The 123,487-nt window shown below is 39.4% G+C and overlaps 2 protein-coding genes across 5 annotated transcripts; both read left to right on the forward strand.

Annotated features, from left to right (window-relative positions):
* The first annotated feature begins 23,651 nt into the window (after nt 1-23,651).
* On the forward strand, nt 23,652-104,791 carry LPCAT1 (lysophosphatidylcholine acyltransferase 1). Of its 4 annotated transcripts, XR_003995123.1 has the most exons (15): nt 24,043-24,431; nt 31,278-31,420; nt 32,942-33,156; nt 41,569-41,681; nt 43,134-43,194; nt 45,705-45,763; nt 50,962-50,996; nt 54,034-54,088; nt 57,579-57,661; nt 68,790-68,915; nt 73,262-73,415; nt 74,309-74,407; nt 76,582-76,720; nt 81,304-81,871; nt 101,447-104,791. XR_003995123.1 is itself a non-coding variant. In XM_030512632.1 (14 exons), exons 2-14 carry the CDS (start codon nt 31,287-31,289, stop codon nt 81,486-81,488), a joined length of 1,458 nt encoding a protein of 485 aa, XP_030368492.1. In that variant the 5' UTR covers nt 23,652-23,724; nt 31,278-31,286; the 3' UTR covers nt 81,489-90,299. The 4 variants fall into 4 exon arrangements, 3 of the variants coding, with proteins under 3 accessions (XP_030368492.1, XP_030368481.1, XP_030368496.1); XM_030512632.1 differs by lacking the exons at nt 24,043-24,431; nt 101,447-104,791 and adding an exon at nt 23,652-23,724 and having other exon boundaries at nt 81,304-90,299; XM_030512621.1 differs by lacking the exon at nt 101,447-104,791 and having other exon boundaries at nt 81,304-90,299.
* On the forward strand, nt 94,151-121,454 carry CLPTM1L (CLPTM1 like). The gene is made up of 17 exons (XM_030512606.1): nt 94,151-94,442; nt 95,243-95,343; nt 97,290-97,479; nt 98,692-98,834; nt 100,824-100,902; nt 104,798-104,915; nt 106,129-106,223; nt 106,841-106,925; nt 108,594-108,697; nt 110,743-110,808; nt 111,906-111,956; nt 112,611-112,693; nt 114,370-114,404; nt 114,731-114,786; nt 114,870-114,914; nt 117,957-118,072; nt 119,327-121,454. The coding sequence occupies exons 1-17, from the start codon at nt 94,257-94,259 to the stop codon at nt 119,409-119,411; spliced, it is 1,638 nt and encodes a 545-aa protein (XP_030368466.1). The 5' UTR covers nt 94,151-94,256; the 3' UTR covers nt 119,412-121,454.
* The last annotated feature ends 2,033 nt before the right edge of the window (nt 121,455-123,487 follow it).

The following is a 123,487-nucleotide window of genomic DNA, read 5'->3' on the forward strand; positions in this document are numbered from 1 at the left end:
CCCACATCATACACTGTACAGGTCAGAAATGCAAGAGAGCTGAAATGAAAGCTAAACAGTAACTGTAAATTGAGCATTTCCCGACTTGTGCACAGCAAGCCAGAACCATTCTTCTAATCATTTTGGCATGTGAATTTATTAATTTAGCCTGACATCCTGCATTTCCCTGGGGAAAACAAGCTAGGAAAAATTCTTTTTGCACCACTTCCCATCTCTGCCAAGTCTGAGCAGAATTTGGTAAGACAAAAAGAAATTGGCCAAGTTCATGACCTGTGCAATGCGGAAGTTCTCAGCATATATCTGTACTCTGTCTGCATGAGTTTGTAGTCTTACAATTACAAGAATGAAAGTAGTGCTCGGACATTCGATCTGTTCTGGGAGACTGAGCTGAGGAGGCATGTGTATTTTTGTGCAGTGGCACCTGTCTGATCATGCAGGTCTGTCTGAGAAGGGAGTGACTTTAATAAGCTTTTTGATTAGCGAAAAACTTAGTGATGACATAGCTAGTTGCTATGTGGAAGTTCCAACGATTCAGGATTGTCAGGGTGCAGGAGGGTACATCAAGGTCTTCTTCATTCCCGGGTGGGGATGAGCAGCACGAATGGGGAGGAGGGGTCTTCTGTAAGCATCAGCGAAGTGTAGACAAAAGAGAACATGCCCCAGAGGCATTGTCTCACTCCAAGTGTCCCTCTAATGCCTCCAGATATGATGGCAGAAAAGGCAGGTTGATAAGGCATCCTCAGAAGACAGCTTTTTGTCTCCATTCTTGTCTCACCTCTCCGGAGCCAAGAGGATCAAGATATAGGTCAGGGTCCTCCAAAGCTTAGTATAGAGCAATGGCCCCAAACCTCTAAGACTGTGAAGCATGAAGTACTCCTTCCTGCACTTGACCTGGCCACTTAAGCAGATGACTGTGATAGCCCTGATTTCTTTAGATGACCCCATAAGCCCAGGTGTTACTTCATGGGTTTAGCGCAAAGGCAGAAACTGAAAATGAGACAGGTACCTGAAGTTGTAAGAGGCTACTGGCATGCTATAATGTTTGCATGCTTATACCAGGTGATGGGAAGCATGTTAAAAATATGTTGGGGCATGTTTGTGAGGTTGTATGGGAGTCTGTCAAAGTGAGATGCAAGTGATTAAAGTGAGATGGTTTGGAGGACCATTCTTAAATACGTTCTGCATCTGTGTCTGTTTTCTATAAGTTGCAGAAATAGTTCAGTGAACTATTCTTTCAAGCATGCCTGGGTTTGCCACAAGATGGACCCGCGTGGTTGGCTACAGATAGGGATGCCACTATTCTAGCACATATGCAGCATGAGCCATCCAGGAACCAGTGCCCTGGAGTAAAACAAAAAGCAAAACACGCCAGTATAAGGAGCCATTTGTTGTTTGGAGAACAACACCATGTTGCTTTCCACAAAGCACAACTAGTGGGAACACGGCTTCACTGATGTGACTGAGCTGTGGGTGAGGATCATAAAAAAGGCTCTAATGAGTAAAACAGGTAATACTGGTAAAACCACCCCCAGTCTACACAGATTGTGGCTCCATTACTTAGCCACAAGGCTGCAGAGTCTGTTTTACTTGAAAATATGAGACAGCTCAGGCAGCAAGACTCTGCCCGAACATACCTTGTTTTCTCTTTAAGGGTATGAAGGATCAAATGTATCTTTCAAATACAAGTTCTTCCTGGGGTGAGGAAGAGTAAATCACTGGTCACTCATGAAACTGTTACTTCTGAGTCTGGAGAAATAACCTTGCCAAAGTAAAATAAGTCTCATAAGACAGAAAAGAAAGAAAGGAGAAAAACATAACTTAGAGCAAATAGGTGGTGTATGTGATGGTGTAAAAGGAGAGGGGGAATGCGTGTGTCTGAAAAGGACTTGGAAAATTACTTGATAAAAGAATCCTTCTCCTAGAAAAAGTCGACGCCATACAGAATTTATTTGGATAAAGGATGTGTCTTTTGTGAAAAAGCCATATTTGTAAAAATAATACACTAGGGCATATCATATTTATACCACCGAGTTGGATAACCATCTGTCTTTGCTTTTTATTGTATATACTGTTAAGTAGGGGAGACTGACCTGGTAACTGATGATGTAATCAATGTTTGAAAGTCCATCAAGCAGCGCAGAAATCCCAAGTTGAAATGTTACAGTAATTTTTTTCCCAAAATGTCTGAATAAAGGTGCTTGGTGAGATTCTGGGTATATAGAAGAGTATTTTCAAACAATTGTTTCTGGCAAGTTGGTTGGAGACCTGGGAAGCTAGGTCGCAGACACATAACAGCTATTCATGTTGTTAATGCAGAGAATATCACAGATTCATGAGGAAACCCTGGAGCAAAACAGTTAATAATATCGTGTAAACATTTTCCATACAGAGGTCACATATGACTGACACGCAGCATTACCGATTTGATAAAACACTTTTGTAGACTAAAACAACATAAGCCAGGCTTATGTCACTCATTTGAGCCTTAGCCTCAAGGCTTATTTAAGATATAGAAATGAAAACGAAGTGTGTTTTACTGATAGTCTCTCCTGTTTCTCTTCCACTGGTGCTGGAAGGACTGGTAGGAGTTCAGTACATGTTGGAGGAAATTGTGGTACCTATTGGTGAATGACACTGCTATTTGTACTCTGTGCCCTACATGACCCAATCAATTCTCTGTTGCAATAAACACCACTGCCTGACTAAAGAATTTAACCTTAGAAATACTGAAGCCAAAACAAATGTCATTTGACCTAGATTGGATTTTTTTGTTTGTTTGTTCATTAAAGTTGTTCATAAGGTTCCATTTCCTGAGGCAAACCAATAGCAATAGAAGCAGAGATACGTAACTAAACGTAATCCTTGATGATCTTGCATTGAAACACCAGTGCTCAGCTACCGCTATACACCTTCATTATGTTGCTCTACTCATTCTGATATGCTGCTCTAAACATTCAAATAAACAATTTTTACCAGGAATCCATAAACATCAAACCTTACTAAAAAAGCCTACCTTCTATGTTTATCCCTATTGTATCACTATATGTTAGGCACTCTACCCCAGCTCAGGATTTTAAACTGATGGGTTTGTGCCTAAATGTAGAGTTTTGATTGATATGACAGCCAACTACTCCTGTCTCTTCATGCTCCTTTCATAAAAAAGACTTGTTTCTAGAAGGAAATGCATGGTGCTATTGCAGTTGGCTATCGAGGTGAAGAGTTTCCTAACTGTGTCTGTTCTAATCAGCTCAGGATGCTTTTGCTCATTCAACCTGATGTCTAAGATAAGAACAAAATATTACTAAACTTGAGGTAAGCAGAGACTAAAACAAGGATATTTTTCTCAGTCCTTGCTAATGTAGGTATCTAGAATGGTTTGGGAATCCTCCCCTTAATATCCGCTTGCTGACTTGTTGTCTGATCTACCACTGTGAAGGAAGCTATAGAGCTGGCTGACTGATGTGCCAGCAAAACAAGTATTTTGTCAACCAACTCCAGCATTCTGAGGGACCATAAGCTCAAAAGAGAAACCCAATATGTTCTAGAAGGCCAGAAGGGTGCCAAAACCTTCCCAGGAAGAATGAAGCATATCATAAAAACTACCAGAAGATTACAGTGTAGCTGGGTAGTGCAAAGGATGATACTTCCATGGGTCTAATTTTGGATTAACAGCAGTACTCCCAGCTATGCAAGAGGGATAGACAAGGGCTTTCTACACTGAAAAAAGGGAGCAATGCCTACACCAGAAAAAGACTGTAAACTTTACAAGGTTGTGTAAGTTGAGCCAACTCCCTCTCCAGATGAACCCTTAGCAAGATTTTGTCAACCCCTACCAGTGGTGGGAATTCCATCAAAGGCCTGAAAGAAATACGCTGAACCTATGACAATTAGTGAAAATATTAGATTACATTGATACAGAGAAGGTATGTACCATAACTAATGTGCACAAGATTTTCCTGCTTTACTGAGAACTTCTGCAGAAAGTGTCATTGTATTTTGCATCAGGAGGCTGTTTATTCCATCCAAATACAGTGGTTTATTGTATGTTTCAATCTGTGCTAGTTGCCTCATCATCTGTTGCATTAAACCCCAAAGACTTGCATAACTTATTTAATGAAAATTAAGACCAAAGAGCAAGAGGGCTCCATTGTAGGGCCACTGGTTCTTAGAGAGAAATAGCAGAAAAAAGACTTGAGAATTGAGAAAACTAAGGTGTTTTGAAAAAGAGGGGTACATTTGTTGATGATGCCAGTTACTGAAAGGCAAAGGCTAGCTTCACAACCTTCCTTTACAGATGTAATGTTTTATCTCAGCACACACAGTATATTGGTGTTATGGTGGCTCTGATGGTCAAAGGACATTGGCATGACAAGACCTGCAATCATCATCCCTTATTAGACCAACCCATATTTGGAAAAAAAGTTAGGTTTTTGGGCAGAGAGGCTCTTCTATACATAAAACCTTGTCTTCATTTTCTATCACTTGATAATGTTTGGGATATACATTATGAAAAACACAACACCACAGTTTCTTCAACGTTAGGCCATTTGGAATCTGTATTTAAAAAGTCTAAGGCAAAATAAGAAAGAGGTCTTTTTTGCCAACTTCATCACTGTTATAAACACTGTAATTGACTCTGGGTTGTCAGTTCATTTTGGTCTTGGGGGTAAATCCAAACAAGTGGCATGTGTCCAATTTTGATCAGGACTTGACATCATTGAGAAGATTTGTCATGAAAATGTATTAGCCTTCACTTCAATCTTTTGTGTGCATGATGCAATTATATTTGTACTGTACACAGAGCAGCGCAATTCTGAGTGGGGACTTTCTTATAACAAGATAGAATACCATGGTCACAAACTTTATATACTGGTGACTCCCTCTAGGGTCAACAAATCTGATTTCAGGGACTGATGACTTCATGACAAAGAAGACATTAAGAACATTGATTGTGTCCAGTTTCAATCTGCATTGAGTTTCAACATATTTTTATTAGTACTAGTATTAAGCATAGCTACAACAACAAGCTGTACTCTGAAGATTTCTGTTTAGTAATGCAGAGCATTTTAAGAAAAAGCTACTACAAAAATCATTATTCACTTTAGACTGGTTTTAAAATGGCTAAATGATGGTTGCTCAAATATAATTATTAATGAGGGCTCATCGATAATAAGGGGTTTTCCCAATAATGTCTATCAGGGACCAGCTGTCAGGATAATATTCCTCAATACTTCCATGTCAACTCTGAAGGAAAACACAGGTGGGTTATCACTGTGCAGGGAGTTCAAAGATCAATCAGTAGTGAAAAGGAATGGTCCTTTACACATCAGGGATCATTGCTCAGTCAGATGGTGGAACATGGGCAAGGAGAAAAGGGTTATGTATAAACTCTGAATGTTTTTTCTGGCTCTGGGTTTGTATGCATCTTTTAGCAGTGATTGATAGCATGTCTGGCTGGTTTGAGCTTTTCCAAGCAGAAGACAGGGAGAGGCACTGGCTTCTTGCTGCAGTGGTAGCCATTGGTGTCAGCCTGGGGGAATGGCATAGGCAAAAGGGGAAAGGGTGGCAGCTTTGAGAGTGGCCCTGAGTATGCACATAAGGGACAGGCTGAATGAAAAAGGCTGCTGCTGCGGATGTGAACCACTGCTGCCCTACTCTTTATTGTCACTCCCATCTCAACCTCACGGCCAGATATTTCTAAAAGGTCTAAGTCAGTTATATATTTCCTCATTGCTGGACTCAAATCTCATAGAAGGATGCTTGGAAGAAGAGGACAGAGATTGTTTCTGGCTTATAGTAAGAACTCAGTCTAATAAGCAGGGCAGAGCTATCAGTATAAAGGATGGCAAAACAGCAAAACTCAAGTGCACTTTGAAAGAATAATAAGCCTTTCAAATCCTTAGCTTGTGATATTATAGTATATTGTGGTTACATCACAATGATTAAAAATGTTAAAAATACATGTAATTACACTAAACGAAGTTGTACTTATGAATAAATATTCTTTCTAAGCACAAAAAAACCCCAAACAAACCCCCCCAAAAAAACAAAAAACCAAACCCAAACCAAAAACTTGCAATATCTTTAAGGCTGAGTTATAGGGGGTTTTACCCAAAGTCTGTACAATATTTTGGAAAAAAGAAATGAAGTTGACTTTTACTCATGCAAGGAATAGAGTTCTACAATAGTTTTGCAGGAAAAGAAACCTGTAAACAAACAGAAGTTCAAATTTAAAAGAAATAACTAATAGTCTAAGGCAGTAATGAAAGTAGATATGGTATAATTTTTTGTTTGCTTTTGTTGTTAATCAGAAAAGATCTCCACTTCACACAAAGTCATTTGGAATCAGGGAGTGAGGCTCTAAGGAGCAATTGAAGTCAAGTATGCTTCACTAACAGTAATTAACAGCATGCGAGCAGTAGCACCCTGGTGCAGTGAAACAGGATTAAGCAGGATGAAGGAACTCATTACATTGAGAAAGATTCCATTTTCTTTTAATGCTGATGTAAATCTGCAGCAGCTTCAACGGCTTTAATATAGTCACTCATGTTAGACAATAGTAGAGAACAGAATTTATGCCATTGTCCTTTATCAGAATTCACATCTTGTGGACATTATTCCAAATGCTCATTTTCAAAACCACTACTATTGAATAAGCAGTAACTGCCTCCATACAAGTTTTTGTGCATGTGACTATTCCATAGCATTTTTTTCCAATGTATAAATGGAAGCTACAATCCACAGAAAGAAGGCTTCTTTTAGTCACTTATTTACATTTGTTACTAAATAAATCCCAATGCTAGACAACTAATTTCTGAGAAAGCGCAAGGTCCATATCCAATGGAAATATGTTTGCTAACAGACCACATGGAACAGGATAAACATGTAATTATGTCTTTTTGAAACTCCAAGAGGGTCAGCTAAACTGTAATTTGTCATGTTATTCTGGTTTTTAATACCTCACAGTAAACTGTCTAATTATATAAATTCATGTTGGCTCTCATGTTAGAGGCATTTTTGCTTTTGAGTAATACAGGACAAAAAAGAGATTTTCTCTCTAGAAATTAAGGGGTGGGAGTTTTTCTAGGGAACAAGTATTCTTCACAAAAAATCCACCACTTTACAAAACACTGCAGGTAACTAGTTTTGTTTGCCAAAACACTAAAGCATTTCCATCTGCTTTCAGCCATTCAGAATTTATCCTAGGAAATTTTTTTATAGGAAATTGAAATGATAGAACTGTTTGCTAAGGAACATATAACCTATAATTGATTTTACTCCCCTTAGTTTGAATAATACTTTCCTTTATCTAAAATGCATGAGCACATTTACATCTGTGGTTCATTTGGGCACAAAACTACATTAAAGCTTCTCTCTGAAAAGGAGCTGATTTCTGCCCACATTGTTTACTGTCTTCTCATCCTTCTTCAAATATTAAATCACTACCACAATCAATTTCAAACTATTAAGTTACAGACTTCAGTATTCTTGATGGATTGTTAGGTCATCCTGCTCAAAAGTGACACACAAAACCCAAAAACCAAATAGACATGATAAGTGAATGTGTTGCGATATATTATTCAAATATGATGATGGAAAATGTGCTCAGTTATCAACTTTCATTAGGTTTGTGAAGTCCGTAATCATTGCTGACATGTAAAGTCAAAGAAAGCTTAAAGAAGACTCATTTAGATTATATATACTAATTTTCTGGAACTGTTGCAGCATTGTTGGAATAATTAGTGATCTAGCAGATTTTTGAAGTTTCACATTCAGCGCATGAAAGCCCTGACTTCACTGTAATGCCGAACCGATTTTTTACAAAAGGCAATCTCCTAGTTATTGTGTGTACTCCCCTCAAGTGCCCAGCCTGCACCCTATCTGAAAAAGAAGATGCATGAAGGTCATTTGTGGAAAGAAGAATGATATTTCTGTGTTACCTGTATTCTTACTCCATCTTCCTGTCTTTGTGGATTGAAGACTGATGTTTCTGTGTTACCTGTACTCTTACTCCATCTTCCTGTCTTTGTGGATTCTGGTTCATACATGCTTGCGCAGAAGATGATTTGGGTTACACTATCAAAACAATGAAGAAGTAATAGAAAGAAAACACACACACACACACAAAACCCCACATCACCTCCATCCAGAGTTCTGAACAAAACACTTTTGTCTTAGCTAGATGGCACAGTTCAGAGTGCTGACTGCACAAACATGGTCAGAGAGCATTGGGTCCAATACAGATGAGAGCTGCATCTACACAGCGTGCATAGAAGTACTGGACCTTGCACAAAAGGCAAGTTGTTTGTGTAAGTGCTGACAAAAACCTGGAAGATCTGTGTTTTGGGGAGAACAGATCTCAAACTAAAGTGAGAGCAGAAAACATTTCAGAATAAATTCATACAATGGATAGTAAAAATCACAAGACCACCTTTCCTTTTCAATAAAGAAATGCAATGAAAGTATTGCACTATCCTTTGCAGTGCATAATTTGGAGACTGTTCAAAGGTTTGAAAAATATTTAAGAACTCCAAAAAATGGTTTTAAGAGTGAGAGAGAGACTTCAAGACTTCAATTGCTTTAACCTATCAAAGAGAAGACTGAGAGGAGAAATGATTACACAGTATAATTACCTCCATGAGGGAAAAATACCAATACAGATATTAAACAGCTTTTCAAACCAGCAGTGGAAAGTGCAACTAAAGAACTAAAGGCTGAAAGCTAAAGCCTGACATACTCACATTATTAAACAGGCAGAATATTTTAATGGGGAGGGTAGTTTACTTCTGAAAAATGGTAATAGAGGAAGTAACAGATTATCCATCTCTCATGGTCTTCAAATTAACTGTACTGCACTAAAACATGAAGGAACTGCAGCTTCTTAATGAAGCAATTATAAAGCAAATGTTAACAGGTACAAAACAGGCTTCATCTTGTAATTTCACTCTGGGAAATGACCAGACTATTTCAGGTGAAAATCAAACATGCACAAACACAGAATCAGCTTGAAGGAGACTCCTTAAAGGGGAAATTTTGCAAGGCTGTAGACAAATTAAATTAAGTCTTAATTATAAGAAGTAGTACCAGTTCATTCTTTTCAAATAACCCTTGGTTTTTTCTGATCTGTACAGAAGGTCAGGCAGAAACAACTTACATAGCCCAGAGTACTAAGCAAAATTATTGACAGCATCTAGTCATCGCTAAAGTGATAGCTTTCAGATATACATAAAATCACCGTAGCTTCACAACTATATTTCTATGTATTTCTAAGAGTCCTGATTAAAATTCCAAATCAAAATAAGATTTTAGATTCAGAAAAAAAGACTTTATTCTTCGTAAGGACACAAACCTTTTCAAAATGCAATGTAACATTAGGACAATTATCTACTGTATTGTTTAAACCAGAAACAATCTGAAATACAATGCAATTATTATACTCAGGGACTGAGTAGGATTTTTAGTGAAAATACAGCAGGTTTTGAGAGCTTGCAAGTTTTTGAAAACTTCTTTTCCAAATTTTTTCATCAGTGTATGTAGTACTAGGGGTAAAGAGCACTGTAGCCTTCAACTCTAAAATACACAGATAGTTCTGTACCAAAGCCAGACGTACCCACATGCGTATAGTAATGTGCACTCATACAAATGGATTGGATGCAAGTAACAGAATTTGGCTTCATGTTTGCAAATTATATCTTTTTCTTCCCCTCCCTCCCCTAAAATTCAACTGTTGTAATGTAAGCCTTATTAGATTTTCTACTTATTATTAACCTGGAGGCCCTCCAGCCTCCTCCCTACTCTCTTTCTTATTCGTTTTTAAACTTCTGACCCGATGCAATCTGCCTGCAGGGGCAAATACAGTTATCTCCTTCTAAATTAAAATTGTAACTCATTTGGTACAGTTTACACAAGGCCTCAGCTTTGACACATGCAATTACTATGAACATAGGAGGAACATGATTGCTGAGAGCCACCAGAAATAGAGTTTAATCAGAAAACATGGAGTTGTTCCAACAGATTTATAATTTCAACACTTGCTATTCTTTTATGTTCCTGAGTGTTCAGAAAATTAGATACACTGTTTTTTTGCTTCCCAAGAGGCCAGGGAAAGCAAAATTCCTACTTTTACATTAACAAGATGAAATTATATTACATGCAATCTATAACTTTTTTGTTGAAATGACAAATTCATACAACATTAATTTTAGTACTTACAAAATGTTACAAATAATTTGTTCTGTAGTATCGGTGTGTATCGCATAGCATAGACTTACGTGAATTAATTACCCATTCAGATGGATTGCCCAGTCTGGCAGCTTTTACTCACATAAGAACACCTAGGTAGCCTACCTTAAAAGGCAGCTTTATAGTATAGGTCTTTTAAAAAGCAAGGTTCACATTTTGTGCCCTTGTTAGGGAATGATCCTTGGTTTAGTGGACCAGACTGCAGAGCTTAAGACAACTGAGATATTATGAAGCCAGATTCATAGCCCGGTCTCATCTCTGTGTCTCAAGCTCACCTCTGAAAAAGGAATTTTAAAGGTATTTGATGAAGTTCAGTGAAACATAGAGTCGAATCAACCAAGAGACATTACTCACTGTAAGTAGAAAGGAAGATGCAGACTTCAACTGTATGCTGCCTTGCACTATGGCTTTACATTCTTCTGAGGATATGGTTGTTTACAAATAAAAGCATCTGAACAGTAAATATAAATGAATAGACATATGCAACATTTCAGGGTTTTGTAGTCTTTTTACTGGGGTCTGAATGCATTCATTTTAATTATACTTTAATATTAAGTTTCCCAGGCTGATGGATGGGCCCCTGGGAGGACTGTGGGTCAAATAAGGAGTAAGGTTACAGAAAAGGGTTACACAAAACACTTTGTGTAAAGAAAATGCACGTCTGATGGTGTGCTCTGTAGTACAAATGTGATCCTGGAGCTCTGGCTGCTTTTTCAAGAGGCCACCTGCTTTCTATTTCTCCTTTTATGTCAGCCATTAATTTTGCTGCCACAGGCACAATTCATACTTACAAGGTTGGAGGCTCAGACAGGAGCAGCTGCTGTTTCAAATGGCACTACTCCATTCCCAAGACAGCCAGCTCAGCTGCAACAACATCAGTGACCTGGATACACCAAATTCACCAAAAGATAGACTTTCCCTACTCTTTTCTGCTGTGTACATAACAGCAAGGCAAATCCATAAGGGTGGAAGGAAACAAATTGCATATAAGACAAAATTATGGAAAGAAAGAGTCTGGAAGAGCAACAAAGAGAAACAAGGCGGGGAAAAAGGGGGGGGGGGGGAAGGGATTGCATGAATATTGGTGCTGAGGTTGCCAATCTATCTCAAGCAAACCGTTTGGTCTATAAGCTTTTTTGGGTTAATGTAAACCTAATTTAGGCAACAGTAGTAGTTACCAAATTTATAAAGAAATGGAAAAATAGCAACATGCAGTACCATCATGTTTGTTTAAGTCTGGGATGGCTGAGTCCAGCTCCAAAGGCAGATTTATTTTATTTGGCCCCAGGAATATGCCCTGAGCCTTTGGGATACACACCCCAGCCATCTCCCTGGGGCCCCATGCTCGGCAGGCTCTGCAGTAGGAAGGCAAAAGCACCAGCAGAGCCATCTCAGGTCTGAGGGAGTTTATGAGGTGAGCCACGGTCCTGGGCAACCTGTGCTGGTTTGATGTTGGGAGTTTTTTTCCCCCAAGCCCATTTGGTTCCATCTCAGCCCATTCTGGGAAAATACAGCCCAGGGATCCCTGCGCCACATTTCCAGAACTGGAAACACAGGTAGTGCAGCTCAAAGCAGCCTGATGCTGTTACAGGCATAGCTCTTGAACTGCATTGGTGCTGGTACAAGGATGCAAGGAGACAGGAGCCTGTGGCAGACGCAGTGTCAGAGAAGAGGTAGGCGAGAGAAAAGGACCACAGCGGCCCTGAGCAGTCTGCCTTATGCTGCAGTGGAAACACCGCTTGAATCAGCTGACATTTCATCATGCCCCATGCACCAGGGAGAGCTGAAGCTTGGGAGCACTGCTCCAGTAACATACGGAGACAGCAAGGGCTCACAGTGAGTGATTTTGCAATATCCTGAATGGAGAAGAGGCTGACTGTTCCCTGTCTCATCCAGTACAAGCAGAAAAAGCCACTGGATTAATTTAGTAGCAGCCACGTTGAAAACAAACAAAAGGAAGTGGCTCACCACACAGCAGATGAGAAACTGAGAGCTGAGAAACTCTTCACCCGAGAGCCTGTGAGAAGTCTGGTACAGCTGCAATGGAGGCTGCAGAAGCACTTAAAAGATCCTGAGTGCTGTAAAAAAGACGACGGCAGACTCAAGAAATACCCTTAGCCATGAAAGTTTTAAAAAGGAAGTATTTTACAAATTTGCTTTCATTGTTCTCAAGCCATCTGCCTTTGGATGCTGTTAGAGAAAGATAATGGATTACTTGGCCCATGATCTAAGTTGAACCAGTCCAGCCACTCCTCTCCTTTTAGACTGATAAATCACACCAGCTTCCAGTTAGCAGCAGCTGGGAGATTTCCAGGGCTGCAGCTAAACTCCTGTGTTCAACAACCACAGTAGGCCTACCCTCCAAAAATATGCCTAATCCCTTTTTTTTTTTAACCTGTTTCTGGACTCCACAACATCTTGCAACAATAAATTCTAAACTTGGATTATAAATTGTTTATAAGGGCACTTCTTTGTTACTTTAAATATGCCACTTGGCACTTCATTGAAAGTGCTCTACTAGCCACATTATAAGAAAAATATTATCTTTATCATACTTTTTCTCATACATTCATACAGCTTTTTTCTAGCCTGAAACAGTTAATTTACTTATTTACATTTATTTCTAACTCAGCACAAAATTATTCTTATAAAATGTTAGAAAATACATATCTTAGGAGGTAGCTTCGAGAGTTTAATGTCAAACTCTACTACAGATGAAGCATAGGAATTTAAAGGATAACCATTTATTTCTACAGATTATTTGCAGTTCCTATTACGGTCTTCTATTGTGCTGATTTTTTATTGAATACAGAGTCTACATTTGTACCAGACTCTTCTGCACCCCTTTGTCCTTAGACACATAAATTGAGCCTAAGGAAGTTTGTTAGGACACTGAGTACCATGAGTGTGAAAATACCGAACGTTAAGTATAGCAGTGGGAAACCCACTGCACTTAAAAAGAAAGGACTGTGTAAAGGGATATGCTGTATTTTTACAATGGCAATGAAAATTGATAGTAACCGTGGCTAGATAGGAATCAGGATAGAATACAAACACTTTCGTAATTCATTTGATTTGTGATGCTAGACTCCTGTGTTTGTAAATAGAGATAAAAGCAAATGTATACACTTCTAGTGTAAAGACAAAATCTCTGTTGCCCTCTAGAAACAGTTTGAATTATTTGCTGGACCAGCATAGGCTTCCACTAGATGGTGCTCCTAGCTTTAAAAAAAGCCATAACCGGATTAACCCGCTGCAATACAACGGGAGGAACCAGTTGGGGGCTGCTGAACGAATAAACGTGAAGTGGCTTCTAGCAGATCTCAATCCACCTTCCTAATTTTCCTCTTTCCTCACGTCTCCTAAGAACTCACATGCATTTGACAGGTAAACACAAAAAAAACCCCAAACATTTTCCTAAATAATGCTACACACACACACACTTTTCCTATTCCATTGGCAAGACACTGTAGTGCAGATTGAACACCCCCAGAAGGCATTAATTTTTTTTACTTCTTGGGTAACACCTGCTGATACCTTCCCCTTTACTCTCTTCCCTCTGAGTAGCAGAGGAGCTTTTTCATCAGTCCATTCTGAGTGAGCAAGATGTATAAGAAGAAAGGGGCAGACAGAGCTGCTAGAAGGTTGAGCTGCAGATGTCCCTTCTGTGAAACTCTGTGACTGATCAAGGTGGGCTACTTTGCCCTGCCACATCAAGCCTTGGCTCTGTGCTACGGATTGCATGCCTATGCACCTAGTAACACAATGTCTTTAAAGGGAAGCATCATGGATATTGACTGCTCAGAACATCAACCAAAATAAAAACAGCTACACTGCCTCTCCCAGGTTTAGGGCCTTTACTGAGTATCTCCTCCTGCGCCTGTCTTTTCCCCTGCCCCATGCCCCAGTGCTACCTCATAGAGCACCTAGTAGACAAAGATACTGGTGGTAGCAGTGGTCAGAGTGGTCTTGGTGTCCTTTAAAGCCCATATCCCTCACAGCACAGTCAGGCTGCATTCTCCTGTCCCACAGAACAGAAAAGGCACTGAAGCCGCTGTTGCCACGGCGTATTTCTGGTTGCAGAGGTGAGAGACAAACACCTTTTACTGTAGCAAACAGTGAGAGATCTTATGCTCAACCTCTCTTCACCAGGAATTTGAGACTGCATTGGTCTCTATTCCACAGCAGAAGCCCTTGGGCTTCCTCCATTCCTCCAAAGCCATAAGGCTTTCTGATGTGTCCCCTTCCACCAGACAAGTACCTGGTGGATTGACTCACCCTGGTCTGATGAGCCTGTGATGAAAACATGGTGCAAAGTTATCATGCTTTCCTGAATTTGAAGGCCTAAGTTCAGATCACTAGGTCAATGTAAATAGGTCTGCAGCTCTTCAAGGACTTCTGCCAGCTAGCTGGAATGCCTAGTTACTTGAAATCCATCAAAGAAGGAGAAATATGCACTGATGCTACACTTTCTGAAATCTCCTCTAAGAAGTCTCCACATGCAGAATTAATTCAGCTCCTTCTTTCATTGATGCAGGATGACCCTGCCTCAACTTAAATAGTAGTAGATGAAAACTGTTGTGATTTAGCTGGCTGTCTGGGCTACCTGTATGTTAGCTCTCTGCCTGGAAATCACACAGGAACAAGGAGATACACCAGGAAATATCAAGAATTTTGAAACTTACTGAACTTGGTGCAAGAAAAATTAAATTCTGTACATCCTACCAACAGATTTGTGTAAAAAATCTAGCCTCTAAAGAAAAGAGCTTGAATCCAAAAGCTGCACACTCTATGACTTATGATTAAATGTGGTGGAATATAAAGACTAGCAAAAAAAAAAACCCCAAAAAACAATGAAAGAAATGCCCATTGTACAATTTGTCAACGCATATTTTCTGTAAAATACAATGAATTTCCTCTTTGAGTTCTTTTCTATGAGGAAAGAGCACTAAGCAGTTCTGATTGAAGAAGAGCTATATGCCAGTGTAATAGAGGTTTGGGAGGTTCACAGAAGAACAGAAGACATTCTAGGTTAATTGACGTGTATCCTTTGCAGAGTGATATAAACCTACAGGTTTTGTATGTGGTCTGTAGCAACAAATTGCCTGCATGTAACCAGTTCCTATATGGTAAATGATACAAGACCAAGAACTGAAAGTATGGTGTATGCACCTGTGTACATGAATACATATGAATTATTATTACATATTTTAATAAATATGATGCAGCCGCAAAGCTTCTGCTGAACTGGGAGGCTACGAAGCTATATTTTTTCCAAGTTGGAGAATAAGCTGATGACTCCCTGATAAGGGAGTGGGCCAAGCTAAAAGGGTGTTCCTCACACATTGCGGATTCTGGCATGGTTGATCTTTGGAAAAACAGTATCCTGTTTATCATGTCAGACATCAGAAGTTGATGGCACAAAAGAAGCAGTCATAGGAATAAAATTTTTCCATGCTTTCTGAAGAATCCCAAAAAACAGTTAAACTGGAAGAGAAAAAAATGCTGTACTCCATAGCACCAGTTCATCTGAAGAAAAAGCTGTCTTCTGAGAAACCACCTTTTAAGTCATTGTCATTCCCTTGTCATTCCACAAGCACTTCATGTGATGACAACAACCTCACTGACGCTCCAGATACGGAACTTTAGATTTTTAGGGCAATTGGGCCCTGAAATGTATTTTAACTTGGCTTCCTGTCACACTTCACTTTTTCTCTCTGATGCTGACTGTGACCATTGCCCAAGTCCCTGGCTGCTTGTAGATTTGCTGCCCAATTCATCAGTTTAACTTCCTAGCCAAAGAGGTAAAGTCCACCACTTCCAGAACAATGGCTATTCACGCAGAACAACACATGACCACCTAAGTTGATCTCTATAACTTCTGCCCCAAATCCCAGACAATAACTTTTGCATAAATTTTTATTTCTGTTAAGAAAGACATCAAATCTCTACTAAAAACGTGTAGTGGGAGAGATGTAAACATCTGAAAGGAAGCCTTTGAATGTTTAATTATTTTCTTTTCACCAGCCCATCCCTAAATCTCCTCTTCTCCAATTTAATTTAAATCTGGATGCCTTTAGCTTCTACCTGCAGCCATTCAATCTTATTACGATTTTGTTTTCTGCAGGGATAGAGTCATCTACCGCTAGAAATCTCCTTAAGTGCAAGTAATGATGAATCCTACTGAATACATCAGACTTCAAATTTCTCACCAGCTGTATTTTTTTTTTTTTTTTTTCTCCAGACCATGGAATATTCTTTTGTATTCTGGCTGAAACCTTACTTACAGGCTAGTGCCATTTATGAAGGGAGGATGCAATACTCTGATAACAATCTCACTCATGCCACAAGCAAAGGACATCATGGGCAGACACACTCTCAATTCAAACAGGAGAGCCATGTAACTGAATGCTTATGACATGAGTGGGAGCCTGAATGTTGTGTTGGGAGGATCAGCTGATTCTGGGCTGATGATCCCCTTGCCCTCTCAACAAATTCATCATCTCTGAATGCCATTTCTCTAAGCTCTGGCTTACTGTAATGTGAGCCAGAGAACTACAGCACGTAAATTAAAGGATATAGATAAAGCTGCTCCACTGAGGGGCTACAAACACCACACAGGCATGCGACTACCACTGCCTCCCAGGTACTGCATGTGAGTATTGCTAGCAATGTGCAGGGGCAATAATCTCCCCTGCTCCCTTAGCAAATCCTCTGCTGGCTGACCTGTGGTTACTGGTGGTTGTGGATGGAGTCATGTGAAGTCACACAGATGGGCTGAAACCTCATGGAAGACATTTTGTTTAACAGGGTCTGTTCACTGGACCATCATTATAACTATTCTCTGCCACTGTGTAGCTTTTCTAAGATCTATCCATCCTTGTCAAAGCTTTGGGAAAACAATCTGATCCAGCCAGCAACAGCACACCATAAATGAAACAAAAGATTATTACTACTTCACAGGGTTTAAAACTTCCACATTAAATTAATATATTCAGTTTTGCTATCCTTAATGTTTGTCATCATGGCTCACTGTTGTAAAATATTTCCACTGAAATGTTACTAACACAAAATGTTGTAGTCACAGAATTGTCATTTTATTGGTAAGATAACCTTGAATTTCAGAAAATCTGTAGAAAAGTTAGGTACAGTCATACTAACTAATGACTCCCTTCTCCAATGCCTAGAAATCATTCATAGCACGAAGAACAGCTAAGTGATATTCAGCTCATGCAAGAGGCTATCTAAATATAACTGCCGTATCATGTTAATGCCCTGCGTCCACAAACAGATGGTGTTAGCCCACATTAATAAACTGACTGGAGAACTTAATATGCTTAGATTTAGATGGGTTATTCCGCTGGATGACGCAGTCAATGATGCATCCTGAAGGAACGCATCTGTATTTGGCCGTTCTTTATTGTCTTACTCGGTTCTACTGTCTACGCCGTCTGCTCTCCCTGCGTCCTGTCCTGCCTCTGGGTTATCCTGACTGGCAGACATACAGGTACAGCCATTTGTGGTTCTTATTTGGGGAGGCCAAATGCAATTCGAATGAAGCACTTACAGTTGTACAGCCATATTTTGTATTTTCACATGATCCCTGGATTTTACTGACTCCAGGGAAGACCTGTGCATACATCTGTACTTGGAGAGCAGTCGCTGTATCCCTGCTATCCCCACCAACACACACACACACTTTATATCCCTCTTCCCCCAGCAGAATGGGGAGGGATATACAGGTAAGAAGGACATGAATGCCTCTTTCTGCCTTGCCATGTCTCATTTGAGGGCTGCAGCTGCCAGGGAGCTGCCATGGGCAGGGGCACGAGCTGGGCATAAAGCCACTGGCACCACTGAGAGTCCCATATGGTCTGTTTTTCACTACAGGCTGTGATTCTGCTTCCCTATAATCTTCCTCCTAAGGCAACAGATTGAATCTGGACATTCTTGCCCAGGGATCTTTTGGCAGCTCATCCTATTTGCACTTCCAAAAGCATAAAATGTTTGTATGTTACGTTTTGCGTATTTAACCAGTGTTACTAGCTTATAGTAAACAAATACTTAAAACTTATTAAATAGTAGATTTTACTACTTGAGAAAAATTAAACGAAGCATTTCATGTGATTGGAAAATGGTCTTGGATGTGATTGAGTCATGGTATTAATTTCACAAAGGCTGCTTCTGGTGATTTCATTTATATGAATTCGATCCACCTTATCAGCAATCTTTGTGATTATTTTGTTATGAATAATGCACAAAGCTTCCTAAAATAAATTGTTTGGATATTGCTCTACTTATCTTCTGAATAATGTTAACTTAGTGCTCTTTAAATAAAGGTTGCCTAATAGAAAACCTCTGTAAATATGTACAGTAACGTAGAAATGCAAAATCATAGGAAGTGGGTGGAAGAGAACACATGCAAACTGAAAGTTCAAATGTGTTGGAATTCAAAAGGTATTTTCATAAGATACTGTAACATTTGCACAAAGATACAAGTGTGGAGTCTGCACAAAACTTAAGATGTTCTCATCTACTTTATGTAATGTGATCTGGAAGATAGAAAATGTTGACTCAGTAGTTAGCATTACAACTTGCAGAAATTACCATGACAGTAATATGGAGCTTTTGCTGCTGCATACCTGGGGACAGGCTTTAACTATGGACAGAGAAAATTTGCTTCTTTGTGGGTAAGTATATCTGTAGAATTTGATGGGCTTGCATATTCTACTTGCAAACCACAGATGTACCTGAAAAGTCACAGAAAAGAATTCAGGGATTTCATTCCCTATCTTCCAATATTATTTTATGCCAGACAGAGACTGTTTCCTTTCCTTAGGATCACTCTTTTCTCTTGGGATTACAAACATAGTGTTTTTAGCTAAGACATTCGAAGAATAGGAAGAAGGTGTATGAAGATGAAAAAGAAATGAACACCGATATAGGAGGCTACAAGCATAGAAAAACACCAAAAATTTTTGCTGCTTTCATTTGTACCTAGTCTTTATTTGTGCTCTATGTTCACCTTCATATACCTTGTGTGTGTGGCCATTTACAAGGATGTGGTTTTTCAAGAAAGAACTGAGAGCAGTTCAGTCTAGGTCTGAACCATCTCTAAGAACCAATATATTTAAAGGTCAGTGAGATATTACCAGAACTACGATAGCCTCTTTCTTCTGGGTTTCAGTCTAAGAACAGCAAGGGAGAAATAAAATACACAAGACTAATTGGGATACTCTTGATCGAAGGATCAAGTATGAGTCAGATCTCAGATCCTAGAGTTATTTGTTCCACAGTCTTGGATCAGCCTTTGAAAGAGTTAAGCAAGGCTCCACTTGCCCCAAATTTCTTTTCACCAACTGGGGAAGGATGGAATCAGCATGCACAGCTCCTGACGGAAAATTCTCTCACCCTCATAATACTGGGTATTTCCAGTGGTGTGCAGGGGCACAGTTTGTACGGCAAGTGCGGACGGCTCAACACCTGGTGAAGACTCAGTGACACCAAACACATGTGCCTTCTCCCAGTCCCAGTCCAGTACTGAGAGGGATGGGAACTGACGAGTTTATTTGCAATTGCTAAAGCCAAGGTTATGTGCGAATTATAACACTGGGAATCCTGAGGTGAAAAGTACATAGTAACAATTATTTCTTGAATACCCTGAATTATGTTTCCTTGTTTCCTACTAATTCCTGAATGATGGAGGTCTCATCCTTTTTTTTTGTCACAAGGTCCTCTTACTTTTTCAGGCTAACACATCAAAAGTAATACAGCACTACCATAACAAGAAACTGCTGTTCTTCCCACAGACTGGCCACTAACTCCAGCCATTCCTTTCCTGATTCGAGAAAGTTAGGTGGATTCTGTATTTTCTCACAAATCAAAAGAAAAACATGAGCATATTTTCATTGCTAAATCTGTACTACAGATAGTAATTCAACATGAACTTATTTTATTTTTCTCTTCACAGAATACTTTTTTTTTTTCCGAGTATTTTTAAAACCTTTCCTGGTTTAAACACTGAAGAGACCTTTAACGGGAGTCATGAGGGAAGAAGTAAGAAAGAAAATAAAACCCCACCAAACCCACAAAAAAACCCGCTACAGAACATGTGAAAACAACTGTAGAAAAGTTGTTTAAAGAGTGGAAATGAACCCAAATTGGTCTTGAATAGGTATCAGCTGATTCTGCCAGGTGGCCATCAAGGTCAAGGACCATCATAAAAATCAAAGCAAGGACTTTTGCTAGGCAAAAAAAGTTCAGTGCTGTGGTCAACATATTTGCTTTTTACAAACGTTTCTTTGATTTAGAGAAAACCACTTCAGTTTAGCTGTTAAATATTGAATACTCCGTTTCCTACTTCAAGGTTCACAGGAGCATATTTCATAATTAATATTTGTATGCTTTTTATACATGAGTCCTCTTATTTGTACAGCTCCCTATAAATCATATCAACAAATGACAGAAAGGACCGATTAGAGCTTTTGCAAACCAGGGTGGAATGGCACTTATATGTTTGTGCAGTCTCCTTTTAATGGTTTCAGGTTCCACAGTTTCCCTGAGGAGATTGTTGGAGAGCTTACTGCAATTTCTTCTCATGATAGTCAGCTTCAACATTTCCTTTTCCAATTGTATCATAATACACTTACATCCAACATAATGTATCACACATTTTCTCCTCTTGTGAAGCCAGGTAGATTCCATAAATCCTGCAAGAAATTTGTCACCTTTTCTTACGTCCTTGTAAATCCTTATTAGATGAGCTACGTAGCATACGCCAGCATACACCAGCAACATCACAGGGCTCTTCTGTGCTTCGCACAAAAAAGTACCAGTCAAACCCCAGTACTATAGATGTACTTACTCAAGATTCAAATTAATTCACAAAAAGAAAGACAACATGTTTTAAAATTATTAAGCTATATATTATAAGAATAAAACACTGCCCTTTTCTTATGCATGCTTGCAGAGTCTTACCCCCATCTTCTCAGGGTCATATAATAACATTCCAGGAGCAAGTTTCACCATGTATCCCTGAAAGGATCCAAATAAGCTTTCCAGTTCATTGCACATAAAGGAATAGCATCCTGTACATGTGGCTTATTCTGCCCTGCCATGTGGGCTGGCCCCTTCACCCCTCTGTTTATCACATGCCAAACCGGTTGGTTTGCAGACTCCTAGCCTGCCTTTCCCATTCAAGCTCTGCCATGGGATTGCCCCTGTTCCAGGGCTCATGCTCAGCTCCTTCCTTCACTGGGTGAATTTTCTTCCACAAGAAACAGGGCTTAGTTTCATCTTCTTACACTTGCAGATTAAAGGGACTGCAGAGGTGGGGAAACACATTCCTGCAAATGGCCGTGCATTTTAAGTTACCTCTCTTGAGTTATACTGATCACAGCAGAATTTTAAAGAAAACAAATGAGAAACAAAACCCAGGGAAGCACCTCTTATCCTCCAAATAGTTCACGTATGTACATATGGACTGTAAAACAACCTAGAAGATGGCCACCAAATTACAATTAATGGATCATTATTCCTACCCAACAAATGAGTCCTATAAAACTACAGAGTCTCCTGGAACCTCTTTCAGTTGGTAGAGATGTGGTAATTAGAAAATAATGAACCCATGATAGAAGTAATAAAAAGTTAGGATACTGCTTGTACACTCAGTAATAGAGAACAGGTACCCTAACAGTGAAGGTTTAAGAGCTAAAGGAGCAGGCAGGTGTCTAATGCTCCACTAGATTTTACAATTGTAGAAGATGCTACAAATACCAAAAATTCTGATGTGGCTAATAACAACATTAGATCATTTTTGGAAGCTGAAGAACTGAAGAAGCCTGTTTGTATCTTAGACCTGAACATCTTCCAATACCCTCACTGCATCTTATATCCTATGCCTACCAGTCGGGGAATGAGTGTGTCCACTGGAGCCCTCCCATGGGCCGTGTGCTGGGTAGCTGGTGGCCACCGCCTCCTGCCTGTTGACATGACAGGACAGCTTCTAAGGGCTGTCAAGCCAGGCAGATCCCTGTGGGGAGCTGCAGTGAACTGCTCCCTGGCCACATGGCACGTGGGCCCTGTTGGAGGGAGTCTCTGCTTCATTCTTCAAGTAATCTGTCGTTTATTACTGAAATCAGCCTCCTATGGCTTGAAGTCACGGGAGAGGGAGAAAAGGAGAGAACAGCCAAATCATTTGGAATGCAGCTAAAATACTTTAGAGGGTTTAAGGTTAAAAGGGATCATTGGATCACATATTCTGACTGTGCGCCAGTAAGTCTTATCACTAGTCCCAAACTGAACCAAGGAGCTTGTTTATCATCAACCCCGTTACATTTGCAGTAAGTTATCTCAGCTCCCGACCGCTGGTTCTTCCTCTACAAATTTCCTGCCATTTTAAAAAGCTTTGGCATGTGGCACTTCTTCCTTGGGAAGGGATTTGAATACTGCAGCAAAGCCATCTCTGCAGATCTTTTTTGACAAATTAAATTGATGTAGCTTTTTTAATGTATTAAGAAATTTGCTCCAGTACCACCTGATCTTTAATGTCAGAGCTATACACTTTATTCTAGTACCACTCTCATTAGTAGACACAGTAATTGATTTCCTGTACACTAATCAGGGTAGTAAGACCAACGGTCAGCCTGGACACAACATACTGGGACCTTACCTGTAATAGTTTGCTTGAAATTGTTTTTAGACTGTCTTTTCCAAAGCACAAGCTCTCATTCCAGGGGTATGGCTTGTATTCTTGGAAAATATATACACGTTAGGCTGTAAAAGCTTGTGTGAAAGTGTTCATTGTCCAGATGACATTGCAGTGGCTCTCACAGTAGTTTACCAAGTTACCATTTAGCACATCCATGGATTTTATTAACAGTGAGTTTATTTTGGATCTGCACAACCTTGCAACCCCCAATATCATGATGATTAACCTCTGAAATTTTTCTGATCTTTCAAAAATCAAAAACTATGTATCTGTTCAACAAATTAACTGTTTAATAGCATTAGCCATTGGAAGAGACCATATTGCATTTTTAAGCTTAATGATTAGCAACCGTAGTCAAGATGTTTCTGCAGTTACTTTTATCAATTTACCTTTGAATCTCACTGAACAGGGCTATCAGACCTGCTTTATAGGACCCATGAGATGACTGAGGATATGTTACGTATTTATCAAATGGCTCGTGTGTCTTTTCCACTGTGTTGCTTGTGGTTTATGGTAAACAGTCAAGAACTGTACAGGTCATTCTGCTTGATCTGTTGACAATGGGTAGAGCACAAGTGTTCTTTTATTTCTCAAGAACGTTAAAGATCTATTAAACCCCACGGTTAGCTATTTCCTTAGCCAACTCTGCCAAGATCCCAGGATGCAAATCAGCTAGACTCTTCATTACAAACCACCTAGGTTTGCTTGGAAAAGATGATTCCCCACAGACCCGACAAACACGAGGCGATGCGAGTACACCCTGCTTCATCCAGGTGCGGCAGAGATCTCCATTCGGTATTATCGATCACCCGTGCCGTTACTGCTCTAGCATCTAAGACCCACCTCAGCCAGCCTCCTCTCTCTCTGGGGTTCTTTAAGCCCCCCTCACCTGCCCCACGCCCAGCAGCACCATCCGACCGAGGTGCCAGCCCCAGCCCCAGCCCGCTGGCTGCCCCTCAGCCGCCCTCACCCGGGGCTCGCCTCCCCGCGGCCGCCCGCCGGGGACGATGGCATCCGCGGCCACTCCGCGCCTCAGGGGGCGGCAGCGGGGCCGCGCTCCCGGCATGCCCTGAGGGGAAGGGCGGCAGGGCGGGCGGCAGGGTGGGCGCGCACACGCGGCACTCACACCCCCCCACCTCCACTAACCCGACGCGGAAACCGGGGCCCAGCCGAGCCGCTGTAGCCGGCGCGCAGCGCGCATGCGCGGAGCCCCCGGCAGGGCGGGGGCCGGCGTCTAGTGGCGAGCGAGCTGGGGCCGGTGCCCGCCTGCCTTCCTCCTTGCTGCCGCTACTCGGGGACTAGCGGCTGCTGCGCAGCGCCCGCTCCCTCTCCCGTCTCGGGCCGCGCCTAGTCCTGCCCCGCCATGAAGTTGAGCAGCCGCGGCCGGGGATGCTGCGTGGCCGGCAGCCGGGAGCGCGGGCCGCCGCCGCGGAGCCCCTTCGTGCACCAGCTGCGCCTCAGCCCCCTGGATAAAGCCAAGGTAGGGGCGCGCAGGGCCTGCCCTCCCTCAGCCGTCTTCCCGCCGCCGCATCCCGTGCGTCCCCCGCGGCTGGCGGGCCGCGTCCTGCGGCGGGCGGGGGCACCCACCCTGCCGCCGGCGCTTTGTGAGCCGCCGGGGCGCTGAGACCGGGGGAAGCCGCGGCGTGTGTGTGTGTGTGTGTGTGTGTGTGTGTGTGTGTGTGTGCTTGCGCGCAAGCCGGGCTTGTGGGGGTTGCGGCGGGCGGGCGAGAGCAGCGCGGCGCGGTGCTGGGGGCGGCTGTGGGGCGCGGGGGCTCCCGGGGCCAGCGCTTGCCGTAGTGCCCGCCGCTCGCAGGGCGTGCGCTGAACTTGCGCACCGCCGCTTGGTTTGAGCAATAATGAAAAATAAACCACAGATTTTCTCTTTTTTTACATGGTTTTGTGTTGTGTTTTGTTGGTTTTCTGGGATTTATTGCTGCTGATTTGGGTTTTTTTGGTTGCTTTTTTTGTTTGTGTGTTTGGGGGGGTTGTTTGGGTGGTTTTTACTTTAGTGGGGGCAAAGGAACAGCTCTGTGGAGGCACTCTTTTTCCCAGCGTCAAGTTAAGGTATGCTTGAGCTGTGGCATCCTGCACATCAGAAGTTTGGCCCCTGGATAGATGATCCCGGTGGCATAATTCACCCATTGTACAGGTAGCAGTAAGATGACAGGAATTGGATTAAAATGTAAATTTGCAGTTGTGTGGCCTTTTGTTTGTTGGTTGGTTTGTTTCTCCCTCCATGTCTCTGCCTCAGTTGCCTCAAGTGGTGAGCAGTAGATGGTTGGATATTCAGAGTGCATGGCCCTTGTCTTAGGCTGTCGGTAAGATCTGGGTCATTTGAGATGAAGAAATGCCGTCAAAGGCTCACCTAATAAGAGGTTGACGATTTCTATTACTTTTGTCACTGTAATACTTCAGTTCCTTAAAGCTGTTGTTTTGGGGGCCTAACAGCCTACATGGAAATTAAGATCCACTAATACTGAACCTCTCCAATCAAAGCTCTTTAGATCCAACTTCAATTTAATCTGTGTTCTGAGTGAAGTTGATTGTTGCATTGCCCTGTTGCTGTCCAGAGACTTAACACAAGACATGTCTGCCCTGACATACAAAACATCGGAATGCGCCTCATGTTAAGTATCTAGCAGCCAAGGAATTCATAGTAGACTCTAGCGAAAAGGCTTTCACTTTCCAAATCAAGTTTCCTGGTATGTGTTCAGGGGTTACTGATAAATTGTTATTTGAATGGGAGAAGGGAGAAAACGTTTGTGTCATTTGTCTTGTTCAGTTTATACCTAGAGCTTCCTCAATAGATCACATAGTTGTAACCATTTCCATGTAACCTTACTTTGTTCCTTAAGTCATGTTCCTAAGTAATTAATGAGGTAGAAGTCTTACAGGGACCAGAGAGAAGCAAAGATAGCATGCATTCATATGGACTGGAATTGTATCTAATTGTAACAATAACAATGTTTTATTTTGCAGTGTTAAGGTATCTTTTTAATGTCGCTTTCTACTTCGTTGTTTATAAGGAATCTTAAATATACTGTTGAGAGGGCAGAGTGCTGATTTCACAGTTTTTAGAATCATAGAATGGTTAGGGTTGGAAAGGACCTTAAGATTGTCTAGTTCCAACCCCCCTGCCATGGGCAGGGACACCTCGTGCTAAACCATGTCACCCAGTGTTGAATCTCATAGGAGCTACTGGCATTGCTGATCTGTTGTCAGTCTTAACAGACCCTTTAGCTGTTTCACCAGCAAAGTGGCTTCTGCCTTCTGTGTGGGCTGCCCTGTCCGTCTGTATGAGACATAAGCTTTGCCACTGGATTTCGAGAATATGTTCTTTTCAATAAAAACTGTAAGATGTGTTTAAAGCTCTGTAGTTTTTTTACAGCATGCAGACTAAAGGAATAGCCTCACCAAAGAGCGTGGCTTGGTCTTGTTTCTTAGATGAACAATCTTTTATTGATGTGCAGCAGCGCAGAGTTCTTCAACCCAGCCTCTCTTGCAGTCATATTTTTGCAGTTTCCTTTGAGGAACAGCACACAAGCTGATGTACAGAACTCTGGTAGATTTTCTTCTGTTCCCTAATCATGCTTTCCTAACCTCTTCACTGATTAAAAGTGCTTGACATAGAGGCTGTTAAAGAAGAGCTGTGGAACGCTTCTGCTTCTGAGAAATGCTGCTTTCCCAGAAAGGGAGACTTCTTGAATGGGGAGGCAGCTTTACAGTGAATCACAGCAGTGTGCGTTCTCTTCCATGCGGTCCTGGCCTCTTACTGAGGGTTCGGTATGAAGTATTACGGCTGAACTCACTTCCTGTTCAGCTGTAGGCACATACTCTGTCACAGGTTTTTCTGTCTCCCCTGTGAATCTAACAGGGGTGAGTTCTGGGATTGCAAAGGTTGTCGCAGAAGGTTAGAAACATGTGAGGACTGGAGGTATGTGAAGAGGTTGGTGAGCACAGGGGAGGGGGAGACAAGACTGCTTTGTCTATCAGATAGTCCCATTATCTTCACTACCACCTCATCTCTCCCTCATCCTGCACTCTGCAATAGGGTAGATTAGCTTTTTTTCTCATTAATATAATTCACAGTAAATGCATTTTAGCACCTTTTAGCCCGACTGTGGGAGTGGGAAAAGAAAAAAAAGTAGAAAGAGGACAAAACCACAAAGAAGAATAACAACAAAAATCCATTTGAGTGCCAAGGAATTGTTCATATCATCTTTTATTGAATTTAATGAAAACTGGGAGATAACAGGAGTGTAAAAGCAATAAGGCTCTTTGAGACCTGAGTCTCATGCTTCCTGTAGAAATAATGGCTATTTTACTGTCATCAGAGGGTGGCAGTGGGGGTCATTCTTGCAGCTACCTGTTTTATTTCAGTACTGTAATAAAAATACCCTTTCTGAAAGAGACAGAAATTATTTCATTAGCCATGAATTTGGTTCATCCTAATCATCTTCTGGGCACTTAGCATGTAAGTCAAAGCTCTTGATTCTAGTTACCTCTGCAGAACAGGCGGAAGAAGCATTACTGGAGTTGTCACAAAGTGTTTGTAGGTTTGTTTCCCTGCCACTTAAAAATACAATACAATACCATTTTCCTTTCTTCCAGTGTTTATGGCCCTTTTATTGCACCAATGCTGCTGTTCCTTTGGTGCCTTGGTGAGCTGATTTGGCTCATTAAACCAGTATATTATTGTGGTTTTCTGTATTCTGATTGTTTTCTTTTGGCTGGGATTGCTTTTCTTCACTCTAATGAGCTGTATTGGCTCCTTGCAAGCTTGGATAGTACTTGAGCTGACTCGGGGGGAGGATTTGGGGAACAGTGAACAGGACCACGCTCTTCAGCAGCAATGATCTCTTAGATTGACTTAGTTGCACATGAAACTTTCCACTCCAGTATTTATTCCCATGATTATGCCAATTGGGGAACTTGCAGAGTGGGAAGGTGGGTAATAAGAGAATTGTTGAGGGACGAATTTCTAGCTCCTTCTGTTCCATCTTTGGTGAGTTGAGGCTATAAGAATGATAATAGTGAGGAAGTGAAAGTGTGGGGCAAGATGTAGTCTCTATCTGACATGTTTAAAAAAAATAAAAAACTCTACCTTGCTACATGTGCAGTTCATTGTTCTATTTTCTTTGTTCAATATGTGACCATTAATTTGTAATAAGTAATGGAAAATTTGTTCTGAATAAACTGATTTTAATAATGTTTCTCACTGTATTACTAATTTCAAAGATACATTTTTTTCCAGCTTCTCTGTGCATAAGAGGTGTGATACTGACTTTCAAGCCAGGAAATGGAGACATACAGAAACAAGGGTGCTCTGTGATTCTCTTGCTCAGTGCTTAGATATGTATGACCTGATATGCTGGAGAACTTAAAAAGGATTTAAGTTCATATTTTATACGTTCATTGTAAGTTCATACTCAAATCTGAATGCAGAGTCTCTAAATGAGGAGAACATATGATAGCAATTTAGTTTAAGTGACTTGCCTTAAATCAGGTTGAAGCCTTTCTGACGGAAGAGTGGAGTACAGTTTCCCAGGGCAGCCTTCTATTACAAGCTGTAAGACCATCCTTTCCCTTCCTGCTGTCCATGAGTCTTTCACAGCATACACTGCCACTTCTGAAAATGAAGTAGGATCCTGTAGACCAGCAAATGTTAAATGAGCTGTAGTCAAACCCCTCTTGAGAAAATTGATCGTGAGCTGAACCTCGTAAAGTACAGCTCCAGATGGACCTTTAGGGTTTCTTTTAATGTATTCAAAACATAGGTGTCTAGATATGAGTTATTACCAGATAGAATTTCTAATTTTAATAGAAAACATGTTTGGGTGAATGTCCTAAATATGTAGAGGTACAATCACAGAAATGTCTGGACAAGGTCAGACCAGGACTGCATATCTCTTGCATTCTGATCTCTTACAGGGGTCAGTAGGGACAGGATCTTCTTCCTTTTTCTGTCTGACACTGTTACTGTATGTAGGTGTTACAGCTTTCTTACCTTGGAAGGTGTCTCAATGTAGATGTAGACTGAACTGCATTTCATATGTTAGTGTCTTTGTTGATTCCTAGTCTTCTAAAGGGGCCAAACATACTTCTCTCTCCTAAATTTCTTGTGTGGGTAGGTGCTTCATGACCACCTGCTAAAAAAGAGGTTGGTGTCACAGCCAGATATGTTACACCTGTGTAGTTGGAACTGCTTTTTGCTGTCCATTGCCACAACTGCTGTCTCTGGAAACAGAAGACCAAGAAGCCTTTTCTGCATGTTTATGCCATCTTTCATGACCTCATGCATGCAAGTACTGCTCCAGTTCTGGGATGTGGCTCTAAAGTGATCTCAATATAAGGAATTGCTACAAAGATGTGAAGGACTGAATGGCTCATCACCAGTCACCTGCCATTCAGCTCTGCCCTGTTATAGGAGGAGACTTGAAGGGGTGGAAGGGAGAGGGTGTGAATTGCAGAGGACTGTGTCCTCACCTGCATTTTGTTTCCCTTTTTTCTTGCCAGCTGGTCTTTCTCATTTTACGAACTTAGAAGGCAGCTGCTCTCTTCTCCAGTTTGCAGATGAATGCTTCCCCGTTTGCTGCAAGACATAGTGGTCTTTTCTATGGATGCAGGTTGCCCGAGTTGGTATGCCTTCAGTGCTCATCTGACCATTGCAGTTCAGGAAGTTGTACTGGTTAATCTGGGAAATTAGCCTATCTAAGAAAGAAATTCCTTATTCTTTCAATTCTGCAAAATGAAGCAGTCCATCAAGGGACTGGAATCCTGTTTCAGGGAGCGAGACCATGGTTGTTATAAGATGATGGTACCAGTTGGAACCATCACTGTAAAATCTGACTTTGCAATGGGCTGGTATCTTAGGCTTTTCTCCTGCTGTGTGTTCCCTGCCTCTACCCTAGATCTACAGAGTTGTGCAGCTACAGGGTGAATTGGTTATTGAGCTGTTTTGGGAAGTGAGAGGAAGCAGGAACTGATCAATGGGAAACTAAGCTGCATGATGACTAGATCTGCATCAGGGAAAGAAGAATATGAATAATGTGTTCCACAGCAGCCTGGAGATGCATCAGATCAAGCACAATATGAGACAGTACCTTATGCCTCATTACTCATCCTTGCCCAGCCATTGTGATGTTCAAAAGTGCTTTTTTACCTCATCTGGTACATCTGTGAATATGCAGCATATTTCCTTTGGAGTTTATTCTTTATATGGCCCTTATTTTTCATAGTGTCGTCTTCATCTTCTGCTAGCCTCCGTTGTACAGCTTGAGGAACATTGCTGCTACCACAGTCAGCTTCAGTTTTCGGTTCCCTCTCCCTTAGCCAGTCATCCAAAGCTGTACCCTCCTCCACTTTAAGAGGTTTTTTTCTTTCTTCCTGTCCCTCAAGTAGAAGGATGGGACTCTTGGCTACTGGAGCTGTTTCCTGGACTAAGTGGATCATTGCACACATAGTAGCTGTGTTTTCCAGAGGGCAGTTGGGAACAACTCCAGACAGATCAGGAAAGGCCCTACTTCTGGAAGAATTATTCAAGAGACTGTGGGAGAAGTTCTAACATGACATGTTTTTCACTAGAGTTGAAGGCAGAGGGCTGACTGGCTGGGAATGGGCTCTCTGAGAACTAGAGTGCTGGGAGGAGATGCAGAAGCAACTATGTTCACCATGGCTTCCCAGGGGAAGACAACTTCTTGAAAACCTCTGCTTTCCAGGGGGTTGTGCCTGTTAGACCTGTAGCTGAAACTTATATATGTGTCTGGATGTTTGTCCAGAGGTCTCTGCACCATGTTCCCCACTGTGGTTCCCCACAGCTTCTGTTTCCAAGAACATACTGTAGAGGAACAGGTGCCTGCCCAGTCCTGGAAGAGTTTCTAGGTTGGTTCCTGTATTGCTGTGTGAATGCACTCTTCTGAAGAAATGAACGTCACTGACTGGGAGCTGTTGTGGTGGACCAACTTCTCTGTAGTGCAGTAAGATTTACAACACACCCATGCTAAATATTTACTTAGTGTGAGGCTGCAGAAAGGGAAGAGCATGCAGATATATTCACTGACAAACATAGGGTCTGAAAAAGCATGGAAAGCTACAACTTCATTAGCTTTAAAGAGTGTGTTGTGTTTCAGCTATAATCAAGATTGGTGAATATAAAGTTGTTACACATACACTACAATTATTTGTTTGGAATCGAAGCATATTCTGCTGGTTTTAACATTTTTTAAGTTAAGACTTCAGTTTCCAGGAATCGCTGTCTGAGATTCAGTCTGAGATTGTGTTGGAATAATGCTTTTTTTGTTGTTTTTATTTTATTTTTGTTTTGCAGATTGCCTTCATGACCCTGACTCTGTTTCCTATCCGACTCTTTTTCGCTGCTTTTATGATGTTGCTGGCCTGGCCTTTTGCATTCATTGCTTCAATGGGACCTGATGAGCAAGAGCTTGAAAAGCCCCTCTCCTGGTGGCGAAAGTGAGTCCCTGATATCATGAAATACTGAGAGAATCATTGTTTAGTTAAGCAGTTTAAAAGAAGGTTGGAAATGCCTGATATCTGTCCCACAGACCTGCTTTTCTCTTCAGAATTAAAATATAAGGATTATTATTTAAACAGTCTTTGGATGGGAAACTAAAAATACCTCAACTGTTTGATGTTCCAGGAGATACAAGAATTACAGGGAGAAAAACTGATCATTGCTGGCTGCTTTATTGAGGATGTAGTGCAAAGCATCATTGTGACATCCTTCAATTTCAGTGATTCCTGTAATGTCAACTTCTTGTTATGAAGAGTGACACTATGGAATGTGCCCAGATTTCATATTCTAAATTGTTATTTTAAACTGCTTCACCCCATTTACTGCTGCCCTGTGACGAATTGACAGAACTTCTGTTGATTCTGAGGGCTTGCCCCATGCTTTGGTGCTTATTAAGAAGTCTGTGCTCGTTTTGATGTTGGAAAACTAATTAAGGTAGAATGTAAGAGTGTTCACCCATCCATGAAAACTGCTGTTTGAGGAGTAAGAAAGGAGGTGTGTATCACCTCTTCTGTAGAGAACTTTAAAATTAGGAGCTGGCATTACCATCAGGGAAGCTGATTCTGTTCTGCATCACAGGAGGGAAGGGTTTTGAGAACCACAGAGGCGTGTCACTTTGCATTTCATTTGGAATGCCATCAGTATAATAACTAAAGGAATAATAGACTGCCATCAACCTTCCATAGAGTTATTTTGAAGCTTTTTAGATTGTCTCTCCCCCATTTAATCCAGTTTTCTTTGTCACCCTGCTCTCCAGCCTCCACTCCCTGTGAGTATAACAATTTGTAGTGTTTAGTTTTGGCACTCTGTTGGTTGAAAGTAAATGCTTCTCTTTTCATGAGTTTAAAAAAACAAGCAAACAAAACCCTATCAAAAAATAAACTGACCAACTCTCCACAAAACAAACAAAAAAACACTTGAGGAGGAGATGGGGAAAAGGAAAGAAGGTAAAATATTTCCAAAGCTCCAAGGTGTGTTCTGTAAGCATCCCTCTGTTTGAGAATCTCTGCCCCACATTTCTGCACTGTTTTGTTTGGGTGAACTTGAACCTAGACATCAAGGTTGTTGGATTCTAGCGATATGCTAATAGCATTTTTCAGGACTGAGTTTATGAAACCTTTTTTATTGTTACTAGAAAGCATTATTAGACATGGTATAGAAGAAACTCAACAGTCATAGTCTGAATCAAAATTAGTGATAAATGCCAATCTTACTGTGATTAAAATGCATTAATATTCAGGCATGAATTGAAATTAAGTGGCATCTTACCTTAAAAGTGGTCTTAAACCTGCTGAGAAAGAGGAAACAAAAGGCCTGTGTAGTGTTCCTGCTCTGTTTGAGCAGCATATCCTATCTGCACTTCTTTCATGCTTAGGAAGTTCTTATGTAACATTTTTCTTTTCATTTAGTAAGGTATTCTTGTGGCAGCATAACTTTTTTTTTTTTTCAACTCCTTACAGGATAGTGGATATTTTGCTGAAAGCAATCATGAGAATGATGTGGCTTGCTGGTGGATTCCACTGGATAAATGTAAAAGGCAGACGGGCGTTGCCAGGAGAAGCAGCAATATTAACTGTGGCTCCTCATTCTTCCTACTTTGATGCCATTCCAGTAACTATGACCTTCGCCTCCATTGTGATGAAAGCAGAAAGTAAAGATATTCCTGTTTGGGGAAGTAAGTTAGTAGATAATTAATTTTTTTAAGAACAATTAAAAATGATTACTTAGGAGGTTTGCTGGCTGTGTATGGGGAAAGCAACATTTTCTTTGTTTTTCAGGCCATAGTATATGGTGACTTTTATTCTTTTTAGTGGTTTACTTTGAATGTCAACAGAAGAAATTGGGAGGGATGGGTTGGTTTTTTTTCTCCCCTTTCTCCAAAGTTGAATCATTGTACAAAGTCAAAACAATCCTACAGAACTCATGGTTACATTTGCAGTGAAATTGTAATATTCTAAGACCTGACAAGTAGAAAAGTAAGTTAGGATGGGGCTATGGAAGCAAAGGGTGAGGCTAGAGAGGAAATCTACCAAGACTTCTTTCTTGGTGCAAGTCAGGGCGCCATCCCAGAAATGTGTTTTAGGAATGTTGTCTGCTGTCAATGGTGCCTTGCTTTGAGGGAGTGCTGCTAATCCTTCGTGCATCAATAAGCTTGCTTCAGGCAGGGTGTGAGAGATGAGCAAGAGCAGATTATTTTGTGCACTCAGATTTAGTCACAAGAAATGCAGTTGCTCAGGTCAGTAGTGTTTGAAGACTGTCTGCGACAATCTACATTGATAATTCCAAAAAGGCTTGAGAGAGACCTGTGATTTTTGGTGCAGTTGTGCCAAAAATGTGTAAGCTTCTAGGCTTGTAGGCTTCTGATCAAAGCCTGTGTGGAAGCATTTTGGAGAAACCCACCATGTTGTATTGAGGGACCATCAGAGTTGAAAGGATCTTCCTGTGTCTCATTATATAGATTTTAAGGGTAGTATAAAAAGGACAAAAGTTTTTACTTTGGCCTTGGGTAGGGACTGTTTAAAAGTCTAAACAAAAGCTTTGACTAACCTTGCAACTAAGTGGAATCAGGCTGTTCATGTTGACATCGTCCTAAAATTTCATTAGACGATGTAGTTTTAAGGACAGGTTCAAAACCAGAAGCTGAGACATGGTCACAGATGGTGAGTGTTTATGTCTGGAAGTTTCGTGTATGGAATCGCTTGATATGAAGGTCTCTCTCTATTAGGTAAAGCTCAGGCCAGAACAGTTTAGTGAAATTTCGTGGCAGTGAAAAATCTGTGTAAAAGTGAATAGATCCTCCTTTGAACAAAAAGGGTGAAGGCATGTACGCACAAATAAATACAAATGCATTAAAATAAGCATAGTGTGAAAACAAAAAGAAATTAAACTCCCTGCTGAAAGAGGATAGTGTTACGAGATTGTATGTTGACACTCCGGTACAGTATAGGTGTACCCAGGCCAACTTGGGCTTGGAGGAGCAGTCCAGCCATAGAAGCAGGGGCAGATTTATCTTCTTTCCCTGCTGACTCAGTTGACTGTTTAATAATTGTTAGCTCAGCAAAATAAAGTAGTCTGTGTGGAGCTCTCCTTTAGTTGCAGCTGTTTGAAGGACCCAAAGCAGATGAGGTAGCTCCAGGCCATGTCATTTTACTGAAATGTGGTGAAATGTCAGAATGGCATTTGACATAATGCTACAATAGCTGCTTAACTATCCCACGTAATAGATGCAGTGGGGACTAGTGGGGAAATCTCAGGAGGATCTGCAGGGACACGGAGGTTGTAGTTACACTGAATGTAGCACAAATAATACGTATCAAGTAGTTCAAACTATTTCCCATATACCTGATTTAATTGAATCCTTCAAAAGTTAACTTAAAAGTCTAGACTTAAAATAAATTTTAAAAAATTAACAACTTCATTTTGTCCATGTGTGAGTAAAACCAGTTACAGAAGAACAGAAAACCCAGAAAACTGCACACAGTGATTCGATGGAATATTACCAGAATGTAGAGTACATTCAAGTAAATGAGTATTTTGTCCTGTATAGCTGCATTCACTTTATGTCAAGCAGCCACAAAAATTATGTAGTCTCTTATGAAGTGTTCAGAAAAATGCCACGAAGATGAGGAATGGCAGAGGTTATAGCTGGGATTTGGAGTTCAAAAACATTAGGTTTTTTTGTTTTAGAGGAATACTTTTTTTATGAGCAACATTGATTACAGCAGTTTGTGTTATTAAAATAAGTAGACCTTAACGGAGAGGTGAGTAATGACTGTAATGATTAGTTTGGCTTAAAATTTAGTGAAAACTTTCCAGTGGGGCAAAGTTGAGATATTTTCTTTTACTGCTTGAAAGAGGTGTTCTGTGAAGCTGATGGTACTGACCATCTTCTCCTCGTTTGATCTAGTATATTTAATTCCGATGTTATTTACACTTCTCTACATACACACACACACAAAATGTATTTCATGCTATTGGACCAGTGGTATTTCTCTTATGCTGTCTGTGAAAAGGTGGTCATGTTTTTCTTGGGGTGCGTGGTGAATTGTCAACACTCTAGACATTCATCTAGAACTTATTCCAGAGAATCAGAATTGTTTATGTTCTTCAGTTTTGTAAATCTTGCAAACTTCTTGTACCATCTCCAGTGAAGTCTTGGAGCCAGCTGTTGATAATCCTAACCTTGTGATTTCTTAATTGAGTCTTGTTAATGATCATTCAGAATCTTCTGGGAAGTTTTGAATAAAATACATTCATTTAACTCTGAGCAGACTTCAGCATATAAAAAATGAATCCGCAGAAGATACCCGAAGATAATTTCCAAGGATGAGGACTTTTAAGTGGAGAGTAGATCTTCATCCAGAATATCCAAATATGATGTAAACAAGTTATCTTTTTGATGTAATGGCAGTGTTTATCAGGACACTATACATTGTGTGCCAGAGGTATCAGGTGCTATAACAGGCATAAAAAGATCGGATTGCGAATTGGTTACCAAAATTGGTTCAAAAGTATTTTAATAGATTTCTGGGGCAGCTGCCTGTGTTATTATTATTGTACTCTTAGTTTGCCAGTCATGGAATATTAAGCTTTCAATCTGCTTTTAAGTCCGGTTGATTGAAAACCTGTTTTTCATGGAAGCATTCCACAAGTGTGTTGGAGTGTTCGAGTGCTTTCTAACTTGAAGGCAGCTCTCCTGAACCACAGAGGCCAATTTTGGAAGCAGGCTTACGTCTTGTGACTCTTTCAGACAGCCTTCTACATTCTAGGGGGGAAAAAACCAAAAACCAACCAACCAAACAAAAAAATATTAAAAAATGGTCTTTTGATCTGACAGAAGAGTTATGACTTCTGCAGTTAGTGGTCAATAGTGAAGAAAATGAAGCAGAGAATGCAAGAACAGACAGAGCACATTACCACAATGTTGAAGAAGGACATGTATGTATTCCACACAATTCCTTTCCAGAGTTTTGGTAGGCTGGAGATGTGAAGTTCACTGCACCACTGTAGTGTAAAGTGTGCAGCCCAAGGAAGATGACATCCAGGAATCCAGTGCAGTTTACATTGGCCGAACAAGTTAGATCAGTTCTTTCATCAGCACAGGTCCTTAAACTTTCCTGTTTTGTCTTCTGGACCCTACGTCAGGTCAGGACAAGCTATTTGCATAATTTCTGGATAGTTACACTTCGCTGTCTTTTTTTTGACTGGTAAAGCAACCTGGATAAAAGTTTCTTTTCATTGTTGAAGTGATTGGTGCTACTGCAGAAACGCTTCAATAAGAAGGAAAAAGGATTTGTCTGACAAAATCCCCATGAAATCATATTTACTGACAACTTTTGTGATTCAGACCGCATCTTCAGTGGTCTGAATTTTTAAAAACTAAATTTAAGCTAATTTAAACTTCTTGACATCTGTAACCTTACCCTCTGAAAAAAGAGAGGAACCTGAGTACCTGTGAAATGAATGGAGGGGTATGTTAGCTTAAGTGTATAAATCATTTGAGGTCATTTGTACTTGGCAGAATATAGAAGTGCTACAGGGGAAGCAGGGAGAATCGTACTGTGCTTGTAAAAACTATCAATTCTTTCATGGGTGTTTTTTCCCCACATCTCATAAACTTACAATTTTTTGTTCAAGCTCACCTTTTAAAAGTGCTTTATAGGCATTTCTTGAGAATCATGACTAAAAGGCAAGAAATAAGTAACTCTGTTGGAAATATTTATGCTGTGGTAGCTGGGTATGTTTTCATCTTGGAACTTGAAATATGCCAAATTCCTTACTCATCAGTTCTGTATGCAAACTAATCCTCCAGTCCTCCACCCCACTCGTACTGGCTCTATAAGCTGCCATCTCAGTGTATCAGAGGAATGTAGGGGATGGGATTTTTGGTTTGGGGGAGAGGCCAAGAGAAAGCCTCAGGTTCAGCACTCTACTTTTGCAGCAAATGGGTCACTCTGGTGATCCTACAGTGGTGAAAATGTAACTGCTTACTATTTAAAAATGTGTGTATGGATACATTTTAGTACTGTTTTCAGTGCCATGTTGCCATTCTGTTGCTTTGTGTTCTCTGACACCTTGTAGACCAGTTGTGGTGATGCCAGTGTAGCTTTACTCTGTATGACTGTAACTGTCAAGCATAATTTAAATGGTTTGCTACAATACTTTCTATATATAAATAGCACTTCATGTCTTGATTTGAAACAAGGTTTCCTCACCCACATTTGCCTGGAAATAGACAGGTGAAATACCTCCTCCCCCTTATCTCCCCCGACCCCATTATCCTGAGAAGTCCATTGACACCAATTGTATGTGTTCAGCTCATCAGAAAGGAACTCTTTTTGCTTGTGTATCAGCTGGTGCTTGAAATGATTGCATGGGAGTTATTGTTCTGAAATCAGTTGGAGCTGCCACCCTGCAGTTAATTAAAGCAATACTGAATTTTTGCAGGCTCCCTTAAAACATGATGTTCCATGCTAGAGCAACTTTCAGTTGGTTAGTCTATCTGGGCATTCTGGCTGCCCTTCAAGGCAGAGGTTTTGATGAACTACTGGTGATGCTGTTTAAATTGCAGGCACCTGCCTAAGAAGGTGAAGTACAGCATGTGTCGCCTGTCTTCAAGAGTACTTGTAATGAGCTGAAACAGGGGATGAGCGTGACTACATCAAGTAGGACTGACAGTGCTAGAGAAAAAGCTGGAATAATGACACTGGCGAGGTCAATTTTGTGAATTGTGGGGTTTTCTGCCCACTAGAATTTATAATTTAAGTGTGGTTTTAATGGAGTTAGAGGAGATGGGCAAGCACATCTTTCAGCATCTCTGAATACTTGAGTTGTGGTCTTCACTATCAGTCTTGGACTGAGTCTTCACAATCGGTCTTGGACACTTCAATTGACAAGCAGAGAAGGTTAAGATTATGTTCTGTTTATTAAGCATATTGCACAGTTTTGCTTGTTTCCTTAGGTAGCTCAGTATGCCAGCTGTCTGAAGTGTTTTGATGCATGCAGCTTTTTGCTCCTGGCCTGACTTTGCTCTACTCCAGCCTATTCCTTGCCTTATATACTACCTTACAGTACTGTCTCTAGGCTTCCCTATGTTTTGACTGGATTTCTGACTGCAGTCTCATCTTGTCCACCTATTTGGTGTGTTTCTCATTTTCTCTTTGCAAACTGTTGGCCCTGCTCCTGACTATTTCTTGCACAAATTGACTTGATACAGCCTTTGAATTTTCAGATTCCCGTCTGTTTACTGAACATGAAAATACATAGTGAGAGTAAAGATCTGTGTAGTCTTGTGCTCTGTTTTTAAACATGCTTATGAAAAGAGTGTATGAGGAAAGGCAAGTACAGGGCTAGCCTTTCCTTGGTATGTACTTTTTCAGCTTCTTACTAATGATGTGAGAGTTTCAATTTCACTTGAATTGTTGGACTTAACCACTAAGGGTCTGGTAGTTGGTGTCTTATAGGATCTTAAGTTGCTGTTTAATGCCAATATTTCTGTCAGCTTTTTCTGATTCTGAAGGAAGTAAGACTTAGCTTAAAAGACAGGGTGATTATATTAAGTTTTGATGTGCTGGGCTGAAATAGTGATGGCTTCATACATATTTGAAAGAGACCTGATGGTTTAAAACGCAGAAGTTCTACAGGCTGCATGAAAATAGTGTCTGAACCATGAGAAAAGAAATGAACTTGCCTTGAAGCCTATTTTATATCATACAACTCAGCAGGCAGAACAAATCCATAGGAAACCATGTCTTCAGTTCTCTCCTTTTTTAGCATGCCATAATAGTTTTTCTCTGCATGTGGGTGTGTTACTGTTTGTGGTATTGTCCATTTGTAAGATAACTTGCAGTGTGTTATTTTTGGGCTTGGTAATACTGCAGTAGCTTGCTTTTTGGAAAGGTTGTAAGAGTAAAGCTCCCAGGTTAACAATGCTTGCCTGCTCAGTTTTCAGATACAGATTACATTAGTGGTTAGAGACTCAAAATTGGTAAGTTGTCTATAGGCTTATGTTTTGGTCATACTGCCCTAGGTAAAATCTATCTGCTTGCTTAATTTCATGTATTCTGCTTGCAGCATATCCTTGGTTAAATGCTTCAGAGCTCTGGAATTATCTTGTGCAGTCCTTGGCCTGAAGTAACCTGAATTCCATCATTTGGGCCTAATGTAAAAGAAACTTCAGGGTGAAGGCTGAGGATGTTTGAATTGTTTTTTTTTTTTTGCTTGCTTTTACTTGGTGATGCTGGTTTTGCTACAGAGTAGTAATTTGCAGCGGTAGGGGAAACTCGGGACTAGCATCAGTAAGAACCAAAACAAGCAGTTATGGATGTTAGGGGAAAAAAAATTCTTCACTGAAAGGCTGATCAGACATAGGAAGAGGCTTCCCAGGAAAGTGGTGGAATCACCGTCCCTGGAAGTGGACAAAATGTGTAGATGAGGCCGTTAGCGATATGTTTAATAGTGGACTTGGCAGTCCTGGGGTAAAGGTTGAACTTGATCATCTCTAAGGTCTTTTCCAACCTAGTTGAATCCATGGTTCTATGAAACCAAGTATAGTTTCTTTCACATGTTTTATCCCTTGTCCTGTTTTTTGTTGGGTTTTTTTGGGGTGGGTTTTCCCTTCCTCCCTGCAGGTTTTGTATATGATTGTTTTGGGGTTTTTTTGTTTATTCGTTTTACCTTCCCACAGCAGTGACCCCAGCTGGCCCATGATGATCTTTGCTCCCCTAGCTAGCATCGTTCTATGGATATTGCGTAAGAATGGGCATATAGGAAGAAGTGCAAGAGCTTGATAACTCTTGTCTGATACACTGTCTCCTAAGCTTCAGCAGCTTGCGGGGCAAAAGCAGTATTTCGGAGGCTGGCTGAATGTTTGGGAACTTACTGTAAAGTGTGACAGATTGGTTTCACAGAACCATAGTAGGATTTTGATGAGTTGCTGGCTGAACTGCCGGTGAAGTAACATCAGAACCGGCAGCTTTTGCTGAGAACAGGACTCTAATTTCTTACACTTTTTTTTTCTTCACACTTTAAGCACTGCTGATCCATTAATGCAACAAGTCTATCCTTGACAAAAGAAGATTATACAACTAGTGTCACTGAGCTCATCCCATGGTGGCTGGAAAAGTGAAAAACTATTTTATATTTTTCTTTTAGGCAAATAGAATGGTTAATGATTTAGTGACTCTTGAACCTTTGAATACATTTATATGATCAGAAATGATAAAAAGGTGTTTGAAGACAACCTGCTTAAATAAAAGCATAAAGTAGTATATTTGAAGATGCTTCTCTTGTAGTGCTTTTTGACACTGTGAAAGAGTTGTATATGCTATTTATTTTGTTAGTGGGCCTTGGTGTCCTTGTGGCAGACATGCATGGAGAGCACATTGTGGATTGATTTCTGATTCTTGTTCATGCTTGTTTTGTGTCTGGCTGTGTATAAGAAGTTTCCCACCGAGCCAAGAAGCGTATGCCTGAGATCTAATATGAGGAACAAGCAAACAGGTGACAGCTTAGAAAATAAGCATGCTTTTTCTTTTGATGATGCTGATATCCCCCAAAAAGGTGACTTAGTCTGTGTATGGAATATCTTTGGTGTATCTTCAGTGAAGTTGAGCTGTCATAGAAGACAAAAGCTCTAAAGACAGTGGCAGTTTGATCCAGAGAATGTGTTTTGGAAGCACTTGCATAGAGACATACTTTGCTGGGTTGGGGGTGGCTATAGATTTTTGTGAATTTTGTGGTAGGAAGAAATGGCCTATAGTCAGCCAGAGCTGATTTTTTGCAAAAAACTATGCATAATATATACAGTCATATTTTAAATTATCTGTGGTGTATACATATTGGTCTGTTAAAACTTGAACAAGTAGAAATTGCAAAAATTATGACAATGGTTTTCCTTACAGGAATTTATGAAAATATCTCAATAAAACTACAACAATTCAGCGGAGTATTTCAGTTTGCAGTGTAATACAGTAAAGTGGTTATGTACTTGTACCAAAATTTTTGTTCAGAGGACTACTGGGAGGTGAGGAAATATTTTCCAAACAAAGGGGAAATAAAGGCTGGTTTTGTTTTCCTTCCTCTTCAGCTCTAATCAGATACATCCGACCAGTGTTTGTATCTCGGTCAGACCAGGATTCTCGCAGGAAAACAGTTGAAGAAATAAAGAGGCGTGCTCAGTCTGATGGTAAATGGCCACAGGTACTGTATACTACTACTGTGTGACAGATGGTATTTGGCATTTCCAGGCTTTGGATATGCAGTTTACTTTTTAACTTGTGGGAGGCTTTAGATGGTTTATGGGGGACAGGATTTCCAGACCCCACCCCATCCTTTCTAGAAGATAGAAGATGCTTATCTGTACAAAACACCGGCTCCTCACTGCAGTGTGTTTCAAGGGGAGACTGGGTGGTAAGTACGTGGGAATACAGCTCTATTAAGTGATTCTAAACCTGCTGTCATCTAGTAAGTTCTTTAAGAAGAAAATGGTCAGGCGTTCAGGAGAATACCTGGGGGAGTATTGTGTGTTCTTACCATTCTCAAGATTTTGGCATACTGTCATTGGAGGTGGATACTGGCCAAGACAGCCCAAGCAATTTGGATGTGCCAGTAACTGTAGTATACCTCTGTTGGACCACATGATGAAAACATTGCTAAAATAAGTGGCTCAGAGTTATTTTTCTGCACCTGAAATGTGACTATGTATAATGTGCCTTGGAAGAGTATAATGGGAAGGAAGGAATGGCTACTGAAGGGTCTCAGTTTTCTAGAAGCATGTGTTTATTTTGAAAATGTGAAGCATTCTTCTTGTGAAATTTTGAGGTCAAGATACAGGATGAGTGTCATGGCATTGTTACTACTAACAGTGGTTATGTCTGCATACTGGACTACAGAAATATTGTAAACAGTTATAAACAATGTGACAAAAAGGTGATATATAGCTTTCACGTCATGACTTTCAATAGATTTCAAAGCAAATAATCTTACTTACAGATGAAGAAACTGTGTTGCAGAGCTGAAGTGATTTCCAGAATATCTGTCAAGCTAGTACCAGAATGGGCAATAAAACTAGCAATGTTAATTCTAGTCTATTACTTTGTTCCCTTGTGATATGTATTTCCTTCAAATGTCTTGTTCTGTAACTCAAAAAACTTCAGCAGTTCTTGGCTTTTTGCTGTCCGTGTTAGAATTCTGTTTAGGTATTTTCAGCCTTTATCATTCTGACATCTGTGCACATGCCAAGTAGTAATAGCAAAAAGAAAATAAGTCTTCCTTTTCTTAGCCCATAAGCAGGTAGCTTGGGAGCAGGAATTTTTTTTTGGCGCAGAACAGAATATGGTATTTTTAGCAGCGCCAAAAACCTTTTGTGAAAATTCTCTTGTACTCACAAGTGTTTCTGGTCACTGTCAGTGTTCCAATTGAATAGAATTATTATCGGAGGTCAAGAAAGAGGCGAAATCACAGATAAAAATATTTTTACTATTAAGACAGAACTTTGACTTCTTTGTTGAGCAGGATTTTTTTAACTCTGAACTGTTTTCCATGAAACTTTTTTTACTGTACTCAGTTAATGTTAGCTTTGAAAAGATGTGTTTATAAATAAATCCACACTGAAACAGTTCTTAAAAGTAAATTTTTTTTTTTTACTTCAAGATAATGATATTCCCAGAGGGCACTTGCACAAACCGATCCTGTCTAATTACATTCAAGCCTGGTAGGTATGATACTCATTTCTCTGTTCTCTACAGAATGTTCTTGTATCTTCATTTTCTGAAATACCACTTGCATTGTAATTTTCTTGCTGTTGCGGAAGTTGAGTTAAAAATCTTGCAGTAGGGTAGAATGGGAATAGAAATTTTCTGATGCTAGAAAAGGATTGAGTTCCACTGTTGAGCAAAACAGATAATTTGGATTTTTTTTCTTGGCTTCTGAAATGCATATGAGCTGGAGGAATAATGTTTCTTACTGAGATTTTGTTTGTGGTTTTCTTTTTTTTTTTTTTTTTTTTTTTTTTTTCTTGCCCCCTCCATTTCCTATTTTGGGTCTGTCATGCAGCATTTAAATACGCTATAAAGCTTAAGGTATCAGCGTGTATCTATTTCAGGCTGCTGCAGCATTCATTGCTGTGTTGTATGTGGTTGATTCCTCTCAAACTCTTCTGCTGAGTTGCATTCTGGTGAAGAGGGCATAAGAATCTTGCCAGTATACCACTGTTACAGAAGCTGTCATTTCTTATATTTTAACTTAACATTCACATTCTAAGCTCTTTCCAGTTAGTCCTTATTAATCCTAATCAGTCCTTTAGCTTATCATACTAGGAGAGGGTATAACTCTGAACGTTGTTGCAGGTGTCAACTGCAGTTACAACAGGGAGGCATGCCAGTACTATAGTGAACCACCAATGTTTAATGTAAACTTTCCTTGATGAAGTAGGTAGGGAGATGGTGAATGAGAAAACGGCAGTGTGTGAGGCAGTTGTGAGTGTGTTTTTTGACTTGTCTTAGGTTTCTGCCTAGCTCATTGTGTTCTGGTCTTACTGTGTGTCTGGTATTTTGTGTTGCTTACAACTCACATATTGCTATTAGAATATCATGTGATGAGTCAACATTGTGATTCCTTGCACTGATTCATTTGGCTGAAGGAATCTCAGTATTGTCTCCTGAACAAATATTCAAAAAGCTTTTCTTCCTCCCCACTCAGCTCTTACCTTTTTTTAGATGAATGTGGTTAGGAGAACATCCTCCGTTTTTGCTCTTTACTCTCCCTCTCCATTTCTCTTCACCTGAATCCTAGCCATGCTTTGAAAACAAGCCTGAATCCTTCATTAAAACCCTGATTTCATGCCTTCCCTCTGTGCCGTAGACATTCCAGGTGCCATATACTTTATGCCTCAATCTTCACTCTTCTTCTCCACTCTTCCTCTCCTTTGGTCTAGTACATGCTGCTTTCTGCCACTTGACTGTCTCACTTTTCCTACTGGAACCTGCTTCTGTATCCATCCAGCCTCCCAGAAATCCTATGCCCCAAAATTTCTCACATCAAATTGCTTCAGGTCTCTATTCAAGTAACTTCCATCACGATGCCTTTCCCCATTCTACTCATGTGGCTTATACTCCTTGCTCTTACTACAAAGTGTTTTGGGTTTGTATTTGTACAAGCTAGTCATACATGGCAAGCTAGTCAAGTTTTGTTTAAACAGTGGTGGTATCATCTGCCATTCAGATTTTGTCATCTTCAGATTCTTTCAAAAGTTGCTTAGGCTGTTGTTTTTGGAGACTAAGTAGAAAACACCACTGGGCCAAGAACCAAATCTCTGCAGGATCCCATTCAGACAACCTTCATTTAAAGATGTTTGTACTACATTAACAATTGCTTCTTTTAGATCTGGCCAATTATTCTGTAAAGCAAATGTAATGCTAAGAATACAGTGTACTTCCATTGTTTGTTTCTTTTTTAATCAAAATATTAGGCAGAACTTAGTAAATTCCTATGAATTACATAGTTTAAGTGCAGCTGTCTTTAATTGTTTTCACGAGGAAAAGATGTTTAAAGAAATCTTGAGCAAGAGAGCTATCATGCTTACCCACTCTTTGTGCTAGAAACCAAGAAAATGACACTTACAGATCATGTGTTACTTATTTATCAGAACTGTAATTTTCATATGAAATGAAGTTATACTATTATACAATAGCTGTAGTTCAATACTTTCTATTAGATTTTTCTAACTGGCCACAGAAGTTACATTAGTTTTGTTATGTCAGAGATGATAAATTTCCTATAAGTTGCTCAGCTAAAAATAGAAAGCTGCTTTTGAATAAGAAAGCTTAGGTTCTTCACCAGAAAATGCTATTGACCACATGGAATATATCAGCTTAACTATCTTGCACATACTCATATTTTTTTTTAATCATCTATCAAGAGGAATTTGGTACTGGGCTTTGACTTGTGTACATGACAGTTTGTGGAAGTGGCAGAGGATAAATTAGAAAATATAAGCAAGCATTCTTAATTATTTATCTGCTGAAAAGTTGGCTATGCATTGTCATTCTCCAGTGCTTGCTTTTTAGATTACTTTTAAAGCTGCTATCGGATCTTATTTTTTCCAATATTAACTAATTTCTGTGCATATCAGCCCATTAATTGTATAATTTTTCTCTTTGCTGCAATAAACTTCTTCTGTACCAAAATGCACTGTAAAGTAATTGTGTGATATGTGCCTTCTAGGAGCATTTATTCCTGGAGTTCCTGTACAGCCGGTGGTTTTACGTTATCCAAACAGACTGGTAAGTTCAGTTGGAAACATGGGGCATTTTCCTCTAAGTACGTTGGCACTTCTGTAATCTTTTAGGGTAGATAAATAGGTTTAGAAATTTGGAAATCATTAATGAATGCTTATTGGCTAAGCGTGCATTTGTTAAGCCTCTAGCAATATAGTCTTAACAGAGACAGTTCAAATGTTTCTGCTTTTATTAGGTTACTCCTAAACAGTGCTTTGAAAGTTATTCAGGTTGTTACAGGAAGTACTGTATGAATGACAGAAACTTTTGTCTTGTCTAGGATCTGTGTTCCCATGTGCTCCATGTACTGAAGTGTGTCCTGGAGAGTTTTCTTAATATCATTTATTGCTGGAAGATGCTTCTGCACCCCCTACCTGTGGGGGTGTTAGTCACAAATTAACACAGCTAGCTAAATAATAGAGTAATATGTTGAGGACTTCAGCATTTTTGTAAGGCGTCTTCTTGTCCATGGTTTACATTCACTGTGCACTTGGCTAAGGAGCACTAGTCATTGACTAATCTGGAGTAGTCCTTCAATATAAATCAGATTCGGAAAAAATGCAAATTGTAGTGTGTATTTAAAAACATATAAATTTTTACAAATGCTTGTAAAGATACAGGCAAACAAGGCAAAGCTCACTTCATCAACTTCAAGATCAAGCCTACAGGAAAGCAGAGAAGAGGTTTATGTTGTGGTTTTGGGGGTTCTTTTTTTTTTTTTCATTATTATTCAGTTCACTTGATGTAAATACCTTCTTGTCCTACTGCAGCCGGAATCCTGTCTGTCTGCATTCCTTGGTTAATTAGAAGGTGCTTCTTAGAGAACTTTGCTAGCTTTTATACTTGAAGTTTCTTTTTGAGCCCTCTTGGGCTGTTTTCAGGTCCAGTCTGTCTGCTTCAAAACCAGAACTTATTTAGGAGAGGGTGGGAGAAGTGTCAGAAGTAAAATAAGGACTACCTTGGACACGATGCCTGTCACATCAGGAGATCTGGTGTCATCTCTCTTTGACTAGCCCCTTAACGCCTTGATCTAAGGAAGGATTTCAGCTCCTCTTGGTACCCGTAGTGCTTATGGTTTATAAGTGGTTCCAACCATTGTTCTTTCTGTCAATTTAAAGGTTGGTGTAAGACACATGCTTGATTAAAAAAGTATCTAAGCAAAGGTAATATACACAGAGCACTGTTAGCTCTTGACTGAGACATGATGTGATGGCAGTCAACTAGTTTACAGTAACAAACCCCAAAATTATCTTTGTGGATGCTGTGACAAGAATAGGTGCCTGTTATGCTTGCATAGTATTAAGTGTATTTTTACAGGTTGCCTGGGACTTTTCCTTACATAATTGTTTTGTTTTCAGGAGGAAAGATTCTTTTCTAAAAGAATATTTTTAAACTTCTATTGCGCTGCCAGTTTAAGTTGCAAATATGCACATGCCTTATATCATACTTCACCGAAAGTAACATGGTATATTAGCATTAAACATTTTATAACAATATAAAGCTATCAAACGTTAATTTTCAAGTCTTCAGAAATCCATTTTCATACTGAAATGTCCTTATTGCCTGTAGTACGTAATATGCAGTGTTCGTAAACTAATAATAAATGTTCCTAATGTTCTATTAACAGAAATGGTCAGCTTTTTACATTGAAGTTTTACTAAAACTATAAATTTTCATGAAAATTTCCATTATTTTTTTTTTTATACTACTGCAAAATACCATAAACCAAATTCTAAATATTTATATAGATATCCATCAGTGCTGGCCTGAATCTGTGCATGGAATTTTACTTTTTTCTACCACTTTTGATTGCTTTAAAACACTTAGTTTTCAGCAGCTTATAAAATCTTTTAACCTCCTACAGTCTACTTCCACTAAGCACTAATGAGGGAGGGATAATTGCTATTACTGTTTGATTTTTAGACTAGCTTGGGTGGGCTGGAGAAGACTTGCAGCAAGGTTAGAATGCGGAGGAAGGAGGAACATGATGTAATATGCGAAGGTGAGGTTTATTTTGATTAGGGTGCAGTTAGGAGGTAGGTAGCAAGTAAGAACAATGGAGTAGGGAGGAAACATTGTTTTGCATACACTGTTGTCTTGTTTGACCACTGCATATTATAATTTCAGGTTTATAAAGGAGTTTAAGGAGTTTAAGATCTTTGCTTAGTCAGTGAATTCCAGATATGCATTGTGGTCAGTCGCCCCACTGCTTTTAGCTTGAACTGCCTGCTCCCATCCACCTCCAGAGCTCTGAGTTCCACAGTACAGATGAGAACATTCTTGAGCTTGAGTGCACCTGGCTCTTTTGGGAGGCTTTTTGAGATGGAGCCTGGGGTGAATGTAGTAGGTGTGTGATTTACATGTTGATTTCCTTGTACTCTATTCAAGAACTAGAGAGAGTACCATTGACTGGAACTTGTGGCAAAATTGGTAATGTAAATTCAGGTTTTATCTTGCAAATAAATCTAATTCTGGTTGCCATGAAGAACTCTCTTTCTGGTCAGGTTTGCTCCCTGAATTCCTTACTACTTTGGGCTTATGACTGTTTGCAGTAGATGATGCCTCTGGTCCTGTATCAATGTTTCTTTAGGAGTAGTATGTTAGCATATTGCTCCTCTTGATGTGTGAGTGAAAAGAAATTGGAAGGCTTAAAATGTTGTTTAGACATGAAATTCAAAATTTACTTCTGTTTAGCTAGTTTGGTAGTATTTTGCCTATTGAGTGCTTGACAGCTATTACCTGTATTCTGATTAAAATAAATACTCTGTCTCCATCCATAAGTTCTACAGCAATCATCTTGCAATTTTATTTTTTTTTTACACTGGTTGTCTTTGTGTATACAGCTCTTCCTTCGTTTGAATTTTCTGTCAGAGTGCTGGTAATTACGAAAGGCTATATACCTGTTTAAATATCACAGAGCCATTTTAAATGTACTTTTATATCCAGGTGTCTTCTACAGGTAACTGCTATTTGATAAGAGGCTTGGCAGCATCTCTTGTGCAGCTTTGGTGTATCAGGGTTGACTGAGAGTGTAAAACAGCAGCCAGTCTGATGTTTGAAGCTTGGCATGATTCTCAGTATCTTCTTGTGTCAAATAAAAATTATATGGAATATGTACTTCCACACAATTCAAAGAATTCATTATCTAGATACAGAAGTTTCCAAGTATACTCAGAATGCTATCAAAGTGAGTTCTGTCCCTAAGCATAAGCTGGTAGCTGTGATAAATATAAAAGGTATCTAAACTAAGTACAGAATATACCACTTCCCATCTTCTGCTTGCTGCTTTTATCATAAAAATACTGCGTATGCTGGCAGGAGTATCCTACAAAATAGGTCTGCCTCTTGCAAACCAGAATCTGTTTTCTACTATATAACATTTATAGCCATCACCCCTGCTGCATCCTGATGTTCTCAATGAGAAAAAGCATGCATGTCTGCTGTGACATTCACATTGGGAATTTCTCGCAGGATTGTTGGTAGGTATGTGGCTTATTTGAGTTTGTTTTGCCAGCTAGCCAGCCTAGTGACTGGAATGTGAAAATATCTGTTTGCTGTTCAGTGATCCACTGCCCAGGCCAGGTGCTTTTGTAGAGTTCATTTTTTGCTTTGTCTCCTTTTGCACTGTTGCACTTAGAGAGCTGAGCTGGGTATGTGTAGTGCTGCGGTGGTGTTCTACACAGCAGATCTAGTCTCAGATGAGAGAAATTACCACCTATCTACATTGCCATGATGTCAAGATGTGTAAGTGAAAGTTCCTTGTGGAAAAAAACAAACCCCATAACACTTTTACTTGCAGTTTTAACAGACAGCAAAATTGCCAGAAAGAGTTTAACAGTAAAACTCAAGACATTAAGGTTCTAAAAGATCACTGCATGGAGAAGTCTATTTTCATGCACGTATGTTGATTGCTAGAGATAGAACTGTTCTTTATCATATTTTAGTTGATTTTAAAATAATTGTTGAAAGTCAAGATTTAAATTTTTAGCAGTCCTTTATGATATTTTGACCTTACTCTAAGCTGTCGATCTATCACATTCATCACGTTTTTCACCTTTTAGGGATGTGTTGCTTTCTTTCATTTTGCTTGTGACAGTCTTTTTCTCTAAATGGTAACTAAAATATGAGTTTGACTTGATTTTTTTCAAGATCATGGCACACGTGATCACATAACTCTCTAAAATGGGTCTTGATATTAGCATAGAACTGAACTGGAATAATTTCAGTAGGTTGATAGAAGTATGTCCCTGATCTTTTAGAAACCTGAATTTACCAAGTCCTCTTATCTTTCCATTAGTGACATGTACTTTTTTTTTTTTTTCCAGTTGGTCAGAACAGTAGCTGGAACTTGTTTTCAGTTTTTTTGATCCTTACTTCTACACTTAAATCTTGTCTCCAAGTATTCCAGTTTTTAGCTCTGCACAGTTTCTTAGTCTTACAGTTAAAAATGTGATGACCTTTACTGTCCTATTCCTTCTTGTCAACTGTTACATGCTCCTTTCCAGATCGCTGTTCCCTTTTTGTTATTTGCATCTTGTTCATTTCTTTTACTGCTATTTGTCCTCTCTTAGCATTTCACACATGGTTCATCTCAGCCATATAAAAGCGGTGCTGGTCTTGCCTGAGAGTAAATCTGTGGGTTTAGATATCTGGTAATGTACCTTTCGATTCTTGGATCAGGCAGATGGCTATATGATGCCTGAGTAAAGGCAACTGGAAAAATACTGTTTGAGGTAAGACATAAGGTTTTACTCATCCTGCTGCTTCATGTCAGTTGAGCGGACTTCCTATGAGTCATCCCCGCAGGTCCCAGGCACTTCGTGTTACAGAGTGTTCATATCTGTTGCTGGGAGGTCCAAGTAAAGTATAGGGACATTTGAGGGACACCCTGTTGAGCAGGGTGGGTTAGGAAAATACACATGGACAATGCATATCAAGCAACATCATCTTAGAGTAAGTAACTTTCTTTTCCAAGGCTAACAACGTTTGAAGAATCTCTGCATCTTTAACTGTGTTCTAAATATAGATACTATGTGTTTAAGAGCTGGATTACTAGGCTGATTCCTGCTGGGGCTAAGAACTTTTGCAAAGAGGACATTGAAGTTTCCATGAAAACCTTTTAGTCATATGTCATCAGTTATCTGTAATGTAACAAAAGTTTAAAGTGCAGTAATTAATTGCAACTGTCATCCTTCTTTTCTTAGGATACAATCACATGGACGTGGCAAGGGCCAGGAGCGTAAGTGGTTTATGTTTTATTGCTTTTATCATGATCACCTTCCTTCATTGGTGCTTGTTTACATGACTTACAGGCATGTATAGTCAAGTAGTAATTCTAGTTATTGGATTATTCTTTGGGATTAATTTGTGTCTTTTATCTATTATTCCCTAATTATTATAATATTCAGAGGAATCTAGGTATAAGCAGTGTACTTTTATGTTTTTCATGGTTTGCAGAATGGATTTTAGGTTTTTATTTCAAATTTTTTTAGCCAAGTACCTGAAGTAAAACAACTGGCTTATGCTCTATATATTTTATTGCCTGAAAATCAGTTTGGTGTGTTTCTGTGTAAAATCTTTATGGCTATGTTTGAAATAGGTGTAGTTCTATGGAAACAGTCAATCCACTCAGGGAATTTGGAGATACTGTTTGTGTTATCTTGCCTGAAGGTAACTTGATTTTTTAAAAGCAAACTGTTATTCTAGAGGTTCTTAGCAAATTCCTGCAATGTAAAATACTAAATGAAGCAGTTTTTGCTTGTTTAAAAGAATTTTTTTTTTTTTTTTTGCATTATTTTCATGTTGAGGTTGGAGTTCTAAAATGTTTAGATGAAGATTAAACCATGAAATTTTGAACCCTCAGTAAAGAGGAGTTGGATTCTATGGTGAATGGCATGCCATTAGCCTCCTCCTGGGGAACCATTGTTTCAAATGTCCCACCTGAGATCCTATATTTTAGTAGTAATGAGGAAAAAAATGAGTAGAAATGAGTAGTAATTGGGATTAGCCAAGATTCATATAATTTAGAATTTTGTCAATAAATTTTGCACCTTCAAGTGGACTGGTAATCTGGTCTAATTAAAGACATCTCTAGATTAAGATGAGCAGGGGGCTGGAGCACCTCTCCTGTGAAAACTGGCTGAGAGAGTTAGGGTTGTTCAGCCTGGAGGAGGCTCAGGGGAGACCTTAGAGCAGCCTTCCAGTACCTGAAGGGGGCTGACAAGATATCTGGAGAGGGACTTTTTACAAGGGCATGTAGTGACAGGACAAGGAGGAATGGCTTTAAACTGAAGGAGGGTAGATTTATGTTAGATATTAGGAAGAAGTGCTTCACTATGAGGGGGGTGAGGCAGTGGAACAGGCTTCCCAGAGAAGCTGTGGCTGCCCCATCCCTGGCAGTGTTCAAGGCCAGGTTGGATGGGGCTTTGAGCAACCTGGTCTAGTGAGAGGTGTCCCTGCCCATGGCAGAGGAGTTGGAACTAGATGAGCTTTAAGGTCATTTCCAGCCCAAACCATTCTGTGATTTGGAAACTTGAGGAAATCATTTATCACTTTCAAAGGTTCATCTTTCAATTAAATCATCACGTTGGAAATAGATGAATCCATGATAGTGTCTAAAGTAGGTACTTCAGCATTTACTGCATGCACGGATTTCTGTTCTCTCCTCAGTGAGCTCCTACCTCTTCCCTTGCATTTGCATTGCAGTTCATCTAGCAAATTAACTCAGCCAGAGGGGGGAAAGGTGAATAGCTTACGTCCAGTTTAGTGTCCTACCTGAGGAGTCAAGAACACAAGAAGGAGAAAGAAGAGGGAAGGAACTTGTAGGTTTGTTGCCTCAGATCACTTTAATGTGTACAAAACACTCAGAAGGGCTGACCTCTGTTAATAAAGTTAAATTAAATTAAAAATCTGAGGAAGCATGCGATGTTATTCAAATTTACTCGGTCAGTTTAAATTACAGCTTTACTTAATTAGGATTAATTCTCCTGAGTGACCTAAAATGTATTTCTGATGTCTTGGCAGAAATACTGTTAAGACTGATACAGTCTTCACTTTCTCAGCAAATGTCTCTCTCCCTCTGTCATAGTGTTAGCCAAAATTTAGTCAGGGAATGTTGCTGTATCCAGGAGTATTCTCTTTGTTCAGAGGTGATGTAGCCCAGAAAATGGATTGAAAAATCGTCACATGGAAACTTAAGGCACTTTCTTCCACTTACGGAAAGTAATGTTTTTACTGGTTTGACAGATCAACTGTGACTCCACCTTGAAAACATAGATTGACTATAGCATACAACTTATATTTTTTTTCTACATTGGACTTGAGTTGGGTACAGGTTTTATCAGTTTTGAAATTGATATTTAAATTTTAAGGTTTAATCTTTGAGGATTGCAGAATTTGACAGAAGACTTCACTTATAACTTACTGGGGTTTTTTTAAAGTTCCTGGACAAGGGCCTAGAAACCACACGTACACATTTCATGTCCGTGATGTAAACTTCAGATCACAAGTTCCACACTTGTTCTTGCCCCTTGCTTTGCTTTAATGTGTTGGAAGTTCAGTAGAAATCAAGGGAGAAAAACCATGTTGCAGCCCTGAATGAGCTTATAGCTAAATGAATAGGGTGTTACTTCTAGGAACCACACTTTATCTACTTAAGAGGATTTTGACCAGCCTTCCCCTCACAATGATTGACTGCTGTAACTACCTAGATACTGTGTAAACTGTTGCTACTAACGCTGCGCCCTAAATTAGGTTTGCTAAATCCTTTCCTGGATTTGATTCTGACTGCTTTCTAAGGTCAGGTTGATCCCAGTTATCTTGTGTCTTAGGCTACTAAGACACATGTACTGCATTTCATTAACACACTTCTGAAGTACAATGAACTTTGATTCCAAACCAAAGTAACAAGTAGTTATAATTAATCTTGCCAACTCTATGCTGAATACGCCATTTTCCTGAAACACACTTACTCTTTCTTTACACACTATGCATACATCATCTCTTACTGAATGTATTAGTACCTGTATATCATATTACTGTTTATCGTCCTGCTTTTGGGTATCTTTTAAGATACAACTTCAGTGTAAATTGCTTTTGTTCCACCTTACAAAATGTAATGGATAAAAATACTCTCAAAGACTTTTCCTGTTAATTTTTTATCTAAATATGATTATATTGTAGTTGAAGACTTTGGAGCATATTGCACTACTGTTTTACTACCTGTAGATTTTTTTTCTCAATCCTTTTCCTTTCTTTTTTTTTTGTTCCTCTTCTAGGTTAGAAATTCTGTGGCTCACTTTGTGTCAGTTTCACAATTCTGTGGAAATTGAGGTCAGTAAAAAACCCCCGGTGTATTCTGAGCAGTATCAGAATACATAATATTGTACTTACTTCTGCAGTAAAAGTTTGTATTCAAACTTTGTATGTATGTCTGTAAAAACAGGCTAAATGGCTTCTGTATCTGAAAATGTAGCCTAAAAATGCAGTAACACTTGGCTTAAGGCTTGACTTTTATTAATTTAAATTGATGGATTTCTGACTCTGTTTAGAGTCTTTCCTGAACAATTCTCTTGTCTTTTAATGGCCTGATTTCTATTACACTTAGCATACCAACTGTGTAATTTAGATATCCATGTGTCTGAATGCTGGATACGAATTAAGGACTATCTTCTAGAGAAAATTAATTGTAGGTAGTTTTTTATAGGCCAGATAAGTTATTTAATATGTTGGGCTAATTTTTTTAATTAGGCTGCACTGGTCAGAATGTGAAATTGAGGAATGCAGAGAAAACCTATGCATATTCTTAACTTTGTTTTGAGGAAAACACTCTCTGATCTTAAGGCTGAAGATTAGTGAAGCTACATAACCAATTAAATATTTTTGAATTGCTGGCCTATGAATTTTACAGAGAGTAATTGCGTTCTTTTGAAGTATGGTATTTTAAAAGTGTTACGTAGGATATTTGACAGATGTTCCACATTTCTCTTGCTTACATTTTCTAATAATGAAGCAGCTATTTATCTCTGACTGATGGAACTGATGGCAGGGTAAATTAGTAGGAAGAACTATTACATATTTACATACACATATATGTTACCATAGTAACATATAAAACATGCCAGTCACATTATTTATCATTGCAGTGTGCTCTTTACTTATTTGCGCTATGAATTCTTCTCAAAAATAATGAATTCACAAAATACCAGCCACTGAATAGTTGTATCTGTTGCAGAAATTTGTAGCTTGTGTTATCACTTTAGCTGTATGTTTCTAGCTATCAATAGTTTATATATTTAGTTAAAAAAAAAAATCTTATTTCCAAAATAGTGGCCTGTTTTTGATAGAAGGGCCAGTGAGTATCTGCCTCGCACGGCTGATCGGCAGGATTTTTACTCTATCTCAGGAACATGGTTTTCTGCCCTAGGCAAGTAAAATGGGCTCTTTTGCACAGAAAGGAATGCTACTGAGCTGTCTTGATTTTTGAGGCAGCAGCTGCTAGCAGATGCTGAGGTTCTGTAGCTCAAACATATCTTGCATAAGGACAAGTTATGATCTTTGGTAGTCTTTTAAAAAAAAAAAAAAAGCTAGTGGCTGTCTGAAATACTCCTTGCTAAAGCAGGAGCTGTCAGTGTAGAGGAGCAGATCTGTTTGCAAGGCTGCTTTCAAGTATGAGGCAGAGTACTTGTGCAGTCTGGTTTTGTAAGGAAGTGCAGCAGATCTAGGAATGCAGAGGAAAAATGAGTTGTTCTCTGTTCAAAGTCATGATTTTCCCCTGGTCTCCAAAGCTTGTTGGCTTTTATTCCTGCTTTGTTCCTTCAGCACAGGGACACCGGCAAATACCAACCAGCCTTGATGCCAGAATTACTGCTGAAGATCCAATAACTCAGGGACATGTACAGCAAGACAACACAGTTTCAGTATGGTTTTGATTAAAGAATAGCTAGTAGGGTCTAGCAGCCAGCAATCAGGATCTGAAGTTTGTTAGTCTGAGCTTCTCTGCATATAATCTATGTTCTGCCACACAATACATGCCATCCAGCATTTTATTGAGAAGCAAGCATATATGTAGATTTCATAATAGATTGTTATAAATGTTGGCCCATCCATCCATCCTGTACTTGGAAATGGCATGCAAGCAATCTGGTGAAGAAGAAAGAATATATGATCATCTGCAAGTGTAGTTTGTTTTGGCTCATACCGGTTTGTTTCGCTGGCCTGTTAGCTTCAGTGTTCATACATCCATCAGTCTGTAGCAGCTGAGAGTTCTCTTAGTTTTGTTAGTGGTGCTGAAATGATCGTGGTATTTCTGTCTGGTTAGACACAGACATGTAGAACACGTCTGAAATCACCTCATACTCAAACCTGTCCTGTTTTTGGATGGATGACTTGATAGCAGTTTGCTACTGAAATAGAACAGGGCTTGGAAGTTGAAGGAACAATCTTTCCATATGTGTTAGCTTCACAATTTTTGTCCTTTTGTATGTTACATCACATCAGGCTGGCCTACGTGGTTGTATACCTAGAAGATAGGAGTCATGTTTTCAGTTGCAGTGGTGCATGTAGGGAAAACCATAGCAAAACCCAAAATAAAGATTTGTCCATCGTTGTATACTTCTAAGAAAGAGTTAGACAAACATCTAATGGCAGCATTTTGGGTGCCATTATGTGATTCTGAAAATACAGCTAACTCCATAGTTATTAAGAAGTATTTGCTGAAATGAGAAAATCTGTATTTATTCCCCAGTTGTTATTTTCTTTTTTAAGTGAAATTTCTGAATCATAATTCCCATATCATATTCCTCATAGGTAAATACATGAAATACAACTAAGCTCATTACAACTTTGGTTTCTACTTCAGAGGCTTTCCACAGGATTATGAACATTTTGTTCACTTAGTACAGAAATTATCTCATTGCATTGCACCACTAAGAGGATTTTCTGTCTCATACTGAGCAGGAGTGGGAATTGGAGTGATCCCTTCTTGTTTGTTCTATCTGAGAAGTTAGTTGCTTGGCAGAAATTGCATGTTTTGAGGGATTTTGTAGGCAAGGCTGGCCACGATCTTGGGTCTTGCATCATATTTCAGTGAACACTTAAAAACGTAGCCAAAAGCTGGAAGGTCTTTTAATATAGGCTGTCACATTATGAACACTGCCGCTTCTGTTGCAGGCCTCCAGCAGTTCTAGTTTAATATTCCCCTTCCAACTTCAACTATTCTGTGACTGTGTGGCCATCTGCATTTATTTAGAGTTTTTCTTTCAAGTGAGTTTTAATAACTAGTGTCCAATTTGAAGGAGAGATTTTTCAAACAGTAGAAAATAAAAACATTTCTGATGTGTCCACTAAGCAATCATATATGATTTCAAAATGTCCAGGGGGAACAGTAATACTTGATGGCCTGAGAATTTTAACTCTATATATTTAAGCTATAGAACAGTTTTCATGTAGCAGGTGCTTTTCCTGGTTATCTGGAAAAATCTGAACAATACAGGATGTAAAAGAAAAGTTTGTGCAAGAGAAAGCTCATACTTCTAAATGATTCAAAAATTCCTGGTCCCACTTATGAAAGAAGATAAAACTCTGTTTGGGTTACACGAGGTAAGAAATGAGCAGTCACTGTTATGTGAATTTCTAGAAGTGTGGTGCACCCTTAAGCTTTTAAGAGTTCAATTTTTCCTCTTTTTTTTTTTTCCTGATAGTCCTTTTGTTAATGTGATTTTGTAAGTAGCAACAAACTGTATACGTTTTTCACCATAGTGCTATGATCGAGATTGTTTAACATGTTAAATGTTCTTGGTATAATTCAGTTCTCTGTATGCAGTTTCTACCCGTGTATATTCCTTCAGAAGAAGAAAGAAAAAATCCAGTGTTATATGCCAATAACGTCAGACGTGTAATGGCAGAGTAAGTATGTTGTAATATGGAACAAAAATAGATGTGTGATTTTAATTTTAGCATCAGGAAAATGTGGAATCAAGTCAGTGTAGTTGCCTGCTTGCAAAGAAGCTTATAGTCTGCAGTAGTGTATACAAAACTTTATATAGCGGTTGCCTTCCTCTCTGAGGCGACCAGGGAGCCACAAATACAGCAGAAACTGTAGGAGTTGGTATTGGGGTTTTGTTTGGTTTTTTGATGTGTCTTCATATAACAAGCCAGTTCTGCTTGCTGCCGTGGATCTGAATTTTGTGTTATTGAGGTTACATTTGAAGCTATGCTTTTTTATTTTCATGAAGTTAAGAATAGTTTCGTGTATTCATTGTTCTCCTGTGGTTATTTCAAATAGTAAAGCACAGGAAAGCTGCTTCCATTGGAAAGAGACCATTGATACAATGCAAACTAATTAAAATTGAATGTTAATGTAATGACACCTGCAACACTTGAATATAGTGTATAATAAAGCCAACAATGAATATGCAGACTTTCATTCCCTTATGTTGTATTTTTGATAAACCTCTCTTGTTCATTCGTTTTTTTTTGTCCTTTTAGTATATCTTCCATTAGTCAGTAGATGCTCTTTTGAGTGTTTACAGAGAACCCTCAGGTCTATGATCGTTAATAACTCCTGAAGGATATATGAATCTTTCTAATCCTAATTTTGAAACAGTTTGTGAAATCTTGATTTCCTCTGTGTAACTACTCTTCCATTTCTGAGTTACCAGTTTCAACCAAAGGCCAGTTTGTAGACAGGAACTGATAGTACTTCTCCAGTTTATAAGCACAACTCAGCTCTGTGAGTTTCCGTAAGGATGTTGAGCCTATAATATAACAATAGATCAATGCTTGATCCATTGTACAAAAGGACATTTCTCATAAAAGAAAAAAAAAAAAGCATTTCTGTAAATTCACCTGTCCTAGGGTTGTGTCCTAGGGTTGCAGTGGCCTCAAGGACTTTTATAGTTAATTTAAGACAGTCAGCTGGCACTACATAATAGTGTTGTCCTCAGACTTTGGGTCCTTAAACCTTCATTCTGAATCCTAATCCAGTCAGATGACATGGATTGTGTGGTATAAGGAGAAATTTTGAAAGCCTACAGAAGTTTACAACAACCAGCATGTTGAAAACCTTCCCTTCTATGTGCTAGGAGAAGACATGATTTTCCTCATCTGTTTCTCCCTCCCACCTCTGAAGAATCAGGCATTTGGGGTAACAGAAATGGGATGCAGGTCTAAAGAGAGGACTGTCAGGGTAGGGGGTAGCAAATATGGCTTGCTTTGAGATGAAGAAGGGCTGTAGATGCTGTGTTGATGTGAAAGGAAGATAAATGTGTTTGTATATCAAAGTTCAGAAGTTAAAATGTAGAAGATGGATATTGTGGATTACTGTAGACCAGTTAAAATAGCACCAACATAGCAGAAATTTAGTTACTTCTGACCACTTCGAGATGCTTACTTCTAGTGGCAGTTCTCCAGACTCTCCCAGTTAGTTCATGTGGCTCTTGGTACAGGAGATGCCAGCTCAGATGCTGTCAGACTGTTCTGGAGCTGTAGCAGTTGCAATTCTAGCACCTCAGGTGCTATTTGGTGCTAGCATTGCACTATGTGCATTGCTGAATAAAGGACAGTGTTACTGCTTCTGTTAGATTTGTCTTTTTTGGAAGATTGGACTCGTGGCAATGTACCATTTTGGTATCAAGAGGTCACTTCAGGATCTGTTTAGATGTCTGCTTTCCTCTTTCTCCCAATCATATTCTTCTGGAGTAAGAGTCTAATCCTACTGGATATTTTATAACAGCACAGGTGGCAGTCACAGATAATAATGTATTCGTGAGTCTAGAACCAGTGGAAAACCTTGTGTCTTGCCCCTGACTTCAAGGAGAGTTGATAGAACTTGCTGAGTGCAGCAATTGGTATGATTTCAACTCCTGAAATCTCTTTGCCTTCATAATCCTCTCTCATGAACAGGTTCTATTAAGTATTGAATAAAGCACAGGATGTCTGATTCTTATGCTGCTTCTGCTTGTTGACTCTATGGACAATTTTTAGGTCAGCCTTATTTGTTTAGCTTCTCTGTGGGCAGCCACAGGTGGAGGTGATGAGGTCGCAGAAAATGAACGCAGCTGCTCACAACTTCTGCAGACCTTTCAGTTGCAACTATGGCTGTTTGCTTCCTGCAGTGCTACCCCGTAGTGATACCTTTCATTGCAGTCCTTCTGGAGGATGAACAAGATCCAAGCCTTAAAAGCTTTACAGCATCTATAAAAATCCAGTTTGTTTCTAAAAGGGTTTCTTAATCTCACCTATACAATTACCAGTGTGTTAATGTCTGTGATCTTCAACATTTTTTCTCGCTGACAGATACTTACTCAGTTGAAAAATTAGAATCGTGTGCAGTCTTGTTACTGCCACTCAGCTCACTGTTTCTTCTGTTTTGGGGATTATCTGTGTAATCGCAACTGGAATTACTCATGCAGGATAGCCACTGCTACTGAGTAGTTACTCAAGGCTTGTCATCCTTTGGATCATTTTCTTTTTCTGTGCAGAAGGTATGTGCAGATGAGGTTAATCTGCTGTTTAAAGTATGGCCCCCTACTTCCTATCAATATACTCTGCATTTGATTTTCTCATACAACCTATTTTGTTTGAGTGAGTCTGTCTTGTTCAGTCTTTCTGGCCCTGTTCTGATTACTACTTTGTTCAGTTGATGTCCATCTCATCCACAGCATGCTATCAAGAATTGTGTTGAGTCACTTTCAAATCACTGAAAATGTTGAGTGCTTTTAAATATGGCAATAGTCCATTCAGGTTCTCTCTTTAAAACACATAAAATTTGGTGATATCTTGAGTTTTAATTCACTTTGTTCTTTTTCTGTAATAAATTTCTGAAACCATCATGCTAGTAAGTCATGCCATGTAGATAAATATTATATTGGCTCACTTTTGTAAATTTTACTTACAATTGCAAAATCAACATTTTGGTCTTCCTGTGTGTGAGCTATTATCATTTTACAATGATGGGATTAAATAGGGATTATTTTGATTGGTTTATTAATTTCAGCACTTACTGTTTCTTCTATGTATTTTCTAGTTAAGATTTAATGGAACTACAGTACTGCTATAAATTTGTCAGTGTGAAGACTTGGGGCTTCAATCTCAGCTTTTCTAGAATTAGGAGGAACAAATGATCTGACCTTGCCATCACAAGTATTTATTTCTAAAAATTTCTCAGTGATAAAGGAAACATCTCTACCACTGTTAAAGCATTGGAAAGTACTTAATTTTCTTCATAAGACATGTAATCTTAATTGTTTTCTAATGTATTTATTGCATATGACAGCTTTTTTTTGCCTCTTGGCAATTTTACTATCCTCAGCTAGTAATAAGTTATAAGTTATATAAGTCACTCTTCATATTTTTTTTCCTTTTTAAAGAGAAAGTAGGTAATTCTTCCATTTTGCAAAACAAAATTTGTTAGTTTGTTACCTTACTATCCATTAGAGATCAAATATATTTAAAAGGAGTATGTCAGTTGCTCAGCTTTTAGTTAGTTGCATGTGCTTAGCACTATTCATTTTGTACACAAATAAGCTAGTGGTAGTGCAAGCAGCTAATTGTGAATATCTGCACTGCAGGCTTTTTTGTGCAAGTCTAAAGTAACCTCACCCATAATTAGAGGTAAGCTGCTTAGGTAATTATGCACAGGCCTATTGGTCACTTATTAACATATAAACACAGTTTGTTTTCCTTTTGTTTTAGTTTCTCTTAGAGACTATATTCAAAATGGGGAAGAATATGGTTTAGATGGTACAGTTCAGAAAAAAATACAGTTACAATATTGCCACTTTGTTCAATTTTTTTAGTGCATGTTTCAGATTATTAGACTGGAACCTGATGGAAACTGGATGCCTTTGCCCCTTTGTTTTTCAAAACCGTAAGCACCTCAGCTGAAGTTCTGTCAGCATTCCTGATTTGAGCATTTCATTTCTCTGCTCTTTCTGGTGTTAGAACTCAGCATAACTAACTACATACACAAGACTAGGCAGGAGCTTTGAAGTTTTTTTTGTGGTAAGCCCAGAAAGGCAGACTTCCTGTAGAAATACCAGAATGTCATAGTTTGGTTTGCATTTTTCCAATAACTTTGCTTTTCTTGTCCATTTACACAAACATTTAAATACATGCTTTTATATTTACAGTATATGCTCAAATCAATTAAAGTGCAGTGTGTTAGACATGGAACTTGAAAACATCTGTCTTATGTTTTCTCTGTCAAGTCCTTGCCAAGATCAGTTCCCCTTGCTGGAGCATGTCATACTGCTAAAGCAGTAGCTCTTATCCGTTTGACATATGAACACTATGTTTTTGCTTTTGAAAAATGAATCCTTTTTTTCCAGCATGCTGGTGAAGGCAAAAGATATTACAGATAGTCTCCTGTGTCCATTTTATCTTCTGTCATCTTCTCTTTAGTCAAAATCAGGTCTTTTTTCTTGCAGGCTTTGACAGTATCAGAATGTGATCTTGGCCACTCTATGTGACATGGTAATGCCAGTTGCTGAAGAATAGCCTTGAGAATGTGGATTTTTAGTAGCTTACTGGTCTGTCTCATGGCTATTTGTTGTATTTTTGGTGGCCAGTTAGATTTAACTTTGGAAAAACTGCTGTGCTTTGGAATTCAAGACACTTTCTGGTCATTTTGGTCATACCATCAAAGGCGTGAGGATCAGTATAAGTGGAATTACTGAAGTGCTGGACTTAACAAGCATCCATTTGTTTAAGTTTCAGGCCATATACAGAAATAGAGATGAGAACCACATTGTGCAGTCTTTGTTTCTGTGAAGGCTGTGACAGTTAGGCAAGCATAGTTACTAAACAGGGTTAACTCTGTGCAGCTTCTTGGTAAGTTTATTCTCTCAAGGAAGAAATAATTTTTTAAAGTTAAGTACTATTTTGCAATAGTCTGGTTTGAATTAGAGTACTGAATGCTGACAACACAAAGAACTTTCTTCATTTTTCATCCCTTGAAGATTTGTGATGTACAGGCCTACAAGACCAACATTACAGAATCCATTTTCTTAACACAATGGATAAATGTAGCTGTTAACAGTTTCTTTTTCTGACTGAAAATTAAATTATCAAGAGAAACTGTATTCTTGATGTGAACTCCAGACTCCTAGGACTGGACCTTCATTTGCTTGGAGAATGTAGAAGTAATTCAGGGAGAGTAAAGGGGCTATTTATCCTGGCTTTCCAAAACTAAATAGCTGAAAGCTCTTCAGCTTTGGGAAAAAAAAAGAAAAGAAACTGAAAAGAAAAAGTGGAGGGTTGTTGTAAAGGTCAGTGAAATAATGATGTTCTAGAAATGCATAGTAAGGAAAGAGAAAACACTTAGCAGTAGATCAGCTGAAAGTAAATGGAAATACCCTTGAAAACATGTACATAATTGTAGCATTCACTACCAGATGCATAAGATGAATTAATCATAGATGGGATATATTGTAAAAAATTTGATCAATGATTCTATCAATGATTCTAAAATACAGTGGTACAAATATTTTCTGGTTCAGGAAGTTGCTATACAGATGACTACTAGAAGCTTTGGTTATTTGTCATAGAATCACACAATATTTAGGGTTGGAAAGGACCTCAAGATCATCTGGTTCCAACCCCGCTGCCATGGGCAGGGACACCTCACACTAGACCATGTCGCCCAAGGCTCTGTCCAACCTGGCCTTGAACACTGCCAGGGATGGAGCATTTACCACTTCTTTGGGCAACCCATTCCAGTGCCTCACCATGCTCACAGTAAAGAACTTCTTCCTTATATCTATCCTGAACTTCCCCTGTTTAAGTTTAAACCCATTACCCCTTGTCCTACCACTACAGTCCCTAAGGAAGAGTCCCTCTCCAGCATCCTTATAGGCCCCCTTCAGATACTGGAAGGCTGCTATGAGGTCTCCACGCAGCCTTCTCTTCTCCAGGCTGAACAGCCTAAATTTTCTCAGCCTGTCTTCATACAGCAGGTGCTTCAGCCCCTGTATCATCCTTGTGGCCCTCCACCATGTCTTTTTCCAAAACATCTGATAGTGAAGTAGATTACCAAGTTTGATATCCTTTTCATGTGTTCTGCACCCTGTAAAGGTTACAGCCGATTTAAAGGTGGGGTTTTTTTGTGAGTAGCCTGTGGAATATTTTCTAGATTAGTTTACAGATCTGCTAATTAACAGTGTAAAACATTTTGAAAATGTTTTTGTTGAAGCATAGATTCAGAATGTCACAATATTGCCTGTACTATTTTCTCTCACTTTGCATAGTATTACAGCAGTTACATTCTGGTTTATGTTCAGAATCTTGCATGCGTAGTAGATTGGTATGCAGAAAATGAGAACGTTGATCATTTATTTTTATATTACGACGGCACAAGTGTTAGACGTAGGGAGTTGCTTGGTGTGAGAAGTCAGGCTATAACAAGTACAACTATTGTGTGTAACAGATTTGGTTTGCAAGGAAGGCTTTTGGGTTTTTGTTTTGGTTTTGGTTTGGTTTTATTTTTTTGAAGTGACTTCCTGACTTTGGAATTTCACGTTGTGTGATACCATGAAAGGTAAATAGCCAGCATTTCAGGGAAGGTAGGGAGGGGAAAAAGTCTCAAGCTGTGTCAAGACAGATATGCACATCTACCCATATGAAATTGCTGAGCATTAAAAAGGTTAGGCTTGGGTTAACTGTGAAAGCAGGAGCAGTATGAAGAGGAAAAAAGTGCTTCTAAATGAAGATACGGGAAAAGCTGTTATATTCCTAGTTTATTAAAAACGTTAGGTTGCACTTGCAATTTGCATCTCAAATTGAATTTTTTTTTTTTTCTCTAGCAGTTGAATTGAGATAGAGAAAGATTGCCCTTGAGATAAGTTGGTTGCAGTTGCACCCAGGCTTTACTGTGAATTCTAGTATGCCAGTCTTTATTCCAAGAAATTGAAAAATTAACAAGTCTTAGCACAAATAATGAACTTCACATGTTCCCCAGCTTCAGTTTCTTCAATATTCTGAGCTGAAATCAAGGTCATTTTGTGTTAAACTGGTGGCCCTATACAGCTTGTGATTTATCTCCTGAACTGAAGAGCCCCTTGAACTCTAATTTATCTAGCCTTGGTTGATCCTATGACTGCACTATACTGTGAGGAAAAGTTTTCTCCCCCTTCTTTGGGGATTTTGAAAGTCTGGATGTGTATAGAAACACACTGTTTCAATTTATTTTGCTTTTTTTGGAAATCCAAAGGCTGGAAATTTGCCAACGGTGAGCAAGGGAAGATGCTTTTAACCTTCTCAAACCTATTTTGTGTATGACACCGGGCATGCATGCAGGCAGACGTTAATTGTAGTGGGAATTTTTCTGTACTGATAAGCACTTAGTCTGGTCCAAATACATCTCATTGTGGAAGGGGTGCACACAGCTATAAAAAAATGCAGGTTCCTTTTTCCCCTTATGGTTTGGCTGAGTTTAAGATGATGCCTGTTTTTGTTTAGAATTTGTTCTGTATTGTAAGTTTGAGTTTGATTGTTCGTTGTTGTTGGGATTTGTTTGTTTGTTGTTAATTCCTCTTTGGCTAGGCTCCTTCAACGTGTTTGGGGACCATTATTTTGGAGAAGTTATTTAGACCTGGCGTTGGTTCTCGGCAGTCAGTCAGGCTTCTACCCTCACCCCTAGGTCGAGAGGCCTAATCTTTCTTAGTCATCTTTCTTTTGATGTGTTTGAAAAGCTTCTAGCTTTTAGTTTTAACAAGTTACTGTTTCTTGCTTTGCCTTGCCACCTTATGGTTATGTTTTAACTTGTCTGTCTTGTCTGTTTTCCTTGAGAGAACATGTGGGGTTCGGTTAAAAAAGGGAGTTCTTTTATTCTAATTGCTACCTTTAATCACCTGCTGAGACGTACTGGATTTTTTTTTTGTCCTTTCAGAGTGTTTGCTAAGTGTCTTGTCACTTCTCCTGATTCCCTAATACTGTGTGTCCTTTTGTACCACAAATGAACACTTTACCCTTTCAGTTTCTTTTTTTAATATATTTTTAACTAGCTTCCCCTTTTCTCTGTAGTTGCCCTAGGCTTCAGCTGATCACCTGTAAGTTCCTGTATTTCTGTTGTGTGCCTTAAGATCTGATGAAATCTGATGAAATGTGCCTGACTGGACAAGATCTTCAGTTATTACCACGTTCTTTAAGCCACTGTGGGTGGAACAGCTTATAGTGTGTCCTTGCTGCCCTCAGAGTTCAGCTACTTGACTGACAGTTCACAGGGAAGTTTATAAGGATGATCTAGTCCGCACAGAGTACCAAAGAAGGGAATAGGAAGTAATCTAAACTGGCAGGATAGATGCTCCTTGATTCATCCAGCCCTCTTTCTTTTTCCAAGGAAATTTGGTATTATACAACACAAAATCAGTGATGTCATATTGCATGATACAATGCTATATTGAACACCATATTACATAATATTGACAACACCTGTAATACCTGATCTCTAAGTCAGGTGGAACTTGGAAATGGATTTAAATCCCTGCAGCATGCGGGAGTTCATCTGGATTTTTGTTCTGGTTTCAGCTGTAACAGTTATTTTTCTTCCTAGTAGCTGCTGCAGTGCTGTGTTTTGGCTTTAGTCTGAGAACAATGCTGATAACACACCAATGTTTTAGTTGTTGCTAAGTAATGCTTACCCTGATCAAGGACTTTTCAGTCTCTCCTGCTCTGCCAGTGAGGAGGGGCACAAGAAGCCGGGAGGGAGCAGAGACAGGACACCTGACCCAAACTAGCCAAAGGGGTATTCCACACCACAGCACATCATGCCCAGTATATAAACTGGGGGAGTTACCCAGAAGGGACCAATCACTGCTCAGGTCAGGCTGGGTATCGGTCGGTGGGTGGTGAGCAATGGTATTGTGCATCACTTGTGTTTTCTAAACTTTCATTTCTTCCTTTTTTTTTGCCTATTATTATCATTATTGTTATTGTTGGTATTCTTTCTGTTATCACTATCTTTTACTTTAGTTATTAAACTGTTCTTGTCTCAACCCATGGGCTTTACGTTCTTCCAATTCTCCTCCACATCCCACCCTGGGAGAGGAAGGAGGATGTGAGTGAGCGGCTGTGTGGTGCTGTGTTACTGGCTGGGTTTAAACCACGACAGTTTTACAGAACATTCATTACTATGTTAATCATAAATCTATGGGATGAAATACGGCATCACAAGAGTATCTTGTCCATTCCGTTAAGATTAGCAAATACTACTAGGACACTCTATAGGAGGACTAGAGTTGTGAAACAGGAACAGATAAATAAGTGAAAAATTTGGAGGAACTGAATTTAATTGCTTAGGATCACCTGTATGAGGCAATCTAGCCTTCAGCAGTCTGCCGGTTTTTAAGATGCCTTTTCTATGTACCTGTCTCTTTTTGGTTTAGTTGGCTTTTTCTGTTTGTTCCTTCTTGTTTGTTGTTTCTTCTTGCAAGGGAGAGGCTGTTCATCCAAAATCACTATACTGTATGTCCTTGGTTTATTCATAAATAGCTTATAAAAAATAGCAGTGGCAGTGCTCAAGGCCAGGTTGGACGGGACTTTGAGCAACCTGGTCTAGTGGAAGGTGTCCCTGCCCTTGGTAGGGGGGTTGGAACTAGATGATCTTTAAGGTCCCTTCCAATCCAAACCATTCTATGATTCTGTGATCTAATTATTTAACATATGTGGTACTTTTGGGCTTGCATATATATTACTGAGCTGTTCTTCCTGCATATTTTACTTTCTCAACCTTAGAGAGAAGAGAGAAACCTTAATCAGTAGCTTTAATGTGAAGTGCATGTTTTAATGTGTATTAGAATTCCTGAAGTTTGACAATTACTTGGTGGATAAAAGAGAACTGGCTTATGTTGTTTACATTGACATTCAAAGGCCTTATAATAAGGTTCTGGGAAAGAGACTACTTAACAGAAATTAAGTAGTTATTGCATGAAAGGTAACTGCCATGACAGGTCAAAATGTCCATAATAAAGTGTAAAATTGAATGCAGGGTTTTCATCAAAGTCAAAATTAATGTGCCATTCAGGGCTTTGTATCAATCTTGCTGTTACTGTATATTAATATTGCAGATGAAAAATGCGGTTGTAGTAAGATTGAAAACCTGTAGATAAAAAGAATGAAGGTAAATCAAGAAAAGAAATTTTGTGAAGACTTCATCAAACTAGAAAAGGCTGCGTAAAGGAGATAATGTTCCACACTAATATAAGTATAATCAAGTATAATGGAAAACGTGGTAGATGAGTAACTCACATGGAGCAGTGCTTGTTTTCTAAATTGCATCTTATGTTATACACTGAATTCTTAAAGGCCTCTTCCAAACTGAATTATCTTTCAACTTTGGTGCAGTAAATACAATGCAACTACAGTATCAGATACTTCCTTGAAGTATCTTTTGGTGCTGCTATTAATAAAGAGCATCAAACTAGAAGAAAAGGAAAAATGAGTGCTTAATTGTTTGGCATATGAGAACTTCAGAGTTTTTTTTCTTCTACCTGTCTTATGTCATACACTTTAAAATAACCTGTGTTTGCTTGGAGTTTAACTTTACTTGCTTTTATACTTTATGTTCTAGCCATTCTTTATAGAGAAATTTTGCCTATTGTTTAATTCTAGTATTACCTGAAGGGAATAGCTGTTCTGCTCAGGTGATTATTGATTTATTAATGTTAGCGTAATAATAATTTAAATATTTACTAATAAATATGTATTTTTTTGTTCCAGACTAATAATTTTGAAACCCTTGTTGTTTGCTTCTATGAAAATATTAATGAATTTGAAAGTCTGTGCACTGCCTATTTTTTCCCATGTGTTCTTTTATATTTTCATGTACTTGTAAAGCAGAAATAGATATTCTGCAATGGGTAGAGTACCGTATTTCATTCTTTGTATGTGAACCTTCTTTTATGGGCTCTTCCTTATGGTTCTTCAGATTAAAGAGCATAATTATTACAGGATTTCTTGCTTTAAAAAAAGAAAAGTGATGATTCTGCTCAGTTTTCTTAGCTTACCTTGCTTACCGTGTTTCTTTGGTTTGTTCAAGGGCATTGGGAATTTCAGTGACAGACTATACATTTGAAGACTGTCAGTTAGCTTTGGCTGAAGGACAACTTCGTCTGCCTTCGGACACATGTCTTTTAGAATTTGCGAAACTTGTAAGAAGCCTTGGGTGAGCATATACAATATTTATATGTAAGATGCATCTTTACTATATATCTATGTTTGTATGGTTTTCCCTTCATATAACAATATTGCATTATGGATATATATGGAATGTTTTTCTATTACAATCAGGGAAACACTAATACAAAATTAAACCAACACTGAACTCCACTTACAAGCGCCACCTCTAGATCCTCATGAGTAGAATAGGTCATAAAATTTGTATTTCCACAGTCTATCAAGTGAGCGGAGTGTGTCTGAAGTGTTCATTCCTGAACAAATCTAAAAGACACCTCCTGAAGAGTGTCTGGAGTACTGTGGGATTCCTAATATTTGATACAGTTCAGTTAGTTGCCCTTTCCTGTGACACTATGAAAAGAGAGCAGTGCTGCCAGACCAGTCCTGTCACTGGAGTAACGTTGTAACAGTGAGGGCAGAGGGGTCACCCTTTCCCAAGAAGCACAAAGCAGGGGTTGATCTTCTGAGCAGGTTACTGCTAAATGGACTTTCTAATGAAACTGTTAGTTAGTGTGTGCAGCATGGCTCCTCTCTTCTCATAGCATCAGTTCCCTCTGGCTTTACCTTTCAGAAGAGCTTCAACAAACAGTGAAAACTTTGCATAAACCAAATAGTAGATCTTGTTGCTGCTATTTTCCAACTTTTCTCCTCTTTCTCCACTAATTAAATTTACAGCCTCATCCTATTAACTTCTTTAATATACAAACACCCTTTTCCATTTTTTGTCTTCTCACCTGAAAGTATCGAGCATAGTTTCATGGCTCCATTCTGTACTTTATTTCCTTTCATCAATTTTTCTTTCGTTTTCCAGCTTGTGTACATAAATGGGAAAAAAAAGAGAAAGATCTATTGGAGAATAAGGAATGTAGGACAGCATATATTAATCATTCAGGTGACAAGCATATAGTAATTTGCTGTCAGGACCTTCATCTGATAAGACTTAGAGTAGAATAGGAGAGACTTCTAGGGGAAGGATTCTTGCTTTGTTCCAAAGGCTCTGAACTTACAGTACTAAGAAAAAAAGCAAACAAAAAAACCCAAACAGCCCAAACCCCCATGTCTCCTCTTATGCAGTTGATAATCCCGGGATTCAGTTTAATCCTCTTGTTAAATTGTCTGGCTTCTGTTTGCTCAATTTAAAGCTGTTCTTTCAAATTATGCTTTTCTGGGTTTTTGTTTTGGCCTCCAAAAAAATTGCGTGCATTTGTGAGTGAGGTTTCCCGCAACCCAAAATCTCTCTGTCTGGTTTGAGTAATTGTGTGTTGGTAAAATATTACCCTGTCTTGATTTGGATATGTGCCAGTAAGAGGGCTATCATGATGTTACTTTCCTGGCATGATTAGATGAAGATTGTAATATGACTTCATCTCTAATGCATGTTTGATGGTGATGCAGTCATTTTACTGTCTATTCAAAGGTTTTGAGGCCAGGGAGGCATTAAGATCATCCATTCACATCCCTAAATAACAAACAGTAAATTTTATCCAATGGATTTCGCATCCAGTCTTAATACTTTTTTTTGAGCAATAACATACCTTCAAGGTAACATCCAGTTTTAAATGCAAGATTTCTTTGGTAAGGCAAATCCAGACTTGTTTTTGTTTTAGGTTCTTTGAAATCAAGTTATACCTCAGTTTGCTATGTTGGAGAGTTATTTCTGTTCACATTGTGTATCTACAGGATTCATTAACATTATCTGTAAAATTTGCTTGCTCTGTGCTCAGCTGGATGCGATCAAATCCGGAAGCTGTGCAGCCACAGCAGCAAGTTCTCATGCTTTGTCTAATTAAGATCCTGGGCTCTGTTAACACAGCTGTACAGCTGCTGGGTCACAGCTGGCTGAAACTCAGCTGCCTCCTGCTGAGCCCTGTGGTAAAATGACTGCTGTACTGATGAGATCAGTTGATCATAGCCTCATCTTAGATTCTTTGTTTGTTAGTCCTCAAGCAGTTATGCTTCTGTTGAGCCTGGTAATCTGTGTCTGAACAATATGCTGATCACTAAGCTCTATGTAGTCTTTATTGTAGCTTTCATACATTGTAAATCTTTTGCTTCATTTAATTATTTATTTCACAATTAATTACCCCACTGTTTAAAGTGATTGTCTACTTTGACTGGATTACCATGTTCTAGACATTGAATCTTGTTTGATTTTTGTGTCTTATGGAAGACTTCTTCAGATATATTCTTCAGAAAATGTTAATACAGTATAATTAAGTCTGATCTCGGTCTTTTTATCTTTAACAATGGGCAGCAATTTATTTTGGGATTCTTTTTGGATCCTTAACTACTTCCTTTGTTTTCCTGAGCCTGAGTGTTCAGAGATCTGTAACAAGAATAAGCCTCTGGAGGATGTTGTCCATCTGCATTCATGATAAGATCAGTACTGTCCGTTACAGGAGGTGGTCACAGATCAGGCATAACATAGCAAATACCAACAATGATAGTCCCTGCCCTGTGGATCAAGGCAGGGTTTTCCAGAGTATTTGGAAGGTCAGTTTTGCAGCTGTTCAGTATCCGTTCTCCATTATGACAAGAAGTAGCACGGAAATACAGTAACATACATAGAACTGAATGTATTGTGCTTTTCTGGCTTAGGGCATGTTTCTCTGAGCTTGCAGTTTACAGTAACTAGCTACAAGATCCAGCTGTTCTTAAGTAACTTCCAGCTCTGAGAGACACTAGAAGGTTTTTGGCAGGTTCTCAGAGTGCAAGAAAGGAGTTTGTTTTCAAGTAGTCAAATATAGCTAAAACCAGCTTTAAGGAGGTAAGACGTCTCACTGGCTAAAAATATTGGTAATTATGCTGAAAATACCCTACCTTCAGGGATCTGGTTTTCCTTGTGAAGTCTGCTGTGAAGGATTTAGTGTTCAGAGCTGGTAATCTTGAAAAATGTCCTTTCCATCTTCAGGGACTTGGAATGCCTTTTGGTTCTCTCTAGTGCACATTGGCCTAAAAAATGAAGCAAAATACCACCACAGCAGCAAATGATGTTATGTATTCTAAAGCCTTGATCCTGCACGGATGCTTGCCGTTAGTTAGTACAACTTTGATAAGTCATTTAAGTAATGGCAGACAGCATGGTAGTCGTAGCTGTGTTTTTACTTAAAAGCAGTAATTTTCAGGAAGGCTCATTTCAAGAAGTGATCATGGTTTGGAGCTGACATATCAGATAATATTCCTATCAGAAATGCTCTTATCTTTTCTCAGAAGCTCCTGAGAATGCTGATATAAAGTATTTTATTCATTCTTGTCACTGAGAGGAAGCTGCTGACGAGTCCCAGCTGCAGTCTGGTAACAATTCTGGAGTGAGCCTGTGAGTTCTGTAAATAACTGCTTTTCCTTGTCTGCAGCAGCAAACAGCAAACAAGGCAACTGCGGAATAATACTGCAAAAGATTATATTGGCTTCTTTTGTCTTCAGACTGGAATGCTTGGATGTCCACATTACTCTAAATCAGTTCAGAGGAAACCTGCTGGTCAAGATTTCGTTGCTGTTGTAGTAGGGAGGGAATTTCCTTTTCCCCACATACTAAGAGCACCATTTATCATATTTGTAGTAAGACTTTGTTTCACAAAACAAAAACAGGAAGCTTGAGTTAAGGGTGGGGAGGATGGCAATAAAAAACCCAAAAAACCCCAAACAAAAAGAACCAGCAGTCATACTGCAGTACCATGCAGTAGATCTCTGCCATTCATTCGTCAGTCAGAATCTGGTTTTGTAATCGAAAGGATTGAGGAAATTTCCGTAGCTGTATTAACTCCTACAACTTTGTTTGGGTCACCTCATAACGGTGTCCGGCTCCAGACTGAGTGTGAAGAATGGGGACTGGCAAACAGGATTAGCAGTATAATCACTATTATGTAATCCCTGATTTCTTGTAGGCAAGATGCATCGGGTCCTTCCTGTTCAGAGACATTAGTAAATTTGGAAGCTTAATTGGTTTATGTTACTGTCCTATAATACAGCCATATTCAGGTGACCTAAATCCCACCTACTTCCTCATGCCTGGTATTTATTAGCTAGTTCTAGATGGTGTTTCTTGTCCATGTTGAACGGCTTATAAGCAGTGATCAAGGTAGAATAAAGGACAGAAGTTTAAGACTAGAGTTCCTAAGCCCTTGCAGTAATTTCTTATACAGTTCAAGAGCTAATTTGAGCCTTAAAATTACATTATTAATACATTATTTCATAATAAAGCTGCTTAGTAATTATGATTCTAGATTTTGTAATGTTTTACAGAAATATCATCCACTGTTTCATTTGGTATATTGAATTTTGTATTGTTAAAACTGGGTTTATTTTTAAAATGTGCAAAAATAATACTCTTTCTAGGCTGAAGCCAGAAACACTTGAAGATGATCTTGGTAAATATGCTGCAAGTGCCATGAAAATGAAAAAAGAAAAGATTGATCTTAAAGAATTTTCAGCATATCTGGAATTTCCAGTTTCACACACATTAGAAAGTATGTTTTCACTTTTTGATGAGGTAAGAAGCAACATCATGTTTAAAAATTGTACTACTTAAAATAAACTTTGCTTTAGCCTAATTCAGTTTCAGTTGAGTTCACTGAGGTCTGATTTGGGCCAGTGTTTTTGAGCACTTCACCGCAGTATTTGCGTACTGCATTTCCTTGTCAGCAAGGTAAGAGCACCTGTTATCAACTAAATAAAGCATTCATTGAGGTAGAAGTTAAAAGGAGCATCAGCTGACAAAACTGATTTTCTTTTTAGATGCAAAATGTGGAGAGGAAGAAGCCTTTGCTGCTGCTTGTTGCAACTGAATGCAATGCCTATTAGCTGATATTTCACTTAACCTTGTAAATAAATCACTTGTTCTTCTAGAGTGCCTGAAACCTGAAGGACCTAGGAACTTGGTAGATGCGCCAGTTCTTCATTCATCAGGCAATCAGTCAGAATGGGGAAATGACTATTATTTGCCTGGATGAGGTGCTGATCGGACCAGGAGGTGGATATGTGCACAGGGTTCTCCCTTAGACCAAAGAACAGATGTCATGCGTTTAGGGCTTAAATTAGGCTACTTTGCCCTGTGGTTCTCCAATTCTAATTTCTACCTGGTAATTCAGATGGTTTAATGTAAAAATCTTAAATATGCAAGTGAAGGGTGACAGTAGCAGCACTGTCTTCCAAAAAGATTTGGATTATCATTTCTGACTGAGACTCTGAAAAGGTCCTGTAGAGCTTTGGTGACCTAAGTTCTCGCCCTGATGTAATTCCATTTCAGTGAGACTTCTTTGCAGTGGCATATGTAACCGTTATGTAAATGATCTTTCTGAATATTCTGCATCTTTAAGCAACTGTTGGTTATTTATGAACCTTCAGACAAATTGCAGTATTTTGAGGTGAGGTTTTCCTTCACAGAATGAAGAAGGCATAATTGACATCCGGGAATTTGTCATTGCTCTGTCAGTTGTCTGCAAGCCATCCAAAACTCTGGAAACAATTCAGTTGGCATTTCAGGTAAGCAGCATTTTCTGCCTTTATGTAGTTTACTTACCATTAGAAGATATTAATACTGCCATTAGACTTAACAGAAGCTTGTTTCACATGCCCTTTTAATACTTAATTACATTTTAAATAACAATAATGGAACATTAGATTAAGAGGTCATGTTCAGAGGGAATGCACTGCAAGTTTATGTATAATTATGGAAGTTTGCAGTTTGGAATTGTTCTCTGTGGAACTCTGGTAGAATCCCTTTCAACACATTGAAACATGTGCTAAAAACCTGAAGTCCTTTGTATAGATTTCTCTAAACTAAAGGCAAATGAGTTATGCTTACTACTTTTTATAGTGTTTCAATCAAATTTCATTTTTCAAGTTAGTAAAATATTTTAAAACTTTTCCTACGTCTTTATAGAGTTTTGGTTTTAGCTTGGTGTTGTTTTTTTATCCCCTTTTATCTTCTTGTTAAGATTTTCTTCCCTCTTAAACTTAAGCACATTTCTGTGTTTGTCATGCAGTCTCTGCCCAGACTGTATGCCTCCCAAAAGTGCTCCAGATCTTGTTCTGTCCTCAGGGGTAGCATCAGCATAGATGTTAATGCAGGCTTTTTGGGAAAGTGACAGCAGCAATGCTTTAATGCTTGCCATTCCTGTGGGTTTGTCTGACGCCTTGAATTATTGCTTGTTAATTCCTTTAATATTTCTATTTCAACACACAAACTGCTGCATCCTGTATCATCTATTCCCTTTTCCTTGAACTCTTTAGTGCCTTCAGTGTTACTGAAACTGGAAAGTGCTAAATCTTGATGCTGTCTTCATTAGTGAATGAGTGGAATTGAGAACATTCAGTTGCATAGTACTACTTGGCAGCCTTATTTTCTGAGTAGTTGTTTTCAAGGTCTTCAGTATATGTGTATTACTCTCTTAACTGTGTTTTGTTAAAGAAATGAGGCTCCTGTGAATGTTTAATGTCCAGATCTATCATTCTTACCCTTTTGCCAATATCAAAAAATTTGACAAAGGAGGAAGGAACAAAAATATTTAGTTCCTACAGACATTTGGGAAAATCTGCCTCTAATAGCTGCTGTTACTGTTACCTGCTGCTACTTCTGAGAGAAAAGCAGAAAGGCCTCTGCCCTTACTCTATTTGATCTATATAATGGCATAGAGAAATGGTCAGGTGCTATTTGGTCAGCTTTGTGTCTTCATACTAAAATGAACAAGCCTAAAGTAAACTTGAAAGTGGCTTTTGGGGAGTATTTCGGTAAAAAGTAGCTGTTGTCATGCATAATGTGCAATGTACTTTACCATTTTAGGGGAAGAAAAGCTCACATTGGACAGTTATTTTCCCTTGGAAGCACCTAAATTTAATAGAAATGTTCTATTCTTCAATTCATAATACATAATTTTGAGTTCCCTGGTTAATTGCAAAATATAAAGTTAACTGTAGAACTGCAAAGAAGTTCTATGCATGTATTAAGAAGGTGAAGCACTCAGCAAGGGGAAGCAGGTATGGCTCAGTTTATCCTGTTAGTGGTGATTGAAAGGGTTAAGAATAGTCTTGAGCTGAGGAAATTTTGCTCACGGTGTTCTAGTAAAAATGGAAAGAGAGGGGTTTTTAATCTTTTCTTCTCTGTCCTGGGTTTGTGTACAGTAAGATATTCACACAGTTTTTTGGGAGCCACTGAAGAATCTAGCCAGTTCACGAATGTGTGGCTTGATACAGATGCTGTCCTCCGCCATGTGCAACTTCTTGAAAAGCACTTTGTCATTTGTTTTCAGTGATAAAGTGCAATGTTTCATATATATCTCCTGATTCCACAGACTCTCTTGGAGTTTGGACACACAACTCAAATGTACTAATAATTATTCAGTTACACATCTGCAAAACATGTTAAACAGCCTTGTCTCTGAATACCACTGAAATTCCAGTGGTTAAACCTGTAAACATAGGGGGTTTTTTCTGCACATAGCAAGCTTTACTTTCTAAGCATACACAGGTGAACTAATAATCAATGCTATCTTTTACCCAGACTAATCAGAAATCCTTAGTAGATCACTTTAATCTGAGAGTGACTAGAATTTCCAATACCAAATTTTAATTTTGCAAAACTTATTAGTTATGTGATGCTGTTTATAGGAGTTAGCATTCAGTTATGCAATGATTTATCTTGCTGTCTTGATTCATAGCTGTACCAGTCAGAAAATGGAACTATAACAGAAGAGGATTTAGCTTATATTCTGAAGACTGCCATGGGTGTGTCACAGATTAATGTTACGCATCTTTTTAAAGCAGTAGATGAAGAAGAAAAAGGGAAGATTACGTACGGTGAGTATTTAAAGTGGATCTGAGCTGTCACAAAATGCGAAAGTTATCTGAACTCGTGTTGATACACAAACCAGTTATTTTTATTAAACTTTACCTTTTTTTTTAGTTGACTTTAATAATGATAAAAGCACTGCAAGCAAAGTAAATTTACGTTTAAAAAAATTTGAGTTTCACCTTTGTCAGATGTGATGCTTGCATATTTCCGGAAGTTTTCCTTCTACATTAACTCAGGCAATACCTGAATTCTCTTTCAGAATGTTCTGTTCTGTGACTTCAATGTATGTGAATATATGACTTTAAGCAAGCTATCTTAGCTCTGCCCCATTGCTTTGTCTCTTTTATCTGTTCCCCACTATTTCTGCCCTTACAGAAAACAGGGTGATAGAAAACTTTCTGCTCCTATAATAATTTGTCAGCCTGTTTGAAAATAAGTCACAAGTGGTGGGGAGGGGCAAAATGAGGGGGTATTAACCAGGCTGTTTAATATGTAGCCTGTAATACAGGTGATACGGAGGCAAGAAAGTTGCATTTAAAACTGGTGAGATCTGGGTGAATAGATTATGCTGGCAATTAAAGTACTTGAGTGTTACTTCAGATTATTCATCTTTTATGCAGTAAGGTTCTAAATTTAGTTGTATCATTTAAATAAGAACTGAGTTGTTGATAGCCGACATAACACGTATCTCCAGTAGACATGCTTATGACATGCCATGTTCTAGTGGCTTTCCTTCAGGATAATCGGTATGTATTTAATTTGTAAAAGTCTTACAAATTAAGACATCAATGCTGGTAAGTCCTACACTAGTGATTCCTATGTTTCAATCATACAATATGCATGTAAAGCTTCAACTACCAAACTATGTTAGTTATTGGAATGAGTATCATGGCCACTGCCCTCCCCCTTTTCCTGACTGCTATGTCTTGCCTTCTTGATTCCTGCATACTACCCCTTTCCTTTTTGTACCTCTGATCTGTCATGTCCACAGCATTTCCTGGTCCATCCTATGCTATTGCCTTCTTCCTGCCTATCTCTGTTGCTCCTTGTCCCTGAACTCATTTGAGCAGTGACTCAACTCTTCCCCCAGCTTCAAAAATACCAGCACAGAATCTTAAGGTGGTAAGCCTAGCAGAATACTAATTTTGGCACACTCCATTGTTTGAGAATAGCTAAATTTGAAATAGCATAGAGGTGAACTCAGGCCAGTTCATGCGAGTTACCAAAGAATTCGTAATTTAACATTCATCTTTAATAGTACTTGTTTGTGTTTAAATCTGCACTTTTCGCTGTGTGATCATGGTGTGTTCTCATCACAATAAAATCTGGACCACTGAGACACAGCAGTGGACACTGAAGTGCTTAGTTCTCATTTGCACTGTTTTATTTCCTGTAGCCAAGAGTAGGCTCCTATGAGGGCACACAAAGTAGGATGGTGGTCACATAATTTCTTTGAAACTTTGCTTGGATCTTTTTCTCAGAGGAGTGCTCATTTTATATTATAAGCATTGCACTGAGATTCTAACATACATGAAAGCTTAATAGTGAGAATAAATGTCCAGTTTATTCTGGTAGAGAATTAGAAGATGAAGGTAAACTTTTGGTATTGCATTTCTTTCTTCAAAATTCTTGCCATAAATAACCAGTCTCTTGCCTTTCCTGAGCATATGACTTTCCACATACTCAATTTGTTGCACTTAAATGCTGAGAAAGGAGAGGTGGAAAACTTTCAGACTGCATCTTTTTTGAAGGCATTAACCAGTCAAGGTGTAAGAAATCAAAACTTTGTATCTGGCAAAAGAGTACTGACATTACTTTGGATACATGTGGCAGAGGGGTCTGTTTACAAGCTCCTTCTTTCTAGTGTGTTGGAATGTGAAGCAGGAATATCAAGCCTTCAGTCTTACAAGTCTTCAGTCTTACTTGTAAGAACAACAATAAAAAAAAATCCAAAGTAGCAAACCTGAGTTGCTGCACATATAGCAGAGTCCTTGAAGCCGGAGATCTCATCCCAAAGGAAAAGCCTAGGTTGCAGGTAAACAGAATGACCAACAGCAAAATCAGATTGTATAATTAGACTGATAATCTTGGATCTGAATTGTTAGAAGTCTGAATTTTTGTCACATCTTTAAAAATACACTAGTTGTCAAAGATGTGTGTATCAGTTCTCTTAAGCAGTGTGCTGTTGGCTTACTTGTTTAGATGCACCTTGATTCCAGAGCTCCTCCGCTCACTGTGATCTGGAAAGAGGCAAGATTTCTCAGTCTTAAAATATGATTCTGGAGAATTTGAATAGGTTCTGTAGGTGGGCATTGCAAATGTTGGGAAATTCTCCACCTGTTCTTGATAGACAAATGGTGACTGTGAAAATGTTCTGAAGTCTGCCTTGCTTGACGGTAACAAGAAGAAAGGGGGGGATTGGTAGTATTGCAAATACCTCTATGGATGAATGGAGAGAGAAGGAAGAAATATTTGTTCTTGAAAATGTAGTATCCTTATCTATATTATCTACAGGATTATCCTATTAAGTTCCTGTACATTAATTACATAGCTGAGGTGGAAGAAAAACTAGGAGATTCATGAACATAGAGCTTCTATCAGGAGCATCAAGTAGTAGGAGGGTATTGCAAAGGCAAGAGAAAAACCTTTTGAAGTTCTTGCTGTACATATGCATACTTAATGCAAAAACATAGGAGTCTTAAAGAACTCCACTTTGGGGTCTTTCCTTCTTTTTGTCTCTTTCCTCTTAGTAGAGGTAGGAAGCAAAATTACTTTTTTCCCCAGTAAACAACTATGGTTATCTTTTTCTCCGGTCTAATGCTTCACAGTTGTTTTAAGCTTGAGCTTCAAGATGAGACCTGTGATTAGAAGTAATGCTGGAATAGCCCATTCTTCCTCCCATCACCTTGTCTCACATTTCTGATGAATGAGGCAAATGGGATCCCAAGCACTTTTTTCTGGGCTCTGCTATGTTCAGGTTTGATACATACTCCTTAATATCGTCAGGAGTTCTTTCAGCAAGACCCAAAATGACTACTTACTGAGCTCTACCAGAAACGACTACTACCACTGTTGAATATTTTAAATATAAAAGAACACTCTACTTTCCCTTCTTGAAAAAGGTCAGATGCATCACATTCTTTGCTATGAGATTAGTGTTAGAAAAAAAAGTTGGTCTTGCATTAAAAATCTTTGCTGTGTGTATTTTCAAACATTTAAGTTGGTGGTTTTTTCCCTGAAGACTTTATCATTTACATGATCAGTCAGCCTTTTGTACATACAGGTTTTTCAACAAAGATGGTAGTGTTGTTTTTCATGGCCTGAACATCTTCAGCTTTTGTTGAAGTTACAGTGTCCAGAATACTTTAGATCCATATAAACTGTGGATGATAGACACACGCTTTTTTGTTTACAGAAGGATTAAGTTGTTTGTTGCGTTCTCCCCACCTCTTCCTTCACAACAGTTTGGAAGCAGGGTTGACCTACCAGTTCAGTGCCCCTGTGAGCCAAATGACATTCCCTTGCCCTTCGCAGTATTGAGAAAAACATGTCATCTGAAACGGAGAAGGGTCGCAGAGGCGGAAAGCTGTGGTAGTTCCTGTCTTCCACACCAGCCCAGTTGTACCAGGGATTCACGCCTCTGAAAGGCTACTTCAGCTGGCATCTGCGCTGCGCTGCAGGGAACTCACAGATTGCCTGATGACAAACTCTTCTGGGATAACACTGTGAATTTGAGTGGGCTGTGTGTGATACACTGTAGGTGACCGAGTTGGTGATAATGTTTTCCAGTATCAGTTTACATTATAAGAATAGCTGCTTGTGACTTGGATCCTGTACAGTATCTTGTGTTTAAATTATGCCTGTATAAACAGTCATATGGGCAAGTTGTGACAAGGCTTCAATGTCTGATTTTTAACACAAAATTATACTTCTTGATGTTAAGGATTCCCCGCCGCCCCAAGAACTGATCTTGTTCTTTTTTTGTCTTATTTAGTATCCAACATTAAAATCAGAGGGTTTTTTTCATAATGTGTTACAGATTAATTATCTTCTCACAATAATATTCTCGAAAATGTTAGGACTTTTGACATGCTGACATGTCGAAAGAGGAAGGCAGCAAGGTCAGGTGCTGTTAGGCTGAAAAAAATTGTGAGTGCAAAGCATTAAAGGGCATGTTTGCAAAAGTCTTCCCAGATTTTAAGAAATGACTACTCTTGCTGTTTGTTGTTCCTCAGCTGGAGGCTCCTACCCTTCCCCCAGTGAACAGTGAGATGCTGTGTCAGGACATGGGGTGCTCCTCATGCATTTTAATGCAAATCTGAGTCTGTTTACCCCTTCACCATACAAGCTGAGCTTTGGTCTGAAGTGTGGTAGGAGGGCTTAGATAACCCTTTGCAGCATCTCAGCTCTGAGGATGTGGTAAACTTCTGCTGAGAAGCTAAAACAGGCTGTGGGAATAGCATTATGTTAACTGCTGCTATTTTTCTCCAAAGTGATCATGTGATTATACATGTGTAAGTATTCAAATTTAGCATCCTTCTGTTTCAAAGAGCTGATTCTGTGTAACAACAATTTGTATTTTTTTTAGATGACTTCTACAGATTTGCTGAATTGCACCCACACTTTGCAGAAGACTATCTCTATGCTGATCAGATGGGAGCTGAGAGCGGCTTGGAGACTTCGTCTCTTTCTGTTCCTAATGGTATCTGTACTGACTTCAGCCCCGATAGCACTGAAGATAAAAGCAAGCCCCTGCAGAAGAAACTGAATTAACACTACAGCTGTTCCCTTCCTCTCCTGGTGAGAGGATTGTCTTTTCTTGGGATTTTCCTAAGTCACTCCAGCTATACAGCAAATACCAGTTTTGTGTGTGAAAGTTCTTCTACCTTAATACTGTTCTTTGAATCATATGTGCTATATTTAACAACGTGTTCCAGGTTATTTTGGGGAAGGTGTTTTTATTTTTTTATTGTTTTTTTTTTTCCAAAAAGGTCTTTGAAAGGCAAAAATGTGAATGTGCTTCATTATTAATGTTCATATTTAAAAGGAAGCGGCACACTTATTTATATTCCATTGGCTAGTTTCATGTACCAAGTGTCGCACAAACTGTGCATGTATAAAGAAACTGTAGCTACTATGGTGTTAAGTGCACTTTGGTGATTAGTGTTTTCCCTAGTTATGGGGATGTTTATTTGGGGCCAAACTTTGCTGTCCATCTTTGCATAGTCAGTCCTGTTGATTTCAGTGGGATTATTCTCTTGAGCAAGGCAGGCATATTTTGGCCCTTTGTTTTGGTTCCAGTGAATAGTTTGGAAACAATAATGCAAAAACTTGCTAAGGATTACTTTTAATTTTTATTGTTGAATGACAAAATTGTTTCTTTTTCAGTCTGTTCCATGGTAGGATGAAAAGGAAAGGTTCCTTATCCCTCACCCCAACACTTATCTACTGTCATCTTCCAGATGCAATTAAATGTGAATGTTTTTCCAAACTGACATGCCACATGCTGTTTGCAAATACATGACAAAACTGTTTGTGCTTTTCTCTTATAATCGATTCTAATCTTGCCCACCCAGCATTTAAATGGGAAGTGTTTACACAATTGTAGTTACTCTCGATTTATCAGGAGTCACAGGTTTCTTTTGTGGCAAGCCTGTATATACAGATAACTTGGCATGGAACGCATTATGAAAGCTTTTTTTGTATCAGCCCAAGTTTCAAGAGGTTGCAGTTACTTCAGAGACCAAGCCAGCAACAAGCTGTAGAATATCCTGAAGAAATGCTAGTTAAATCTCTATAGAAACATTCATATCTGTTATATGCAGTATATGTGAGCTTAAAATGGTTAAGAACTGTTTAAACAAAAGTAAACAAACAAAAAACAACAACAAACAAAACCACTTGTATTAGTAAAGTTTCTTATCTTTCCTTTTGTAAAGCTAGATGCCTTAATTACCAATGGAGGTCCCGGAGAGAAATTCAGATTATTATAAAACCACAGAGCTTCACTGATTGGGAAATGTGACAAAAGCCTCAAGGAGTAGGAAGGACTCTGCCACAAAAATAACTCTTGATGGCAACTCCACTTCCAAACAAACCAAAAATACTTTCAAATCATTTCTATGACTAATTTTGTAGGGCTGCACTAAAATGTGATGGCTTTGTGACTGGAAAACTGTTGAGATCTGAATCTTCCACATGTTAGAGTAACTTAGATTTGGAAGGGAGGAATTTTAGCAGAAGGAGATCTGTACCAAATGCTTTTATTACTATTTTTTCAAATAGCAGGAGGTGTTTTAAAGCTCATTAGGGTATTGGAATGTGTCCTTAGAAATTCCTAACTGTATGTGGCAAGTCTCCAAACTGAAACTGGCTTTAATAAAAAATGAGGGAAAAAACTGTAGGAAATAATGCTTTCTGTCGGTCCTCCTTTGGAGGTAATAGTTTTTGATTTATCTAGGTAACACATGCTGAGCTGACAGGGCTGCAGCAGACTGGCAGACTTTTGAGTTTAAAATTTGAGTTAAAACTGATCATGAAAACCAGAATAAATGGTTTGGAAAAATAAGGCATTTAAGGAACTACACTTGGGTAGGAATAGTCAGCTGCACAAGCAGAGGAGGGAGTGGGTATTACTGCATAAAACATCTTGGGGCAGGGATGGCGTAGAGTATGACAAACTGAGCGCTGTTAACCCATTGCTGCAGAAAAGATACTCATTGTGGTGGGATGCATCAACAGTGTGTAGCATGAGAAGCGTGGTGGTATTTCTGTGTTTTCAAGTTGTGATAAGGCCTCAGATGAAGTACCTGTCCATGTTGGGGCACCTGACAGAGATGAAGAGTAGCGAGGTAGATTCTGGAGGACAGAAAGTACTCAAAAAACTCCACCAGAAATCAGGAAGTATTCTTTAATCAAAAGAAGAGGAGACTGGAGGAAGATGTGAAAACAGTCTTCCAATACAGAAAAAGTTCCTATAGAGAAGATAGGAACAGCCTTTTCTCCACATTAATAGTAGATACAGGCTATATAAATTTAAATGGCAAGTTAAGCATTAGGAAAATTTCCTTACAATGCATCTCATTCAAATAGGGAGAATGGGTTATTCCAGGTGGGGTGAGGAGCCTTCCTTCATGGAGGCTTTAAAAACAGGACAGGTAAGATGGAGACACTTGATTTTGTTCAGCGTGCCCCAGTGTACAGGGATATGTCCCGAGGTCTACAGAGTGTATTTAAGCCGCTATATAAGGGAACGCACATGCACTGTAGTCTGGGTGTATTGCATCTTGCAGACTTTTTCTGGCATGTGGCTCAGGCTGGCTGAGATAGCTATCTTTTGCTTTGTGTGTGAGCTTGGGAATTTGGGAATTTCAGAGTGCAGGGGATGAGAGAGAGTTCCCTGAGACGTGTCTGAAAAGAAGAAAAAGTTAAGCTTAATATCCCATGGACAACTTAGAAGCTCCAGAGGAAGAGATTCTTTGTCCACATCTATAAAAGAGCAAAGACAGCTGGTTAAAGTTGGCTAAATAGAAGTGTGCCTAATTTGCATGTATGGTGCGTGTAGCTTGGGGGTCTGTCTTCTGAAAACCAAAGGGTTCATTTGGTTTTGTATTTGTTTTGGTGAGAGAGATGTTTTCTAATTGTGGCGAGCTTAATAGCTCCACTTGTTTACAACTAAGCTGTGCAGGGTGTTTGGGTAGAAGGGTGCTGCAGGCTACAATAGCCACATTGCATGGTGAAGAGGCACTGAAAAGCGTGTGCGTCAGTGAGTTCTGTCCAGAGCTGCTGCTGGAGGCGGCCAGCGTACATTGTTTGCTTGGTGTGCAAGTGCTCTTGGTGGAAACAACCATTAAAAAACAACCAAACAAAAACACGTAACAAATCCTCAAAGCAACACTTAGATTCTGGAATGAATTGTGGTGCTTCCATAATAGCATGAATGATAGGGTGAAGTCCTGGTCAGCCTTCATGAAAACACTGTTAGATCACACAAAACATCACAAAAGCTGAGATCAGTGGATGTAATTCAGGTGACTTTAGCATCTGTAGAATATAGAGCTATAGTGCTAGACTGCCTTGTAGTGACAGGAAAGCCACATTCCTGTCTGGTGATAAACTCAGACTTCATTGAGGGTTGAGCCCTGTAACACATTGCATTTACTGCAGCAATGTTCATCACAACTCACCTATCAAACTCCAACTGCCAAAATGTTTTAGCAGTTCCATCTAAGTAGCATTTTTAAGAGGCATCTGACTGGAGCAGGGTGGTGACAGGCAAGTTTCAGTGGCTTGCTGCAATGTCAGGCTAGAAGTGAAAGCTTCCTTCCCCCTTCACCAAACATGGACATATAGATGTTTTCAGTTAAAGTATTCTATATTTCACAAATGCATTGTTTTATTTTAACCGGTGAGGTCAACAGCCCCTAAATTTACAGGAAGACATATGAAGAAATGACTTCACTTCTTTGCATCAGTTTAACGTAATAAATGATCCTTATACAAAAAATGCAGGGGTGTGAAGGCATTTGACATTTCTGATGAGCATTTTACTACTTTATGTAATACTGCCATCCCTTGCCAGAAGAGCTCTTGCATCAGACCGAATTTTTACATATTGTATGAGATACCCTGCCAAAGCTTTGCTATTCTGCTGTGGTTGAACAAGTATACTCTGTAGTTTGAATGTATTTAAAGTAACACAGAAAGCCACAAAATTCAAGATATCCAAAAAGCGTCATGGATTTTGGTGGGTTTTTTTGCTTCGTTTATATCTGTTCAAGCATAACAAAACCCAACTAAAACCAAAGGGACGTTCAAGAGGTGCAAAGCATGTTTAACCGCTGTCTGTACCACAGTAAGGCAAGTGCTAGTACAGATGTCCCAGGAGCCCACTGCTGTAAGCAGATACAATTAAAGGCATTGCAGGCAGTTTGTAGGCCTCAATGGAGAAGTTGTGCACGTAATTTTGTACTAATGAATCATGCTATATCTTTCAATGCATTTATTGTAGCTAGGATAATCTTGCTGTGATAAAAAGCAACCAGGCTTTGTGTGATTGCTAATCCCTCTTTGAAGGTATAAATCCTTGGGTCACAGAGGTTGAAAAGGAGACACGTGTGCACTGGATTAGTTGATGCAACCTCTTTAGTGGCAAAGCTGCTGGAAGCCAATAGTTACGTTTTGTACACAGCTGTTTACTAATGCTTTCACGCATAGGTTCGTTTCACTGACTAGGTTTGTTGGCTACCTTAGGCATTGGGCTGGTTGGAGTATTTTTTAATTCATAAAATTTAGCAAACCTTTTTCTGGAAAAAGGGTTGTTGCACTTCGTAGCTTGATAAGTTTTCTAAAGCAGATGTGTTTTTATTAACTTATTAGTTCCCTTACACAGCCATCTCCAGCATTACCCGCTCTTCTTCCTGCTTTTATATTACCATGTGTTAAGTGCAGCTTTTCACAGTAACTGTTTTAGTCACATCCTGCTCTCTGCTCCTTCAAAAATGGTGTTCTCATTAAAATTAAAAAAGGGGGGAGGGGTTTGACGTAAAGAATACAAGATGTAGAACTTGGGCAACACATGCTGTAGATGCCATAATATCAGAAAGACACTATTAAGCACAGCTTTGCATATGTTATGGGACTGAACTAGGATGGAGAGAGAAAAAAAATCTGGTTAACAACTGACCAAGTCAGATTTTCCTTTAGATTGGAGTGTTGGTCCTAAAACCTCCTGAAATGTTGCATTCTGCTTAATACGAAGCCGATGGTTTGTTCTTTTTATTTCACAGCACTTTTATGAATGTTCTAGAATTAAGAAAGGACAAATATGTTGGCCAGGAGTTTTGCATTAGCAGACCTGAAGTTCAGCTCCTAGACTCATACTGAAGCACAGAAGCTCCCTGTGAACCAGGCACTTCAGGTGGTTTGTTAGTTTTTAGGTATCTGAGCTAATTTGGAAAATTTAAATTACCTAATTAATCTGGCTAGAATCCTTTACAAAAAAGAAGGAAAAGTAAGTCCAGCAGTTTGAAATGGAAAGTAAGAATTCGTCATCAGTGCTATTAATAATTAGCTATTAAATTAATGATTAATCAGTCCAGCAAACCAGCAAGATCTGTTTCCCAGACGAGCAGAGAGACTGAGGTTGTCATTCAGGTAATCTTGCGGTCCTGGCTAGGCGGTAATAAAGCCAGCTGTTCGTCAGTCAGTGGTTGATTTTCTGAAGGTACTGCAGCATTGGGTATCCAAGTAACGTCTGGGTCACTGGCAGCACAGCCAGTGAGGTTTCATTGGCTCTCCCTGCCTTTTTCCTTTGAAGACTGGAAAAAAGTATTAAAATTGTGACATGAGCCTTCTAAGACCTCTTTAACAGTGAAGTCCTCCAGCACCACCTCACAGGAAGAAACACAAGTGTTCTGTGTTATAGCTAAGGCAGTTAACTGGGTGTGCACGTTAGTCACCAGCATGTTGTGATCAAAGCGTGCATAAATTATATGATACTGAGGTAAAACTACCAAGAGAATGCAGCGGCAAGCAGATTGTCCATTAGATGTGCCTGGGCTTGCATCTAAGTATTTCCTGCATCTCATAGTGATCAAGTTAAGACAGTTCCTTTCTCTAGGAAACTTTTCAGGTTTATTTCAAGATAATTACTTTGACTTTTACAAGTGGAGGAGTGATTTGTTTTGTAGAAAACAGCTTCTTTTTTCCCCAGATGGTATGATGTGCTTTATCATGTGTAACGGGATTAAACTGAAGTGGGCGATACCAAGAAAGCAGAGGATTTAAGAGGCTTATAAAATGGAGGGTTTATGTTTCTGTGCAATATGCTGAGACCTTTTTGCAGCAGTTGACACTCTGCCTAGATTGCCTTGTAAGTTTGTTAGGCAAAATAATTTTACTAGTTGTGTGATGGCAGTGGCTGTTTATTCTGTTTTCTTCAGCAAAGTGCTAGAGCAGCATACTCTGTGCTGGCTGACTTTGGGAGGCCATCTCTAACCCCTAAAGGTGTATTTGCAGTTTTCCAATGATCAGTCTCTGGGAACGGAAACAGTAGAATCACCTTAGCACAGACTGCACCTAAGTCATTCCTGTTAATTAACATGTTTGGTGGGGTTTAGTTGTCATGCTGCTTTATTCTGAGCTAAATTGCACAGGGCTATGTGAACATCAGGGCTCATCTGGGGTTAGTTTGGGGATCTTGAAAAAAGGTGCTGTATGGTAATCTGTCAACGTAGAATTAAGTTTCAGGTTTTTCACTTTGACCAAAAATGTTAGAAGCAAGAGAAAACTCATAATGACTTTTGTAATAATCTGCTTTGATATTATGAATGGGACGTCACTTGAGAATGCCAGTTTTGAGCCAGAGAGTCAGATGGAGAAAAATCAGGCTGCACTAGGTCCTGAACTAGCAAGCAGAAGAGCCTACCAAGGCTAGTATGGCAGCAGAGCTTTTACTATGCAGCTGGCCTTTTCCCATGGTAAAGAAGGATCTTTTCTGCCTCTTGGGCTGATGAACTCAGTTTTCTGTATCCATAGGTCTTGCTTATGCTGACTGTTCTTTGTGGGTGTGTTGCAGCCTGAGGCAAACTTTGCTGCCTCTTAAGCGATAATTCATGGACTTCTCTCCATGAGACATAAGCGGCATGTGAATATTAAGTCCTGTTCTGGTAACGCCACCCAAAACTAAAGGCCCATGCGCTGCTTTAGCTTGTGCCTGCCATCAGGCAAAGGACTGCTTTTTCTTTTCCCACACTTTTTAACCATTGCGTGTGTGTCCAGGTGGCAGCGGGTCTGAAAGAGTTTATGAGATTCTCCTTGTTCCTATGAACAATAAGAAATTAAGAAACATGGTATAACGAAACCTTAAACTGGATTGACCTCTGAGTTATGTTACTTTCAGTGTGTGCCTGTTTACTTCCAAGTTCCAAATGCAGCATCTGTAAATATGATACCAAACAAAGTCTCCTCATGGATACTGAAGACAGCCGAAGCTCAGACACTTTTCATCCTACCATGGTACTGGAAATGAAATTCATCTGACAATAGCTTATTTCTAAGTCTATGAATGTATATGGGGAAAACCCAAATACATGTCTTTTATTCACTATCCAGCATGAAGACAATTTTGTATTTTAAATGTTAAAAAAATAAACTTGTAAAGATCTTGTATGCCCTAAGTATATATTTTTGTCCTATGTTTTCTTTTATAATGAAGTTCAAGCAAAATATTTCTTACATTTCAGAAGGGAGCATTAGGTTAGCCAGTGCTGTACTTTCCAGACTACAAAAAGTGATTTTTAAGTAAACATCTAAAAATGAAATTATATTTTTAAATACATGGATTAGAATTCCTTAAGTTAAACAGCTCTCCTTAGCAATTGTACATACTTAGACAAAAAGCGAAACCATTGCAGCTGCTTGTCTATATAGTTGTGTTTGGTGATTTGTTTATATTGCTTTCTCCAATCGCTCTAAGGGTATTAGGAGCTCCATGTAAATCAGTAATGTTAGAAATAGAAGTCAGAAGTAAATTTCTTTAGAAGTGATAGATTTTTGTTTCCTGGAGGAGGACCAAGACTAAGCATCTGCTAACCTCGTATTGTGTACTCTACAGCTTCAATGTTGCGGCATTGTGCTGAAAGTATTTGGCATCTGTTCAATGGGACCACTTTCTAAACCTTTTTTGTAATTCCCAGCAGCTCTCCAGGTGTGTGAGACATTTCTAACTTGATCGCAGGTACTAGTTCATCTTTTTGGAAGAATAAAATTGAGTTACCAACAGGCTGAGAGATAATTCAGAAAAAAAATGGGTTTGATCTCTTGAATTATTGTTAACCTTGCATTGAGGACATCGTTTATATATTTTGGAAAAAATATTGCTATGTTTTTGAACACACTTGAGAATTTAAATGCAAAATTAGAAGTAAACATTTTAAATGATCACATTTTGGAATTTTCTCTTACCGCAACTGAATCCCAGTTAGGCACTGCCATGAAGAGGATGCTTTTGGTTGCAAAAGCTGTGCTGACAGAGCAGGAAGCTGGTTCGTAGGAACATCCTGGCAAGGTATTACATGCTTGTTCCATCAGTGGTACAAATTCTGTTGACTTCAAGGCTGCCTTGGCAGACCTGGTGTGTTTAAAGATGCATATTGGCTGCAAGCTTTTTGCTGTAATAGCCCTTGGATACACAGTGTAAATCTGTAACAATATATAGTGCTACTGGATAATAATAATAATCTGAATACATATTTTCTGCTGTAAATTTCCCCCCTATGGCTCCTATGGTATGTGTACATAGACTATTACCTTTGCACTGAACTGACTATACTTCAAGTAGTGTACTAAAGATGACTTGTAGCTTGTGGTTCCAATTGTGGAAATACTTTTGGAGAATTAAAAGTATAGTTTCAGTGCTACAAATTTGATTTTTATATTTTTTATTAACATGCATGGAAGACTAAGGATAATATTTTTTAAAAATGAACTTGGTTTTGTACATTTTTCAATGTTTAAAACGATATGATTTAACATTACCTCTGAACACCAGTGATCAGTAAATTCTTAAAGGAAATACCTCAATTTGAGCATTTTTTTTCTTGTTAGTTGTCTGATAGGTCAAAGCGGACTATAGCGTGTGATGAACTGAGCCAAATGATGCAGACACTTAAACTATGCTATACAAGTCTTATGATGATTTACTAAAAGGGAACTAAATGATACACTACAAGTGTTGATGTGCAGTTATACAATCGTGGCTCATTCTGCCTAGCTGGACATTTTCCTTATGAATGGCTTGTAAATTGAATTTTCAGCGTGAAGCCGAATTAAAAATGAAACAAAAAAATGTTTGGTTTCCTCTGGATTTTTTTCTTAGATTTAAGGTTTTTATAACTAACAGGGCTTACAATAAGGGAAAGGATACAAATCATAGTTGTGAATAAGCCTGAGTCCATATATGTTTAGGTGTGCTTTGCTGATGTATGTTCTCTGTGGAAGTGTGTGTATGAGAACAGTGCTTGTTTACCTGACAACAGAGAGTATGAGATACAGAGTTTTTAAGGGCTTTTTGTTTGGGTTATTCCAGGTTTTGGGGTTAGTTATTGGTGTTTTGTTTTGTTTTCCCTAACTTTTGGCTCGGTTATTGGTTTTTTTGTTTCCCGTAAGGATGACAGGGATATTGACTCCAGTTTGATTTTTTTCTGTGCTTAAGAGGAGTACCAAAAGAGCAAAAGAGATTCAGAAAAGGGGCTCCAAAAGTTTGGAGAACAAGTCTGTCTAAATTAGACTGAAGTAGCTCTGGCTGCTTTTATTTATCCAGGAAACAGACAAGAAGTGATTCAACACTCCAGATACCTAAATATGTGAGAATATTGTAATGGGCGGTAGAAAAAGGCATAATGAGATCCAGTTGGATATAAGCCGAACCATTAATATGAGTATTTTTAAGAATACAAGTGAAACACTGGGGAAGTTTACCACAGAAATTACATACGTTCATCACAGTATGAAGATTTCAGGGGAAGGCTTGTTAATGTTTTTCTTAATGTTAGTCTCTAATTTCAAGTTATTGTCGTAGCTTAACCCCAGCTACCAACTAAGCACCATGCAGCTGCTTGCTCACACCCCACATCTTCCAGTGGGATTGGGAGTGGAATCAGATAAAGGTAAAACATGCGGGTTGAGATAAGAACAACTTAATAATTGAAGTTAAATAGAATCACAGAATGGTTTGGGTTGGAAAGGACCTTAAGATCATGTAGTTCCAACCCCCCTGCAATGGGCAGGGACACCTCTCACTAGACCATGTCACCCAAGACTCTGTCCAACCTGGCCTTGAACACTGGTAGTAATTATGATGAAAAGGGAGACAACAAAAAGAGAGAGAGGAATAACACCCAATATGCACAATACAATTGCTCACCACCCACTGATCGATGCCCAGAATGACACAAGCAGTGATCTGGCCCTTCCGGTGACTCCCCCCAGTTTATATACTGGGCATGACGTGCTGTGGTGTGGAATACCCTTTGGCTAGTTTGGGTCAGGTGTCCTGTCTCTGCTTCCTCTTGGCTTCTTGTGCCCCTTATCACTGGCAGAGCATGAGAGACTGAAAAGTCCTTGATCAGGGAAAGTGCTACTGAGCAACAACTAAAACATTGGTGTGCTATCAGCAGTGTTCTCAGACTAAATCCAAAGCACAGCACTGCGCCGGCTATTAGGAAGAAAATGAACTCTATCCCAGCTGAAACCAGAACAGGAGTGGATGCAGATTTTGAGTATGTTCTTTGGCCCAAGGCAGGTTAATCATGCAGTGGTTTGTGTGGAAGAAGAGACATCTGCAGCTGATAGCAAATGGGTGAATTGCATTCTATGTAGGAAAATAGACAATACTGTATTTGTCCAAAACAAAATTTAATCTAGTTATTTTTTTCTTTCAGTGAAGTCCTACTAGTGGCTTTCTTACAAAGAAAATCTTTAAAGCCTGAACATTTTTTTGCTCAAGTATGTTTTTCCTTCCTTTTTCTTCTGCTCTAAAATGCAAGTAACTTATTTTCTCTATACTTATGAAAGTAGATTACACTAGAAAATTAATGCCAGAGGATGCTATCAGGATGAGGTACTTTCAAAAACACTTATTCATTACGAAACAGAAGTGATTGACATTTTTAATTAAATTACAGATGTGTAAATGCTCCAAATGTGTACAAGATTTTTCTTCCAAGGGTAAAGAGTCCCCTACCTGATACCATCTGTTTTTAACCCTGCTTTTCTCTGCTGCTTTTCAGCATAGTGTGAGGCCTGCCAGGAGTGACAAGCTCTAACCCTGGCTTTGCTCTGCCCTAGTGGCAGAGCCCTCCTCTGCTGCTCCTGCCACTGCACTGCTTGGTTCCACAGGGAGCCATCGGGGACTGAAACTGCAGCCAGCCCTTCCTCGCTGCTCTCTCGTTTCGGTGTCTTTTCAGGTGACGTGGTCTCTGCTAACGTAGCAGCATAAGCTGCTTGTATCATGCCCTCTTCTCCTTCCCCTCCTTTCTCTGGTTACTCTCCGCTACTTTCTTCTCTTAGATAAAATATCCACTTTCATGTTCCCCTGTGGCATTTCCAAGCTCCATGCATCCTGCAGTGCGCTTACAGTAACACCCTAGGCTGCCTGAGCCTCCCCCTGCCCACATGCTTGTTTCCTCGCTTGTCTGCATTGCAGGGAAGCTCCTTGTTGTGGCATATCGCCAAGGTGCCGGGGCAGTCATCTCTGACCCGTGCTTCTGCCTCTTCTGCCCAGAGCTCCTGGCAGAGGTGTACTTGAGCTATGTGCCCACGTCACCACTTCCTCCTTGCTGACACCATGTGAGCAGACACATGAGGACCACAAGAAATGCTCCAGGGCCTGGAGGAGCCTTCCCAACTCCGTAAAGGGGCAACGTTTGGTAGCTCAAGCCTGCGAGAGCAGAGCATGACTGACTGCTTGGCAGGAGTGCTGCTCATGGGCTGCTTCCCTCAGTTGCTGATGGATGGACACCGATCCCTTCCCTTCTCCTGGGTACTGCCACCGTCCTTAACTATTTGCTCATGTTACTTGTTCTATTTCCTTAATTATTCTCCTACATTTTTTTATCATTGGTTGGCCCAGAAAGCCAGCTCTATCCTGTTCTGCATCAAAAGGAGCATGAGCGGCAGGTTCAGAGAGGATTCTCCCCTTCTAACTCTGCTCTCATGACACCCTACTTGCAGTACTGTGTTTAGCTCTGGGGCCCCCGATACAAGAGGGATGTGGAGCTGTTGGAGCGAGTCCAGAGGAGGCCATGAAGGTCAGAGGGCTGGAGCACCTCTCCTATGGTGACAGGCTCAAGAGAGCTGGGGCTGTTCTGTCTGGAGAAGAGAAGGCTCTGGGGAGACCTTACAGCAGCCTTCCAGTACCTAAAGGGGGCCTACAAGAAATCTGGAGAGGGGCTTTTGACAAGTGCCTGTAGGGACAGGACAAGGGGAAATGGCTTTAAACTGACAGAGGGGTGATTGAGATGAGACATGAGGAAGAAATTCTTCCCTGTGAGGGTGCTGAGGCACTGGCACAGGGTGCCCAGAGAAGCTGTGTCTGCCCCATCCCTGGCAGTGTTCAAGGCCAGGTTGGATGGGGCTTGGAGCAACCTGGTCTAGTGAGGGTGTCCCTGCCCGTGGCAGGGGTTGGAGCGGGATGAGCTGTAAGGCTGGTTCCGCCCCGCTGCTCTCACACACCGTTGCACCGTGCCCGTGCCCCAAGGGCACTCTCCTGTCACACAAACCGGCCGCCGCCGCCAGCGCCTGCCCCGCGCGCCCCCTAGCGGCGGGCGCTGCCGCCTCCCGCGGGGCGAGGGGCGCTCCCGCAGCCGGTTGCTACGCGGCGGGTCGGCGCTTCCTCCCGCGCGCGGCGGAAGTGACGAGCGGGCGGGCGGCCGGGGCGTGGCGGTTGTGTGCGTGTGGGATGCGCGACCGGCGGCGGTGGCGGCGGGGCGGCCCGGCTGATCCCCAGCGGAGCGGGGCGGGGGGGGCGCGGCCGCCGCCATGCTGAGCCGCAGCTCGTTCACCAGCCTGGTGGTGGGGGTGTTCGCCGTGTACGTGGCGCACACGTGCTGGGTCATGTACGGCATCGTCTACACGCGGCCCTGCCCCGCGGCGGCGGCGGCGGTGGGGGGGGGCGGCGCGGCAGGCTGCGTGTGGCCCTACCTGGCGCGGAGGCCCAAGCTGCAGGTGAGCGCAGCGCGGCGGGCAGTGGGTTGAGCGGCGGGGGTGGGAGCAGACCCCGCCGCTGAGGGAGGCGGCCGGAGCCCGCGATGGGCCCTGACCCCTCAGCGCAGCCCGGGCCCCAGTCCCGCTGTGGGAGGGCAGGAGCGGCGGTGCCTGCCCGGGGCTGTCTCCTCCGTACCCGCTCGCGGGTGCGGGAAGCGCGGCGTGACTCGGCTGACAGCTGCGGTCACACGTGGGTCCGACCCCCGAGTGCCGCGGCTGTCGAGGGGTGAAGGGGAGCAGAAAGCGGGGAGCGCAGTGCCCTGCCCTGCCCTGCCCTGTGGGTAACGCCCGTGGCTGAAGCACGAGCGGGATGGAAGCGTGTTTCTGTGTGTTTGTTTCGTGTATTTGCTGGTACATGCACTAAGTGGAGCAGCCTTGCTGCAGAAATGGCTCGGCTTCCGTAGAGAGCTTTGATTTCAACTTCAAGAATCCGATCTAGCGGAAGGTGTCCCTGCCCATGGCAGGGGGTTGGATCTGATGGGCTTTAAGGTCCCTTTCAGCTCAAACCATTCTGTGATTCTAGGTCATCCTGTTAGAATACGTTCAGTGGCTGTGTTACAATGTGTTCCTGCTGCCAAAAGGAAGGAAGGGATAGCAGGAAGCTGTGTTACAGTCTTTTTGAGTACATTTTTTTTTTCTTTCCCAGTGTATGTAGCCATCATGTGACTGGGGAAATGGTGAAGATCCATATTCTAAGTGCACCAGTGCATGAATTCAACATTTCCATGCTCTGATTTCTCTGTGCTGTGTTTTGATTTCAGCTAAGCGTGTACACTACCACACGATCAAACATTGGTGCTGAGAGTGATATAGATCTGGTTTTGAACGTGGAGGATTTTGATATTGAGTCCAAATTCGAAAGGTAGGTATCCAAACTCCGAGATCTTTGTTTAATTCTGAAGTATGTGTTCTAACTGGTAGTTAGAGTACATACTGAGTGTGCATAAAGCAAGGTAGACTGTTGAATGAGTAGAGTTGTTTTTGCATTTTTTGGGGGGAGGAGGGGTAAAAGCTATTTTTGCATGCTGTACAGGCTATTCAGTTCCCACTTGTTTCATAAAGTAATACCCATATTTGCCATGTTAAGGCAGGAAAGGTGTTAGCTGGATTTCAGCCTTAGAGTTGAGGACGAAGTGGTGCTGTTAATAAAAACAGTATTTTTCCCTTTAATTAAATGTTCTAGAATATTTAATGCCTTAAGCATTGGTAGAGTGATGGAAACGATGTGGGAAGTTCACCTGGCACTGAGGGATAGGCCCCTAAACAAATTTTTCTCACACTGAAATCATCTCGTAGTTGCAAGAAACCAAGCTTGCAAACCAAAGCTATACTGGTAAATACAGAAATGCTTGTTTCTGTCCTGTAGATTTTACAAGTCTTGAATGCTGTCCTGTGTCATCTATGTTAATTTTCAGATTCCTCTCCAAACATCCATCTCACTAGCTGTGCTAGGTCAGTAATGTACGTGTGATGTGCTGAACTGAAGTGTTGGTTACTTTGGAGCAGTGAGCTGTTTCAGCCAGAGACACAAACGTTTTACAAAAAATGTGCTTTGCTTATAATAGTAAAAATGACTTTCCATTGTGAAAATCTAAGTCAAAGTGCCGGGAACCTGGAAACGCTTTAGACTTTCCTCTAATAACATGTGTAGCCAGTCTGCTACATACACACTGTTTTGTTCTTGATAGCTCTGGCTTCAGACCTGAAATAGAACTTAGAAGTCAAACAGTGTTCTCTTTTCCTTGTGTTTTAGCAACATGCTTTTCTGTAACTGTTTCAGTGCTGATAACCATAGAAGTAAACCTTTGTTTTCTGTTAGGTTTGGGTTTCAAGATCTTCTGAAGGGATGTTGGTGCTGAGATGGAATAAGATTGTGCCCTTATACAAATTTCTGAGTATAACACTGCCTCTATACAGTTAAAATGATTAGAACTACTGGTTTTGTGCTTCATATTTGCTGCCTCACTTTTGGTTTGGTTTCTTGTTTTGTTTAAAATAGTCGCCTTATTCTTGACTCTCTTGTCACAGAGTCTTTCTCCCAGGTTCTTTCACATTCTGCATTTTCTATAATTGAAGAACATGATCTGCAGTTTAGGTCATATTAAACTTTGTCAGACTTGAAAATATAAAAGCTGTTTTACTGACATAGTCTGCTAAGCCATTGAAAGTATTCAGAGCAAAACAAGCCCAGCAAATTCGCAGGAATAGGGGAGGCAATATGCAAGGTTGCCAATAGAGTGATGTCTTGGCTAACACAAGGGGAGTGACTTCATGGGGGTCCAGTCTAGAGTTCTGGCTTGGCATGCCATAGCTGAGAAGATATTAATGCAAAGTGCTTAGCAAAACTTTGTGATTTTCTTTTTAAACTTTGTATCATGTATACGATCTGTGATACGTATTCGACACATGGAAGGCTGTTTTCTACAAGTGCTGTGGTAATTTTGGCCCTATGACCTATTGGCAGGGGAAAACAACAAAAAGAACTGGTGATACAGTCCTGTGTTGTTAGGGCAATGAAAGTATGAATTGGACAAAGATTACACTATCTGAAGATAATAGTATAACTTTGGAAATGCAAATATTGATACATACTGGAGTATATAAGTTGATATCATCCAGCCATGGCTCATTATGGCATATTCGCCCTAATTGTTCTGTGCCAGGCAAGTCAAATGTCTTCCTTTTTCTGGTATGTTCTCAACCTTTTTTTGCTTGCCTCTGGAACATCTTCAGTGATCCTTACATGTAACAGATAAATATTTCAGTATATGCTATGTCATCTCATAACGTATTTATTTTGTATTTTAGGACAGTGAATGTCTCTGTACCAAAGAAAACCCGAAATAATGGTACATTATATGCATATATATTTCTTCATCATTCTGGCGTTTTGCCTTGGCATGATGGTAAGCAGGTGCATATAGTAAGCCCTCTGACCACATACATGGTCCCTAAACCAGAAGAGATTAATTTGCTCACTGGAGAATCAGCCACACAGGTAGGTGGTTTTTTCCCATCTATAGATGAACAATTGCAAAGAAAGAATTTCGTATATAGACACTTCTAGCGTTAGCATTTGCTGTGCTTGCATCTTCACGGCAGTAATGATATTAGGAAAAAAACCCATACTCCTCTTCTTGATTATCAGCTTGTATGCAAACGGTAGAGCACTCAGCACAATAGAGGTAAAGCTCTCTATAACATTGGCTGCTATTAAAACACTTTGCTAGTTAACATTAATTACTTCTTTAATGATTCATTGCTTTCTGTAGAAATACTGTATTGTTCTGTAACAGTGAGATGCTGCTTTTTATAGTGAACTGGATTCATGTGAAATAATATGCTTTGCTTTTATAAAACAGAGATATGAACCTGAGTTTGATATTGGTGAGTGACTAATGTCAAAGTGCTGCTTTTTCTTTAGGATTTTCTTACTTTTCCAGAAAATAAGATAGTATCCTTTGACAAATGCTATGATTACTCATTGGGGGTGTGAAATGTATAGTCTTATTTAATTAAATACTTGTGAATGGCTTTTGTGTCTCATATTAAGTGGAGCTTGAGAATTTCACTCTGTTCTTCTTTGGAATCAGAAATATACCTGTAGCCACGAGTGGTGTTTCTGAATCCTGTCAGAATAAAGTTGAAAATTAGCTGAGGCTACAGAACAACACTAAAAGTCAGAACAGTTGGTGTTCATCCAAAGGAAAGCAAGCAGAATGGCTTGGGGATAAGCATCTCCTGAAAGCTAAAGCCATACTTAGTTTCAGCACTTGCCTTTGGAAACTCAGAAGTTCAGAACAAATGGTCTGATACTTTTACTCCCCAAAATTAATATGCCTGATCATTCATGTCATTTTGCCTCTTTTAAAGTAATATCTAATTACCCTACAGTCCTTCCAAAGTGACTTTCTCTGAGTAGTATCCACATTCCTGAGATACTAATCAGCTGAATATTCATTGTTGATGAACAAGGCTATGAATGAGCACCAAAAGATTTTCAGTGTTAGATTGTGGTGGGCCTTTACAACCCGTTCTGCTGTATTTGAGCAAAATACTTGATCTGGTCAAAATTAAGGTGAAGTGTTTCATAGTGGCGCTTCTGTTTTATGATATAGTTAATGACTCCACAATTTCTGTGAGTTACAATATAATCCTATTCTAATTTCTGTATCGCTTAGCAGTATGTATGTTTATTCTATTTTTCAAGCAAATTGAAGCAGAAAAACAGACCAACGCTCTAGATGAACCTGTCTCTCACTGGAGGTCAAGATTAACCTTAAACATCATGGCAGAAGATTTTGTGTTTGATGGATCATCCCTCCCTGCTGATGTTCACCGTTACATGAAGATGTAAGTGTTTGACTTCATTTCACTAGGTTTGTTATTATAAACATACTGCATATTTCTTACAAAATCCTCTCTGGCCTCTCTTAGTAGTAAATTTGTGTTTAAATTGGCACTTGGAAGACAAGAACAGGTACTCTTAATGCTTGCATTTCAGTAGTGACAATTAGTAATATATTATGGACTAGAAAACCTTATTGGAGGTATCTTGTTGCTGGGCAGCTCAGAGATCAGAATACTTTTTTTATGGAGCTATCATAGTAAGACAAATAGAACTACAAAGATACAGGTAAAATGTAAACAAGTAAAAAAGCAGACTTCATTGACTTCACCCCCTTGTTCTCAAATCATACTTCTGGCCTTTAAAGCAATTAAGTGTCCCTTGGTCTTTCTAGTTATCCTTCACCTGCAAAGTAACTCTACAAACTGCAAGTGCTGAAAAGGCACAGCTGTTCTCCTGTGACATCTATCTTCTCCCTTTATGATTGGCTTTATTTTACTTTGACAGTGTGTGTTCCTACGTTATGCTATCTTCTCAAGTAAATACTAAAAAGCGAGGGTAGGTTTTTAGGTCACTAAGTGCAGGCAGTAGCTTCTGTTCACAGCTTGCTTAAATTACTTCCAGTGTTAACCATATAAATGGTGCTGTGTTGGCTTGTGCTGCTGAATGTTGATGTCTTTCTCTACAAATATCCTGTTAAAGCCAGAAGCAGTTGCTTAATCAGCAGATCCTGGTGTTCTGGGATAGCTTCCCAGCCAGAATAGATAAACATAGTAACTCATAAGATAGGCCCATAACAAGAATGGGTTGAGCTGGGGTTAATGAACAAGGGTACTTTTTTCTGGTCATGTTTGTATAGGCATGAGTGCTGTTTTGTCATTGCATTATGCTGGAAATAGTTTGGATGTGAAATAGCCTGCTGCAATTCCACTAGCAGTAGCTTCAATTGTAGTTACTATACAGATATCTGAACCTCTTCAGTTAACTAACCAAGCAGTATTTCTGAGCCTTGATGTAGTACTTTTCTGTATTACTGTTGCCCATTGTATATTTAGTATCCAGTCTTTTACCATGCACAGAGATTTCTTTCTTTTGTCAACAACTAAAATTCAACTTTCAGGCTTTAAAAAGCTCCATTATGCCAGTTCCATAGACTTTTAGTGAGAACATCACAGAGTCGATAACTGCCTTTCTAGTGAAGAACTTTAAGAATTAGTCTCTCTGGGGGCATTAGGCTAAATACTTTTCTTAGATACTGACAAAGCAATTGCATATAGGTCATCATTTTCTAAATAACTTTCCAGGGGTCAATTTTGTAGAGGAACCAAGGGCTGTGAAGTTTCTATTATTATCATGCAGGTTGGTGAGGTGATAGAGCAATCCAAAGAAGAGTTCTGTTGAGAAGGCAGACATTTCTGCTCCTTGTGCAGCAGGAGTATCTAGCCCTCCTGTGCTATCGAGTTCCTAGTCCCATGCTAGCAAGAGCACATGCTGTTGCTGACCTGATGGATGTTTCTGGGGGTGCACAGGCATCCGGGAGATGGTGAGGAATTGTCATTGTTGCAGTAGGAGAGGGATACTTGAGACAAAGGATAGAAATATATGGTAGTAAACTTCAGCACATTTCTCTTTAACAAGCTTTTTAATTTCCTTTACTCTTGGTCATGCAACAGCTTCAGCATCATCACAACCAATTTCATTTGTCCTTTTTTTTTTTTTTGCTTATTCTGTCTTTCTACAGAAGAGTAAAAGCAAACTTTTTGTAAAAGGAGAAATATGACCTGCCTAACTTTTTTACTACAGACATTTCTCAATGAAAGACTCTAGGCCAGTGGCTTCTTTGTTGCTGGGTGTTAAAAGAAACTGTGCCTGAAAAGATGGTGGGAAATATCTACATGGGTAGAGCTGAAAGTAATGAATGAGTGCTAATTTGAATAAAAGTAGTTTTCTTTTTAGATCACTACAGTCATAAAATCCATGTTTAAACATCCTAGGGTTCAGTTGGGGAAGACAGTGCATTACCTTCCAATATTATTTATTGATCAGCTAAGCAACAGAGTGAAAGATTTGATGGTGAGTAATAGCATACCTTTAATTACATTTAACAGTTTTAACAGTAATATTCGATGTTGTTTTAATTAAGATTTTGTCATAGGTTTTTTGCAATAATGAAAAAGTATAAATTCACAGAAGTTTTCTAGAAAACGACTGTTTAAGTTAATGTGGTCAACTGGTAACTACAGAGACTGGATCTGGGTTTTGAGACTCCCCTCTGGCAGAAGTATCTGCCAAACGCTCCCTTCTATTCCACCAAAAGATACTTAGATTCCATTGCTTCTGCCTTTTGGGTGAATGTAGAGGACATCACTGCAGCACCAGCTGTGGTGGGAGCAGTCTCATGAGCAATTTGACTCCCTGAGCTGAAGAAGTTGTGTCAGCATCCCAGAGTGGCTTCTGGTATCTTCTGAGCTTACTGAACACAGCTTATACTGGCACTACACTGAGATAAATCAGTAACTATTCTCTTATCTCCAAAAAAGTCATTCGTAGTTAAATTTTCTGTGGTGTTCTCTATCATGTTAGAGTAACGTGAGCACCTGAAGGCTTGGTGTTGCAGTACATTCAGTGATTTTGTGCGCTCAAACAAATCAGGACTTAGAAACTTCAATAATGGAATTACAGAAGGATGATGTGGATGAGATTTCTGGAGGCTGCTAGTCCAGTGCCCCGGCTCAGGGTAGGGTCATCTAGAGCAGGCTGTTCGGCACCGTCTTCAGTTGGGTTTTGGATATATGCCCAAGGATGGAGATGCCATAGCCTCTCTGGGCAACCTGAGGTGAGTTTTCAGTCACCCCTGCAGTTAAAAAAATAGTGTGTTTTATACATTTAAATAGAGTTTTCTGTATTCAGGTTTTTTCCAGCTCTTCTCTTGTGGGAAATCATGCAGTTCCTTTACTACAAGTTACACATGGCAATCCCCTGCATCTAAATCATGGTCATCTTAGCAGTTCTTAGTTAAGCCCTGCAGTTCTCAGTTGCACTGACTGGAATTTAGCAGAATTTCTGAGAACAGAAGTCTTGGGGAATGTCTCAAAACTGTTAAATGAGTATGTCTGGATTCAGTATCTTCTAGATGGGAGCCTTGGTAGATGTAAACTTCCTGTAGACCTTCTAAATTGACTTTCCAATTTATTAACTTTAGCTCAGACAAAAGAATTTGTTACTTAGTGTTGGGGGTTGGGGAGAATCTTCTTTAAGAACTTGTATCCCCTCCACCCCAATGTTGTTTGGCAAAATAAACTCCCGAGCATTTGTTACAAATCTTAGTAGCAGATATTTTTGTCCAGTATTCCTTTAGATATGCTTTTGTGATGTTTTTATCAACGGTCATTGTCCTTTGTTTTAAGTTTTTTGCCACAGCTCATTCAGTTCAGTACATTCATATGAGCTTCTAACTGGGCATGTACCCTGTTTACAAATAAACTCAGCATTCTCATGTTCTTAATAACATCCCTGCAGTTGTCATGCATGCCACGGTTAATGCTATTGTAACTCACTGCCTTAAAGTTGTTACAGATCCTGAGAAGTGCTGCAAAGACTGTTCCATCAATGCTAGCAAATTTATGCTTCAGCACTGGCTTACGTGACTTCTCAGTAGTGACCTCCCAAACTGCTCTCAAGCCCTACAGAAAGAGGGGTCTAATAGTATGGATATTGTGAGATAGTGAGGGGTAAGTGAAGAGCAGGAAAGAATAAGGGAAGGTGATAGAGCTTTTGTGGAGCAAGGTCAGCATTTGGCTGTAAGTCGGAGCATGAACTCTGATATGCCCGACCTACAGTCGTGGAGCTGAAGATGCATTTTCCCGGCTTGTGCTAGGCTGTGTATATTTTGAAGTGGCTATTACTTTGACAAAGACGTAGGTCTTCTGTGGTAAGTACTGTAGTATAGAGGTTGTCTGTTCCTCATGTTCTTAATTGTTCTTGCCAGTGTTGGGGGTGAGTGGATTGTACATGGTTCTGATGTAATAAAAAGAAAACTTTAAAATTCGTATCACTGAACTTGCTTTGTTTACACACTGTTTTGTAGTACTGATAGAGTGCTAGAAGTAATATGTGGTGTTCTGAGGCCATACTTCAAGCGTAGGTTGTATTGTAGAGGTTTGGCAACGTCCTAGTTTTCAAAGGCTTTGCAACCATTACACTCAACTAAGTTGTGAGGCAGACTTGTGGACTTTTAATTGTTCACTGAGAAAGACTTTGTTCTTCTAATCTTTCTATCTTCATTTAATTTGATTTTTGTGTTGAAGAATTCCTATCTCTGTCTTGTATTGAAATCTCATTTTGTCCCTACGCTGCCCCTAACTCCTTAGTAGTGCTTTGTCTGTATAGAGAGCACTTGCTATTTACCCATGCCTTTGCAAAATTTTTGTTTCCTGTCTGTTCTGCACAGATAAAATGTATTTTCCTTCACTCTCAGAAATGGTACTGCTGTCTTTGATAGGCTGAGAAATTGGAATGGGGATGGGCTGATTACAGGCATCCTTTAAAAAGGAGAAGCCTGGAAGATGTTTATGTAGCTTTTGGTAAACAGCTGTAGAATCTTGCCAGCATTCTCTGTCCTCATTTCTAACCTTGCTGGTTTCACTCTGGTTGGTTTGTTTTTCCTTTTTTTCAGAGTTCAGTGATCCCTGGCACCATTCTAGTTTCTCAAGCTTTCTTCCTGCTGTATTTATAAAACTTTCTCAGCTTCCCTTTTTCTCCCTTGCATGTGTACATATTCTACCACTGTCTGAAAAGCTCTCAGGGTCTCAAGAGTGGTGAGGTTGAGAATTGTTTGTCCTTACTGGAGGAAAGCGTGAATGGGAGAGTGAACGTAAGCCCCACTTCACACCTGACTGATAAACAAAGAGGCTAAAATTGTGTTCTGTAACATAAAAATCAGAAGCAGCCCATTCGTCTCACATAGGTGTCAGCTAAGTAATTACTGTAGAAACAGATCTGGTGTAGAGTAGCAGTTCTGAGGTGGGAATTATGATTGGGTAGTAGTCAGGAGCTGGCAGTGACAGATATTGAAGTGTTGCAAAGAGTACCTGCCTGCCTGCCTGTAGTCTTCAGCTGTCCTTGCAAGTTTAGAACATACTGCCTGAGCTTGTACCTAGGTAGTTGCAGAGAATTCTGACATCTGTGAGGACAATTTTCTTTTGCTTGTTTTAAACCTTTTTAAGAGACAGTTAACTATCATGCAGGAGCTGAGGCAATTTAAAATTCTAACCCCCCAGCTTAAGGGGATGCCAGGTAGTTCTCATCATCACTGAAGTGTAGATGATACAGTAGAACTCGGTGAATTTTATTTCTCTTAGAGCAGAAAGGAAGATTTCTGTGACACCCCATATCCACAAGTTCATAAGCAGGGTAGCTTGCTTAGCTTTAGCTGTGGTTCTTTCACCAATCCGAGCAAGTAGCGTCATCTTGCTTCCCCACCTTTTGTTTTGATCTGAATTGTAACTTCAGTTTCTCTCAAAACCAGCCTCAATTTAGTAAGGTTCCAACTGTGGCCTTTGGGATGTGATTTTTCTTTTTTTAATCTTCTATCTTAGGTAATCTTAGCTTACATGTTCAGAGAAGAACTGTCAAAAGGGAGAATTTCTTTGAGCACACTTTTCCCACTTGAGCAGAGGTAATGTTATGTAAACATCTCAGAGGCATTTGTATACAGTAACAGTGAGGTTGCTATAAGAACTTGAACAGAATAAACAGCTAATTTAACATTTCTTGGGAAAAAAAAAAACCCTAAAGACTTCAAGCACAGTACAGAAGTCTTAGATCTTACTCCCTGTCAGAAACCAAAGTGACATCTTAAAATTGTGTACTTCAATCCGCGTGATATAATCACTTTGCAACAATGAATGGAAATAATTGTTGCCATTTTTCTTCTATTAAAAATGAAACTATATCTTTTGAAATCCAGGTTATAAATCGTTCAACAACAGAGCTACCTCTTACAGTGTCATATGATAAAATATCTCTTGGAAAACTCCGATTTTGGATCCACATGCAGGATGCTGTGTACTCTCTCCAACAATTTGGTATGTTTTTTATTTAATGAGTATAGGCAAAAAAACCCCAAACAACCCCTCAATAGTTTTCTTGTAAGTACATACATGACACTTAACTTTCTTCTGGTTAGCTGATGAAAAGGTTTAATGCAACAAGTCTTAGGTTGTTTTACCTGAAGGTAAAGATGCAAGTAAAATGTTGACATGTGGTAGGAAATACAGGGGTGAATTAACCATTTAAAAAAATAAATTTTATTTGGGTAGCACTACTGTAAAAGCATCAGAGACAAAAATAGAGGAGAGAATTTTCACCATGGGTTTCCCGTGTCATCCACGGAACAGAAAAGCTGGATTGGTGTTACATACGCTTTGCTATAAGCTATAAAACAGCTGGTCACTGTAGACATAAACCTTCAGTGAAATACAGGCAGCCACAGCAAAGTCTGTGGGCTCAAGGTTAGCATGAAGAAGGAATCTTGGTTCTGATCATAACTGCTTCTGACCCTTCAGAAGTGGCTGGCCTCTCACTTTGGCTCAGCTACAAATTTATAAGGTAATTCAGATAAACTGGCGGCTTCACATGCATGAAACTATTGAATTCTGTGTTTCGCTTAAATGCAGTGGAGCAAGTGTACACTTTTACATTGAACTTAATATGCTCTATGTTGGTGATGGCATAGCCAAGCTTTTACTGTCTTTAAATGTCTGTTCCACTGTTTCTTGTGAGTCTAATCATCATCCTTAAAAATCTGCATCTTATTTTCAGGGTTATCTTTGCTGACTTAGCTTTCTCTCACTAGACCGTAGTTAGCTTCTTTATGCCAGAGTAAGGAACTACATTGTATTTGAACTGGTGTTGATGTATATGAATATAGGATTCTTTCCAATCCTCTCTTTCTAAGCTCTTCAGACAGTAATTGAACTTCTTTTCAGGCCAAGAGATCTTAAAAGCTGCTGTGCTGTATTATTTTAATGATGCTTAAATCCTTAAAATTCTTAAAACATGTTAAAGGCACATCAGTCTACTTGTAACTGATGGGTTTTGCTTAAGGCAAGCCAAATAATTCACCAAGATACAGATAGACTTGGGTTTTATCAATAAAGCTGCCATCATGTTTTAGATTTATGTTTCCTTAACAGAACATAGGCAGGTGACATAGGATTTCTTTCATACTTGACTCTAGCATAATAGCAATTAACTGTCTGGTACTTCTTCTATAATTATTTGGTGTTTTTCTCTTAGGGTTTTCAGAAAAGGATGCAGATGAAGTAAAAGGAATTTTTGTTGATACTAACCTGTACTTTCTGGCTTTGACATTCTTCGTAGCAGCATTCCATGTAAGTGGAGAAACTTTGTTATTAGAAATTACAACTGTTCTAGGAAATAGTAATTTCAGTAGAGTAATGGAAGTGGTTTCTGGTGCAAGTCAGCTGTATTTCCAGTACAAAATTAATACAAAAATCTCAAGTAAGACAGAAACTTGAGATAACTAGATAGAAACTAACAATCTTGACTGAAATATAAAACATTTAACTCTTTTCTTAGTTATAGTTGAACTAAAGCCCCTAGAATTAATATACCTGTCAACATAGGTTCAACTTTCCTTCAGTTATCCAAGGTTTACTACTGCAGTGGCATAGCAGGGACACCAACAGCAGGAGTTGAGTCTGATTTCTAATCCCTGGAGAAATTTAGATCAGCACAACGCAGTGCTAGTACTCCAGTATTTGGAATTTATCCTGTCATTTTGCACTGCTTTTAGAGCTTGGGCTTCTAAAAGAGTTTTTCTATTTAGCTTTTATTCATTATGCTGGATTTTTATTTCTGAAGCCTCTAAACCTTTTTTGAATGGTTTTTCTTGAATTCCATCTTAAATGCATTTTTAACAGTTCAGCTGGCAGTCTCTAGTAAGGGCATATTTCAAGCAAATGAGTATGTTTCTTGCTATTTGCAGCTTCTCTTTGATTTCCTTGCATTCAAAAATGATATCAGTTTTTGGAAGAAAAAGAGGAGCATGATTGGGATGTCTACAAAAGCAGGTATGGGCTAGAATGTGAAATCATGTGCTGTGTGATACGTACTTTGTGTTTTAAGTCTTGCTTTAAGTTGACACTTTGCAGATTCGCCAAGATGGTAAAATAAGATGTTTTTGTTTATGAAAACAGAATGGTTCTGCCTTTGTTAGCATTGTGCTCAAGTATCACCTCCTCTTAGGTGCTTGTGTCACTTCCAAGGTTTGACTGTCTTGCAGTTGAGAATTAGTTTAGTATTAGGTCAGTTGCCTTATTTCCCTTGCTGAAGGAACAGGAAAATACTTTGAGAAAAGAATGAGGACCAGAAAAAGTCCTGTGAGTGGAGAGAGTGTGCTGTCATGGGTAATGCTGTCCTGCAAGTCCCATGTAGATAACTACAGGTTCCAGAATATTTGAGGGAGGGAAAATGCTGTAGTGTAACACTGTTGTTTGATTTGGGCTTTTACATAAATAGGAGCAGTAGAAGGTCCTCAGGTGGAAGAGCATGGGAGGGTTGAGTTGACGTGGGTGTAGGACAGATGAGAGAAACATAGTAGTCTGATAGTCCGCCAAGCCTTCCTGGGGACAGATGAAGGTAGTAGCCAGCCCTGGACACTGGAGGTTTAACATGCCACTTCCCAGCCTTGTTTATTGTACTGATACTGCTTGGTTTTCTAATAGATTTTTCCATTCTGATTATAAACCAGAATCATAAACCAGGAGTCTTTTGACCTCTTAATCTATCCCTAATTCGATCAGATTTACAGACTGATTGAAACATGTGAGGAATATCAATATCAGGAAAAACAAATTGGCATTCTAAATTATGATGAACAGCAACGTGGTTTTCTCGTGGAGAATCCGCTTATCATCTTTATCACAGTGCACTTGTTTTTGCAAGGCATTTGCACTGCTGTTGGCATACGTATGCCAAAAAGTTAGTAAAAATTCAAAGCGAAAAGTGAGTAAAGTCAAATTGGAGACTGAGTGACAAAGGGGTTTTTTAACCTTACTACCAAAGGATCAGTCTTTGGTCTCCAGTTAATTGATGATTCCTTCCTCTCTTAAGCAAGCCTTTGTCACCTTTCTGCCTGTATTTCTTTCTTGCCCTGAGGGAGAAGTGTCATAGGCTATTGCTCTGGAATGGTACAGCGTAATTGTTGATGTCCGAGTGTCTTGTAGCTCTTCTCTCTTTCTGTCCTTGCTCTGGGAGATAGATATTTGAATCTAAGAATTAGTTGGTAGACACTTAAAAGCATGCAAGGTTTTGCAAAACCTGAAAAATAACCCCAAAATATAGTTTTTAACATTTACAAGCATTGTTAGTTGCATGAGTTTCAAAGGCTGACATTACATTACCTCACAGCCTCTCAGCTTCCTTGAGACAAGATTCATGAACATAGTTCGGAGTAGTACTGATATATTGCTGAATTGCTGCAGTACAGCACTTTCCTTAAATATTCCCATTTCATCTTTTGTGATAAAGATTTCATAAAATACCTTTGTTCCTTATTTGGCTGCAGTTATGTAGATCACTGGCTGTTTCTAGGACCACTCGATGTATCAAGGTATATATAGAAGTTTATGCTTAAACTGTGCAAGGTGGAATTGTAGTAAATAGGCCAACAAAATTCTGTTATCTCAGCTGTTCATTTAAATATTAATAAGCCTTTAATTTTCATTGTTTCTCTCTAGTGCTTTGGCGGTGCTTTAGTACTGTGGTAATATTTCTCTTCCTTTTGGATGAACAAACAAGTTTATTGGTACTGATCCCAGCAGGCATTGGTGCAGTGATTGAGGTGAGTTCTTAAAGCTATAGAACCAAATACCAGTATTTGCAGCAATTTCCATAAGAATGCTAAACTAGCTACTGGTAAAATACTGCTGTAGTATGCTGTCTGCACCATTGTTTAACTGGCTTTCAGTGGTGGTGGAGATTGTATCCCTTTATAACTAAACTGGAAGTATCATTTTTCTCTGGGATGATCCAGCTGGTATTGTGGTAACCAAACAGAAAACTATGCTGAAGTTCCTTCCTATCGCATTATCTGATAGGCATCTTGACCAGGCATGTATAACCATGTCTAGAAGCCTTCATGGAAACATTTGTCAAAGAGCAGGCTGTGTGCCATCAGGCACTGCTGCAGGTCTGCAGCGTTCTCTCCAGCTGCGTCTGAGGTGCCTGGAGAAGCAGGAGACTGCTGGCTGTCTTCATTATTCCAGAACAACATGTTCAGTCAGTGGGCTGCAGGTACTGCTTAGAAGCCTGCTTGATGTGTAGTAAAGCACCAAGTCAGCAGTAGTAGGAAGGGGAGATCTCTCTATCTAGCAGTGCTTGCAGATCTACTTCTCTGTATTTAAAATAAGTTCAGGGCTTTCACATGGAATTTTCAAATACACATCTGTTATAGTTGTAGATTATCCCTGTGGAAACAAAACAGCTCAGAATTTGTAGTTAGTGATTAAATAGTTGAATGCAAAGTCACAAAGTGATCCTTAAGTTTCAGTTTATTGTATAAGAGAGATTAAGCTTTTGTGAAAACTATGAAGAGCGGTGTCCTAAATAGTACCATTTCATTGACTGTAACATTATTTTTCAGTAGGTTGAGATTTTTAAGTCTGGTGAGGTTCAGATCTCATTTGGTGATTATGCCTGTCTGAGATTGTTCTTCAAGCTGCCCAAAGATCTGTTAAATAGATCTCGCTGAGATCCGTGGTTCCTATGACTGTTTGGCTCTTATCATCTTTCTTATGCACCTTATTTTCCAGTATGTTGCTTTTGGATTGCAGGCTGAGGGAACTGGGTTGAAAAGATTATATAGGAACACTGTGTGGGACCCTTAAACTGAAGGGAAATGTTCTGTAGATTCTGTTGAAGTAACATTCTCTCCTCTCGAGTGATGGTGAGATAACATGGTTGTCTCAAGGTGAAAATGAACATATGGACCATAGATCTCAAGGGAATGTGTCTGCTGGGAAGAGCTTTTTCACAACTTGTTCTTAAGTCCTGTTTCTCATGTAGTACTAATAGTGACATTGCTTCTGTAACAGTAATTTTTTCACTTACGTCAAAGATGACAGGAAAGGATCATCTTTACCATATTCCCTTTTTTGTTTGGAATATATGATGAGTGAGAAGAGAACATTGGTGTATCTAAAGTTAAACAAACCTTGTCCACAAAAAGCTTCATGGAGCATAGCTCTCCTGGTGTGCTTACTGCATTGTCTAAGTTGTTGAATCTGTATAGATGGGTACATGAGTACTCATGTGGGTGGGTACAGAACTGAGCCTTCGGCTACATTAGGGTCAAGCTGTTACAGCTGTACAGTAAGTAGCCAGACTTACAGTGAATCAGTGAATTCACCGACTTTTGCTTGTAGCCCACTACTGAAATGTAATGACCCTGTAGGTGCCCGCTTAATCACTGTTGAGAGTTCTGGGACACCTTCATCTTGCAGACCCCAGCTGACCTCAGAGGTACATGAAAACTTGCTTGGCAGGTGGTTACTGGAGAATGCCTGGCCTGGGGTGCATGCTGGTGCTGAGAGCAGCAGTCCCCACGTAAGCACTGCAATCCAGGTATCCTGGAAGGACTACATTATTGCACTTGAAGTGCATCGGCTGAGTCTTAATAGTGCAGGCTCCCAGTGTTGTACTTATCCGGTGACAGAGCATTTGGTTTGAAGAGACACAGACAGTGTACTGCAATCTGGCTGTTGCTGCTTTATGCAATGGATGCTTAAAGTAGACGTTCTGGGGTCTTGATTCGAATTGTTTAAATGCTGCATAAGACATTCCTTTGGATAATCTTTTATGTGCACATTTTGTTTTCACTTATCACAGCTCTGGAAAGTGAAGAAGGCTTTGAAAATGACAATCAAGTGGCAAGGCTTGAGGCCCAGAATTCAGGTATAGTAGACATTGGCCTGTTCGTTATTACATTCTTGAGTTGTCCATCTGTTTCCAGATTAATGTGCAACTTGGCTTTTAGTGAAATGAAGATGAAAAAAAAAACCAAACCTAAAAGGTTTCCTATATATATCTTCTCTTTATAAATAGCTTAATCCAAAAGCTAGATAAGCATTTTCAAACTTACAAATTTGTTTGAGTTCTGTAGAAGAAAAAGCTATATTAAGGTGTGAGAAACTTCAGAACCCCTCTGCCAGTCCTAGATGTTAACAGGTGGGTGGGAGTGTGCTCCTGCCACTGTGTTGGAAAAGCATTCTTAACTGACATTGGGATTTGACATAAGACACTGAATTTCGACGAAGCTGCAGGTATAACTTCTCCATTGTGGAACTAGTAGATGTGGTGACATATTCTGGGGACAGGACTGTCTTTGATAAATCCTCTGGGCAAAAATTAACGCCTGAGACTTTGCAGGAGAGGCAGTGGCAGCAGTGATTGAAATGAACTTTTTTGGTTTTTTAATATGAGTGTTATCTTTTTAAAGTCAAGTCCACATTGAAAGTTTCTCTTGTTCATAAGAGAAACAGTTGTTGAACCTTCAGTGTTTACCTCACAGAGAGTACTGAGTTTTGTGGTGCTTGAAGTCAATGCATCTTGAGTGGCTGATAGCTCTGGTTGTTCCTTTGTCAGTATTCAAAGAACTTTGTTGAAGCAGTTACAATTTCTGGAGATGTGGAGATAATCCCTAACTGACCTCTTCACGCATGAAAATGGTTATGGTTTTTAATAATGGTTTCCTGTATCTGCCAAATTCTTAGTGACTTGACTCTGCTCTCACAACAACATTTTCCTAAGCAAAGAATTCCTGAGTGTTTTGTGTGAAGGGAAAAAATTAAACTTTTGCCTACCCTGTGTTCAGCAGGCTGCACAGGACACTTGCATGACTCTTGTATAAAAGCTTTATAAAAGCTTTGAACTGTTACCTACCTTAACGACCAAGCAGTTTAGTTTGCAGTTTAAATCTCTGCTTAGGGAGTTGCATAGCAAGTACTTTTCCTTCCAGTTCTGACTTGATTATACTTTTTTATGTATTGCAGTTTGGAACATACAATGACTCCGAAAAGAAAACTGAGGAGTATGATACCCAGGTAGGAAGGAATCCTGTGACTTCTGATCTATAAAGTCTATATGAGCAGCCTGCTGAATGACTTGTTTCACTCTTTTTGTTGCTACAAGTGTATTTTCCGTGTTGTCGTAGTTGTCAAGTGGATTATCATCATGTGGATGATCACATAGTGAAGATTCATTCTGATAAGTTATGAAAAGAAACAGTGAAAGAGGTTTTTTTGTTAGCTGAGCCTGGCTGAAACATTTCTCTGAGAAGCAGAATTGCAAATTACTTATCTGAAGAGAAATATCTTACAGGGTTACCATTCTCAACTTTGAAAATTGGTATCTGTACTCATTATTTAGACTGGAAGAATGTTCATGTGCTTTCTGATTTCTGAAAGGAGTTGAATATTGGTGGAAACATTGGTGTTAAGTAGAGAGCTACTCTTAGGCTCTGATGTTCGTGCTACCTCTCGGTGCCTATGCTCTAAGGTGCTTGCTTATCTGAATTGGGCATGGAATTTTCACCACCTTCTCTAGAATTGGAAGCATACTGGAAATAACAGCAGACATTTAGGAATAGGAAGAGATTTTCAGGAGGAAAAAAAAATGTGGCTGTCTTCCTGATAATGCCATGAAAAGTCTGCAGTACATAAAATGTGAACTAACAAACTATTTTCCTTGTCTATTAGGCTATGAAATACTTGTCATATTTGCTCTATCCACTGTGTATCGGAGGTGCAGGTTACTCCTTGCTGAATGTCAAATACAAAAGGTATTGTAAATTTATAGCTGATCTTATATAGAATTGAAACATTCCCCTTTTTTTTTGTATATTAATTAATTGGAGGTGATGGGTTATGGACATCAGTTAGTTTGATTCAGGAGCCAGGAACCAGAATAAATTGTCAGTCAGAAGAGGAGGAAGAAAGCTGCCATTGATGTTCAGAGAACTGATAAGATGACAAAACAGATGAGAGGAGTTCAGTGGTTGAACCTGTCCAATAACAGAGAGAAGCAAAAACTGTCCCAGAATTATTTGCTCCAACAAGAGGTTCCTCTGTTCTTAAATATGGTAGCTGGGATGGCAAGTGACCAAAAGTATTTTTAAGAAAGGACTGTATTCCTTTAGAGCTATGGACTTACTGCAACATACTGATCCTTCACAAGAGCTGAAGACTCAATATTTCATGAAAAGGTGAAACTCTTGTCCACTTTCACTCAAAATAATATCTAGTTCATTTTGTACTGGGGACATGCAAACAAGTATGCAGCCGTGAGACTTGGTTATAGAAAAAAATCTGCAAATGTAAGCATGGTGACGGCCATGCAGACATATTTTTGGGTTCTTTTTATAGTCTTTAGGCCCAGAAGGAAAGGGAGGGAGAGCAAAGAGTAGCTTAAAATAACATCAGAAAGAACTACTGTTGCTGTACACGAGCTGTAGCACTTGTACTAGAAACTGGGTCAGTTCTGGGCTATTAGAAAAATAGTTTCTTTTAAAAAGGTTCTAGTCTTAGAAAGGAGCTAAAAAAATATGCAGCACTTAAATCCTGCTTTTCTCCAAAATTCTTGAGTTTATTCAGTACTGCAGAATACTGTACGCCAGGGGTTCTCTGAGCTCTAGCTGAAGAGAGTGAACCCAGTTCATATCGTAGAATTTTTGTTATTGTTAAATCTGTAAGAAAACGTGGCTGAATAAAAATCTCCAGAGTGGATTATCTTTTAATCTTGCAGGCATTTTCTGATGCATTCTTTAGATGCTTGTGGATTAGTGAAGTGCTCCTACAGCTGCAGTGTTGCTATTAACATGTCACTAACATGGCAGTGCAAGTTTAATTTTAAATTATGTAACCTGAGCATCACAGTTCTTGGCTGTTCTTATAATCGCAAGTGGAAGTATGGAATTTGACTGCTATCTGTTATGTTGCTAAGATTATGCTCCATTGAACATTCATTGAACAACATTTGGTGTAAGGAGGGAAAAATGTAGATTCCTTGCAGTAACTTTTTAAGTGTTTACTATAGTAGTTTGCTGTGAAGGGTATTTGTTGTTTGAAATTTGAGAAGTCATTACAGTGCCATATTAAGTGTCTCTTTAGTATTTAGAATACAGTGTTATCCTTAAAAGTCTGTCAGGGTTCAGTGTGCAGTTTGGGTGCACGATGTCAGTTTGGGTGCAGAAGTCTTAGAATGTTCTGAAAAAGTATAAAAGCAGGTGATAAATCTCTCCAAACTTCTTGTGTGGTCTGATAGGCATCCTTCACTTGAACTACTTTCTCTGGAGCCTTTCCTAATCAAAGGTAGATGCGAGTTACTTAGTTCTTGCATTAAGTAATTCACAACATAGCCAATTCTTGCGTAGTCAGCATGCAGTCATGTAGAGGATGCATTACAGGTATCTATTTTTGAATGAGGTGACAAAATAACCGGACTGTCTTCTGTTTGTAGCTGGTACTCCTGGTTGATTAACAGTTTTGTCAATGGTGAGTCACTTCTTACGTTGTTTTTGGGGGTTTGGGGGAGGGGGTTGGGGTTTTTTTCCTATTCATATATCTTCAAGTGGAGACTAAGACTCTGAAGTAGAAAATTAACAACCATCAGCTGTAATACAGAGCAATAACTTGACTGTAGGTTTCAAAATGATCACAGTGGTTGAGAAAGGGAGAAGAATCAACCCAAAGGGAGCAAAGGATTAGGTGTACCTTCTCTCTTTAGGAAAATGAGTGTAAATCTGTAATTGTGAAAGTATAGTTGTGTGATGTACTTCTGTTGTGCATTTGTCTGTAAGTTTTCTATATTTTATCTTCAGGAGTGTATGCTTTTGGATTCCTGTTTATGCTGCCCCAGCTGTTTGTAAACTACAAGGTAAGGTTGAAAAGTGATAAAAACTACTTTTCTTGTCTCTTCTTCCAGACTTTATTACAACCTGGTTTTTTTTTCTTTCCTAGATGAAATCTGTTGCACACTTGCCATGGAAGGCTTTCACATACAAAGTAAGTAAAGCTCTAATTTAAAGATTGGTTCAGTCATTTTGGAAATAATCTTCTGCAAAAAACAGCTTAGTAATATTTAGCTAAGGCTGACAGTGCTTTTTTTCTTTAAGAACTAGACTTGTTTGAAACTGTCCTTTGGAAAAAAAAAAAAAGAAACATTGATTTCCATTTTTCATAATGACTTCCACATACGGAGAATACTTGTATCCTAGTTTTGATGGTAATACTGGTTTTTATATTGTCAACTGTCTTGTGTGGGTGTAAGTGTTGGTCTTGCCTATAAATTAATCAGTTCAATTTAATGCGTTATTTCAGTTGGAGTGAGATTATATTAACAAAGGATAGTTCTTAAGAAACAGATAGGACCACCAGGAGACCTTATTTTGGCAGCTTTCAGGAGCTGCCAAAGACTGAAGTAACGTACACACTGTTCTGTGCTGGGGTGGTAATGAGGAGCTGCTGGGCAGTGCAGTGACCAATGTGTGGTGGGTTGTCACATGGCAGAAGAGGGGTGGCTGCATGTCCCCACTGCCTAGACTGCCCTTGTAGGAAATAATGCAGTGCGGTAGCAGAGCTGAGCACCAGACCTTGGAGGAGGGGAAGATGAGTTTATTTCAAAACAAAATCACCTTACTAACCCTTTGATACCTGCATACCCATGAGCACCCACTGTCTGTCCGAGTGGTTTGTAGAATATTCAAGCACCAAGATGGATGTACCCAAGTATCCCAGTCAGGATTCTTTGCGCTGATATGGAGGACAAGGGATACCCACTGCTGAGTTCCTGTATCTCCTATGTTCTTCCTCAGTCAGCAAGTACATGCTAGTTTTGTTCTTGTACCCCTAAAGAGCTGACAGTGTTTTGACTCCATCTTTTTCTGCCTCTCTGAGTCATTAGGGTTTCTGTAGTGTCCTTTGCTTCCCTAGTCATTGTGTCCTGAGAAACCCTGGCTGGATGTGTTGGGATCATCAAGACCTTGATGCCATCAACACTTGCCCTTTTATTCTTCTGCTTCCGCTCATAAATGCTTTCATTTATTTTTCCTTTGTGCTGATGTATTACAAGTCTCCAGAACATCAGTACTTCAAAAGAAACTGTTAAAAACTGCTCAAGACACAGTGTGCAATTCTGAACAGGTGATCTGGGACAAAAGAACTAAAATCTCAAAAATTTGAAGTGCCTTTCATAGCTTTTCCATTTGAGCCTACAGCAATAGCCCAACGTTCTGCTGCCTTAATATTTTTAAGGAATCGGGAGCATCTAAGAAAACAGATTGAAATATAGCTGCTAGCAGAATAGCAACTAAACAGTGTTTGATACGGAAATATAGTAAAAAATAAAAAGAAAACCCACTATGTAGTGTTTCTGACATGTACTAGGCAAATCAGCATGTTTCTTAATAGAGGGGAGTAAGAGGTATATTGGTGAAGTAATTTCACTTCAACCACAAAATACAATAACTGAGCAGAGACATCAACAGTTAAAGAGACAACAGAGGGCGAGTATCAAAGCAAGTAACCTTTAAAGCAGTAGAATTCTCTTGCTGAATAGCCTTTTCTTACACAGCATTTATGGTTCCTGTTAAGATGCCAGAAGCTACCCACAAGCCACAAAGGCTTGTGTGTACGTAGAAAGAAGCATATGGTGCTTTCAATTGTGTTTAACTTACTGGGCTTTGGAAGGGGTAATTTACTTTTTCCTGGCAGATATCTGAAGTTGTTTGCTCTCTTCTGCACTTTGAAGAGTGAAAAGAACAGTCTGAGGTCTTATCTGTGACTGTTGGTTTAGGGAGCTTTTGGATTTTTTCCTTAATTTGAACTCTCCTGTTTTGGAAGACCTTGGCAAAAACAAAGGTTAACTTTACAGTTTCTGTAGTCTTTACGTTTATGCCCTTTATAGTTTTCTAAGGGGTACCTTCAAATGAGATAATCTCGGCAGAAAACTAGCTAGTTAAATACTATTAGATGGGCTACCTCGATGCATTCAGTTTCAGTGGCTTATGAGGACTGCCTCCATGCCTGAAGGATGGAGCTTTTTCTTCCTTTCATCGCTGTAGAATCATGCACTTGGGTGTTGACTTGGAAAGGCTGCCTTTTCCAACTTGCCAAGGCTTTTTTTTGTTGGTGTTGTTCCATGACAAACCTTTGCACAGGCTTGAGAAGTGCTGTCCATGTTCTTTGATCACTTTGGATTGATGGATTTGTTTTGACTTGCTGGAAAGAGTTTTCCTGTTGTAATTAATCAGAACTCTATCCTGCCCAACACCCGCATTTCCTACTGATGTTTTGTTTCATCGTATAAACATTGGTTCATTTTGAAGAGTGAGTCCTTCTTTGCTTAAAGAATACATAATTTTCCCCCTTATGGTATGGATTAATGTACAACTGGCTAAATATTGAAAGGAGAAGCCATGATACTGACTCAGTTTGTTCACTCAACAATGAATATTCTTTGCTGGATTTGTTTCCTGCTGTCTTTAGTGAGCTGAAACAGTTTATTGCACCATATGAGTACTAGAGCTGGTGCACTGTAAGAGTTGATTTATAGTCCTCCCTTTAGGCTAGAGCCAGATCAAGAGGAGCTGCCTTTCTGTTTACTTTCTTTATCTTCTCTGACAAAATATTGTTGCCTTTGCATGCTTGCAGCCTGTCTGCATCAGTGGATGTCTGGGAATTTAAACTTTCTCTCTCAGGAAAAAGTAGTGAGGAAATACTTTATTATTGCTTCAGAAACAGAACCTATAGTAGGCCTAGTTGAGTGGTGTAGAAAATTATGTTTCAAATAAAGAATGGATGATTTTTGCTTGTAACTGTGATAGTGTGATCTGTAGTAGACAGTATGGTCTTTGTTTTAAAAAGGCACTTTAAAGTTTGCATTAATTAGTTTTTCAGCAAAACCCTTGGGTATTGTTATAAATATGGAAGTAGTCTGTGTTCCTACTGAAAAATACAGTTCTAGGAAGCCTGTTTCCTGCAGTTCTGTATGACAGATGACTTCCTTTCTTCACAGCCAACTGAAGTAAAATTTTTGTTCATTTGTAGGCATTCAACACCTTTATTGATGATATATTTGCTTTTATCATCACTATGCCAACATCTCACAGGCTGGCGTGCTTTAGAGATGATGTGGTGTTCCTGGTCTATCTTTACCAAAGATGGTATGCCTTTCTTTAATACTTGTCAAAGTTTTTACAGTGCTGTGGGTGGTTGCACTCTTATTGCTATAAAGAACTATAAAATCATTTGGGATAGACTTCAAAAAGAATTTTTATACTATAGTAATATATAGTAGGGTCTGGATAATGGTAGTTGTGTATATGCCTAGTGAAGGGAATGATGAGTAGGAGATCCTGAAAAGGAGATCTCAATACAAATGGGGAGCAAAGGTGCTTTCTCGTAACTGACAGTAACCCTGGACCCTTTTTAGCATGCTAAGAGAGTAAACAAGAAATTCCTCTTCTCTCAGCACTCAGAGTTTTTGTCAGTTGCCTCTTCTCCCTTCCCAAAACAGCACTCATCCCTTTCAGCAGATAGTTTTGCATTTGAAAGTTACCAGAAAAATTAACTTGAGACCTGAAGTAAGGTGAAGGAGAGCAATTCTTAAGCTTGTATTCACAAACCCATTGCTGAGGGCCTACATGTCTACATACGCTCAGGATCTGAGGCATGCTTCCCAAGCTGCTCTGCAAGGCACTAGCGAAGGATGTTTTCTGATGAGGAAAAAGCCCTGCTCTGCTTTCCTCTTTATCTAGTTTCCAAACACGAGTTATCAGATTCTCTTGTAAGTCAAGTGTCTGGTGAGTTTCAGATTCTTCAACTAACTAAAAGCAGATGGGGAAGAAGGCTATATGCAGTAATCATTGAAATATTGTTTGTAAGTGAAGCTACAGAAAGCGTATTCTTGTTCCTAAGAATAAATATTTATATGTGGAGCAAACAAGAATTTTAGGCCAAGTTCTCGTTATACCACACTATATGGATTAATTAACCATTAATACTAAATGTGGACTTCAGGTTTGAGTTTCTACGATCACACAGAAGTGTAATAAAATAGATCCCCTTCCCAGGTATTTTTCTAGAAGATAAGAGCTCAACAACTTCTCAGCCAGTGGTTGGGTGCTGGGTTTAAGTTTGACAGGTATCCTTGTCTGCTTGAGAATTACTCCAGCCAAGATTTAGAGGAGCTCATACATCTCTTAAGAGGCCCTGGTATGAGACAACTGGTTAAGTCTTAATGTGAAGAAGCTGATGTGTCTGCACCTAATCTTTAATACTGTTGGGCGGTTTGCCACAAACGGGAATAGAGGCTATGCTGAGAAAGAAATTCACTTTTAAAATTAAGTGGCACAGAACTGCATAATTCCTTCAGGTATCAGACAATATTGTAACTACTCATTTGTTTTTTCTGTCAGGCTTTATCCTGTGGATAAGAGCAGAGTGAATGAGTATGGAGAATCTTATGAAGAAAAGCCAAAAAAAAAAGCTCATAGAGAATAACTAAGAATTGAAGAAGATTCTGACCCCTGGACTCTTACTGGCTTCATGTATTATCTGGTCTTAAGGAAGGAAAAACTTATTTAATAAGAGTATTTTTAAAGCTTACGACAGAACTACATGGACAATACATCTTCTATATTGCCAAAATCTAGTTTTGATATCCTCCTATTTCAAGATCCTCTTTTGTCCTCACAAGGTCCACAGTCTGCCAGATGTTATTAAATAAACTCCCTGCATTTAAACTTCTCTTCGGTGAAAGCCTGAGTGTCCTGACCATTGTAATTAGTACTCAAATCTATGTTTTTGAGACAACTCACTCAAAAGCAAAAGTGCGGTGCTCATGCCACTAGGCTATGAAAGAGAAAAAAGCCAGTGTGTTGCAGCAGAATCGAGCATTGTTGCCAGACTGGAGGCTGTCAAACATAAAATGTATAATATTGGACTACATGATAATTACAAATCATTCTCATTTTGATAATGGAGACAATTGGAATTCTAGAAATCATGATTAAAGTTGTTTGTGGGCATTTACCCTCATAGCTTAAAAAACGTTGGAAATATAGGATGAGACAGACAGGGTTGTTGAAATTCAAATTTCGCCACGTTCTTAGCCCACAATATGGCAGAAGGTTTCAGTTGTCTTAAATTGAATGAAAATGTGGGGGAAAAAAAAAAAAAACCTAAAAAAACCCCCAACCTGTAACATGATTTCTTTCAATATGTATTCAAGTTTATGAGGTTGACAGACCACCTGATTTCTTGGCATAGCAGGTATTCATATAATGCAAATCATTGTTATGTGCTAGGAAAGTCTCTTAATGCATCTCAAATTCTTCATCATGTGGTGAGCCAGTGATCTCTGTCATGTTTCAAAGGGTCTTTCCCTGCCCCATTCTACTTATAAGATGAAACACACATCATTCAAGTGGAATAATCGTTAAATACAACACAGGTTCAACAACCTACCTGGACACAGAAGAAAAAAACAGCCTGGTGAAGAATAAGTATCTTCCTTTCACACAATTTAAAGTCCATATTCCATGGCACAGTTCATTAAGGCAGGTATTTTGATTTGTTTCTTTCCAATTAGTAGAAATAATCAGGTTGAATTATTACAGCAAAATTCAAACTACACAGCTGTATCTAGAAACCATGGTTCTAGATTGTTAAAGGCCAGTTTCTTAGTGAAACAGAATGCATTCCTTTCAGTAGCAAATAAAATGCAATTAAAAAAATTCTGAAAGGCAGAATTCTAGTTTCCAGTTCCAGTTTTGCTTTGGTCTGTAAGTTTATAAATTAACCCAAATGATTCTGAAGTTTCTGTATTGAATTGCATGCTGTTTGTGCACGGCTGTGTAACTCCAATTTGTCATTGATTGAAAATATTAATTGAATAACCTTGCAGAGCATAGATCTCCTCCTATAGTCTGCAACTACTTTATGAAGTCTATTGTATTCGGTTCTGATACTGAAGAAGTCTGAACGTATAAATACTTGGGTCCCCAAAAGATACAGACATGTGCCTAACTTCTTTTCTCACAGACTGCAGTCTTTCTTATACTGCTTACATGCTACTGGCAATGGAAAGGAGTCTTGAAGTGAATGTTTAACTCATGTTTCTGTTAAGGTCTCTTTACACTGTCGATTGTAACTAAGGAGGACTGTTGATTTTAGCATTAAACGTAAATAAGTCTATGCAAAACTGGAGTTGCATTTGCTGTATCTTGTACCTGGTTTGGTTGGAAGGAGCTCGCTCTTGGCTGTTATGCAAACTAATTTGGGACTCCCATTTCATCATAAGAGTTAACTGTGTGTGAAAATTTTTCCTGATAAAAATAATGCACATATCACATCCCCTTTTTCATTTCAAAACAACCAAGTCACTGGTTCTTCTAGAGCAGCTTCTGAAAGTGCAGAATACCATATTCAGGCTTTTTTGATGCTTCTCATTTCTGTATGTAGCTGTTGAAAAAATCATTCTTGCACCTTTATATACTGTGAGTTTATTGCTCTTCTGTTTTGTATTTCTGATGACAATGACCTCAGAATACCCTAACAGTAGTCATAAAGAATACAAAATTAGAACATTCTAAGTCTTTAAAATAAGCGAGACTTTCCCGTTCAAGCCATTGTTTCCTGAGTTCCCTTTCCAAATAAAAGACTTAGCATTTGGGATAGAGAGTTACCTTTTGTTATTGGAAAGGAAGGTTGTGAAAGCTATATAAGTAGAGTACCTTTGGTGATATTAAATGTTTTAGTTTTCTAGTTGTGGAAATGACATCAGCTTAAAAATGTGGTTCTGTGTGTGGTTAATGTAGAAGAAAAACCCTTTATATGCAAAAATTCATTGAATGTATTGCAGGTCATACTGGATTATCAGTATCTGTGATCTATTTAAAAGTTCCTTACTTGTGATAGGATTAATTTTGGTAAGCAGTTGGGTGACCACCTCACATTCTCATCTTCATTAGGCTTGGGAAGGCTTTGGAAGTTAAGATTACAGTGGGCTGGGGTGGGGCTATTTTAGAGTTAACTGGGAAAACGTTCATCTGCTTCTGGAAGATACTCTTGCACAGTACTTACTACTCTACAGTAACACCAAAAGATACTGAGGTGTCTTCAGAAGGGCAACGAAGCTGGTGAAAGAGCACAAATCTTCAAGGAGCAGATGAGGGAAGTGGGATTGTTTCACCTGGAGAAAATGAGGCTCAGGAAGACTTACGACTCTCTACAACTACCTGAAAGGAGGTTGTAGCAAGGTGGGTGTTGGTCTCTTCACCCATGTGGCAAGCAACAGGACAAGAGGAAATGGCTTCAAGATGTGTTTCAAGTGAAACAGAATAATCTATTTGTAATGCTGGGCCTTAGCATACAGCTTACAGCTGTATCATAAGATACTGAAAGATATTGGGAAGGGACCTCAGGAGGCGCTCCAGTACCAGCACAGCATCTTCTCCTGGTTACAGACTAATTGGGCTTTTCTGATAGTCCTGTGTAAAACCCTCTGAGTGAATAAATCTAGCTGTAGGAGTTGAGAAGTAAAGCCAGAACAGAAAGGACTAAGCAGTGTTTCATCTGGTGAAACCAACAAATGCTTCATCATCAACTTGCTTGAGAAAGCATCGCTCAGCCTCACGCTCTCTGCCATCCCAGGAATTGTTACAAAGATCCATAGGAGAAAGAAAAAAATATAATACTGAACCAGGAATTGGTGTTGTTTCAAGCTGACTCTGATTCCATAAACTTGGGGAATGCTCCAGCATTATCCCCAGGTAAGGACACTGATCAAGACCACCTCTTCACTGCCAGCAAGTTCCCCACACCTTCAGTACCAGAAGAGCATTGGCTTTTTATTAAGTTTTTGCTACTGCAGGCTCTGCAATCACATAGTAAAAAAAATAACCCAGTAACATGTAAAAGTACTAAGTAAATAAAAATTTTAGGGAGCCAACTGTGCACGCAGTTTCTGCTTTGTTTCCCATGTAACAAGGTCACAGATGCCACACTTATGCAGACTGAATTTAGATGCAAACTGGTGGATGATGAGGGCATCTTCAGTACTAAAGGAGGAGTCAAAGTCTGAGAGCAATGGGGCAGACTACACCTGGGCTACAAAGAGATCCGTGCCAGAGAGAATGACTTTGTGTGAAGGTCTCAAAACATAGGAGTCTCATCTGCATGAACAGAGGCATGTCAACACATAGGAATTCAGCAAGGACTGAACCCATGGTGGCGTGGTTTAACCCCAGCTGGCAGCTAAGCTCTACGCAGCTGCTCATTTGCTTCCCCTCCTTGGTGGGATGGGAGGAGAATCGGAAGGGTAAAAGTGAGAAAGAGACTTATGGGTTGAGGTAAAGACAGTTTAACAATTAAAAAGAAATAATAATTTCAAAGAAATAATAATTTAAAAATTAAAATTGTGAGGGAAAAAAAAACCAAAACCCAACAAAAAAGAGATGGGTAAATAAAACCCAAGAAACGCAAGTGATGCAAATTAAAACAATTGCTCACCACCAACCCAGCCAGTCCCCAAGCAGGGCCACCCCCTTCAACCTTCCACCCCTAACATCCCCCTC

The sequence above is a fragment of the Strigops habroptila genome, chromosome 1, assembly GCF_004027225.2.
Source record: "Strigops habroptila isolate Jane chromosome 1, bStrHab1.2.pri, whole genome shotgun sequence".
In the NCBI taxonomy this organism is placed as follows: Eukaryota; Metazoa; Chordata; class Aves; order Psittaciformes; family Psittacidae; genus Strigops; species Strigops habroptila.

Coding starts and splice junctions, on each gene's coding strand:
- LPCAT1 (XM_030512621.1), top strand. CDS start 24,315: ATGAAGTTGAGCAGCCGCGGCCGGGGATGCTGCGTGGCCGGCAGCCGG. Junction 43,195..45,704: donor TCTAATTACATTCAAGCCTG/GTAGGTATGATA, acceptor TGTGCCTTCTAG/GAGCATTTATTCCTGGAGTT. Junction 74,408..76,581: donor CAATTCAGTTGGCATTTCAG/GTAAGCAGCATT, acceptor CTTGATTCATAG/CTGTACCAGTCAGAAAATGG.
- CLPTM1L (XM_030512606.1), top strand. CDS start 94,257: ATGCTGAGCCGCAGCTCGTTCACCAGCCTGGTGGTGGGGGTGTTCGCC. Junction 95,344..97,289: donor ATTGAGTCCAAATTCGAAAG/GTAGGTATCCAA, acceptor TTTGTATTTTAG/GACAGTGAATGTCTCTGTAC. Junction 98,835..100,823: donor GTTCACCGTTACATGAAGAT/GTAAGTGTTTGA, acceptor TAAACATCCTAG/GGTTCAGTTGGGGAAGACAG.